A 144,179-nucleotide genomic window follows, 5' to 3' on the forward strand; every position below is an offset into this window, starting at 1 on the left:
CTATTCGTACTGACGTCCCTTCTTGTGGACGCTGCGTTTCATGCCGCGCAGGTCAGCAGACAGGTGGACGTGATCCTTAGAAGCTCTACCAGCCGCACTTGACAGCGCTCCAGTTGTTCCGGAGCCTCACTCCAGCGGTACTATTTTATGCATATACATTCGGGCTTGGTAGCACCCCGGCCCTTTCTATGTATAAGTGTACTATGTCTAGAGGCTCGTAGACAGATACGTACAGTCAGTCAGATACAGATATATGTATAGTGTTTTGGCATGTTAATATTGTTGTACAAGGTAATAACGGAGTTTATTAGTTTATGTTCAAGGAAAAAAAAATGGCTCGGTTTACACGGCTTGCTAAGAGGTACAGGTAAGACGATAGATAAGGGGTGCTCGGTACAAGTATCGGGTACTCGTCACGGCCCCTAGTCGGGTCGTGCCAGTATTATTCTCCCTAGATGCTTTTGTATTATTCAGACTAGACCCTGGGGGTATTTACTGTCTTCCACACTCTTATCTATCTATATATATAGTGAGACTTATGGATTTATTGATTTCCGCTACTTAACTTTCTTCAATTTATGTATTAGTTCATTGTTGGGACAAGGGTTTGCTTACCGAGGTGGGAAGGTAAGTGCCCGCACGGCCTAAGCAAAATGGGTCGTGACAATATAGCTACTACTCATCAATTCCATACTTAATCAAGGTTAATCCACCAACAAATTAAGGTTTTATAATTGACAACTTATTCAAGAAAGAAACCCAAAAACCCTCTATAATTCATCAACAAGTAATGGGTGATTCAAGTCTGTCAATCATTATCTCAACAACTTTCATGCTTAAGGAATCTAAACCCACAATGATTCTCACTTTGGAAGACTAAAACCCATTTGGAGAAGAAACCATTAAAAAAACCCCATTTTATTCTTCAAGTTCTAAAGAATTCTAGCATTTAATGGAGGCTAGCTAGGGTAGATTATAAGAATATAACGAAGTAAAAGGGTGGAATCACTTACCAATGAGAAGAATTTGCCAGGAAACCTTGAAAAGCTCCCAAAATATCCTTAGAACCAAGTATGAGGTTATGAGGCAATTAAGGATTTTCACTTAAGACTTTATACTCAACTCATCTCGTCACCAGCTTCAGCGCCCACTATACCGCTTCAGAAGTGCCGCTTCAGCTGTCTCTGATCTCTTCAGCGGTCCATCCCAATTCCATGTGGCTGCTATAGTGGCAGGGCTACCGCTTTTGCGGTACTGTTGCCGCGGTCTTGGTGCAATGGTCCTGGTGCCGCCATAGCTAGCACCAAGCAACAGAATTCTCATGTTTTACAATCTCAACCCAAAATCCTGACTATTACCTGAGGCCATTTGTGTCACGACCCAACCAGAGGGCCATGCCCGGCTCCCGAAGCTAACACACCGAACACCTCGAAACATACATCTCATAATCATTTCTGGGTGGACCATAAAGGCAGCTCATGGATATCATAATTTGTAAGGACATGTATCACAATATAACGACACATCTCTATATAATCTTCAACAATTATGCCCATCGTCACCAGCCGACAAGGCTACTAAAATGTTATACAACGATACGAACCAGTAGGGTTATGAAACGTCTAACTGTACACACACATGTCTACTAGGCTCTACATAAAATACAAGGGACCATGAAGACCAATACCAATAGACTGCATCTCCGAAGTAAGTAGAGTGCTCCTGAGAATCCGCTGATAAAGTACCTACGGATCTGATCCATCTCGCTGCCTACCGGCTGGCATGAGTGTAGCGTCCACAAGAAAGGACGTCAGTACGAATAATGTATTGAGTATGTATGGCATGAATAGTAATATGATTAAAGGATGAAGAATAATGTAAGATAAAGGAACCGTTTATATCTCATGATACCTTTTAAGGCATTCATCATGCGTACTTAACCGTTTTCTAGATGAAAAATTTCATATATCCACATACATACCTATACAATATTGGTACCCGGCCATAGTAGGACTCGTAATATCTATACCTGGCCCCTTCGGGACTCGGTCATATCTGTACCCGGCCCCTTCGGGACTCGGTCATATCTGTACCCGGCCCTTTTGGGACTCGATCATATCTGTACCCAGCGCTTTCGAGACTCGATTATATCTGTACCCGGCCTTTTGGGACTCGGTCATATCTGTACCCTGTCCTTTTGGGACTCGATCATATCTGTACCCGGCCCTTTCAGGACCCGGTCATATATGACTATATATATACATATATAAGAGTACATAAATAAAAGCACATCATCATCATCGTTATAATTCTCACCATATCTTTCCTTAGAGGATCAACTATCGTAAGATGAGATCAATAGTGTCATGAGAGTATCAAGAACGATGAACTTGGATAGCTTTGGAAATGGAATTATCATCATCGCTATATCGCACCTCGAAGGAACAAGTATTATGAGGTGAGATCAACAAAAATGGATAAAATCAAGGAGATCATGAAATAAGCTCAATAATCTCATAATAGCATCAAATCCATAAGTTTTGGAGTCTCAAAAAATGGAATCATCATCATGGAACATACTCATTTTTAGCATCATAAGAAACTCTAAGAATGATGAACTTCTAACTGTTTGGAATAAAAATGTTATGGAAAAGATATATATGTTCATAAGAAAGGAATCATGCCTTTAGAAAGAAAGGGACTAACCTTAACATACCTTTCTGGTCTTCTACTACTTAGCGCTTATCCTTCCAAGCTCGTAAATCTACATTCAAGAGAATTCATACTACTATTAGGTTTATCGTCATATGCTTATCTTAAGTCTTCAAATTAAACCCCTTTAGAATTCGCCGAAATTCGGGCAACATCTCCTCTGTTTATATCCCTAGCCCGAAATCACAATACCAACAACTAACAGAACAACAACAACACTAACACGAACAACATCATCATCAATACCAAAACATTTCATAAAACATCCCACACGATGTTTATCAACATACAATAACAATATACACTTCCTTTCTTCCCACTCAAGGAGCATAATCTCATCAACACACCAACAACATTAGATACCATCCATATACATGGAAATTAGCCCAACAACACGGCTACAACATGTTCAAAACAATCCATAAACACAACAACTACAACACAACACTTTATGACCTTTCCTCCATGACTATTTTAACTTTTAAGACTTGCTAAACCTTCAAATCAACTCAACCTAAGAGATAGGATGAAGAACATACCTTATACTTGAAGACCGTTAGCCACACCAACTTTCTTCAAGACCAAACTCACCACAACATCAAGTAGAAACAAGAACAATCACTTTTCATGAACTAGTTTGGTGTAATCTTGTTGAATTCTTGATTTAAGGGGTTATAAGTGTTTAAGAGAAGTGTATGGATGTGTCTAGAAATCAAAAGAAGTGTAAATGATGAAAAAAGAGGAATAATAGGGTATTTATACCCTTTGAAAGTCGGTTCCACCGACTTTCCAAGTGGGGCCCGCGGGGAAGCCATTTGGCAGCTTAGAGGCTTATCTTAAAATGCCCATAATTCGCTACTCCGATGTCGTATTGACGAATTGTTTGTTGCGTTGCAAACTAGACTTCCTGAAATTCAGTTTAGGCTTTTTTTTTCACCTCAAAATTGCTGATATACTAGGAAATATACCTGTCTAATGTTGACCTAAAATTTCTGTCAAAAATTCTGCCAATTTTTTTCCAAATTTTCGACCAACTTATTTTCTTCAATTTGCTTGATCCCGGAACCTTTAGACACTTACTTAACACTTGTTAAGAGTATTCCTTTACCCTATAAGGGTTCCATGACCCCTCCGAGACTTTGTTAGTTTACTCACAATGCAAACGACGCGAAAAATTTTTGGGGTGTCACAATTTGCTCACATACCATATATACAGACATATATTAAAACACGTTACAAACTCACTAGTGGCCTCCGAATTCCCATCGGAGGTCACGTTGATGGAGTCAACCCCCAATACCTCAAATCCAACTTCCCAACCAAAGTTTTGAAATTCACCTGAGTGCATTGGAAACCGAACCGAATATACGCACAAGTTCTAAAAGACCATCCGGACCTCTCTGTAACACCCCGTAAACTTGAACTAGATGTGAATGTGTAAAACTCTAGTATTAATATGATATTATATCTATATGAAACCATTCTTGATGAATTCGGGTGGAAGATGGTCGTTTTGATGTCAAACCAACTAGTGAAGTTCTTAAGGCCTCTTAAATTCGCCTAAGTTCTGGGAGGTCTATCTTCTGGGCAATTTTCATAAAAATGTGTTACAAATTTGAAAAAACTCCCTTGATGAAAGTTGTAGATCTGTGAAATAAATTTCCAACGGTAGGTTGCCCAACCCAAGAAAGGTTGCGTACAAAAAGTTATGCCCGTTTTACTGAAGCCTGTCTTCGCTGGAAATTTGGCCTGTGTTACGGGCCGTAACATGGAAACGTAACGTCTCAAAAATCACCAGAACTCTCTGGAAATTTCCACTAAAGGACGGTCCAAAGAACAGTCCGTAACAGGAAGGACGGTCCGTCCTTCGGGTGCGTCTTTAGGCTCGTTTTCACCAGAAAAATATAAATAAGACACTTGTTTTGTTTATTCCTCCACTTTCTAAACAACCCTAAGGACGAAAATCATTCCTCCAAGTCTTCAAATCAAAGGTAAGGACATCCTTAACATTTCTAATTCATTCTAACACCAAACCCATGATTTTTAACATGATTCTTGTGACGAAAACCTAGGGTTTGCAACATAATTCTTCCCATAGTGATTCAAGCTAGGGTTTGGGTGTTCTTCATTAGAAAAGTGAATTGTTAAACCTTGTTTAACAAATTAAAGTATGTCTTTCTTTTAAAAACTTATTTTGAATGAAAATCACTTTTTGAAACTATTGTGGGAAGTATAAATTTTGTTCAAGATTCTTTAATGAATGAAAGGAAAAACAATCTTTTCATGTTTTTTGAACTCTAATTCATGTCTAAATGGTAGTTAATGTGTGTGAGGGAACAAACCCACATTAAACCTAGATTGTAATATTCCCTATATATGTATAAGATATTATGAATGTTTTCCTCTATGAGAGATGCTTAGTAATGCTAGTTAAGAGTTGGTAATGACATTCTCATTGGTGAATTGGGACATGGAAATCTTTCTAAAGAAGTTGCACATTTTCAAAACATTGATTGGAATGACTTATTCTCTCGATATGTCATAATGAACTTTAATGTTATTGATGGTGTGACTACTTTGAGACAATTTGTGAATCGGCTTCTATGCTATGAACTTTATTGTTGTGTTTGTCCTAGCTACTCAGGAGGAAGGGTAGACACTATGGATCCTAGTGTGGTAATTGCCTAGACATTCGGGAGGAAGAGTGGCCACTACCGGGTTCGCTATCCAGAATGCGGTTAATGCCTAGCTATTCGGGCTGTCCGGGCCACCCTATTGATTTACTTATTTATTACATTAGTTGTCCGGGCTGTGTCCCGATGAGTCAGAGTATAACCTCTTTATCCTAGAAGCTCCATAGTATACATTCTTGTGGGTAGTTGTTGAGTTTTGTGTAACTCTTTGGCATTTGTCACGTTTTGATTAACTTTTATGATATTAAAGACTTCCGCTTATTTAGTTCATATATGCATGATTTGTTTACCTTTATTTTATAAACTGTTGGAGGCGAATGTTGAACCTGGCGGGTTCGAGTGTTATTATTGTATCGTTTAGGTTCTTCCGATGTTGTTCATGACGTCCGATGCCGGTCACGTCTAGGGTGGGTTTTGGGGCGTGACAAGCTTGGTATCAGAGCCTAGGTTTAAATACGTCCTAGGATTGTGGTCGAAGGGGAGCTGTGTCTAGTGGAGTTTTCCTTGTGCAGCCTGATCACCTACATGACCGAGAAACTCCTAAGACATTTATAGGTGTTTCCTATTCTTCTTGATTCTAGATTGTGCTATAGAGCTTAAAGTCCTTTTTAGGATCGTTCTAATTCGCTCGTTAATTCGTGCCTTGCAGAAATGACTCTGACGCGATCCAAAAATGGTAAACGAGGATGTCCCGTGAAGGTTAACTGAAATCTTGGGGGCGCGAATGCTGGTAATGGAAATGATGCTGGAAATCAAGCACCACCCCCGACACCGCCTGCTCCTGCTGTTCCTGTTGCGGGTGCACCTGAGATTGGTAATATGCCAACGGCTATTCAAATGTTGACGACATTGGTTGCTGCTCAGCAGCAGCGTGGAGGTGTGGGACCTCACGGTGGAGGCTGGCTTAAGCTATTCCTTGACTTGAAGTCACTAGAGTTCTTTGGGTCACGAGAGATGGATGACCCCCAACACTTTATAGATGAGACCTTCAAGGCATTAAAGGCAATGGATGCCCGTGATTCTGAAGCTGTAAGGCGTGCTTCTTATCAGTTGAAGGATATTGCTCACGTATGGTTTGCGATGTGGGAATCTGAGAGGGTGACACTGCTTTAGCTCCGACATGGGCTGAATTTGAAGAGGCATTCATGGAAAGGTTCTTGTCTGATGAGGAAAGAATTGCTATGGCTACGAAGTTTGAAAAGCTAGAGCTAGGTAACAAATCAGTTCGTGAGTATAGTTTGGAGTACACCCGTCTGTCAAGGTATGCTTTATGCATGATTCCGACTGAAAAGCATAAGTTGACTCGTTTTGTGAAAGGCTTGGTACCACGTATCAAGTCTGCATGTGTTGCTGTTGCTATGTCTCCTACTTGCAATTTCTCATCTCTTGTTGGGTTTGCTGAACAACAAGAGAGTTGGAAAAATGAAGAGAGGGTGGATCGAGGTCAGAACAAGAAGGCCAGATCGGCGGGTGGTTTCAGTGGTAATAATTATATGGGAGGGCAGAGTAAAGGGTATTCTGCACCTGCTCAGTCTGGCGCTTATTCCCCTGCTAGTATGCCTTCTGGTTGGCAAGGTCAGAATAATAATAATAATAATAATAATAATAATTATAATAATAATAATGGTAGTTTTCGCAGGGAAGTAGTCGTCCGCCAGCGTGGGAAGATCGTATCTGTCATCACTGTGGTATTAGGGGGTATCTTAAGAGGGAATGCAGAATGTGGCTACGCGAGATGGCTGCTATGTCTAATCAAAAGAATAATTCTCCTGCTTCTGCATTTGCTAAAAATCCACCTGCTGGTATGTCACGACCCGTCTAGGGGGCCGCGACGAGCGCCCGGTGCTAGCCCACCCAGGCACCCCTTGGCTTACACTTGCACTTGCATCTAGGTGAGCCACATAATTAAACACATAATTCTATTCATTCATCATACTAGTCCCATTGGACAACAATGCCTTTACATTATCATTGGCATCTATGCCACACCAATGTACATGAGCCAACAAGGCTATCAAAATGATATACAAAATATAGGCCGACAAGGCCATACATATCTAACCATATACACGTGTCTACGAGCCTCTAAGGAGAGCATAACATATCACATAAGCGGGACAGGACCCCGCTATGCCATAATTATGTACACAAAAGAATAAGTACCCAAAAGCTATGGCTCCGAATGAAAAGGAGCTCTGCTACGTAGTCTCTGGGAATGTGACTATGGATCAAGCCTATCTCCCTGTGCACCTGCGGGCATGACGCAGCGTCCACAAACAAAAGGACGTCAGTATGAAGAGTGTACTGAGTATGTAAAGCATGATCAATATCAACATAGAAACATAATGAACAACATGGGGAATAGCACAAGATGGGAGATGGTAATATCGTTGTCATAGGCACTTACTTGCCTTACATAGGATCTTTCCATTTCTAATGCGTATTTACGTGCATACATCCATATCCGTATCCATTCCATATCTGTACTCGTATTCGTATACATACCCTTATTCGCATTCATATCATATCATGTTCATATTCATACTCATATCCATATCATATACATAATTATATCATATACATAGCATTTACGTAGCATACCCGACCATGCAGGATCGGTGTTTCATACATACTTGGCCAGCCAAGGCTTAATGTGGCACATACCTGGCCCTACCAAGGCTTCAGGGTTAGATCTACCTGGCCCTACCAAGGCATCAGGGTTATCCGTACCATTTGCAGAGGTGTGCGTGCGTTACACAATCATATACATACTTATTTACATGTCTCACCCGGCCTCATAAGCTCGAGGTTCCATAATAGTCATACATAGATACATATACATAATATCTCATAAGCGCCTTTACTATTTACATCATTATCATAATCGTCATCAACATCATTATTACTATTATCGTCATTCATCACGTTTATCTTTATAGGCTTACTCGTCATACGAGGGATTTAGTACAGTCGTGGCGTATCAAGAACCGTGAGCTTACTAGCTCGGAAGATCAAATCATATGAAGGATATCATAGTCTCATAGAAGATTTAGATATTTGGCCAAAGAACCATGCCTTATGAAATAAGGGTTAGCTTTATATACCTTTTCCGTTCAACTAGTCTACACTTGCGCGTTCTCCTACAATGCTAGCGTTTCTACCTTCATTAAAGTCATACTATCATTAGAATCGATAGCTAGCATATATGACTAAAGCTAGAGAAAATCGGACAACATCTCTTTTATTTATACAACATTCCTCCATAGCGTATATCAACTCCGAAACGTCAGTAGTACATTCTCAATACCATCACAATGGTCATTATTCACCCACATTTCTGAATTTGCTTTCAATTACTCATATCCATGGCTATAATACACGACCATGTTCATTCACGTACATTGCTCATCTCATGTTCTCAACATCATTTATGACATATTTACATCACAATACATCAAGACTCATAACTCGATTCAAACTATTTCTCAAAATGGCACTATTCCACATTCATGACTCATTTTTCCATACCTTTCTACAACCCAAGTATTTCCACTCTTAAATACCTTAAACAACATAGAAATATCATAAATCGTACCTTAGATGTCGTAGGAAAAATCCTTGGTTGATGATACTCCACTTGAGCAAAAACCCTAGTTTATCTCCATTGGGATTTCTTGACTTGAATGACCTTTAACGGGTTTTCTTATACTTTATTCACTTAGTTTATGTTGTTGATCACTAATAATCCTTGAGTTCTTGTGGAATAAATGTAGAGAGATGTTTTAGAGAGAAGGGATGAAATGTGGAAATGAAATAATAAACTTGGTCCCCTTTTTAATAACCCAAAATCTGATTTAAAATGAACAGTCGTCGAAAGTGCACAGTAGTCGTAAACCCAGTTTACGGGCCGTATTCTGTGGGCGTATTTAAGCATAACAGAACCAGAAAGTCAGGCTGAGACATGGTGATTTACGAACACAGTTTACGGTATTTCAGTTTACGGTCTGTATTTCAAGTCGTCTTTAACCATTCAAGCATTTGACAGAAAGTTGAAGTTTTGGAGGTTGAAATACGACATGGCAGTTTACGGGCCGTATACCACTTTACGGTCCGTATTTCATTTTACGTTCAACTGGCCAAAGTACAAATCTGCAACTTTCCACATTTTTAGAACCTATAATTAGTCATTATGGAGCCTAACCTATCTCTTATTGCAAATTCCCTTTGAAATCTTACTTAGGGTCGTTAAACGTCGTTCCCTTCTTATTAAAACATCGCATACGCTATGCCCTTTGTTAGCCTATGCGCTGTACGTTCGCGAGGAAATTTTCAAGGTGTGACATGGTAATGCCAACAATTATTATCATAATTCTCGTAACAACTGCAAGGAAAAGGAAGTTGCTAATACTCTTGGTGGAGGGACAACTCGACGTTATGGGCTAACTCGTAGAGTGGCAGCTGAGGCTTCTGATGCTGTGGTTACAGGTATCCTTACCATCTGTTCTCATGATGCTTATTGATTGATTGATCCGGGTTCAAATTTATCCTATTTGACCCCTTATTTTGCTCTTGATTTGGGAATGAAACCCGAACCTTTGTGTGAACCTTTTTCTGTTGATACGCCTTCTGGTGTTCCTGTTATTGCTTCTAGAGTGTATAGAAATTGTGTTGTTGTGATCAAGGGACGTGAGACCATGGCTGATTTGTATGAACTTGAGATGGTGGATTTTGATGTAATTATAGGGATGGACTGGTTGTCCGCACGTTATGCTAATGTGGATTGTCGCCATAAGTTAGTTCTCTTCGCCTTTCCCGAGGAGCCTGTTATTGTGTTGGAGGGTGAAATTGCTAAGCCAAGGGGTAGATTTATTTCCTATCTTAAGGCTCATAAAATGATTACAAAGGGGTGCATTTACCATTTGGTTGCTGTTAATGATACAAAAGTTGTAGTACCTGAATTTGCATCTGTCCCCATAGTTAGTGATTATCCCAAAGTGTTTCCCGAAGATCTCCCTGGTATTCCTCCTGATAGGGTTATTGATTTTGCGATTGATGTTATTCCTGACACCCAACCTATTTCTATTCCACCTTACCGTATGGCTCCAGCGGAGCTAAGGGAGTTAAAGGATCAGTTGAAGGACTTGTTGGATAAAGGTTTCATCCGACCGATTTCCTGACCTTGGGGCACTCCAGTCTTGTTTGTTAGAAAGAAAGATGGTTCCCTTAGGATGTTAGTTGATTACCGTCAACTTAATAAAGTGACCATTAAGAATAAATATCCTTTTCGTAGGATAGATGATCTATTTGACCAACTTCAGGGTGCTAAGTTCTTTTCAAAGATTGACCTGAGGTTTGGGTATCACCAATTGAAGATAAAGGAAAATGATATCCCTAAATCCGCTTTTCGTACTCGTTATGGGCACTTTGAGTTTCTAGTCATGTCCTTTGGGTTGAGTAATGCGCCTGCTGCATTCATCGATTTGATGAATTGTGTGTTTAAGCCTTATCCAGACCGCTTCATTATTGTGTTCATTGATGATATTTTGGTGTATTCTAAAAGTCGTGAGGATCATGAAAATCACTTGAGGATAACTTTGACAACACTTGAGGAGAACGAGCTTTATGCAAAATTCTCTAAGTGTGAATTCTGGCTTGACTCTATGGCTTTCTTGGGTCATGTGGTGACTGGTGACGACATTAAAGTAGACCCTCAGAAAATTTCAGCGGTTAAGGATTGGCCTAGACCCACTAGTGCAACGGAAATTCATAGTTTCTTGGGTTTGACAAATTACTACAGAAAGTTCGTGGAAGGTTTTTCATCTATTGCCTCGCCATTGACTAAGTTGACGCAGAAGACTGCTAAGTTTCAGTGGTCCGAAGCTTGTGAAAAGAGTTTCCAAGAGCTTATGGCAAGATTGACTTCGACTCCTATTTTGACTTTACCTTCTGGGTCTGGTGGATACGTTGTGTATTGTGATGCTTCTAGAATTGGTTTGGGTTGCGTGTTAATGAAAAATGGCAAGGTGATTTCTTATGCTTCACGACAATTGAAAAAACATAAGAAGAATTACCTGACACATGACTTGGAGTTGGCTGCTGTAGTTTTGCTTTGAAAATTTGGCGTCATTATTTGTATGGTGAGCATTGCGATGTTTGTACTGATCACAAGAGTCTGCAATATATCTTCAAACAACGAGAGTTGAATCTCAGACAGAGGAGGTGGTTGGAGTTGTTGAAAGATTATGACTTGAACATTTTGTATCATCCTGGTAAGGCTAATGTGGTTGCTGATCCTCGCGGGTCAAATATACGCTGATATAGCTCACGAAAGGGTTAACAGGGTCAAACTAGCCATCACGGCCAAACGGGGCGTTACATTTTCACCCTCAGCATTCTCATCGGGGCCTCCATTCAACTTCTCACCTTCCTTGTCCCGCTCATCAAATTCCTCACATTCAGTTGAACCATCATCCTTGTCATCAGATTCCTCAAATTCCTTTTCACTATCATCCATGTCATCAGATTGCTCTCCTTCATTGTCACTCACAGATTTGTCATCGGAGCCTGCATCATTTTCTTCTTCTTTCTGTTCGATCTCGGCCTGTTTATCAGCACATACATTTGTTTTCTCTCTTTCTATTTCAACAGAGTTGTCTAAGGGCTTACCTTCAAAATTTAATCTGGATCTTGTCCTTGGGCGGTTTTCCACCACAGCATGTTCCTTGAATAGACGCTTCATTTTCCTTTTTTCCATCACCATTATTACCCCCTTTACTCAATTTTTGTCCAAAATTACGGTTCTTCGTCTCTTGATTAACTTTCGTTAAGTTTCCTCTTGCAGATCTCATAGTCCAAGGGGATTTAACTATTGCTGGTTCTGGAGTGTTTTCAACTGTTTTTTCTTCTAGATGGTTTTCAATGATTGTTGGTTCTGTATCGAGGATACTCTTTCTTGCACTCCTACTCCCTCTTCCTGGTAATTTATTTAGGGTCTTTGGTCTAGCCATAGTAGATTTAACTTAGGGGTTTTAGCGGGTAGAGAAATTAGATAAGGAGGACAGTTCCAAAATGTGAGAGGGAGAGAGTAGATTCGAAATCAAACACCTTAGTATTTTCATGTAGCCGACTTTATATTTTCTAACATAAATTTATTGTTTTTTTGACTGAGAAAAAAAAGGACTTGGTTGATCCTTCAATTTAGTCATATGATGGTCAACTAAATAGACCATAGGAATTTGAAAAAACTAGAGAATTTAGATTACAATAACAATTTTTTTTGTGTTAAGACCAGCATAACAAGATGTTAAATATGATAACATGTACAACTAAAATGTTTAGATTGAATCAACTAATTGACTACTTACCACACTTACATAGCTAGCTCCTTCACTCGACGAACTTGTTGTCGCGTAGTAGGTAGTGTATCGTGCGCTAGTGTAGTTATAATACTTTTAACAAAATCAATAATTCTTCATAAACAACTGCTTAGATCATCTAGTCTAGTGTCCTATGTCTGATGTGTTGTGGTTTGATTTAAACCATTTATGTTATAATAGTAATTTATGTAGTTGTCTCCTCAAACTATTGAGTAGATAAGTACCATTGGATTAACAAGTAAAAGCAAATGAAGCTATTCACGACCCTAATTACTGATCGTGCGGGCACCTACCTTAATAACCCAAGTAGGCGAACCCTTACGCGTTAACCCATTAATCATTAGCCAATTTCAACTTCTTTAATCATTTATTAATAGTCAATGAGCATGTGAATGAAGAAATAGTCTACCAACTTATAAATAATAATTAATATAAGTGCAGAAGTCTAGCTATTACATCCCCAAAATCTAAAAGTCATTGTATAAGGACTCTAATTAACAATGTCTAAAGATTGAAGTATATCTGAAATATAAAAACAAATAATTTCTGAAATAAAAATAGACATATGGAAAGAGAGATCTTCAGGTGGCATGGCATGGATAGAAGCTCACCCTCGGATCTGATCGAGCAAACTAGCTTCAAGCTAGAGATGTAGTCTGGATGAAATCTCTGAAACACAATCTGCACTAAAAAAGGGTGCAGCAAGGTAGTATCAGTACAAACACTATGTACCGGTAAGCATCATAGGCCGACTAAGATTAGTTCATGCATGTAAGTATAAAATCAACAAGATAAACAGATAGGCACTTAACACTCAAATCCAAGTCACAGAATATCCCATAACTGAGTCACAGCCTAAGATGAAGCTTCTAAACCACAAGTCTATCAAGTTTCAATAATCTCACCTAATGATCACAAGTCCAAGTTCCTTCCCTAGGTAGAGACACTAGTCAACAATTTAACTCAGTCAATGGTCATCATTATATCACAATAGGCATTCAACATCCATACCAAAATCAGAAACAAACGAGCATATAATAATGCAGAATAAATGTAATGATGTCCAATGCAAAATATGATGATGTGCAATGCAATGCCATGCACTGGCCAATCACTCGAACTATACACACATGCTAACTAATGTCATTGTTCAATAGTCATGACCTGCAGGGGACACATGCTGTCCATGTACCACTCGTTTCGGATTCACTCCTCGGACCCGAGCATAAACCTCCGCTCCGGAACGAACCTCGGATACGGGCCATATCAATGTAAATCTCGTTTTTGGAACGAACGTCGGACCACGAGCTATAATCTAGGTCACATATGTGCCTTTCCATATATCTGTACGTAACTGTATTTCTTGCCCTCTTATTATCCATGCTTAAATCATCAAGTACCATGTATCAAATAGTATCACAAGTTCAACAAGAAGATTATATTAACATCTTCGCTAATTTCACATCATAATGTATGCCTCAGCGTATTCCAGTTCATTTGTATGTATGGACTATGGACAATTAGCAATATCAATGTCAAACACAAGGCATTATGCCACAAGTCTTCCAAACTATTTCCATCATGCATGAGTGTATGAATGCATAAATGAGTGTAAACATGGTAAATCAATGATGTCACGACCCAGCCCCGTGGGCCATGACTAGTGCCCGAGCTGGACACCCGTGTACGTACCTGTTAGACATAGTTAGACTGACGCTATAGACAATATGGGAATTGACAAAGACCCAAAGGTTCACAAGTCACATATCATGATAATCTGTCTCTTGAGGAATCATAACCAATCACAACGTAATAAAATACGCAAGCCGACAAGGCTACCACTATATATCATTATAATACGCGAGCCGACAAGGCTGCCACTACATATCATTATAATACGCAAGCCGACAAGGCTGCCACAACAAACAGAAATATCCACAACAAACCATATAGACACCGCTGATCACAATCTATATACAACCCACACACATGTCTACAGACCTCTAAGAGTATCAACAGCGAAATATGACGGGATAGGGCCCCACCGTACCCCTGGACAAACATATATATACATCAGAAGATCTGTACTAAAAGTCTAGGCTCCGGGACAATGGATCTCTCCAAGACAGCTGACTGGAAATCCTAAGCTGGGGGATCACCGAATCGAGTGTCTGTACCTGCGGGCATGAAACGCAGCCCCTCGATGAAAGGGGTTCAGTACAAGATATGTACTGAGTATGTAAAGCATGAAATACGATAAAGAGGATCATGCCTTAAATAGAGATTACAGGAAACAAGTATGACTTTCAAAATATCAATACACTTGCCTTATGAAATGAAAATCATGCATATCATATCATATATCATATCCAGCCCATTATGGGACTCGGTGAATAAAGTCATCACATACCATCCTTGGCGCCATAATCACATCATCATATCACCACATCATCACATCATCACATCATATATATATACCGTATCCCGGGCCTCTAGTGAGGGACTCGGTGAACAATACAGTGAAACTGTGCACGAAAACGTATCCTGGCCCGGGACTCAGTGAAAGATATATTGAGGCATGCACGAGCAGAGTAGTGAGCAACCATATGCAAATTAAATCATATCTGAGACTCAATAGGGTAATCAAAATGAACCATCATTTGAAAATCAAGACAATAATCATATCAAGTATCCTTCGAATGTCACTATGGATGATATCAAAATAGGACGTCTAGAACCATAGACACGTATCAAGACATAATAAAATAAGTTCTGGGAATCAAGAACATTAGCCATCCTAGTGGCTCCAAGAATAGGAACACCTTTGGAATCATATACACGTCGTCTGTTTGTTTCATAAAGATCATGCCATAAAGAAGAAAGGATAACTTTACATACTTGTTATAGGTTAACCGTAACCAAGTTCGCTTCGTCGCCCCTTTAGCTTATTTAATATGAAAGTAACGCTATCGTTAGTGAACTATACTTTCTAGCTTATAAATCTACAACCAATCACTTATAGGAATCATTCTTTAGTTCATACTTTCCTGATTAGGGTTTTTGTTAGTTAAGAACTTAACGGAAATCGGGCAGCATTTCCCCTATATAACTTGCCTAACCCGAACTTCCAATTAATCTCCTGTTATCACAGCAATACCAACAACGACAGTAATAGAAATATTCATATCAAATCCATACAATCCAACCCATAAACAACTCAAACAACCTAATAACCTTTCTTAACCCTTTTCTAATCCAAATCATTAACATTTAGGATTATACACCAAACAGACCAACATACGTTTTGCATATGATACGTTATACACTTCTTTCTTCCAAATTTAGAAGCCGTATCAACGACAACACGACAACAACACGAACAACTGCTTATGAACATAAACCACACTTTTAATCTTTCAACTTAACAATTCCATTTAACAATTACAACTCCTAATACCAACGAATTCATGCAATTTCTTACTTCAAATTTCATCTAATACAATTTTAATCTTTCCATTACAACACCATTAATCCAACTATACCATAAAATGAAAAGATTTTACCTTAATTTAATCGGAGCAAATTCTACACTCACTTGCACCAATTGCACTATTTCTTCTTCCTCAATTCAATACCCAATGTTACTATCACCTCCTTGGACTTGCAAATTACCTTAGAATTTAATCTAAGCAAGAAAATATTTTTTTTTCAAAACCATGGCTGGCCGTGAGCAGTGGCAGCCATGGCTGAGCTCCTCTCCTTTCTCAATTTGAGTTACAATTTGCAAATGACATTGTATGGCAACATTAGTCATCAATTTGACTTATATATATGTTGTCCATCTATAGGACACGTGCCCCTTCACCATGAGTCATCAATTTCATTTTTTTAATTAAATCGGTGGGGCCCACTCCATTATTTAATTGGCTAACTTAATTAGCCTTAATTAATCACTAATCTCCACTTAATAATCTAGTCATAGTTAATTAGTCCCTAATCTCAAATAATATTTCTATACTAATTGAAATTTATAAATAACTCGTGCACTAATTAAAATTGAGAAGTAAAAGTCCTTATTTCATATCCCAAAATAATCTCTTCCTTAACTTATGCCAATTAGCTTACAAATAATTCGACGTACAAAAATACGGGGTATAACAAATGCAAACCAATAAAGAAACAGTGAAGGTACAAGTCACAAAGCCATAAGTCTTATCAAGACTTGGATCAACTCAACTATGCGTCACGACCCGTCTACAGGGCCGCGACGAACGCCCGATGCTAGCCCACCCGGGCGCCCCTTGGCCTACACTTATGCTTACATCTAGGTGAGCCATACAATTAAACATATGAATCTATTCGTTCATCATACTAGTCCCATTGGACGACAATGCCTTTATATAATGATTGGCATCTATGCCACATCAACGTACATGAGCCGACAAGGCTATCAAAATGATATACAAAATATGGGCCGACAAGGCCAGACATATCTAACCATATACAAGTGACTACGAGCCTCTAAGAAGAGTATAACATATCACATGAGCGGGATAGGACCCCGCTATGCTCGTAATTATATACATAAAAAAATAAGTACCTAAAAGCTATGGCTCCGAATGAAATGGAGCTCTGCTATGTAATCTGTGAGTAAGCAGCTATGGATCGAGCCTGTCTCCCTATGCACCTGCGGGCATGATGCAGCGTCCACAAATAAAAGGACGTCAGTAAGAAGAACGTACTGAGTATGTAAAGCATGATCAATATTAATATAGAAGCATAGATAGTAACATAAGAAATAACATCGAATGGGAGATGGAAATATCATCGTCATATGCACTTGCTTGCCTTTCTTAGGAACTTTCCATGTCTAATACGTGTTTGTGTACATACATCATTATCCGTATTCATAATAGTACCCGTACCATATTTGTACTTGTGTTCGTATACATGCCCTTATTCACATTCATATACATAGTCATATCATATTCGTATTCATATCCTATACATAATTATATCATATACATAGCATTTACATAACATACCCGACCCCGAAGGCTCGGTGTTTCACGTACCCGGCCATAGCTAGGCTCGGTGGTCATACATACCTGGCCAAACAAGGCTCAGTGTTACACATACTTGGCCCTACCGAGGCTCAGTGTTACACATACCTGGCCCTACCAAGGCTCAGTGTTATCCGTACCCAACTGCAGTGGTGTGCGCGCGTTACGTAAACATACATACATATACATCTATACATATACTACCCGGCCATATAAGCTCGGTGTTTCATAGTAGCCATACAAGGGCATACATACATATAGCTCATAAGCATCTTTACTATTATCATTACTATAATCATCGTCATCGTTATCATCATCGCTATTACCATTATAGTCGTCATCAATATCATTATCACTATTATCATCATTCATCACACTTATCTTTATAGGCTTACTCGTCATACAAGGAACTTAGTACAATCGTAGCATATGAAGAATCGTGAGCTTAATAGCTCGGAAGATCGAATCATTTATGAGACATCACAGACTTATGGAAGATTTAGATATTTGGCCAAAGAACCTTTCCTTATGAAAGAAAGGTTAGCCTTACATACCTTTTCCGTTCGACTATTTACCACTTGCACGTTCTCTTTCAACGGTTGCGTTTATACCTTCATTAAAGTCATACTATCGTTAGAATCGACAACTAGCACACATGGCTAAAGCTAGAGAAAATCGGACAGCATCTCCTTTATTTATACAAAATTCCTCCATATTGTAATTCAACTCCCAAACGTCAACAATGCATTCACAATACCATAACAATGGCCATTAATCATTTATGTTAACCACATTATCTAGATTTCTCAATTCGCTCCCAATTCACCCATATTCATGGTCATATCACCCGACTTCGTCCATTCATATAAAATGCCCATTTTCATGATCTTAACATCATTTATAACACATTCATATCACAACACAACAAGAATCATGGTTCAATTCAAACTATCTCTCAAAATGTCACTATTCATCATTCATGACCCATTTTTCTATACTCATCTAATGTCCAATCATTTTAACTCCCAAATACCTTAAACAACATATATATACCATAAATCTTACCTTAGATGTTGTAGGAACGAGCCTTGGTCGAAATACTCCACTTGAGCAAAAACCCTAATTTTCCTTCAATAAGATTTTCTTGACTTGAATGATCTTAATGGGTTTCCTTACACTTGATTCACTTGATTTGTGTTGTTGATGACTAATAATCCTTGAAATCTTATGGAATAAATGTAGAGAGATGTTTTAGAGAGAAGGGATGAAATGTGGAAATGAAATAATAAACTTGGTCCCTTATTTAATAACCCAAAATCTGATCTTAAATGAACAACACAGTGGTCGTAAACTTGGTTTACGGTCCGTATTCCAGTTTACGGACCGTCCTTTGTGGTCGTGTTTAATAATATCAGAACCAGAAACTCAAGCTGAGACGTGGTGATTTACGGACACAGTTTACAGGCCGTAAACCACTTTACGGTCCGTATTTTGGGTCGTATTTAACCATTTGCTCATTTGGCAGAAAGTTGAAGTTTTGGAAGCCAAAATACGACATGGCAGTTTACGGGCCGTATACCACTTTACGGTCCATATTTCATTTTACGTGCAACTGGCCAGAATGCAAACCTGCAACTTTTCACATTTCCAAAACCGATAATTAGTCTTTGTGGAGCATAACCTATCTCTTATTGCAATTGCCTTCGGAATCTTACTTAGGGTCGTCAAATGTTGTTTCTTACTTATGGAAATATCGTATACTCATACTCCTCACTAGATCACTCACTTGCGTACCAACGGAAGATTTTCCGAGGTGTAACACCATGAAATGAATCATATAGACCGTCTCAACCAACATAAGAGTCTATGTCCCTCTTTACTTCCTCATATAGCAATTACGCCTCACAACTAAGTCTTGTATCACCAAGAAGCTCCATTATTCTATATATTATCATCAACAGTAAATCATACATCAAATGTTCATCTATGTACTATCATAAATATATAAACCACAATTCGAGTCTAAACTCAGTATCCTTCCTTTCTTCGATGATATGTGGCACAATAAGAGAGAATTGAGTACAACAAGATAATTTAGGTAATAAGCCTAATCACAATGACAAGGCAACGAGCCACCATCAACAACAATCAACCTAATAGAAATCCATCCTGAATCGCCACAGTTTGAATACAACTACACCACATATTTCAGTACATAGAGTAATGGCGACGAGCCCACAAAATAACAAGTCATACCAACCTAGAAAATATCCAACCAAAACACTATGTCCGAAGACCTAATCATACTTTATCCCATCAATTCTACACAATACATACGCCTCGCTAATCGAAGTCTAACTAAAGTAAGTCGTAACCTACCAGGAATGCCGAGTAATAGTCTCGAATCGCCAAACCTTAGCCTTTACTTCCTCTTTGGAGAACCTCAAAATGATTAATGTCTATCAAATATGAATTCTACGTTAGAATACGAATCTAAGGGTACCCATATTGCCATAGTTTTACCCAAACCCAAAAATAGACCCAAAATAGCCAAACCCGAGCCACAAGGGAAAATTATAATTTTATTGAAAATTCATATACAATATAGTCAAAATAGTACTCTACGAGTCTAAACGAGTCCAACGATGCCCATATTGCTACACTTTTAGAAAAATACCCAAAATACCCCTACAATGTGAATCCGGGTTCATGAGGGTAAAACGGAAAATGTAGTGCGCAATTATGTTACCCACCATCTAGTTAACCTTCATTCTTAATTTCATGAAATTCTAGTCATCACAAGATATTCAAATTCATCTTTTCTATTTTTAGCCCTAGGGTTCTTAACCTATTAGTTCTTCACAATTAGTGCGTAGAATGACTATGAGATGATGATAATCGGCAAATAAATAATGAATACTAGGTTAGAATCTTATCCCAAAGTGTTTGTGAATGCTTTTCCATTGTTATCTCCCAACCCTCCAACTATTGAAGGTTTCATCAATTCTTGGGTACTAATCTTTCACCCACCATTAATGGAGCTTAAGCTTGTCATGGGATGTGAGGAAGCAAAAATAACGAATCACGTAAGGGTTTGCCCCTGATGGGCCCCCATCAGACTTGAAGAATCACTTGAAGAATGATAATTGGCCCCTGATGGGCCCCTAGCAGACACCTGCATAGCAGACTGAATCGGACGCCCTGAATACACCTGAGAACTCTGACCCCTAGAGAAGGAGTTGCTGAAACTTCCACCCTTTCGGGCCTTCTTCTCTGCTTGCTTGGCATAACCCTCCTATCTAATCCCCTCAATAACACGGACATGCTCCACTACCTCCTGAAATGAAGCCCTAATGGTTATAAGCTGAAGAGCTGATAGCTGAACTCCAGTGTTCAATCTTTTCACAAAACGCCCGATCCTCTCTTCCTCAGTGGGCAGGAACTGAAGAGCATATTGGGATAAGGAGGTAAAATGGGACTCAAACACAGCAACAAATGAGTTTCCTTGATCAATATTAGCAAACTCATCCTTCTTCCTATCCCTCAGAGTACGCGGGACATACTTCCCTAGAAACACTGAATAGAGCTGGACCTCAGTCAACGGAGGTGACCCAGCTGGCCTGGACTCCACATATTCCCTCCACCACAACTTGGCATCACCCAAGAACTAAAAAATTCACAAATTCAACACTATATTTGTCCACCGCCCCCATCTTATGAAGCCTCTCCTGACAATCTGTGATGAACTCGTACGTATCCTCTAACTCAGTGCCATAGAAAACCGGAGGCTTCATCTTAGTGAACCTTCAAAATAAATCATGCTCCTCACCGGTCATCAACGGCCCTGCAACAGGCCTCGAAAATGCTTTGAAACTCAGAACTTCTTACAAGAGAGAAGCCATTACGACGACATGCTGAACTCCCAGTGCTTGAACTCTATCCAGACCTAAGGCTGCTATACTTGCACCCCTACCTGCTAGAATGGCAGGTATCGCTTCGGTCTGTACCAACCTATTTAACCACTTCATTACTTGAGCCATCGCATTTGGTAAAACTGGAGTGGCTACAACCCCTAGCAGATCTGGCACTGCCGCTGGCTGAGCTGGTGCAGCTGCATCTCCCGTGGCTTCATTAGGAGCCACTGGAGGCATGGGATCAACTGCTGGGACTCCGCCCCCAGTCGATGCTGCCCCTCTACCTCCACTTCTACCTCTGGCTGCTGCCACACATGTTATCGCTATCTGCGAGAGAATGAAGGATAGTCAGATGTCAATTCTAATCACCCAGATACCGATTGGAATCAGGTAGCACGAAAGAAAGAAAGAAAGAAAAGGTAATTTTTCTAGTGTCCGGTAGCCTCTCGAAGATAAGTATAGACATCTCCATGCCGACCTGCAAGAGTTTACTAGACATGTCATCGTATGATGATAATGATGAACCTAAGGATCTGATACCAACTCTGTCACGACCCAACCCGCCATGACTGGCACCCACGCTAACTCCAAGTGGGCGAACCAACACACCTAACCATCTATTCATTCAAAGTCATTTTTATTTATCCAATTCATACCAAAATAAACGCAAGATTAATCAAAAGTAGTCATGCCAATAAAATAATAATGTATATGCGGAAGTCCTAATTATTACAATCTTAAAATCTGAAAGTCACCGTACAAGGACTCTAATCCAAAACATATCGAAGGAATTCATACTATCTGAAATAAATAAACATCAATGTATGGAATGAAAATAGACATTAGATAAGAAAGATCTTCGGGCGGCTTAGCATGGATAGAAGCTCACCCTCAATCTGTCAGCAAATGGCCTCAAGCTAAATATAAGGTCGAGTAGCAGTCTATGGATCAGAATTTGCACTCAAAAGAACACAGCAAGGTAGTATCAGTACAAACTCTATGTACCGGTAGATATCAAAGGCTTACTAAGATTAGTATCATGCATGAATCACAAAATAAATAAAATAGACAGACCAGTCAACAACACATAATCAAATATCCAACACAAAGCCAATCAATGATATTACAATCAAGTCAATGGGAGCAAGCAATGAAACAAAACCTCCCAACAATATTCTCACTCGCTCAGCCACTGATCACTCATGTACATACATGCTAATTGGTGTCTTTTTCCAATAGGCATGACCTGCAGGGGACCTATGGTGTCCATGTACCACTCGTTTCGGAATGAACCTCGAATAACGAGCTCATAACTAGGCCACATCCTCACCCCCTGTCAAATGTGCCTTTTCATATCTAGGCCACATCCTTACCCCCGTCAAATGTGCCTTTATATATATATATATATATATATATATATATATATATATATATATATACATATTTATTGTCACATCACTTTCAATGATCGATTATCAAGTAGTATCTCAGTTTTATCAAGAAGATCATATTAACTTCTTACCATAATTGTTATCAAAATATAGATCACAACACATTGAATTATGGCATTAAGCCCACACTGTCACTCAATTAATAGCATAATGGAATTTCAACCACACATGATGCCTGAAGACTAGACATGCTTTCTCCTATCAATCTCACAACACATACAATCAACTAATCAAAGTCTAACTCAAGTAGACCGTAATCTACCTCAACTGCAGAGTTGGAACAATGTGAATCACTCTACTATATCCTTTCTAATGGTTGAGTGATTACTAGGCGTAAATCATCCTAGCACTGGCCTTACCAACCACAAACTATCAATTTATAAGGTTATTCAATCAAGTCTCTTACAAGCAGTTTCTATGGTCAAGCTACCATTTTTATGAAACCCTAAGTGTCAAATCACTTGGTTCATGCCTCTAATGGTTCAATTATTGATTAGGAAGTGATAACCCAAGCCTTTAGATGATAATCACACAATAATACTCATAACCCACTAACTATTAAAGGTCTATCAAATTCTAGGATTACTATTCTCAATTCACCATTGTAGACCCATTAGAATAATGACAATCTTAGAGATGAAAGCACAATGTAGGAAGGAATGGTTGAGGCTTACCTCTCAAGAATATTCTTGCCCTAGCTTTAGAACTTCAGCCTAGGTACTCCTTGGGAACTGTTTTGGAGTTTTATGAGAAAAGAATTCGAAACTAAGCGCTTAAAACCCGAGATTCTGTCCCCGTCGACTGCTGCGACGATCATTACATCATTGCAACGGTCTTGCTATAGTGGGCAATTTCCCGCTGTAGCAGACCTAACAAAAAACTCTCCTCCATTGTGGCGGGCATCGTTCAGCTATAGCCCAGTGCTCGCCATAGCGGACACACCTAAATCCCGGCTGGTCGCATCAGCGACAGGTCTGCCGCTACAGCGGTCCCACCACAGTGGTATTTCGTCTGTCGCAGCAGTACCACTGAGCCAGTAAGCTCGCAAATTCCCACAGTATTTCACTCTACCACCCAACACTTCATCCAAGGCCTCACAAACAAAACAAAACATGCACATTAATGTAAAAACACCATACGGACTCACCTGTAGCCTTAAAATCCCCAACGGAGATCTAATTTCCGACGTCACCCCCCTCTGGGCTCACAACTAAACAATAATCACAAACAAGCCAAATTTTCATTTCTTAGACTTCTACATTTGAATTTCTATTAGCTTGTTCTACTCTTGGAAGGGTTCTATGTGGTAGGGTGATCCTAGATTTTCCATAACAACCAGGAAGATCGTTACATTATCTCTGAGAGTGGACACTAATATGAAGTGAAAAAATTCGTAAAGTTGGAGGAGAAACTTGCAAATACGAGGATGTTTGTTTTGATTTCATGGGAAATTTTTATTGGATTTCTTGCAGCATGTATGATGAAGTGAATTTCATATGTTTTGTTGGAAAGTACATTTTGGTATTGTAATGGAGGATTATTTTAGTTGTGGACTTGTACCTAGACTTGTTTGGTTTATCCTACTTCTCTTGTTGGTATTGTTTGAGTCAATTTTAGTAATTTCTTTTGGTATTGTTTGAGTAAATTAAGGCCAGAATACGATCACAACTAAAACACACTTGGTGGATCCGTCACATTTCGTCATATGATGGATCAATTATAGTTACTTATTAGCTTGTGTAATAATCCGTGTGTATAATGAGTGAGTTCTAATTCGACATCCAACTAAAGTGTGAACATAAATGAGGGGTTCAACGTTGTTGTTCTTGTTTTTTCTTGGAGAAAACAAAAAGTCTTTTTCGAGAAACTAAAGGATGAGATTTGGCTTCAAAAGGTGACAAGTAATCAACCCACTTGCACCCAGATCGTTAGATTTAAAAATGAAAATTTAATTTCATTGTCTTCCACTAATAATTCATATTTATTTTAATTTAACAAATGTAATGTTAAAAACGAGTAAATTCTTCAGCGGTGGTATTTTAAAAATGAATAAATATAAGTTACTAACATTATTTATCTATTGTTTTTATTTAATGCAAACTAAAATTCAGTTGGTGGATCCGTTACACTTAGTCATCCAATGGAGCAACTATTGTGTACAACTAGAGAGAAAAACAAGACTAAATCTTATGTGTTTGCTGCAAAGATGAAGAGTTAGGGATATTAGATGAGCCCAGATCTCAAATGTAATAACCCGTTTGGTTGTTGTTGCGTTCCGACTCTGAATTTAAGTGATTTATTAGTTCTCTTAGATTTATAATTTATAGGAATTGATCACCTAGAACTTTAATTTCATATTGAGACCTATAGATTCCTAATTTCATCTTTCTAGTTCATAAAATCCATTCCATAGGTTGGGGATTTGGGTCTTGAATAGAAGCAGAGTTTAAATGATGTTCTTCTTGATTCTAATCCCATGATTCAAATATGTTTACACTTCCATTATCTCGAGACTCAAAGAAAGGGAAAGACTAAAGTTTGATTGTTGGAGACTTTGTTGTTCGGCTCTCTAGGTAGGTTATGGTTGACTTTATGGTGAGACTTCGATTACCTAAGCGTATATTAAGATGATATTATCGGAGAATGCATGTAAATATTCGGGTATGAAGTTGAGTTGGATATTGTCTTCGGGTGGGCCTTATTGTATGAGTTGGGGGCTAGCCACCCCGTTGTGTTGATTTACTTACCTTGTTCTATTTACTTATTGGCCGTGGCCATGTTGAGACATTGGGAAATTGTGACTAGTGATATATCATGACCATGATATTCCTGTACTTTACATGATCGGTATTGAGATGAGATCGTGATTTCATTGTGGCTTATTGTGTAGCCTTATTATTGATACTGCTAGTATGCCCTGGGTGGGTACTGTTTGGAATTGAATTGGTTGTTGATATTACATTGCATGTATTCATACTCATTTCCATGATTAATTGATATTGCATGGTTATGGTACTGATGATGGTAAGTGAGAGAGTGTAGCCTCCGAGGTCTTTGCTGGAGAGCGTAAAATAGAGATGAATATATATTGCCTGAGGTTTTTTGCTGGGAACGATTGAGTGTCCGATGTTCGTGGTCTTTGCTGGGATCGTGAGAGTGGTACATGGACTTTGCGGGTCCCCCATGGGTCATGATCGTCGGGATGTGGAGTTATTCGTCCGGGTCATGTTGTACAAAGGTGAATATGCATTGCATTCATCATACATAAATTATTGCATTCCATTGTACTTTCTGGTTTATGGTGATTTGTTGTGACACTATCGTGATATACTGATTCGGATTGATTACTGAGACTTGGCATAATTGGGTTTAGATGCTATAACATAGGTGTTGTCTTGTACTTATTGGTTTATGCGTTTATCTTGCTTTGTTATCTTTATATACGTTAGCTAGTCTTAGTCGGCCGATGATACTTACCAGTACTTGTTGTTTGTGCTGACTTGCACTTGCTGCATTCTTTTATGAATGCAAAGTGCCAGGTTGGACTGACCTCTACTCCTCGTACTGATATCCGAGGATTGCTGATTCGAGTCCTCGAGAACGTTCGCCGCCCGAAGACTCTTCCTTCTATTATGTCTTTATTTCTATCGTGAGACTAATTATGTATTACTATTATTTAGACTTGCAGTATTTTGTTAGATGCTCTTGTATGACCAGACCAAATACTGGGATGTATTTCATTTACTTCCACATTTTCTTATATTATTATTGTAAGCCTTATGTTATCCTATTTTCTTCCGCTTTATTTACTCTTTTATGATTGTTGGGGTAAAAGTTCACTTATCGAGGCGGGAAAAGTAGGTGCCCCCATGACTTTGTAAAAATGGGTCGTGACATAAAATGAAAGCTAAAATGTACAAGATAGTTAGCTATATATATTGTCCGATTTTTTTTAGCCTTTTCCAGCGAACATAGCCGACTGAAGTGTAAAAACACAACAACTCCAAATCCATATGCTTTTGGATTGACCAAGTTAGCATGTTTGCTGTAAAAGCTAACAAAATCGAGAAAAATATAAAATAACCAGCTATGTCATTTTTTACCACAACTCGCCTTTTACAATGGTGTGATATTGGAGAGAAAAATAAAGAGGAATAGATATGAAGGAACATTTTGAGATGAAAAAGAAGGGATAGGGAACCCGATTTAGATAGAGTTGCAAACTAGTGTGAACATAGATCACGGGGTCAGCATTGATGTTCCCTTTTTTTTTTTTGAGAAAACAAAAGGTCTTTTTTCGATTAACGAATAGGTTAGATTTAACTTCAAGAAAAATAATCACCCTACTCGCAGCACATGTAGAAGGTGGTGAGAACTCAACACTTTGACAAAAAAAAAAAAAATTCATGATCAAATAGCATGATGTATAGTCTTAAGATCAACATCTGATTAAGATAAAATTTTCACCAAAATACATTAAAAACAACAATATCAAGACAAGCCCTAGTCCATCTTAATAGGATTCTCAGTTGTTCCTTCTCCTTTCACTTCAATTTCGAAGGAAACAACGCTTTATGTAGTACTCACTAAGGAAATCTTGAGGATACATCCTTCCCCGATATTATTATTTTGAACAAAAGATGTCCAGCCGTCCCTAAGTCGTCTTCGAGCACCAACAGTCAAAGTTGCAACCTAGGTTTCGCCACGGAAGTCGAGAAGTGCATTATGCGCTTTTGGTGGAAGATGTTCTGAAGTTATTTTGGGAATATACTGTAGAAAAGTATAAAGTGATAATAATAAAATAGTAAATAATGATACAAGTTCGTGAAATGAAAAATGAAAAATTCAAAGGAACTTGCTTTAAGGCCATAGCAACATACCAGATCATCTTGTTTGATGTATGATCAATGATGAACACTTAAAACGATGCAAGTATTTGATCTTCGCTATCGACGGTTTCAAAAGTGATGTCCAGCATATCTTCACTATCAACGGTTGAAGAAGAGATGTCCATTCGTATTTGCTACCTTTTTTTTTTGTCTTTGTATGATAGTTTTTGTTAAGGGTTCTTTATGTGTGTGTATATATATACACCCAATTGTTTTTATTTTTCCCTCTGCTAAGAATTAATTATGTTTATTTTCTCCCTTAAAACTGTTGGGAGCGCCATGTGGCAAAAAAATAAAAAAAAATAGCATAAGATGGGATATTTGAACAGTTGTATAATTTTTTTGACTGACAAAAAAAATGTCGGACTTGGTTGATCCTTCAATTTAGTCATATGATGGTCAACTAAATAGACCATAGAGATTTGAAAAGATTAGAGAATTTAGATTATAACAAAAACTTTTTGTGTTAAGACCAACATAAAAAGATGTTAAATATGATAACATGTCCAACTAAATTGTTTATATTGGATTAAAATGACTAATTGACTACTTATCCACATTTATGTTGCGACCTCCTTCACTCGACGAACTTGTTTTCGCATAGTAGGTAGTGTATCATGCGCTAGTGTATTTACAATTCTTTTAACCAAATCATTATCTCTTCAAATAAAATTGTGCATATCATCTACTGTTCTATGTCTGATGTGTTGTGCTTTGTTTTAAACCATCTGGATGAGATATTTGAACACTTGTATAATTTTGTTGAGTGACAAATTAAATGTTGGACTTGGATGATCCTTCAATGTGGTCATATGATGTTCAGCTAAACAGACCATAGGAATTCGAAAAAATAAGAGAATTTAGACTATAATAACAACTTTTTTGTGTTATGACCGCCATAACAAGATGTTAAATATGATAACATGTACAATTACATTGTTTAGATTGAATCAAAACAACTAATTGACTACTTAGCCACACTTACTTAGCTAGCTCCTTCACTCGAGGGACTTATTGTCGAGTAGTGGGTAGTGTATCGTGCGCTACTGTAGTTACAATACTTTTAACCAAATTAATATTTCTTCATAAAAAACTGTTTAGATCATCTAATATCTTATTTATGATGTGTTGTCATTTGATTTATACCATTTATATTATAATAATAGTGATTTATTTAGTGTGCTCCTCAAACCATTGAGTGGATAGGTACTATTAAATTAACAAGAAAGAGCAAATGAAGCTAGTCCAACCGAGTGGTAAAAGTTCGACTTCTCTACAAGAGGGTAATGGGTTCGAGCCCGGTATGATACACTTGTTATGGATTTTTTTTGTCATTTTGTAACTAATCACTGAATCACAAGAGCCTGTATGACACACTTGTTAGGATTTTTCGTCCTTTTGTAACTAATCACTGAATCACGCTAGATTAAATTTACTAATTTAACTTTTAAACATATTTAATGTTAAAATTGGGTAAACTCTTCTTCTAATAGAAGTGGGAATATACCTTTGTTATATTTTCTAACCTATATTTATTGTTTTTGTTGAAGAACACCAAAATTGAAATTGGTTGATCCGTCAATTACTCTCATCCGATGATCAGCTAAATTGACCATAAGAAATTTTGAAAAAATCCGAGAATTAAATGAAGTATAATCAACTTGTGTAATTTTTTCCTCAAGTGTAACGTTCTAAAATTATCCATCCTTTTCGAATAATAAAAGTTTTTTGAGAGATGAAAAAAGGTCAGATTTAATAGTCTCACCAAACAAAAAGTAAGATAATAGTTTCACCAAATATTTTACAATCACAACACAAGCAATAATTGATTTCAAATCTTATCACTTGTTCCTTTTCTTCTTCGTCTTTTTCTTATTTTGCATACTAAGATCCTCTCCCAAAGTCGAATAACTGTGCATCAGTTCCGGGATCGAAGGGGCTACTTCTATGGAGGATTTTATTTGCCTTTTTAATGCACGAAGTGGAACATTCAAAATGTCTACTGTACACTCAATTGGCATGGAACCAACACTTAAATGACCTTTATTCTTCATTTAAGCATGAAGCTCATTCTTAGATGCGATGATATCCAACATCATAGTTCTCAAATCAATCCTTACAAAATAATTGATGAAAAGTTAAAACACTTCATAATTTAAAGATCAGATGTTGGGAGAAAGCTACTGACCTAAAATGAAAATTATGGCTGCTCGAGTTGCCAGTAGTTCTGCTTGCTTTTTAGTTTTGGCAGTTTCTCCCTCATAAAGAATTCCATTCAAGGCAACTAAGATTTAAAAACTAAAATCTGCCCTTCAAGTTGAACTGTACCATAAGATGGTTTCACCAGATCCAACTTATCTGCAAACTCTTTTAATATTGACTTCCAGAACATCTGAAGGACTGACTCATTCAGTATGGAAGTCGAAAACACCATGTCCTAGATAAAGTGGATGAAGTGTAAAATCAATACAAGTATATGAAAAATTGACAATGAGTTTTAAAACAAGATAACCAAGAAGCATCCCTCATGTAAATGCCAGAAAATTGTCCAGAAATGTTACAACAAGCCTCACGAATAAGGGAGGATTTCATCCTTTCTTTCAAGGCAATCAAAGCAACCCTGGCTGCATCTTGTTTAGCGAACTTTATGTCACGACCCAATTTCATAAGCTGTGAAGGCACTAATTCCCACCAAGTTAGTAAGCCATCCACAACCCGCTAGAGCAATTTAAATAAGGAATTAGAGCAGAAAAGAAATCATTCAAGTATTAGTAATCCTTATTTTCATAAAACATGAAAGTAGAAGTACAACCATCCCCAAATCTGTTGTCACTAGTACAAGAACGACTAAATAAAGTAATAGTCTAGGCATGCATCCGAAAAATACATAAGTTGTCCGAAACAAAAGACAACAATAAAGATAATTGAAGAAAATGCAGTGCCATGAATCAACTGATGGCTCACCCCAAATCGTCCAGATGACCATCACAATAGTCAACAGCGTGTTGAATCCAATTGTATCGGGAATAGAATCTGCACACGAAAAGAGTGTAGCAAGTGTAGCCTGAGTACGGGGAACAACGTGTACTCAGTAGCTTCGTCGACTGACCCTAATGAAAACGGAGATGAGGGCTGGCCTATGATTACTACTTCCACACTTAACTGCCATTAGTTCACAGCAATAATAATATATCATGCCGTAATAATATCAATTTAAAATATCAATTTAATCCTATGTGAAGCTCCTAATTCATAAGCACATCAGGTAACCAAATAAGCAACTAAGTGTCACCACCCAAAATCCCAAGTCCTGATTGTTACACCTCGGACATTTCGTGTTGTTGTGCAGTGAATAGACTAACACAAGATTAAGGTGAACATGAAGTCCATATGACCCCAAGGAGGGTATTTGTTAGCTTAAAGGTGCATACTACAAGATTTTTGAAGTATCATGAATCGGAGAAATTTAGTTCGTCGAAGGAAGTGAAGTATAAGTCGTGTTTGGGAAGGTTTAGCAATTATTGAGTTGATAATTATTTAGTAATGTTTTGAGCAAGAGCTATAGGGCTCCTTAGATGGTTAATGAAGTGTTATATAAGTGCCTAGAAGGTTCCACTTGGATTGGAAGTCAAATGAATCGTTGAGAGATGTTTTCGGAACTGTGGGTTATACGACCACTTATACCGACCATATAAGTTATACGGCCCATATAAATGGTCTGTATAACCATGGCAGAGAAGGGTGTTTCCATAGTAAGATTATACGGTCCATTTATACGGACCGTATAATTGGGTCGGGCTAGCTTTTAAAATTTTATATATGGACAACCCTAGTTCATTTAATTCATTTCCAACATTTTGCCAAGTCTTAAAAGCCCTAGAAACCTCTCTCAAACTTATTCTCCACAAACCCAAGGGAGATTAGAGATTAAATAGTAGGAATCAAATGATCCAAGTGTTGGAAGGCTCAATAGGGTTTGTAGAACTCAAGATTTTCTTTCGTATTGAAGCTAGGGTTTTCATACAAGTTGGTAACTTGATCCAAAGCTCATTTCTATGATATAAAAGGTTAGTTTCCATGACTATTTCATGTTTTTAAGAATGTTTGGTTGTTGGATAACTTGGATGAGGGAAATAGTAGAAGAGGAAGTTCAAATGTAGAATTCACGTTCTTTTGAGTAGCAACTTACCTTGGGTTATCATTGTTAGAATGTTATGAGTATAATCTCGTTATGAATGGTAATAACGATGACAAGAAAGTGTTGTGTACGATTGTGTGAAGGGTTGACTTGAAGTTGTTGATATAAGTTGAAGGTGAGAATGAATTGTGAAACTTAATGAAATGTGACTACTTGATTATGATATTGTGGATGTTATTATAGTTGTTTTGGAGTTGTTTTGAAATATCATGGAAGTCAATAAAATAGAGGAAATGCTGCCCAATTTTCTCTAGCTAATGAATTATTCTAGTATGGACTTAAGAAGTGTCTTTAAGACTTAACCTTAGTATGATCCTTTTTAATGTAGATCTTGTGAACGTGGAACGAGAACGTTAAATGATTAAGGCGATATTAAGGCTATTCCTTCCTCATTTTGGCATGATCTCATGATATGAGCTAACAAGCGAGTAAACGAGCTTCCATATTACTCTACTTTTAGAAGCATTAGGAGTACTTCAGTTTTTGATATTCCCATACCCCACTTATGATTGTTCCTTCTGTTCATGGGTCCATCTTTTTATATATACAGTTATTCATGTATTACCTTCAATCATATATATATGCATATTGACCCGTGACCAGAAGGCGTTATATATGCGAATATTATATGTACAAGGGGTATGGGAAAAATGGATAGGCGTTATATACGCATTACCACCTGATCAGCCGGTGCACCTTGATGATGATATATGGATCCGGCTGTACGTTCCTCGACATTATTATATGATATATGGATTGGGTCGTACGTTCCTCGGGACTATTACATGGATCGGGCTGAACGTTCCTCAGCACTATGACCTATATTTATATACATGAGCATGATTATCATTGAAAGTATGTAGATTCTGCTCTCACAGAGGCATTGTCAGTTATACAGATACTTGTTCATACAAATATATGCAGACAATCAGTTTAGCTCTGAGTTCTAGATTTCGTTCATGATTCTCATGTTTATACTTATATTGCTCTTATGCCTTACATACTCAGTACATTATCCGTACTGACTCCCCTATTGCTCTGGGGGATGCGTTCATGCCCGCAGGTACAAGTAGACAGACAGGGGGTCCCGCTCGTTTCTATGATATAAAAGGTTAGTTTCCATGACTATTTCATGTTTTTAAGAATGTTTGGTTGTTGGATAACTTGGATGAGGGAAATAGTAGAAGAGGAAGATCAAATGTAGAATTCACGATATTTTGAGTAGCAACTTACCTTGGGTTATCATTGTTAGAATGTTATGATTATAATATCGTTATGAAGGGTAATAACGATGACAAGAAAGTGTTGTGTATGATTGTGTGAAGGGTTGACGTGAAGTTGTTGATATAAGTTGAAGGTCAGAATGAATTGTGAAACTTAATGAAATGTGACTACTTGGTTATGATATTGTGGATGTCATTATAGTTGTTTTGCAATATCATGGAAGTCAATAAAATAGAGGAAATGCTGCCCAATTTTCTCTAGCTCATGAATTATTCTAGTATGGACTTAAGAAGTGTCTTTAAAACTTAACCTTAGTATGATCCTTTTTAATGTAGATCTTGTGAATGTGGAAGGAGAACGTTAAATGATTAAGGCGATATTAAGGCTATTCCTTCCTCATTTTGGCATGTTCTCATGATATGAGCTAACAAGCGAGTAAACGAGCTTCCATATTACTCTACTCTTAGAAGCATTAGGAGTACTTCAGTTTTTGATATTCCTATACCCTATGCATATTGACCCGTGACCAGAAGGCGTTATATACGCTAATATTATATGTACAAGGGGTATGGGAAAAATGGATAGGCGTTATATACGCATTACCACCTGATCAGCTGGTGCACCTTGATGATGATATATGGATAGGGACGTACGTTCCTCGACATTATTATATGATATATGGATCGGACTGTACATTCCTCGGCACTATTATATGGATCGGGCTGAATGTTCCTCAACACTATGACCTATATTTATATACATGATCATGATTATCATTGAGAGTATGGAGGTTCTGCGCCCACAGAGGCATTGTCAGTTATACAGATACTTGTTCATACAAATCTATGCAGACAGTCAGTTTAGCTTTGAGATCAAGATTTCGTTCATGATTCTCATGTTTATACTTATATTGCTCTTATGCCTTACATACTCAGTACATTATCCGTACTGACTCCCCTATTGCTCGGTGGGCTGCGTTCATGCCCGCAGGTACAGGTAGATTGACAGGTGGTCTCGCTCAGTAGGACCTTTACTCAATAGTAGTTGGTGCGCTCCATTTGATTCGGAGCTGCAGTCTATTTTGGTATGCCATTCTTTTGGGAGATGTATATGCATATGGGTATGACGAGGCCCTGTCCCGTCCTTTGTACAGTTTTCTATTCCACTAGAGGTCTGTAGACAGATATGTGTGTATGTCAGATGATGTAGCCTTGTCGGATCCTATTATTTTGTGTACAGTATATGTAGCGGCCTAGTCGGCTTGCGCTGCTCCTTCAGCTTGTATGTATGTAAATTTACAGGGTTCATTATGTCGCCCCTTTATAAGGCAGTTTGAGATCAGTCTAAGTCACTTATGGGTCCTTGATGTTGAGTATGGTTCAGATATGAGTACAGGGGTGCTTGGTCACTAGAGGTCAGACACTCGTGTCACGACTCATCGGTTTGGGTCGTGACACTGATAGCACTAGTCCCCCCGTACTAGTAAGCCAACACAACCATAATTAAAATGAAATCTAAGGGCGGAAATAAAGTATACGAGGCATTTCATAAGTCTTAATAAATCTCGAATAAAATTCTAAGTAGTTACTACAATAAAATCCCCAAAATCAGATGTCACGATAATACCAGCACCAACTAAGAGTAATAAGAGTCTAATACATCATAAGTTGTCTAAAAATGAGAAAGACAACGAAATAAAGATAACGAGAAATCCGGAGCCATCCAGAAGCCATGGAGCTCACCCCGAATCTCAATGAACAGCTCTAATGAGGAACCTGGTAGTCGTGGCCTCCACTAGTGATAGGGATTGAGTCTTCACATTGAGGAAGGTGCAGCAAGTGTTGCGTGAGTACAATAAACAATGGGTAATCAACATGTATCGTTGATTGACCTTTCTGGAATGGAGATGAGGGTTGGTCTAACACGCTATTGCCACATTTATCGGCCATTAGTCCGAGTATAAGAAAATCATAATAACATATAAACCCACATAATAGATAGATTTCAAGATAAGGCCAAACAAATACCAATAATCACAAAAACAATGTAGAATTGGATGAATGATATGCAAATGCAATGCCAGGCCTTTGTTTCCACTTCTCGATATACACATGTCCGAAGATTAACGAATCGTAACCCATGGAGGCTCATGAGACCCAAGTATCGCCACTCCGGTAGTTTTCTCGGATCACGACCTCAATCATATCATACCTCAATAACCCATCTCATAGCCAACTGGGCTTAAGTGCCAATATAATATGCCAATATCATCACTCGTCCGGAATAAGATCCCATCGGACTCACAATCATATCCTAATATCGTATGCATGAATACATGTAAAGCATGAATATGGCATGCATCAAGTCAAGAACAAGTATAAAAGCATGGAATCCATTCTCATGTTCATAATACCATAAAGGCTTCATCTTTTTACTTCTTATCATTCCAATGAGGATATATGTATGAGTGATATGCACACGAATAGGCAAGGCAGGAGACTAATAATGATAAGAGACATAAAGTACGGGCATCGGACCCCAATCACGGATCTCAAAGGATCGTACTATTCTATCAGCTAGTGCCCCGACAAGGCATTCAGACTAACTATACAATTGAAATAGCACAAATACCCAAACATGATAAACGGTATTCGATACTAGTTCTCGTCACCTCACAAGTATCAAAAACCCCTTAATTCGCCCAATTATTCCTTTATTAGATTCTTTTCAATCAGTACATACTCAAGATAGAGTTCAAGGTCTCAAAATGCTTGGTAAGCCGAATCTCAAGTCACGATGCCCCTTGCCACTCCGATAAGTCTCCAAATGAACAAAGTCTAATCAAATGCGGAATATATGTTAGAACACGAGTCCAACAATATCCATATTGCTACATAATCCAAAATCCCCAAAATAAGCCCTAAAATTAGGATTCCGAACCTAAAAGGGCAAAATAGTAAATTGAGCCTAAAATTACGATCCGCGGGCTTCATATAACTTATATTCAAAAAATCATCCATAAACAACTACGAATTCATGTTCAATTGATCAAATCCTAATTCTCAATTTGGGTCCCCAAAACCCTTCCATAAATCTCTTAATTTGAACATTCTAAGCTTGGATTAAGGATCTAACTCATTGAAATAATCATAAAACCAGGTTAGGACTCTTACCCAATGATTTCTCCTTGATCTGCCTTCAATTCTCCTCCAATATTGCTCTCAAACTTAGGGGTTTTCGAATGGAATTGTAAAGGAAGAACACACTAAAGACCACATTCTGTTGGGCGATTTGTGCACCTGCTCACTTAAGTTCGCACCGGCAGATACCGCATCGCTGCGGTGAGACCCACTAAAATATCTCATTCCCGCCACTGCGGACAACCTTCGCAGCTGTGGGCTCGCTACGGCGGGATCACCTTCGCCTCTATGGACCCAGGCCAGATCCAGGATCTCGCTCTTACGAACCTCCACTCGCTAGAACGCATCCACTGGGGCAGGACCACTCGCGGACCTGCGAATACACTAGAACCAGCAAAAATCTGGTTTTTGATTCTCAACATCCGAAATCCCGTGACTCTCCCGGAGCCTCTCTGAGACAAACATATATGCAATCACATGTAAAAATGGGCTAAGAATTAATCCGCGCACTCGGAATTACAAAAAGAGGTCTCGTTGACCCAGTCAACACCCAACGGGCAAAGACCAACTTTCCTATCAAATGACAAAAATGCCCCCAAGACCCTTGGGAACTGAACCAAACACTCAAAAAACCTATATTCGATGTTCCGAAGCTAATGGAACCAACAAGAATCCCAAAAGACAAAATTACCCTCGAAGATGCCTATATTCAACCTAGCACTTAAAGGTTATCCAAGGGAAAAATAGGCAGAAATATGAAAGCAGCCAAAATGACCTAACGGGTCATTACATTATCCACCACTAAAACACATATTTTTCCTCGAACATCCAAGACAAGAAAAGAGAAAAGACGTACCTAGGGCTTCAAAAAGCTAAGGGTACCTCACCCTCATATCCAACTCGGTCTTCCAAGTAGCCTCCTCCACTAGACATAATCTCCACTGAACATTCACAGAAGCAATATATTTGGATCTCAACTTGCGGATCTCATAGCAATTGGTTCCTCCTCATTGGATAAATTCTAATCAAACATCACTGAATCCCATCTAATCATATGAGAAAATTCGAAACATACTTCTTGAGCATAGAAACATAGAACACGGGATGAACACTCGACAAACCAGGAGGTAGCGCTAACTCATACGCAATATCTCCAACTTTTTGAATAATCTCAAAAGGATCAATGTAACGAGGACTAAGCTTTCCTTTCTTTCCATACCTCATCAGACCCTTCATGGGTGAAGCCTTAAGAAAGACCTGATCACCCATCATAAATTCTATATCACGAACTCTTCGGTCCGCATAACTCTTTTGTCGCCTCTGAGTAGTAAAAAGCCTCGCCTGAATAATCTTCACTTTATCCAACAAAACCCTAAGCAAGTCTGTACTCCAAGGCCTCACCTCGAAAAAATAAAACCATCTAATGGGAGATCGACATCTCTTACTATCCAAGGCCTCAAATGGAGCCATCCCAATACTCGAATGATAACTGTTATTCTAAGAAAACACAGCCAAAGGAAAGACTTGGTCCTAATGACCACTAAAATCAAGGACGCTTGGTCTCAACATATCTTCCTAAACCTGGACAGTATGCTCGGACTGATCATCAGTCTGGGGATGAAATTTTATGCTCAACTCAACCCGAGTACCCAACTTCATTTGCAAATACTTCTAGAAGTAATAGGTGAACTAAGTCCCTCTATCAGAAATAATGGAAACGGGTAGTCCATGCAAACAAAGAATCTCATGAATGTAGATCTTAGCCAGCTTCTCAGAAGTATAAGTGGTTTGAACATAAATGAAATGAGCTGACTTAGTCAAACAATCCACAATCACCCAAACGGAGTCAAACTTACCCAAAGTCTGTGGTAACCCTACCACAAAGTCCATGGCAATCCTTTCCCATTTCCACTCAGGACTGGGTATCCTCTGAGAAATCCCTTCAGGCTTTTGGTGTTCATACTTAACTTGTTGACAATTCAAACATTTAGACACAAAATTAACAATATCTCTTTTCATGCTACACCACTAATATGTTGCTTAAGATCTCGATACATTTTCATAGCACCACGGTGAATAGAATACCTCGAGTTGTGGGCCTCCTCCATAATCAAAGTAGTCAAATCACTAGGCACACACACTCGTCCTTTAATCCTCAAATTCCCTTCTTCATCAAGCTTTGCCTCACGAGCCTTCCCCTTCAACATTTTATCATGAATTTTGCACAACGTTTGATCAACAAACTGCTGAGCTCGAATCGGCTCCAACAAAGGGGAGCGTGCCTCCAACTAGGCAAGAACCCTTCCAGGTTTAGAAATATCAAGCCTAACCAAGGAATTTGCCAAAATCTTAATCTCTCTAGCCAAAGGTCTCTCCCCATCCTAGAGACAAGCAAGACTACCCATATTCACTGATTTTTGACTCAAGGCATCCGCGACCACATTGGCCTTGCCCAGATGATAAAGGATAGACATATCATAATCCTTGAGTAACTCTAACCATCTTTGTTGCCTCATGTTCAAATACTTTTGGTTGAATATATGCTAAAGACTCTTATGATTGGTGAAAACCTCACAATACATGCCATAGAGATAGTGTCTCCAAATCTTCAAAGGAAACACCACCGTCGCTAACTCCAAGTCATGAACGGGTAGTTCTTCTTATGCACCATCAATTAACTGGAAGCATAGGCTACGACCTTCCCTTTCTGCATAAGAATACAAGGAAGAACCAACCTCGAAACATCACAATACACGGTGAAACCCTCTCTCTCCATGGGAAGAGTCAAGTAGGAGCTAAAGTAAACAGGGCTTTGAGCTTTCAGAAGTTCGCCTCACACTCATCCGACCAATGAAAAGGAACAACCTTTTTGGTTAATCTGGTAAGGGGAGATGCTATAGCCGAAAATTCAATAATGAATCGTCGATAGTAATTAGCCAAACCTACAAAGCTCCGAACCTTTAAAACTATAGCAGGCCTTTCCCAATCACGAACAACCTCAATCTTCTGTGTGTGAACCGTGATCCATCTTTGGACACCACGTGCTCCAAAAACGCCACATAACTCAGCCATAAATCACACTTGGAGAATTTGGCATAAAGCCTCTTCTCCCTCAAAGTCTCAAGAACAATCTTAAAATGCCTCTCATGCTCTTCCTTACTCCTAGAGTAGATCAAAACATCATCGATGAATACAATCACAAAGGAGTCCAAATACAGTCGAAATACATCATTCATCAACTCCATAAATGCTGCAGCGGCATTAGTAAACCCAAAGGACATAACCAAAAACTCATAATGACCATAACGAGTACAAAACACTATCTTGGGAATATCCTCTATTCGGATCTTAAGCTGATGATATCAGGATCTGAAGTCAATCTTGGAAAAGGCTGACGCTCCTTGAAGCTGGTCATACAGGTCATCAATTCTAGGAATGGGATACTTGCTCTTAATGATAACCTTGTTCAACTGCCTATAATCGATGCACATCCTCATGGATCTTGTCACGACCCGACTAGGGGCCATGACGGGTACCCGGGGCTAACCACCGAGCACCACTCATTCCATTACTTATCATACTCGTTTAGCGTACCTTCATTAGTATGATACTCAAATCATAGGAAAACCATTTGGAAACATAATTACTTTTATACACATAAGCCCTTCGGCTATCAAAATAATAATACTTGTACAAAAGTAACATCGTGAGACCATACTACCCACACATGCGTATCTATGAGCCTCTACTAGAGTACTAGACATATGGATGGGATAAGACCCCGTCGTGCCCAAAATACATATACACAAAAGAATAAACCAAACAGCACCTCCGGAGTAATGAAGTGCTCCTGTAAATCTGTTGATAACTTCTACGAGTCTGGATCACCTCCCTGTCTACCTGTGCGCATGAACACAGCGTCCAAGAAAACAGACGTCAGTACGAATATTGTACTGAGTATGTGAGGCAGGAATGAAAAGTACATGATAGAGACATCATAAGTCATAAGGTGAAGATACAACCTGCGTAACTCTTAAGGGTGGATAAATTTCATACATACATCATATATATAATCACAGTACATGTATCATCATAGCGCATACATCATCGTGTCGTATAAGTCATCATCGTTAACCCGCGTACGGGTAGCCATCATAAGCCGCCCACTAGTGGTGATCATGCCCGGCCCTCTCGGCGCGGTGTAAATATAGCAGCCCGCCTTTGCGGTGACATGCCCGACCATTTAGGCATGGTGGAATCGTATGCAGCCCGCCTTCGCAGTGACATGCCCGGCCAACTAGGCACGGTGGAATCGTATCATCATATAATCGATCATAAACATAACATTTTTACACATCTCGTAGACATATCATGACTTAGCATCATTATACATTTATCATCAAAACATACATTAGAACTTGAAGGCAACTATGGCTATGTCGAGTTGAAATAAGGTCGTGAACCCCCGACTACGTTATGGAGTAGTCATAATTGTCATGTCTCACCTTGGAGGAACTAGCATTTTAAGGTGAGTGTACACAAGGAAAATCATCAATGAAATAATACTTAGGATCATTAGCTTCATGGACATCTTATATTACTCTAGGATTCTTCATACTTATATTCATCATCATCATTATCATGCTCGGATCGTATTTCCTTTCTTAATCATGTGCGTATGTAGCTTTGTATATTCATGGACTCATAGTTTCCATCATATAGGAAGATCATGGATAATTAGGAAGATTCATGCCTTAGAAGGAAAGGATTAGCCTTACATACCTCTTTCGTTTAGCTATTCTATCGTTTGATCATTCTTCTTCGTTGCCCGCGTTTCTACCTTCAAGAAGGTTTATACTCATATTAGATAATCGATAACATAAGCGTGTTTGAACTAAAACTATAGAAAATTGAGCAGCATCTCCTTTGTTTCTACTACTTTCCCCCTATCATATATCAACTCCCAAACGTCAATAATAACATTCACAATATCATCATCAATGACTTTAGCCAAATTTATCAATCATTATACGATCCCCCACAATTTCCTCTCAAGGTCATCCATAGTCATAATCATAATACAACGTTACATTCTTTCTCATCTAATGTTTCTCTCATGCTCCTAACATCATTCATAACATAATTACAATCACAACGTATCAAGAATCATGATTCTTATTAATCTACTATTCACAATTTTCATTAATCTCATATTTTGTAACCTATTTTCCATCTTCTTCCATAATCCAAGTGTTTCAACTTTTCAATACCTTAAACAACATGAAATAATCATAAAACTCACCTTTGAATGCGTAGGAATGGGTTTTGGTTGACAATGCTTCACTTGAATAAAACCCTAGCTTCAACTTTCAAGAAATTTCTTGACTCTAGCAACCCCAAGGAGCTTCCTTGCACTTAATTCAATTGAATTTATGGTATGAACCTTTGATTTCCATTGTATTCTTGAAAATGAAGTGTATGGAATATTCTAGAAGCTTGGAGAGAAGTGAAGAAGTGAGAAGAATGAATATAATGAGGTGTGATCACATTTAAATACTTGGAAAGACTCAGCCAGTCGGGACTTATACAGACCACTTATACGGTCCGTATAACATTATACGGTCCGTATAAGTGTCCGTGGTTCACGACCATGGAAAAAATAGTTGTTGTTGGGTTATACGGACCATTATACGGTCCGTATAAAATTCCACGGGCCGTATAATGTGGTCGTGTAACTCACAGTTTTTCCGAAGTTGTCCTCGTCGTTTCGTTTGATCTCCAATCCTTATACAACCTTCTTAACACTTGTTTAATACTTCATCAATGATCTAGACATCCCTATACTCGTCCTCAAGGCCTTACCAAAAAATCCTTAACGCAATAATTTACGAAACCTTTCCTAAACCCCACTTATACCCCACTTGTCATTATCATTCCTTATTTCATCAATTCATATGTCATCAAAGTCTTAACGTATGGATTCTAAAACCACTAAATATCCATCTTATAGTCTTAAGAACTTCCTGTTACCCTTAAGCTCGCATTGGTTCATTCACTACACGACGACATGGGATTTCTAAGGTGTAACAGATCTGTCCTTCTTCTTCACAAACAATACCGGTGCACCTCCTGGGGACACACTAGGATGAATAAACGCTTTCCTCAACAAATCTTGCAACTTTTTTGTCAATTCCTTCAACACTGCAGGAACCATCCGATAAGGGAAAATAGAAATGGGCCTGGTACCCAGCTCAATCTCAATATGGAAATCAATATCCCGGCTTAGAGGAATACCAGGAAGATCTATAGGGAACATCTCAGGAAACTCTCTCACAACCGATACTGACTCAAGTGGAGAGGTCTCAACACTGGTGTCACTAATATAAGCAAGATGAGCTAGACAACCTTTCTCAACCAACCATCCGACGCGCCTTGAGAAAAGATACTATCCGCTTAGGCATCTGACTAATAGTTCCCTTCCACTCTAACCTAGGAATCCCAATCATAGCTAAAGTAACCGTCTTGGCATGACAATTCTAGATAGCATGGTAAGGGATAAACTACTCATGCCCAGAATCACATCAAAGTCATGTCTAGAATCATCAAATCAGCCAAAGTCTCATAATCTATCATAGTGACTACACAGGATCGGTACACCCGATCCACCGCTACGGACTCTTCCACTGGAGTAGAAACATAAACACGAACATCAAGAGTCTCACACATCATATCTAAACCCGATGCAAAATAAGTAGACACATATGAATAAGAAGAACCTGCATCAAATAAGGCAATACATGTCCAGTGACGAGCGAAATAAGTACCTGTAATCACAACGTCTGAGGCCTCTGCCTCTGGTATACCCGAAAATGCTTAACACTAGGCTCCACCAACACCAGACTGTGAACCCCCACGAACACCTCCACGGCCGGTCTGGGCGCCACCCCTACCTGAATGAGAACTCTTTCTACCACTCTTGGAACCACCTCTTGATGGTTGACTAGTTGGCCTCGAAGTAAAACACAGAACTGGGGTGCGAACCACCCTATCAAGTTCTGGGGAAATCTCTAACATTGTGCCTAACCTGACCACACTGAAAACATCTACCACGGGTTTTTGGCTGAGGAGAAGAACCAGAATAATCACCACGACCACCTGGCCAAGAATATGAGGACTGAGAGCTTTTCCCAGGACTGTATCCACCACTATGACCCGAAGTACCACCCTAAAAAGGCTGGATAGCTTCCTGGACTGGCCAGCTAAAATGAGCATGATGGCCTCTACTATGGTGATCATGATCTCCAGAAAAGAAACCTCTAAACTCAAAGAATGACGCCTCTTCCCAAACCTATCCCCAATACCTGGCCCCTAAGGGTCTCCATACCCCGCGCTGTATCAACAGCACCCTGAAAGTCCTTGCCTAAAGAGGCAGGAAACATAGCAACAACCTTGAGATAATACGATAAACCTCGAATGAACTTGTGAATCTTCTTCGCCTCACCAGGTAGAATAGTCAAGGCATGACGAGACCAGGCATGAAACTACATCTCATACTTAGTAACACTCATAGAACCCTTCTCAAGATGATCAAATCTCTCACGCCTCTCTTCACACAAGCTGAAAGGGACACACTTCTCTAAGAAGACTCTCGAAAATTCTTCCCAAGTAAGCAGAGGCGATCCAACCAGCCTAGTCTCCAAGAACACTGATTGGCAGGGCCAACCATCTGCCTCGAAACAACCCCACACCATTGGAATCCACTAGTCCAAAGGTGTACAATCTCTCGTGGTAGCTAACCAAGAACTAGTAAGCATCAACATCTGGATGTCCATCATAAGTCTGCGGCTTCATCTTGTCAAACTTATCCCATCTCTTCTACTCATCAACAATAATAGTATGCTGAACCGCTGCCATGCAACAATACCCGGAAGAGTTATACTCGAAGTACAGCACCTGAACCTAGGGGCCTGGATAGCCCGAGGAGCCACAGTGGCGGCTAGCCGTGCTCTTGGCATCTTAAACCTACGACTAGCTGCTCGGGAGTCTATGCTACTACCCGAGTCAGGGATCTCTTAGAAACAGTCGTGTCACACCCCAACGAGGAGTATGACGGGCTCTGACTCACAGGCCGGGAACCACCTGACTTAATGGTTACCTTGAATACCGTATACTATAATTTAGCATACATCTGCACGCAGAAAAGGCCAACATAGAAATATCCGATAATCCAACGTATATGTACATATGCGAACCGACAAAGTCGCTACAACATCACGAGTATTATAAAGCCGGCAAGGCTAATAGGGAAATATCACAGACCAAAACAAAGCCGACATTACCCTACATAGTATCTACATATCCCATTCTATCTATAAGACTCTAAGAATGTACATGTGAACATATATTACATTAGAATAAAAGTACCCAAAGATAGCAAGCTCGAAGTAGTGGCACTTGCTGACACAGCTGAAGCTGGAAAATTCTACTGCGGTTGCTCCTCAATAACCATGTCAGAGCCTGCATCACGAAATGCAGTGTCCCGTGCAATAGGATGTCAGTACGGATAAAAGTACTAAATATGTAAGATAGGAATCAATAACATGCATAAGACATAATTATAAGGAGGATAGAAGTAACCTGAGCCATCTGAGAAGGTATAATATACAATGCATGAGTTTAGAAATCATATGCAAGTATATACATACATATATATATAAATAGTATCATCATTATAACCTACCCGGCCTTATCAGGACTTGGTGTATAATGTATCCGGCCCTTTCGGGACTAGGTGTATAACGTATCCGACCCTTTCGAGACTCGGTGTGTAGCGTACCCATCCCTTTCGGGACTCGGTGTGTTACACCAACTAATCAGTGGTTGCACAATAGGTGCCGGACCCGACCGACTATAGCGCGGCTCGGTTTAGTAAAATAATGCGTATATATATATATATATATATATATATATATATATATATATATATATATTCAATGCATGAGGAGTCAGTGAAGTAACAACAACCCTTCAGAGTGACATAAAGTCGGTAACCTCCGAATAATTTTTGGAATGTATGTCACATCAAAGAAATAACTTAATGACGATAGACATGATAGTATTTCCAGAATCAATCAAATAATTAGGACATTAAGATTGGAAATACAAAGCATGGGAGTGGAGTGAATTTGTTATGGAACGCTCATGTTCATATTCCAGTTGGATTCGTGCCAAAGAAAGAGAGAAACGACACCTTACATACCTTATTCGTCAAACCATCACTTAAAAGATCCTTTACTCCGAAGCTCGCCCTTCACCCGAAAATATATATAGCGAGAAATACATCTTTAATCATACTTTTATCATATTTCCCATCAACTTATATGTACTAGTTATCAAAGTCTAATTTGGGTTACAAAAATTTGGGTAGCTTCTCCCCTATATTATCTACTTCCTCCAAATACCAAAACAACTCCCAAAAAATACCAACCACATCAACAACAATATCATCAGGATTCTACAAGATAAATATGTACAATTTCATTCAAAACTTTCTTCAAACCTCAATCCATAAGCCAACAGCATCAACATAATAGCTATAACTCTTATTCTCATAAATATTCCAAAATCAGCGTTAATAAAGAGAGATTCATACCTTATACATACTAGAATAGCAAGACCTTCAATATTTGTATTGAATCCGAACCAACTCCGTCGCAAGATAAACTATAATCTTGACTACACATTAGTCGGACCTCGATTAATACTCCGTCACTTGAAATCTCTCAAAATCCTCACTTTGTAGTGTATATATACCCTCATATGTTTGCCGTGTGTTTTGGGAAATTATTATGGAGAAAAATGAGTGTTTTAACACTTATATAGTGTGTTGAAGTCGATGGAAACCGACTTAAATTTACCCTTCACGTTGGCGGCCTTGGGTCGCGTTCGCGAAGGGTTTCTCAAGGTTACTCTTCGCGTTCTCAGCCATAGGGTCGAGTTCGCGTAGGGTTAATCCCTACTCCGCCCGCCTAACTTATAACGTCTATAATTCTCTATTCCGATATTGTATTGACGAGCGGTTTGTTGCGTTGGAAACTAGAATTCCTGAACTTCAATTTGGCCTTTGTTTCACTTCAAAACTCCTAGTATACCGTGAGATATTCCTTCCTCTAATAGGGATAAAATTACCCCCTATCTTTTCTTCAAAGTTTCAACAAACCTAATTTCCTTAATTCACTTGTCCTCCAATCTTTCCCTAGCTTATCATATGAACTTAAACTCTCGTAATAATGGGATAGGTGCATACAATATCATATATCCTAGGAAGTACTCCAGGGTCCACAATTAAAACAACTAATACCTAATAGATTTCACATACAAAACTAAAAGGTGTAACATTCTCCCCCCTTCCAAAAACATTCGTCCTCGAATGTTGGAATATCTAAGGGGTAATCATAAATTTCAAACTTTCACGGGACTTTAGTAAAGTATCTTTTGTGATTGGAGAACTACTAATCTCCTGCATATCACAAGTTCCAATCTACAATCCCTACAGGATACCGTAATCAACGAACATAATCATACAATAATTAGAATAATATTTCTCATCATATTGACTCTCAAGGGTTTAGATATCACTTTTACCTTGTAGGTGATTTGCGGATAAAGCAGAATCTTGCAAGGCTTTTTCTGGAACGGTATCATCTGTGGCTGGGAATAAATAAGGGTACTTGGACTTCATTTCTACTTTAGCTTCCCATGTCATCTCTTCCCTGTCTTTACTCCTCCATAGAATTGTCACTGAGGCCACATTTTTGTTTCTGAGTCTGCGGACCTATCTGTCAAGAATGGAAATTGGTTCTTCATCGTATGTCAGATTCTCTATAACTTGTATATCATCAACAGGTACAATTCTGGAGGGATCTCCAATACATTTTCTCAGCATGGATATATGAAAAACTGGATGAACTGCTTGCTGTTCTGATGGTAGCTCCAATTCATAAGATACCTGGCCTACCCTTCGAATGATCCTATAAGGTCCGACATATCGGGGATTAAGCTTCCCTTTCTTACCAAACCGCATCACGCCCTTCATAGGTGATATGTTCAGAAACACCCAATCACCTACTTGAAACTCCAATTCTCGTCGTCGTACATCTACATAAGATTTTTGACGACTCTGAGCTGTGCGTAATAATTCCTGAATAAGCTTTACCTTTTCAATAGCCTGATGAACAAGGTCTGGCTCGAATAAGTTTACTTCTCCTACATCAAACCAACCAGCAGGAGACCTACACTTTCTGCCATATAAAGCCTCATACGGAGCCATTTTGATACTGGCCTGGTAGCTATTGTTATAAGGAAACTCTATCAAAGGCAAATGATCATCCCAACTTCCTTGGAAATATAGTACACAGGCTCGTAACATATCTTCTAAAGTCTGGATAGTCCACTCAGCTTGCTCGTCTGACTACGAGTGAAAATCCGTTCTAAGATTTACTCGAGTACCCAAACTTTCCTGAAAATATTTCCAGAACTTTGCCGTAAACTGAGCACCTCTGTCAGAAATAACGGACACAGGAATGTTGTGAAGACGCACAATCTCCTTAAGATAAAATTTAGAATAGTCATTGGCAACATAAATGGTCCTTACCGACAAGAAATGGCTTGATTTGGTTGATATATCAACGATTACCCAAATAGAATCGAATTTGCGATGAGAACGGGGCAATCCCTTGATGAAATCCATATTAATCACTTCCCATTTCCACGTTGGGATCTCCACTTCTTGTAATAGGCCACTGGATTTCTGATCTTCTATCTTTATCTGTTGGAAAGTGGGGCATTGAGGTACAAAGTTAGCAATATTCTTCTTCATACCTTTCCACCAATAAAAACCATTGAGATCATGGTACATCGTTGTGGATCTGGGATGGATTGAATACCGGGAATAATGAAATTCTGACATGATCCTGTCCCGAATCCCAGTTACATTTGGAACGCACAGGCGGCCTCGATATTTGAGAACCCATTTGAGTCAAGTTCAAATGCTGAGATCCGATTTTGTTGAACTCCTTCCTTGATAGAGATTTGGATTGGATCCTCATGCTGTTGAACCTTTACATCCGAGGCAAGAGTCGATTGAGATATATTATGTAAGGTAATCCCAGTGTCTTCTGAATCTAGTAGGCGAACTCCCATATTTGCTGAGCGATAAATTTCTCTAGTCATATCTAATTTTTCCGCTGGCACATACAATAGACTGCCCATTGATTTGCGACTTAGAGCATCAGCTACAACATTAGCTTTGCCAGGATGATATAAAATTTTGGCATTGTAATCCTTTAGAAATTTGAGCCAACTTCGTTGCCTCAAGAAGAAATTAGTGCCCTCGAGCTTTAACCCGATCCAGAATAAGTGGGTCAATCATAATGCTACTTCTGAAATGGGGAAGGTGCACTAACTACTGAAGGAGTTGATCTTCTATAAGGATAGGGCCGGTAACCTTCTTGATAAGCACCTGAATAACCTGCGGATCTGGCCCGCTTATAACGACCCCTATTCGGGTCTTGTTCGGTCCGCTGTTGATGTTCAAGATCCTCCAAGTTCTGAGCAATGCCTGAATATAAGCAATATCCATGCCACGCTGCAGTGAAGCCATCATACAATCCTTAATCAGGTAAGGTCCAAGTCCAGTCACGAAACGATGTACCCTATCTTCCATTTCAGCTACCACCGCCGCATCATATCTAGCCAAGGAGTTAAACTTTAAAATATATTCATGAATGCTCATATTATTCTGGCGAAGCAGTAGAAACTCATCAGCCCTAGCCCTACGGAGCTCGGCCGACAAATAATGATCTAAAAAGGCTTTGGTGAACTCGGGCCATACTGCTGGAGGTGCATTCTACCCCCTCGACTGTTTCCAGGACTCATATCATACTGCCGCCACATCCCACAACCTATAAGAAGTTAGTTCCACTGATTCTATATCAGAAGCATGCATTACCCTCAAAGTGTGCCCCATTCGATCTACAAAGTTCTGATGGTCATCCTTCGGGTTTGTCCCCGTGAACGCCGGAGGGTCCAAAGTAATAAAGTCACGCACGGGGGAACTAACAGCCCTGTCTGGAAGGCCAGCCTGCCGCTGAGTTTGAGTAGCCACAAATCTAGTCATAACTGGAGCCGGAGGGACTGGAGCTCTATCATACTCTTCCGCAACTGATGGAGTAGAGGTAGCATGCGAGGGGGCAACGCTCTGAGCCTCGCCATGCCCTAACTCGGCTCGGGCCTTCCCCTGCAGCGTCCCGTATTTTGCTGGACTAATTCTTTCTCTGAGGCATCGCTGAAATTTAAACAGGAAAATATTAGATTATGTCATCCTTACTTAGCTCTATTGCATGTTCTAGATCATGAAGAAAAGCGTCTTTGTAAATGCCCTGCAGCCTCCTGGCTATAGATATGGTGCACGAGATACCAATAACCAGGACTCTACTGGACACAGATTTTGACATCCCTAGGACTGAACTGATCTGATACCAATTTGTTACCCCTTAACGAAGAGTATGAGTGGCTCCGACTCCCAGGCCAGGAACCACCTGACTTAACGGTTACCTTGAATACCATACACTATAACTTAGCGTACACCTGCACGCAGAAAAGGCCCAACATAGAAATATCTGATAATCCAACATATATGTACGTATGTAAACCGACAAGGTCGCTACAACATCACTAGTATCATAAAGCCGGCAAGGCTAACAGGGAAATATCACAGACCAAAACAAAGCTGACATGACCCCACATAGTATCTATGTTACACCTCGTAGTTTCGTCCGTTGAGATTCGTTAGGTGTTAGTTGTCCTAATCGTGGAAACTGGAGTTACCTTCTAGGATATATGAGATTATATATTCCCATATTATGATTATGAGGGTTTAAGCCCATGAAATGAGCTATGGAAGGATTTAAGAACAAGCAAATAAAGGAATGCAGTTTGTGGGAACTTTGGTAAAACTTGGCAAATTGTCGGACAAAATTTTGGTCGAAATTGGGGGAGGCATATCTCCTAGAATATGAGGAGTTTTGGTGTGTTTCTTTTATCCAAATTGAATTTCATCGATTTTAGTTTCCAACGAAACAAACCGTTCGTCAATGTGACATCGGAGTAAAAGGTTATGGGTGTTTTACGATAGACTGTCTGAGCAGAAAATTTCTGCGGACCATTTGACGGCCCGCAGGAATTTTGACGCCCTGCAGAAAATTCTGCGGCTTGTCAAATTGCTCCATCCCAACATAAAATGGTTACAGTGAACCATATTTGGCTGGGCAGTTCTACGAACCATTTTGACGGTCTGTAGGAATTTTGACGGCCCGTCAAAATGGGCACAGAATTGCCCGACGGGATTTTAAGCTCCGCTTTATATATTTCACTCCACTTCATTTGGAAATTTTATTTTACCAAATCAGATCCAAAAGCTCTCCAAAAACCCTCTCTTCAACTCCATAAACTAATCCAAGCCAAAATCCAAGGGAGATTAAATATCAAGAGGCAAGAATCAAGATAGCCAGGTGTTAGAAGTCTTGCTAGGGTTAGTAAACTTCAAGAATTCTTTGGATATTGAAGCTAGGATTTTCATATAAGTTGATAGCTTGCTCCAAGGCTCATTCTTATGAGATAAAAAAGTTAGTTTTCATACTTATTACATGTTATCAAGAATGTTTAGTTGTTGAATAACTTGGGTAGACGGAGAAAGTAGAAGATGAGTTCTAAATGTAGTTTTTATGATGTTTTTGAGTAGTAAGCTAGCTTGAGTTATGATTCTTAGTATGATATGGATATAATCTTGCTATGGAAGGTAATAATGGTGATGAAGAAGCATTATACGAAAATGTGCTAAAATGGGTATGAAGTTGCTAGCATAAGTTGAACATAAGGATGAATTTTGAAGGCTTAATGAAGTGTGATCACTTGATTATGATATTATGAGTATATTATGGATGTTGTTATGGTTTTTGGGAGTTGTTTTGGGATATGGTGGAAGTTGATGAAATAGGGGAAATGCTACCCAATTTTCATTAGGTCATGAATTATTCTAGTTTGAATTTAGGAGTATCATTAAGGCTTAACTATGGTATAAAATCCTTCTAAATGTAGATTATTCAAGCTTCGATGGTGAATGCTAAATAGTTGAGGAGACGAAGAGATATGTAAGGCTAACCGTTCTTTCATTAAGGTATGGTTCCCTTGCTATATATATCCTTCCATGAGTTCCATAATGTCTTCCAAATGACTCTATCTCTAAGATTACCAAAGCTTACGATTCTCGATACGTTCATGATTCTGTTGCCTCTTATATATGATAGTTGATCCTCTAAGGATAGATATAACGAAAATGATGATGTCAATGATGACGATGATACTCATGAACTCCTATGTATACGGATTTAAGTATGTATGACTATTATGTAACACCGAGCTTATATGGTCGAGTATGATACCTATTGCGTGCACACCACTGCAGTTGGGTACGGATAACACTGAGCCTTGGTAGGGCCAGGTACGTATGACACCGAGCCTTGTCATGGCCGGGTATGTGAAACCACCGAACCACTATGGTCGGGTATGCTATAGATATTAACATGGATACAAATACGAATTTGAATATGGATACGAATATGGATATATGTATATGTATACAAGTATATGCATGAGCATGCATTAGAAGTGGAAGGTCCCTATGAAAGATGAGTAAGTAAATATGCTCCTATTATGATGTTGCTTATGCTATCTTTTATGCTGTCTCTTATGCTCCTATTACGATGTTGACCATGCTTTACATACTCAGTACATTATTCGTAGTGACGTCCTTTTGTTTGTGGACGCTGCGTCATGCCCGTAGGTGGACAGGGAGACAGGCTTGATCCGTAGACTTCTTATTCAGGGACTACATAGCGTAGCTCCATTTCATCTGGAGCTACAGCATTTGGTATTTATTCTTTTGTGTACATACCTATGGGCAAGGCGGGGTCCTGTCCCACCTATATGATGTGACATACTCTTCTTAGAGGCTAGTAGACAGTTGTGTATGGTTAGATGTCTTGTAGCCTTGTCGGCTTATATTTTGCACATTATATTGATAGCCTCGTCGGCTAGTGTACATGGATGTGTCCATTGTGCCGATGATGATATAAATGTATTGTTTCCCAATGAGATTAGCATCAATGATGGATTAAAATTATGATTAAGCTATGTGGCTCACTTAGATGTAAATATGAATGTACGATAAGAGGTGCCCGGGTGGGTTAGCACCGGGTGCCCGTCATGGCCCTTTGGTTGGGTCATGACAATCTACATACCCCGTTGTGCCTATGAGCCTCTAAGAATGTACATGTGATCATATATTACATTAGCATAAAAGTAACCATAGATAGCAAGTCCAAAATAGTGGCACTTACTGACACCACTGAAGCTGGAAAATCCTACTGCGATTGCTCATAAATAACCCTATCAAAGCCTCCAGCACGAAATGTGTCACGACCCAACCCCGTGGGCCGCGACTGGTACCCTAACTGGGTACCCATACGTACCTACCCGACCGAATTTCGAATCATACGGATTTTTTTTTTTGTTAAAACAGAAATTACAAAAGTAGGCCGATACAATTACGGCACGCGCGTAACTTACATATATATATATACATATACCTGAACATACAGACATTTACAGACAAGCCGATAAGGCTAACATACAGACGAAACCCGTAACCCACATATCCATCTACAGGCCTCTACAGACATACAGAATCATATGACGGGACAGGGCCCCGCCGTACCCAGAATATACATACATACGGAGTACACAGAAGACAGAAAATATATACCAAAAGATATGCTCCGAGTCAAAGGAGCTCTTCGAATGGCAGAGTCAGAACCTACGCTGGCGGCGTGTCACCTGGCGCGTCTGTACCTGCGGGCATGTAGCGCAGCCCCCGAAGAACGGGGGTCAGTACGAAAAATGTACCGAGTATGTAAAGCAGAAACATAACAGATATAAACATAGTCCGAACCGGAGTCACAGAAATATAACGGACAGAACCATAAATCAGACTGACGGACAGAGTTATTATCCAGACAGACATACAGAATCGTGTTCCATACAAATAAACAGAATTATAGTTCGGACAGACAGACGGAATCATAATACGGACGGACGGGCAGAATCAGAACCCATACGGACATACAGAGTCAGAATCCATAAGGACATACAGAAATAGTCGAAGCACAGACGGACAGACAGTAGTATGTCGGACAGAATTATGCATGCAGAGTAGCACAGAGTCATACAAAATCATACAGAGGCGTGTGCTTTATAAGTACAGATAGCACACGCATATATTCATACAGATCCCGGCCCTGTCTGGGGGCGCGGTAACAGAACCCGGCCCTCTTAGTACGGGACGCGGTGGACAGACAGAATCAAATCAGATCATATGCCATCCTGGCCGCCATCCCCATACACAGATCATACAGACATACAGATCCCGGCCCGTACGCCGAGGGACGCGGTGAACAATGCAGAGAAATATGCACGATAACAGAACCTGGCCCGGGTCGCAGTGAAAGAATGCATTGAGACAGACACGAATCGATAAATGAGAAACCACCTACCTACAGACTCAACATACAGACTCGATCAAACTGAGGGGGTGCCAAACGGCGAGCCAAAATCAGAATATCCAGATAATATGCATAGTACGCGCCTATATCCTAGTTGGGAAGGCACGACAGATTATCATCAGAATGGGATTCTCGGATGTCCAGAAATCATATTGTATAAACTACACAAAAATAGCCATAATATACATAAAATAATAGTTCAGACATTTTTGGAGAAAGTCGGACCAAAACAGATGTATTTTACAATCGTACCGGAAGTATCGGGCCTTGTGGGCCCACCTCGGACCAATCCGAGGCTACATGCGTAAATTATGGATAATTGACCTTATGAGGTCACCCATACTCATTCGGAAGTGTTCCGACTCCGTTTGGGGAAGTTTTGTACAAAATCTCACTTTAAGGGCAATTTGCAATAAAATAATTTCAATTGAATTGAAGGAATTGGAGCGGTTTTCCGTCTCGAATTCCGGGGAACGGAGTCGGACCTAGGGCTCGCGGCCGAGCCTACCACATCCAGAACATGCCTAGGAGTGTATAGAAGTGCTTCACATACCTCGATGGCGCCTTAAGCTCGCTTGGCGTCACTCCAAATTTCGTCCAAAATCTGGAAATTGTCAAGTTTACCATTTGGTTAGTTTCATTCTTTCAATACTCTATCTTTACACATAATTGCCTACCGAAATTTCGGCAGCATTTCCTCTGTATATACGACATCCCCGAGACTTAGCTCGGCTCAATTTAGCAACACAACAACCCAGGGGAGACATCCAAACAACAACAACATCAATAAACACTAAATCATACACTATGGCATTATTAGCCACCTTTCGACACGACGAATCATCTTTCGTTTCAAACTTGCATTTCCAACCAAAACTTATTATTTTCATATCCATTACCTACCAAAATCATTACGACACTCATCGGAGGCATCCATACCATATTCACATAACATTCACAAGTTACTCAAACATTCAACTTTCTATCAAATCACTATCTTTCCAATCTTTCCTAACTTTCAACATACGAGTTCATAAACGCATTTTCATACTCCAAGTTCATTATCATCAATCAAAATTTTAAGACATTAGGCTAAAGCGACACACTTTCCGACAACGACTTAACAAACAATTCTTCGTTTTTGGCTTAACCATTATCCTTCAATCTACTTCACAAAGCCATACACAATTAACATACAACCAAAATCAAATTCACATCCCATATTACACATAGTACCATACGGCCAACATACTATATTTTCCAACTCTCACTAATTCATCCCACTTTCCTTTCTAATACAATTTCCACCATACTACAACTAACTTACACAAGAATTCAAACCATTACAATCATGCAATACATATATATGCATTCGGCCACCACCCAAAAATTCCAACACACCAAATTTCCATATTTTTCATTCATTCACACATACTACAACATACATACATCATTTTTTTTTAACACACAAAAGCATGAAATCCTTACCTTTCTTCAAGTTCTTCACTTGGGGTTGAAGTTGTTTTCTTGCCAAAATCTTTATATCAACTTGTAGATAATCTTGTGCTTAGCAATAATCTCTCAAGAGAGGAACTTTTTAAACCCAAGAATTAGCTCCAAATTTTTTTTTTTCTTTCTTTTCCTTTTCTTTCTCCTCTCACCCGAACCCTCTTTTTTTTTTTTCTTGTTTTGATCTTGTTTCTTGAATGATCTTGTGATAAGGATGCATATATTTATCACATGGTAATTATATAACAACCATGGGCTTGGGCTATGCCTTGTGGCCGGTTGGGCCATTCCCAATTGGGCCTCTTTTCTTATTATTTTTTTTTTTGAGCCCACTTGGCTAATTTTGTAATTTTATGGGACAAGTTTCCAAAATTCCAATTTTTGCCCTTGGCCACCTTTTGTAATTCCACACCATTGCATTCATAACCTACACATTCATACCAAGTAAGGTCCAATTGTGGCCTTATCCATCACAAGTCATTTTATCTTGAATTTTTCGAATGAACAAAAATGTCGGATGTAACAAAATGCAACGTCCCATGCAATGGGATATCAGTACGGATAAAAGTACTGTGTATGTAAGGTAGGAATCAATAACATACCTTATTCGTCGAGCCACCTCTTAAGGGATCCTTTACTCCGATGCTCGCCCTTTACCCGAACCTATATAGCAAGAAATACATCTTTAATCATACTTTCATCATATTTCCCATCAACTTATATGTACTAGTTATCGAAAACTAATTTGGGTTACGAAAATTTGGCCAGCATCTCCGCTATATTATCTACTTCCTCCAAATACTAAAACAATACCAACCACATCAACAACAATATCATCAAGATTCTACCACATAAATATGTACAATTTCATCCAAAACTTTCTTCAAACCTCAAGCCAACAACATCAACACTATAACTATAACTATTATTCTCGTAAATATTCCTAAATCAACGTTAATAAAGAGAGATTCATACCTTATACGTACTAGAATAGCAAGACTTTCAATAGTTGTGTTGAATCCGAGCCAATTATGCCGCAAGACAAAACTATAATCACGACTACACGTTACACGGACCTCGTTTAATACTCCGTTACTTGAAATCTCTCAAAATCCTCACTTTGTAATGTATATATGCCCTCATATGTTTTCTGAGTGTTTTGGGAAATTATTATTGAGAAAACTGAGGGTTTTAACCCTTATATAATGTGTTGAAGTCGGTGGAAACCGTTTTAAATTTGACCTTCGCGTTCGCGGCCTTGGGTTGCATTCGTGAAGGTTTTCTCAGGGGTACTCTTTGCTTTCACGGCCCTAGGGTCGCGTTAGTGCAGGTTTAATCCCTGCTCTGCCTTCCTAACTTGTAACGTCCATAATTCTCTACTTTGATGTCGTATCGACGTGCAGTTTGTTGTGTTGGAAACTAGACTTCCTGAACTTCAATTTAGGTTTTTATTTCACTTCAAAACTCCTAGTATACTGTGAGATATTGCTTCCTCAATTAGGGCAAAAATTACCCCCATCTTTTCTTCAAAGTTTCAACAAACCTAATTTCCTTAATTCACTTGTCCTCCAATCCTTCCCTAGCTTATCATATGAACTTAAACTCTCGTAACCATGAGAGGTGCCTACAGTCTCATATATCCTAGGAAGTACTCTAGGGTCCACAATTAAAACGACTAATACCGAATAGATTTCACGTACAAAACTACGAGGTGTAACAAGTCGGGATCATGCCTATCTTAGATATCCAATCAAAGTAACTCCAAAGGCGAGCCATAGTATCTTGAGGAAACTTTGCAAAGGCGGGAACTGGGGGAGCCTGACCCCGGTACCTCCATGGGTACCTCACCCTCAACCCGGTCACTGCCTTCTGGCTCGGGATATGCCTCACGGGCAGGATCATGAGCGGCTTTGAGCGCTCTAGCAACACGGGCTCCAGCCCGGCCTCGACCTCTACCTCGTCCCCTACTTGCCTAGCACTAGAGGAGCAGGTACAGGTACTGGTGCAGGACCCTGACCAGTTACAGCAACTAACCGTGTCCTCACCATCTATGCGTGAACCAAACAAAGAGATCTTAGAACACATTAGAAGAAAATACGCACGATAAGGAATCAAAGATGTGAATTTTCCTAAATGTCCTATCACCTCTCGAGGATAAGTATGGAGCTGTTCGCACCCATCCGCGAGACTCTAATAGTCACTGTCCTTGTATTGGTAAGATCGATTAACCTAGGGCTTAGATACCAATTTGTCACGACCCAAAATCCCAAGTCATGATGGCACTAGTCCCCCCGTACTAGTCAGCCAACACAGTCATATACACAATCATAATCAAAACAAAATCTAAGTGCAGAAATAAAGTATACAGGTCATTTCATAAGTCTTAATAAATCAAAAATAAAATACTAAGTAGTTATTCCAATAAAATCTCGAAAATCAGATGTCACCATAATACCAGGACCAACTAAGAGTTATAAGAGTCTAATACATCATAAGCTGTCTGAAAATAAGAAAGACAGTGAAATAAAGATAATGAGAAATTCGGATCCGTCCAGAAGCCATGAAGCTCACCCCAAATCTCAACGAACAACTCTAACGGGGAACCTGATAGTCGTGGCCTCTACTAGTTCAAGGCATCGAGTTTGCACACAGAGAAAAATGCAGCAAGTGTAGCATGAGTACAATAAAGAAGGGGTACTCAACACGCATTGTTGACCATCCCTTTTCGGAACGTTGATGAGGGTTGGTCTAAGATGTTATTACCACATTTATCCACCATTAGTCCATGTATAAGATAATCATAAAAACAGATCAACCCACATAACAAATTGTTACACCTCGGAACTTTGGATTGCCCAGCGGTGAAGGGACTAACGTAAGTTAAGGTGTACCTAATGTCCATACAAGTAAGAAGGGATACTTAATAATTCTAATTAAGATTCCAAAGAAGTTAAAGGCAAGGGAGAAAAGTCCGTTAAATGAAACTTCACCGCAGTTATGCGAAAAGGGAGTTCGACGGTGGTTCTTTGTACCGTCGGACGAGTCGACGCTTTGTCGATTGTGCTGTAGAATTGAGCTAGAGTGAAGGCCATTCGACGAACAGGTCGATGCTCCGTCGATCAGTTCGACGAACCGTCCTTCTCACCGTAGAATGAAAGGAAACGACAGATTGCTCACTGGATTTTTAACGACTTCGACTACCAGATCGACGCTCCGTCGATCGTACCGTATATCTTGATCGGGACTGATTTTGAGAATTAATATAAAGACCCCTCCTTCATTTTATTTCATTTTCATCTCACTCCTCCACCCACAAAGAACCCTCTAGAACCTTCTACATCATTCATCCAGAAGAAACTAAGGGAAAACCAAGATTAACTACACCAAATCCATGCAAACATGTGTATGAAACCCATTAAAAGTTCATCTAAGTCAAGAAAACTCAAGAAACGAAAGCTGGGGTTTTGGTGCAAAAAGAGAAGTTCCACTCAAAGGTTGTTCATCCACCATCCAAGGTGAGTTTTACGGTATTTACATGTTATTTAAGGTGTTGAAAGTTGAAACACTTAGACTATAGAAGGAGGTAGAAAAATGGGTCATGAATGAGTGAATAGTGTAATTATTGAACAATAGTTGGGAGGAATTATGAATGTTAGTATGTTGTGATTGTGAATATGTTATTAATGACACTTAGACCACGGAATAAGTATTATGTGCGAGAAAACGCGATAATGGGCTATAACTATAATTGTGGAGAAATTGAAGGGAAATGGTGAATTGTGGTAAATGTAGATGATTGATGATTGTTGTTGCGATATTGTGAATATTGTTAGGTACATTTGGGAGTTGATATAGAATGTGGGAAAAGTAGTAGAAACAAAGGAAGTGCTGCCCAATTTACCCTAGAAATAGCAAAATGTTCTCATAGCTGACTAACTAATGTTAATGCGAATCTTCTTGAAGATAGAAACGCGAGCATCGAAGGAGAACGACCAAGCGATAGAGTAGTTAAACGACAAAGGTATGTGAGGCTAGTCCTTTCTTTCTATGGCATGAATCCTATAGTATGACTTTCCTTCCTCTTCATGAATCTCTTAAATTCTGGAAAAACTATGAGCCTATGTTCCTGAAAGCTACACAAGGTAAGAGTTAGGTTATGAGCCCAATAATGATAATGATGAGCTAAAGTATAGAGATTCTAGACGTTCATGATATGACGTTCCTAAAACGTTAATGATGTCATTTATTGCCTGCACTCACCTCATATACTTTTCCCTTCAAGGTGAGGCAGAATGTTAATGAGTGCTCCATAAGGAAATCAGGAGATCATGACCTTACGTCACCCTAATAAAGTATAGTTGTCCTGGAGTCTTTATGCATGTACCATGATGAGCATATTATGATGATGATATAACACCGCGCCTATTTGGCCGAGCAGTCACCGCTAAGGCGGGCAGCGTACACACCATGGCCAGATGGCATGGGCAGACACCACTAGTGGGCAGCATGAGATGATACCCAGGACGCGGGAGGCTTGGACGCAGGCTAATGATTATCACATCGATCCGATATGGACGGGCAGTTTATACATTTATGCATATATGATATGATGATGATTTTGAGTAAGCCAGCATGCATCATTTCCTTTATATTTGACAGTCAGATATAGATGTGTTATTGATGCTTCCTTTATTTCATTGACGTAATATCATTGTTTATGCCTCTCATACTCAGTACAATGTTCGTACTGACGTCTGTTTTCTTTGGACGCTGTGTTCAAGCCCACAAGTATACAGAGAGGTGAGCTTGAATCAGAGCATGCAGATCATTTACGTATTGTACTTGGAATTCTTCGAGCTCGAGAATTGCAAAATTTTTAAAGTGCGAGTTTTGGCTGAATTCCGTAACATTTCTGGGCTGTGTCATAGCAGATGATGGTATTCGAGTTGATACTCAAAAAATTAAAGCTGTGAAGAGTTGGCCAAGGCCTACGACTCCTACCGAAGTTCATAGTTTTCTGGGATTGGCAGGATACTACAGAAGGTTTGTAGAAGGATTTTCCTCTATTTCAGCTCCATTGACGAAGCTAACCCAGAAGTCAGCTAAATTTCAATGGGATGATGCTTGTGAACGCAGCTTCCAAGAGCTGAAGGACAGATTAACCTCAGCTCCAGTCTTAACACTTCCAGAAGGGTCAGATGGTTATGTGGTATACTGTGATGCTTCCGGTGTTGGGTTAGGATGTGTGCTAATGCAGCATGGTAGAGTTATTGCTTAAGCTTCGAGACAGCTCCGGAAGCATGAAAAGAACTATCCAACTCATAACCTCGAATTAGCTGCAGTTATTCATGCATTAATGATATAGAGACATTACTTGTATAGTGTACATGTTGATATCTATACAGACCACAAGAGCCTCCAATACATTTTCAAGTAGAAGAAGTTAAACCTGCGGCAGAGGCGGTGGTTAGAATTGTTGAAAGATTATGATGTGAATATTTGTACCATCCTGGAAAAGCAAATGTAGAGGCCGATGCGCTTAGCCACCGATCAATGGGCAGTTTATGTGAAGTTCCTCCGGAAAAGAAAGAGATGGTTCACGAGCTCCATCAATTAGCTAATCTTGGAGTGCGTGTGTTTGATTCAGGTAGTGCAGGGATTGGTATTAATGATCCTATGGTATCGTCCCTGAATGTGGAGGTGAAAGAGCGTCAGTATGAAGATCCTCAGTTGAGCCACTATATAGACACATTTCATGAAAAATAGAGATCTCTATTTAAAACTTCGATGGATGAGATCCTTAGATACAAAGGCAGGCTATGTGTTCCGAATGTTACAGAATTGCGCCGACGAATTCTTGAAGAATCCCATTATTCTCGGTATTCTATTCACCCAGGTGCAACAAAAATGTACCACGATCTCAAATTGATATATTGGTGGGATGGCATGAAGAGAGACATTGCAGAATTTGTAACCTAATGTCCAAATTGCCAACAAGTAAAGATCGAACATCAGAAGCCAGGAGGATTATTGCAAGCAATGGAAATCCCAACTTGGAAATAGGAAGTGATCAATATGGATTTTATTGTGGGCTTACCCTGTTCCCGAGGCAAGCATGATTCTATATGGGTAATCGTGGACAGACTCACGAAAGCATCCTATTTTCTTCCAGTCAGAACCACATACTACGCAGAAGATTATGCGAGGTTGTATCTCAAGCAAATTGTGCCACTTTATGGTGTTCCATTATCCATTATCACGGATAGAGAAGTACAATTTACAGCCAAGTTCTGGAAATCTTTCCAGGAAGGTTTGGGCACTCAAGTAAGGCTCAGCACGGCATTTCATCCGCAAACTGATGGGCAAGCCGAACGTACCATTCAGACCTTGGAAGATATGATTCGAGCATGTGTGCTGGATTTCGGTGGTAGTTGGGATGATCACCTACCCCTTATTGAGTTTGCATATAACAATAGCTACCATTCAAGTATTCAAATGGCCCCGTATGAAGCTTTATATGAAAGAAAGTATAGGTCCCCAATTCGATGGTTCGAAATAGGGGAAGTACAGTTAATAGGCCCTGAATTGGTTCAGCAAGTGGTAGAAAAATTCAAAGTGATCCGAGATCGATTGCTGACAGCCCAAAGTCGCCAAAAGTCTTATGCGGACAACCGCCGGCGAGACTTGGAATTTCAGGTTGATGATTGAGTATTTTTGAAGGTATCGCCAATGAAAGGAGTGATGAGATTTGGCAAGAAAGGGAAATTGAGTCCCCGCTACATTGGACCCTATAAAATTATCCGTAAGGTGGGCCAAGTATCTTATGAATTAGACTTTCCTTCGGTGCTTGAATCAGTTCACCCAGTTTTTAATATCTCAATGCTTCGCAAGTGTGTTGGAGATCCCAAGAGAATTGTTCCAATAGATGATGTGCAAGTGACAGAAAAGTTAGTATATGAAGAAGTACCCATTGCCATCTTAGACAGGCAAGTACGAAGACTTCGAAACAAGGAAGTGGCTTCAGTTAAGGTCTTATGGCGGAATAACAATCGAGAAGAGATGACTTGGGAAACGGATGAAAAAATGAAATGCAAGTATCCACACTTATTCCAACCCCCAGGAGAGGTTCAAGATGAAGCGCCAACAATATAAGGTATGTATGCAGTAAATGAAGTGTAATAATTAGAGTATCTGAACACCCCCATTTCCATCATTACTCAGATATTATATCCCCCATCTTCGGGAGTTTTTGTAAGTCCTTCTTAGAGTTTTATTGTGTTGTAGCCCTGTGAGGTAGAATTATTATGGGTTGTTGTGACAGGACGGTAGCGCCATATTACAGGGGAAACTGTGGCGAAATTTTTGTAGAATTCCTGAGTACTTAACATTTGAGGACGAATGTTCCAAAAAGGGGGGAAGAATGTTATACCTCGGAACTTTGGGTTTCCGAGCGGTGAAGGGACTAACGTAAGTTAAGGTGTACCTAATGTCCCCACAAGTAAGAAGGGATACTTAATAATTCTAATTAAGATTCCAAAGAAGTTAAAGGAAAGGGAGAAAAGTCCGTTAAATGAAACTTCACCGCAGTTCTGCGAAAAAGGAGTTCGACGATCGTTCTTTGTACCGTCGGACGAGTCGACGCTTCGTCGATTGTGCCGTAGAATTGAGCTAGGGCGAAGGCCATTCGACGAACAGGTCGACGCTCCTCGATCAGTTTGACGAACCGTCCTTCTCACCGTAGAATGAAAGGAAACGACAGATTGCTCACTGGAAATTTAACGACTTCGACGACCAGATCGACGCTCCGTCGATCGTACCGTATATCTCGGTCGGGACTGATTTTGAGAATTAATATACAGACCCCTCCTTCATTTTATTTCATTTTCATCTCACTCCTCCACCCACCAAGAACCCTCTAGAACCTTCTCCATCATTCATCCAGAAGAAACTAAGGGAAAACCAAGATTAACTACACCAAATCCATGCAAACAAGTGTATGAAACCCATTAAAAGTTCATCTAAGCCAAGAAAACTCAAGAGAAGAAAGCCAGGGTTTTGGTGCAAAAAGAGAAGTTCCACTCAAAGGTTGTTCATCCACCATCCAAGGTGAGTTTTATGGTATTTACATGTTATTCAAGGTGTTGAAAGTTGAAACACTTAGACTATAGAAGGAGGTAGAAAATGGGTCATGAATGAGTGAATAGTGTCATTATTGAATAATAGTTGGGAGGAATTATGAATATTAGTATGTTGTGATTGGGAATATGTTATTAATGACACTTAGACCACGGAATAAGTTTTATGTGTGAGAAACCGCGATAATGGGCTATAACTATAATTGTGGAGAAATTGAAAGGAAATGGTGAGCTGTGGTAAATGTAGATGATTGATGATTGTTGTTGCGATATTGTGAATTTTGTTAGGTACGTTTGGGAGTTGATATAGAATGTGGGAAAAGTAGTAGAAACAAAGGAAGTGCTGCCCAATATTCCCTAGAAATAGCAAAATGTTCTCATAGCCGACTAACTAATGTTAATGCGAATCTTCTTGAAGGTAGAAACGCGAACATCGAAGGAGAACGACCAAGCGATAGAGTAGTTAAACGACAAAGGTATGTGAGGCTAGTCCTTTCTTTCTATGGCATGAATCATATAGTATGACTTTCCTTCCTCTTCATGAATCTCTTACATTCCGGAAAAACTATGAGCCTATGTTCCTGAATAGCTACACAAGGTAAGAGTTAGGTTATGTGCCCAATAATGATAATGATGAGCTAAAGTATAGAGATTCTAGACGTTCATGATATGACGTTCCTAAAACGTTAATGATGTCATTTATTGCCTACACTCACCTCATATACATTTACCTTTAAGGTGAGGCAGAACGTTAATGAGTGCTCCATAAGGAAATCGGGGGATCACGACCTTACGTCACCCCGATAAAGTATAGTTGTCCTGGAGTCTTTATGCATGCACCATGATGAGCATATTATGATGATGAGATAACACCGCGCCTATTTGGCCGGGCAGTCACCGTTAAGGCGGGCAGCGTACACACCATGGCCAAATGGCATGGGCAGACACCACTAGTTGGCGGCATGAGATGATACCCCGGACGCGGGAGGCCTGGACGCAGGCTAATGATTATCACACCGATCCGATATGGACGGGCAGTTTATACATTTATGCAAATATGATATGATGATGATTTTGAGTAAGCCAGCATGCATCATTTCCTTTATATTTGATAGTCAGATACAGATGTTCCTTATTGATGCTTCCTTTATTTCATTGATGTAATATCATTGTTTATGCCTCTCATACTCAGTACAATGTTCATACTGACGTCCGTTTTCTTTGGACGCTGTGTTCATGCCCATAGGTAGACAGGGAGGTGAGCTTGATCTAGACTCGTAGTAGCTGTCAGCTGATTTGAAGAGCACTCCATTTTCCGGAGGTGCCATTGATTATTCTTTTGGTATATATGTACATGTGTGTTGTGGGCTCGACGGGGTCCTGTCCCGTCCATATGTCTAGTGCTCTAGTAGAGGCTTGTAGATACGCAATGTGGGTTATATGGTCTCACGAGATTGCCATTATATATATATATGTATATGTTATTTTAATGACCAAAAGGCTTGTGCATATAAAACTATTTATGTTTCCGAATGAAAGATGATTTTCGTATAATTTGAGTACGATTTTGATAAAAGAACGTTTAATGAGCATGATAAGTAGTAGAACGAGGGGTGCTCGATGGTTAGCCCCGGGTACCCGTTACGGCCCCTAGTCGGGTCGTGACACAAATAAATTTCAAGATAAGGACAAACACATACCAATAATCACAACAACAATGTAGAAATGGATGAATGATATGCAAATGCAATGCAAGGTCTTTGTTTCCACTTTCCGATATACACACGTTCGAATATTAACGAATTGTGACCCATGGGGGCTCATGAAGCCCATATATCGCCGCTCCGATAGTTTTCTCGGATCATGGCCTCAATCATATCATATCTAAATAACCAGTCTCATAGCCAATCGGGCTCAAGTGCCAATATAATGTGCCAGCATCATCACTCATTCGGAACAAGATCCCATCGGACTCACAATCATATCCTCAAATTGTATGCATGAATACATGTAAAGTATGAATAGGGCATGTATTAAGTCAAGAACAAGTATAAAACCATGGAATCTATACTTATGTTCATAATACCATAAAGGCTTCACCTTTTTACTTCTTTTTATTTCAAGAAGGATATATGTATAAGTGACATGCACACGAACAGGAAAGACAAACAAATAATAATGAGAAGAGACATAAAGTACGGGCATCAAACCCAATCACGGATCTCAAAGGATCGTACTATTCTATCGGCTAGTGCCCAGACATGGCATTCAGACCAACTATACAATTGAAATAGCACAAATACCCAAACATGATGATTGGTGTCCGATACTAGTGCTAGTCACCTCATAAGTATCGGAACCCCCTTAATTCACGAAATTATCCTTTTATTAGATTCTTTTCAACCAACACACACATTCAAGAAAGAGTTCAAGGTCTCAACATGCCTGGTAAGCCGAATCTTGAGTCACGATGCCTCTTGCCACTCTAAGAAGTCTCCAAAAGAACAAAGTCTAATCAAATGCAGAATATACATTAGAACACGAGTCCAACAATATCTATATTGCTACATAATCCAAAATCCCTAAAATAAGCCCTAAAATTAGGAATCCGAACCCAAAAGGGCAAAATCGTAAATTGAGCCTAAAATCACGATCCTTATGCTTTGTATAACTTATATTCCAAAAATCATCCTTAAACAACTACAAATTCAGGCTCAATTGATCAAATCCTAATTCTCACTTTGGGTCCCCAAAACCTTTCCATAAATCTCTTAATTTCAATGTTCTAAGCATGGATTAAGGATCTAACTCATTGAAATAATCATATAACCTGGTTAGGATATTTACCCAATGATTTCTGCTTGATTTCTTTTCAATTCTCTCCAATAATGCTCTCAAACTTAGGGGTTTTCGAATGGAATTCTACAAGAAGAACACACTAAATACCACATTCTGTTGGGCGATTTGCGCACCTACTCACATAAGTTCGCATAGGTGGACACTCCATCGTTGAGGCGAGATACACTAAAATATTTCGGTCCTGCCTTTGGGGAAAACCTTCGCAGCTGCGGGCTCGCTACGGTTGGATCACCTTCACCGCTGCGGACCCAGGGCAGATCGCAAAGATCTCCCTCTTACGAGCCTTTACTCGCTGGAGCGTATCCGCTGGGGCAGGACCACTTGCGTGCTTGCGAATACACCAGAACTAACAAAACTCTGGTCTTTTACTCTCAACAACTGAAATCCTGAGACTCTACCGGCACCTCCCCAAGACAAACCAAATATGCTGACACTTGTAAAAACGCGCTACGAACTCATCCGCACACTCGAAATTACCAAAAGAGGTCTCGTTGACCAAGTCAAGCGCGAACGGGAAAAGACTAACTTTCCAACCAATTGACCAAAATGACCCCAAGACCCACGATAACTGAACCAAACACTCAAACAACTTATATTCGACGTTCTGAAGCTAAAGGAACCGACGAAAATCCCAAAAGATGAAATTACCCAGAAGATTCCTTAAGAAAACCTAACACTTAAAGGTTACCCAACTTAGCAAATACCGAAAACAAACAAAAAGTTGATTTCACAAGGGCAAAAATAGGCAGAAATAAGAAAGCAACAAAAATGACCTAAAGGGTCGTTATACTAAGTCCTTGGTGTATCAAGTAATCAAATCACAATCAAGGCATAATAGACAGTCAACTTACTCAAATCACAATAACAACAAATGAGATAGAATGAATGATATAATATAAACTGCAAATGCATGTAATCTCGTGCAATGCAAGGCTTTTCCATCACCCGGTATACACACGTTTGAATATGAATGAATCGTGACCCATAAGGGACTCGGAAGTTCCATATACCACCGCTACAAAAAATCATCGGATCACGGACCACTCCGGTTGCACCCTCGGATCATAGTTTTCCACATATCATATCTCAGCCCCTTGGGCTCATATAAATCATGTCTCAGCCCCTTAGGCTTATATACCTGTAACCTTGCCCATTGGCTCATTATCATCATCAATTTGTCCGGAATCATTTTGCCTTCGGACCCTTCTTTAGTGCCATAAATGCATATGAGAAGCCATGAAAAATACGAATATGATATGCTCAACACAAGAAACCAATGCATATAGTAAAGATCTTACTTTTAGTCGTGATAAATATGCATGAGACATATAGTAAGCATGGATATATCATGTATCAAAATAAGAAGTCAGAATACACATAAGATTATGTCTCCAGATATCATCATCACTCCGTTCGGGAACATTCCCATCTAGGACCCACATATGCATCCTCAAATAATATAATACATGAGATACCAAATGAGGCATGATTATGTCATGCACAATAACGAGAAGCCAGAAGATCTCATCTTTATTCATTATAAGCTGTAAAGGCCTACCTTTAGCCGATTACATAATAAAGTCATTATCTTAGCTTCTTTTAAACTGTTCAACGAGCATTTAGGAGTGATGAGTACCACTCATAACAAACGAGACAAACACACAATAACCGAGATAGAAAATACGGGCTTCATACCCCACTCACAGATCCATAGGATCATACTATCTACCAGCTAGTGCCCAAAACATGGCATTCAGACGTACTAAATTCAAAAACGCTCTCAAAGCTTAAGGGTTTAGAGTGGGAAGTCTAAAGAAGAATGACTCTAAAAACACATTCAGTTCAGCGATTTCTTGCATCTGTGCACTCGCTTCGGAAAAGACACCTCGCTTATGTGGTTGCTCAACAAATATCTCGGGTCCCGCAGCGACAGAACCTCGCTAGTAGCTGCGGCCTCGCTCCTGCAGGAAAACCTTCGCAGAAGCGAAACTAGGATAAGTCACCGAAGACTCACGCCTACAGGCCCCCCTCTCATAGGGGCTGAACACCCTTCACCGGTGCGAACAAAGCAGAACCAGAAAAATCTAATTTTTGACTTTCACACCCCGTAATCCTGAGATTCTCCTGGAATCTCCCCAATACAAACCAAATATGCAGACACTTGTAAAAATGCCCTATGAAATCACTCGCGCACTCAAAATTCCCAAAAGAGTCTTATTCGCCAAGTCAACCCCGGAAGGCCAAAAACCAACTTTCCAACCAAATGACCAAAATGCCCCTAAGACCCTTGGGAATTGAACCAAGTACACAACTAGCCTATATTGGACGTTCCGGAGCTAATGGAACCTACGAAATTCCAAAGTGACACAATTTCCCCCGATGTTGACTTTAGTCAACCCAACACTTATGAAATACAAAAACTCTCATTTTCTCACTCAAATCACATAGGATTGCCTCGAGAATTGTGTCACCCTTCCCTATAAGTCAAATACACTCTAACAAAGCTATGGGGAAGGTCAAAAAAGGGTAAAATGGTCAAAATTGCTAAAATGACCTAACGGCTCATTACATCATCCACCACTGAAGCACATGTTCGTCCTCTAACATGAAAGAAAAGGGACATACTAGAATTATCGAAAAAGCTAGGGATATATAATCCACAAATCCGAAAACTCAACATATTAACCAGACCTTCCTCAAAAGTAAGATTCTGATCAAGAAACACTGAAACCTATTGAATCATACGAGAACAATTAATGGTACTTCAAGGTTAAGGAAATATGAAACACAGGGTGAACACCCGACAACCTATAGGCAAAGACAAACTCGTAGCCTACCTTACCCATACCCTGACTAATCTCAAAAAGACCAATGCACTTTGAGCTCAACTATCCCTTCTACCCAAACCTTATCATCCTCTTCATAAGTGAACCCTTCCACAAAACCAACTTAATATCCATAAATTCCAAGTCACGAAGCTTCAGATCAGCATAACTCTTTCGACTACTCTGAGCTATGAGAAATCCCCGTTGAAATGGCATAACTCTATCCAAAGAAAATTTCACAACAAGTCTGTACCACAAGGTCTACCCTCAAATACATCTCCTATCCTACAGACCCTCGGATGATTATAGTCGTTGTAAGCAAACCCCACAAAAGGAGAAAAATGATCCCAATCACAACCAAAATCAATCAGCAGGTCCGTAACATATCCTCAAGGGCTCGAATAGCTTGCTCGGATGGGTCATCAAACTGAGGGTGGAATGTTGTACTCAGCTCCACCCGAGAACTCAACTCTTTTCGCATAGGGTGCCAAAAATGAGGAGTAAGTCTGAAGTAATAGAAATGTGCACCCCAAGCAATCGAACCAACTTATGGATGTAAATTCTCGCCAATTTCTTTAAATTGCAAGTAGTCTGAATCGGATTGAGATGAGCCAACTTAGTCAAACGGTCACCATGACCTAGGGGACATCAAAATTTCCCAACAACCAAGAAAACATTACCACAAAGTCCGTAGCAATTCTCTTGATCACTTAATCTGTCAAATTTTCCTGACTTAGCTAAAAAATCTAATCCTTTTACATTTAACCAGTTCCATTCGAGATACACGATTTTGATTAATACCAAAACTCTGAACGCAATATGTTAATCCCATAATTATCATCTTAGTAGTCGCAATCCTCTATCTGAAGTCGTAACCCATTGTCAAACTGCACCCGTAAAGTATTTCAATCTCACTTATCTTCCTCTCTCACCTTCCAAAGCCATTTCTAGTCCCCGGATCCCGTAGAAAATCACGTAGTCACATACCTCGAGTCCAAGTCATGACTCTATCTTATCAGAAACCCATTTGTGCTTGTACTGAGCCAACTGTAAGAATCTCTGTCAAGAACTCATCTTACACAAAGCCAATTGCGCAATTCTCAATTCCTATAGTCTCGTACCGACGAGCTGACATCACTAAGTCAGCACTCACCATACAAATCATCTTAATCCTTCAAGTATCATAATATGCGCACTACCCCATTGTTTATCTAGCTGTACATATTCTGTAAAATCAACTGATCATTCCAAAGTAAGGCATATGGTCCCAACTTCACCCTTCATAACCGCAAATCTCTGAGTACTGCGTACATTGGGTTTTCTCGAAATTATGACTCCAATTACCAACTGTAAAAATTCCTTCTTATCAGTTAATTCTTGCTCGTTCATTCAAAGATGCCATGAAATCACCTATCTTGGTACTGCGCCAATTGCCTTCTCATCAACCCTCATTCACAAAGTTCCTCTGGCATTTGCCACATACTAAAAGTCAAATCATCCATAAAATTTCTAATTCAACCTGTCACTTTAAACTTTTTTCTAAAAGATCTAATATAAGGACACCACATCTCGATCATGATTCAAGTTGTCACGCTACTTCAATTTCATGTCTTATGAATCTTGGTCCTCCAAAGCAGATAATAAGAGTCCTTTTTCTTAACTCCTTTGTTTCCATATTCCATTAAGATCACTTGTGTCAATAACAACCAAGAATCACCCAAACCCACTCGTGGGGTAGATCAAAATATTATAACCCTTTCAAAATAGCTAAGCCAATCATGGATGTCGTAGAAAACCACAACTTAAGCGTCTGAGAGTTTTACTTGCCTCACTCGAACCTTAAAATGGAAAGCCCCTCTAATTCTAACGCAACACATATATCATTCCTCAAGAAGCCTTTTAACAAGAACTCGCTGTTTGTTCAGTCTAATTCTAACACCACTACCCTTTGTTCAGACTGATTTCACTGATCCTCATATAACTAGCTGAAATATACCCCGTGACTTGAATTAGTTAACATCCATACTGAAATATACCCCGCTGAGATCTACCCCAAGACTAAAAGCCCGCCATATGCACCCCAAAACAAAGTCCTTATCACGGTGACACACCTCATACCATACTACGTGATGTCACATTCCGCCGCCCATGCCCGAACCCGAAAACGTGTCCTCACCAGTAGTGAGAGTTTGGAACAATGAAACTTAGACCTTATCAAAATCAGATACGCACGATAAGGAATCTAGAACTGGAATTTTCCTAAATGTCCCATAGCCTGTCGAAGATAAGTATAGACTCCTCCGTACCGATCCTGAAGACTCTACTAGACATTGTTCTTCTACTTGTGAGACCGATTAGCCTAAAGCCCCGATACCAATTTATCACAACCCAATTTCACAAGCCGTGAAGGTACTAACTCCCACCAAATTAGTAAGCCACCCAGAACCCGCTAGAACAATTTAAATAAGGAATTAAAGTGGAAAAGAAATCATTCAAGTATTACTAATCCTTATTTTCATAAAACAGGAAAGTAGAAGTACAACCATCCCTGAATCTGGTGTCACTGGTACAAGAACGATTAAATGAAGTAATAGTCTAGGCATACATCCTGAAAATACATAAGGTATCCGAAATAAAAGACAACAATAAAGATAACTAAATAAAATCCGATGCCATGAATCAACTAATGGCTCACCCCGAATCGTCCAGATGACCATCACAATGGTCAACATCATCGCAAATCCACTCGTACCGGGAATAGAATATGCACACGAAAAGAGTGAAGCATGTCTAGGTGAGTACGGGGAACAACGTGTACTTAGCAGCATCGTCGACCGACCCAAATGAAAACGGTGTCGAGGGCTGGCCTACGATTACTACTTCCACACTTAACCACCAATATTTCACAATAATAATAATATATCAAACTGTAATAATCTCAGTTTAAGCCTATTTGAAGCTCCTAATCCATAAGAACATCAGGTATATAAGCAAATAAGTCCTTGGTCTATCAAGAAATCAAATAAGCACCCATGTCCTTAATCCATCAATCAACCAAAGTCGAAAAAGGCAATCCAAACCACAATGAAGGCTTAATAGGAAATCAACTCACTCGAATCACACTAATAACAAATGAGATAGAATGAATGATATAATATAAAGTGCAAATGCATGTAATGTCATGCAGTGCAATGCAAGGCCTTTCTAGCATCCGGTATACACACGTTTGAATATGAACAAATTGTGACCGATAGGGGACTCACGATGTCCATATACCACCGGTTCGACAAAATCGTCGGATCACGGACCGTTCCGGTAGTACCCTCAAATCACGATTTTCTACATATCATATCTCAGCCCCTTGGACTCGTAGAAATCATATCGATGCCCCTTAGGCTCATGTACCTATCAACTAGCGCATTGGCTTATAATCATCATCACTTTGTCTGGAATCATTTCTCTTCGGACCCTTCATTACTGCCATCAATTCATATGAGATGCCATGATAAATATGAATATGATATGCTCAACAACAAGAAACCAATGCATACAGTACTGGACTTTACTTTTAGTGGTGATAAGTATGTAGGAGACATATAATAAGCATGGATATATCATGTATCACAATAAGAAGTCAGAATACACATAAGATTCCCTTTGTCAAGTCCTTTTAATCACAAAGGTCCCACCTTTAGCCTCTTATGCACAATAAGGTTCTGTCTCAAGATATCATCATCACTCCGTCCGGTAACATTTTCCCCTCGGACCCACATATGCATCCTTAAATAATATAATGTATGAGATACTAAATGAGGCATGATTATGACATGCACAATAACAAGAAGCCAGTAAATACAGTAAAATATTTCATCTTTATTGATTATAAGCTGTAAAGGCCTATCTTTAGCCGATTACGCAATGAAGTCATAATTTGTCACGACCCAAACAGCCGAGAATGGTACCCACACAAATCCCCAAGTGGGCGAACCATCTACTTAACCAACCATCCAAACGATTACCACATTACTTAGCCAATTTTAAACATTCAAGGATATAAAATATATAAAAATCTCCAAATGCCTAGTCAAGCCATAAATAAATAAAATTTGCGGAAGTCTAACTATTACAACCCCAAAATACGAAAGTCATCGTACAAGGACTCTAAAACATAACTGTCTAAAGAATGAATAACTGCCTAAAAATAACATAAATATCTGAAATGAAATTTCATCTAAAATAGGAAAGATCTTTAGGAGGCTTGGCATGGATAAGAGCTCACCCTCAAATCTATCGGGAACTGGCCTCACACTAATTATGAGGTCTCGTAGATGTCTCTGGATCAGAATCTGCACTAAAATAGAATGCAGCAAGGTAGTATCAATACAGTAGTATCAGTACAAACACAATTACGGTAGATATCATAGGCCGACTAAGATTAGTATCATGCATACAATCACAAAATCAATAAAAGATAGATAGGCACAACATCACATAATCTCAAGAACTATCAACTGGAATCATCCAACACCGAAATATCAGCCAACACAGGGATAAGATAAATCCACACAAGTAGAAATCAATAAGAGTAACTCAACCCATGTAATCACCAAACACAATCATAAACCACAAATTATCTCAACTCTGTCACATATCTGTATACACATACTAAATGGTAGTGTTTGACCCATTATCCCTGACCTGCAGGGTACCCATGGTGCCCATGTACCGCTCGCTCCGGAACTGACCTCGGATCACAATCCCATAACTAGGCCACATCCTCACCCCTATCAAATGTGCCTTTTCATATTTATAATATCTTTCTCATCATAATGTATTTCCATTCCACAAATAACAAAGAATGGGAACAATCAATAAATCAATATTAGGGAACACAAGTCACTATGCCGCAAGTCATATCAAGACTCAATAATCAATAACATGAATAAGGGAATTCTCCAAGTCAACAATAAGAGTATTTATGAAGTCCTTCTATATCATTTCATATTCGTTCATCACCTAATTAATTAATCAATATCAAACTGTAGGAATTACCAACCACACTTTATGTCCGAAGCCCTAATCATGCTTCTCCTATCAATTTTGTAACACATACAATCAACTAATCAAAGTCTAACTCAAGTAGAACTTAACTTACCTCAAAGAAGAACTGGAACAATGTAATCACTCCACGATAGCTTTCCCTATTCGCAAACCTTCCGAACATTCAAAGTCTAGAAATATAGAGCTACATGAGTATTCAAATCATCTACTCAAACCATACATCACTTTGGGAAAAAGTACCCAACTACTTCTACCCTTTTCAAATTGGTGAACTATCTTAAGCCTGAATTCATCATAAAATTAACCCCAAACCATCATACTATTCCTGTTCATGGGTTTTCTAATCAATTCGACCCTTTTACAAGAAGTTTCTATGCAAAAGTTATCATCTTTATGAAACCCTAGGTCTTATTCAACAAGTTCCACCATTAATAGACAAGTTCTCATCCTAGGAAGTGATAATCTATACTCCTAGACGATTAAACAGCAATAACATCCATAATCCATACATAAATCAAGGGTTCCTTAACTTCTAGGGTTTTAGTCCTTTCATTCACCATTAACGGACCTTTAACTAATCATGGGATCTAACATGATGATGGAATTAACAAAGTCCAAGGTTGAGATATACCTTTCAAGAGTACATTAGTCCTAGCCTTAGAATTTCGCCATAGCGGTTCTTGGAAATTATTTTGGTGTTATGTGGGGAATGGGTTCCGAATAAAAAATATAAAATACGGATTCTGCCTCCCGTCGACTGCTACAGTGGTCAAAGCCTCGCTGCAGCGGTCTTGCTATAACGGAAAAGCTCCGGCTATGGTGGACCTCATTTAATTTCCACCACTTCATGGTGGAGACCCTCCACTCGCCACTGCGGACCAACTATAGCGGTACCTCACTCGTTGCAGCGATACAATTTACCAGTAACTCGGGTTTTTGCACCATTTTTCACCCAAAAATCCCAACACCAATCCCATGCCCTACAGACGCAAACAAAACATGAACAGATATATAAAAACATGCTACAGACTCACCCGCAGCCTCAGAATTCCCAACAGAGGTCTAGTTTTCTAAGTCACCCCTCATAATGACCTAGCGAGTCGTTACATCAGATACCAATTAAACAACCGTTCGTCCCCAAATGGACAAAGAGAGGGAACAAGTGGAAGGTACCTGACTCAGTAAAGAGCTGGGGATAATTCTTTCGCATATCAGATTCTGTCTCCTAAGTTGCTTCCTCAACGGGACGGTTTTTGTGTTGAACCTTCACTGAAGCTATTCCCTTCGACCACAACTTGCGAACCTCTATCTAGAATAGCAAGAGGCTCTTCCTCATAGGACAGATTCTGATCCAACAAGACAGAATCCTAACGAATGATAAAGGAATCATCACCATGATATCACTTCAACATAGAGATACAAAATACTGGATGAACGCCCGACAAACCTGGGGGCTAAGCCAACGCATAGGCCACATCCCCTATATGATTGAAAATCTCAAACCGACCAATTAATCTAAGACTAAGCTTACCCTACTTCTCAAATCTCATCACACCCTTCATGGGTGAGACCTTCAATAAGACCTGTTCCCCAACCATGAACTCAAGATCTCAGACCTTTCGATCCCCATACTCTTTCTGCCTAATCTGAGCTGGCAAGAACTTTTCCTGAATCATCTTGACTTTATCTATTGACTCTCTCAAAAGATATGTGCCCCATGGCATTACCTCAAAAGCATGAAACCATCCAATAGGATACATTAATGCTCGAGTGATAACTATTATTATATGCAAACTCGCCATTGGTAAGAACTGATCCCAATAGCAACCAAGGTCAATCACACAAGCTCGGAGCATATGCTCTAGGACCTAGATAGTCTGCTCAGACTGACCATCTGTCTGAGGGTGGTAAGCTGCACTAAGATCCAATCTAGTACCTAATTCCAATTGCAAATTCTTCCAAAATCGAGTTATAAATGTCATGCCTCTATCGGATGTGATGGAAATAGGAACTCCATGCAGACGAACTATCTCCCGGATATAAATCTAGGCCAGCTTCTGGGTGGTATAGGTAACCTGAACCGGTTTGAAATGGGCAAACTTGGTCAATCAATCAACAATGACGCAAATCGAATCAAACTTGCCCAAGGTCTTCGAAAGGCAAACCATAAAGTCTATCGCTATCCTTTCCCACTTCCACTCTGGAATAGGCATCCTCTGAAGTGTACTCCCGGGTCTCTGGTACTCGTATTTCACCTGCTGGCAGTTCAAACACTGTGCAACGAACTCAATAATATCCTGCTTCATCCTAGCCCCCAATAGTGCTGCCTCAAGTCACTATACATCTTGGTAGATGAATGGAATATCTAGAACTGTGACCCTCTGCTAAAATGGTCTTAATCAAATCATCAACACGAGAAACACAAACATGCCTCTAGAATATCAACACACCCTCATCATCATTCACGGTCTTCTTGGCCTTACCACGCAAGACTTTATCATGAATCTTACTCAAACTCGTATCCTCGAGGCTTTGATCTGCTCTAAAAATGATAATCTTGCCTCAATACAAGCTAATACTCTACCCGAGGCAGACACATCAAGCCTAATGAATCTATTAGCCAAATCTGAACCTCCCTGGCCAACGGACGCTCTAATGCAATTAAACGAGCCAAACTTCCCATACTAACTGATTTCCTGCTCAAAACATCTACTACCATATTTGCCTTTCCAGGATGGTACAAAATAGTAATATCATAATCTTTAAGCAGCTCCATCCACCTTCGCTGCCTAGAATTAAGATCCCTCTGAGTAAAAACATACTGAAGACTGCGATGATCAGTAAATGCCTCGCAACGGGCACCATAGAGGTAGTGCCTCCAAATCTTCAACGCAAACACCGCCGCTGCCAATTCCAAATCATGAGTACGATAGTTCTTCTTATGAATCTTCAGCTGTCTGGAAGCATACGCAATCACCTTCTTTTTCTGCATGAAAACAACACCCAAAGTAGAATGAGAAGCGTCACAATAAACCATAAATCTTGCCCATAATAGGAGTTGTAGTCAACATGGTCTTGAGCTTTTGGAAGCTCTCCTCACACTGGTTGGACCACTGAAATGGCACCTCTTTTCGAGTAAAATGGGTCAAATGCGAAGCAATAAAGGCAATCCCCTACACGCACCGACGGTAGTAACTACCCAACCCCATAAAACTGCGAATCTCTGTTACTGGGCGTGGCCTAATCCTCACTGTCCAATTTTCTTCGTATCCACCATAATCCCCTCATTCGAAATCACATGCCCCAAGAAGGACACATATGCAAGCCAAAACTAACACTTCGAAAACTTGGCATACAACTCCTTATCTCACTCGTCGAATAAACCAGGATATCATCAATAAACTATCACAAAAGAGTCCAAGTATGGCTTAAAAATGCCATTCATAAAACTACAAACTCATAATGCCCATACCGGGTCCGAAAACAGTCTTAGGAATATCCTTTACCAGAATTTTTAACTGATGGTACCCCGACCTCAAGTTAATTTTCAAAAACACGGAAGCCCCCTATAATTGATCAAACAAATCATCAATACAAGGTATGGGGTATTTATTTTGGATGGTGACTTTATTTAACTGGCGGTAATTAATGCACATTCGCATAGTCCCATCTTTGTTTTTCACAAACAGAACAGAAGCGCCCCACAGGGAGACACTCGGACGAATGAAACCCTTGCTAAGAAGATCCTGAAATTATTCTTTTAATTCCCTCAACTCTGCTAGTGCCATCCGATATGGCGGAATAGAAATAGAGAGGGTCCCAAGCTCTAAGTTAATGCAAAAATCAATGTCACGGTCTAGTGGCATGCCTGGAAAGTCCGCGACAAACACCTCTGCAAACTCACGTACCATAGAAACTAACTCAAGAGAAGGACCGTCAACACTGGTATCACGAATATTTTTCAAATAAGCCAAACACTCCTTGTCCACTAGCTTCTTTGCACAAATAAAGGAAATTATTTTCTTTGGTCAGGGACTAAGGTTACCCTTCCATTAAAATCTAGGCACACCGGGCATAACTAAGGTGATTATCTTAGTATGAAAGTCCAGAATTGCATGATAAGGAGCTAGCCAACTCATACCCAAGATGACATCAAAATCTGCCATATCTAAGATTACTAAGTCAACCCAGGTGCCATATTCCATAAGTGTGACTGTACAAGATCGAAAAACTCTATCTACAACCATAGAATATCTAATTGGAGTAGATAAATGTATAGGGGCATCAAGTAAATCACAGACCATATCAAGATCCAGAGAAATATATGGACACATAAGAAAATGTAGAACCCGAGTAACCCGAGTCAAACAATACAGAAGCAATCCGATGATAGACTGAGATTTTACAGACAGAGGCTATGAGACACTAGAAAAATTCAATTTCTTTCTTTCTTTCTCTCGAGCTACTTGATTCCAATTGGTATCTGACTTTTAGTTCCATTCTCTCACAAATGGTGAGGACTCGTGCGGCAGTAGCAGCTAACAAGGTACCAGCATCAGCTACTGGCATCCCAGCTCACAGTGGAGGTCAGCTCGCTGGGGCTGCAGTTCGTGGAGGAGGCCAGGTCAGAGGTCGTGGTCGTGGTATAGGCAGGGGCACAGTAGCACTTGCTCATGGGACATAACGCGTTACTGACCTGCCGCAGGAGCCATGCCCCTAGCAAGTGCTACTGTGCCCCTGCCTCCAGTGGGAGTGTTATACCCCGTATTTTTATACGTCGAATTATTCGCAAGCAAATCGACTCAAGTTGGAGGTGGAATTATTTTCGGACACGAAATACGAACCTTTAATTTTCAATTTTAATTAGAACATAAATTGTTTATAAATTTTACTTAGTATAGAAATATTATTGGAAATTAGGGATTAATTAATTGTGATTAGATTACTAAGTAAGAATTAGTGATTAATTAATTAAATTTTTAATTGTGGGCCCCACCCGTTTTAAATAATAATAAAAAAACAAATCAGCAAAATATTTGATGAGTCATGGAGGGGGTCAGTACGTGTCATTTTGGGAAGATGCCATATATATGGAGTTGGATGAACAAGTTAGGGGTTGATCTTTCATTTTACAAGTTGAAATTTAGAAGAAAAAAAAACTTGCAACAATTTCCATGGCTGCTCGGCCAGCCAGGGATGGAGGAAAAATATTTTTGGTTATATGTTGTGATCATGTTTCAAGTGAATCACAAGTTCAAGGAGGTGATAGCAACGTTGGATATTGAATCGGGGAAGAAGAAATTGCGAAATTGAAGCAATTAAGAGTAGAAATTCCTCCGAGAAAATTAAGGTAAGATTTTCTTATTTTGTGGTGTAATTGTGTTAATAGTATTGTAATGGAATTATTAAAATTGGATTGGACGAAATTGGAAGTAAGAAAATGCATAAAATTGATGTTATAGGAAATTGTGGGTTGAAATGGATTTAGAGAAGTTGTTGGGTTGTTGGAATTGTTATGGGCTGAATTGTGAGAATTTTATATGCATATCTCTGATGTTGGTATTTCTGTGTTAACAAGAAAATAATGGGAAATTCGGGTTAGGCGAATATATAGGGGAAATGCTGCCCGATTTTCGTTAAGTCCTTAATAATGAAAAGCCCTAAACGAGAATGTATAAGTTAAAGAATAAGTTCTATAAGCGATGGGCTACGGATTGATGAACTAGAGAGTGTAGTTACTAACGATAACTTTACTTTTATATTAAATAGGCTAAAGGGGCAACGAAACGAACGGTTTAGCGATTAGTCGTCAACAGGTATGTAAAGTTGACCCTTCTTTCTTTTTGGCATGATCTTTATGAAACGAATAGACGATGTGTATATGGTTCCAAAGAAATTCCTATTCTTAGAGCCACTAGGATGGCTAATGTTCTTGATTCCCAGAACTTACTTTATTATGTTTTGATACGTACATATGGTTCCAAAGTTCTATTTTGATATAATTCACAGTGACATTCGAAAGGTATTTGATATGAATATTGTCTCGATTTGCAAATGATGGTTCATTTTGATTATTCCATTGAGTCTCAGATATGATTTAAATTGCATATAGTTGCTCACTACTCTGCTCGTGCGTGCCTCAATTTGTCTTTCACTGAGTCCCGGGCCAGGACACGTTTTCGTGCACAGTTTCACTGCATTGTTCACCGAGTCCCTCACTAGAGGGCCGGGACACGTTATATATATATATATATATATATATATATATATATATGATGATATGATGACATGTTATGGCGGCCAGGAGGGCATATGATGACTTTATTCACCGAGTCCCTCACTAGAGGGCAGGGTACGGTATATATATGTATATGAAGATGATATGATTAAGTCACCGAGTCCCATAATGGGCCGGGTATGATATATGTTATTGACATGCATAATTTATGTTTCAAAGGCAAGTGTTTTGGTATTCTGGACATTGTACTTGTTTTCTGTACTCTTTATTTCAGTTATGATCCTTTTTACTGTATTTCATGCTTTATATACTCAGTACATATTCCGTACTGACCCCCTTTCTTCGGGGGGCTGCATTTCATGCCCGCAGGTACAGATAGTCGGTTTGGTGACCCTTCAGCATAGGACTTCTACTCAGCAATCTTGGAGAGCTCCGTTGTTCCGGGGTTTAGACATTTAGTACAAATTGTGTGATATATATATATATATGTATATGTTATCCAGGGGTACGACGGGGACCTGTCCCGTCATATTTCGTTATTCGTACTCTTAGAGGTCTGTAGACATACGTGTGGGTTGTGTATAAGTTCTGTTCAGCTGCGTCTATACGATGTGCTATGATATGATGTTCGTCTGTAGTGGCAGCCTTGCCGGCTTGCATATGACATGATATTGATGTGTAGTGGCAGCCTTATTGGCCTGCGTATCATTTTATGAATTGATCTGTTGTGACTCCTCAGGAGACAATTTATCTGAATATACATATATGATGACGCTATGAACTTTCGGAGTTCTTTTGTAAAGTTCCATATTGTTCGTAGTTTCAGTTTGACTATATCTGATAGGTATGTATACGGGTGTCCAGGTCGGGCACTAGTCATGGCCTACGGGGTTGGGTCGTGACAAAAGTTGTATCAGAGCAGTTCATCCTCAGAGTGTCTACAAACCGTGTCTAGTAGAGTCTTGTTTATCGGTGTGTTGTGCACCACATCTATAAACAGGAAGCTACAGGACATTTAGGATGTTACCTTTCTTTCATAGCTAAGATCGTACGATAGAGCCCAGCCGTAGGAAATAAAATTCCTTATACTAACCTTTGATTTCAGCTAAAGAACAACATCGTCAGAAGGAAGCAACTGATGATATTGGCAGTTACAAAGTACACAGGTAAGTAACGGTGCGAAAGAGGTATATGGGATAAGGTAGGAATATTGAAATATGATTGGAATGTAAAGTTGGAGGACGAGAGAGTAGCTGGATAGGAAAGTATAACAGAACAGATCGTTGAAGGATCAGGTACGTCTCGAGGTGCGATATGTGAGGTAAGTCCCGACACCTTTATACTTTTTTCTGGAAATCGGGAGCCCTGTATGGTTATGATGCGATATGATATATGCGTATATATGTTGGCCCTGTGAGGCATTGTTGGTATTTCCTGCGTGCAGGTTCTGGGATAGTAAGAAATACAGAGGAAACTCTGCCCAAATTTTCCCAGAAATAGGAAAAAAAAGGAGAGAGTGAGATATAAGTTCATAATATGTCTTGAAAATTGATACTGATAGGGTAAATTTATTATGTTGGATTAAAGCTTTAAGAGATACCCTCCATGTAATTCGTAAGAGGCACCATTCTTACTTGGGAAAGTTTATTTTGAAAAAGCATATATGAGCAGCAAGTTTGGAATTCATTTGGACGGACCAGAATACTTTCCAACCACATTTTGCCTTAGAAAAGCTCATGTTGAAGGGTAAAAATGTCTAGTAATTAAGTTTCACTTTTATTGAAAAGTACAAAGCATACAACCAGTAGTTTATGAACTAAATGATTAGTTCACGACTCAAGAATAAACCTGGAGGTAAATCATGTGAATCAAGCACTAAGAAGTCCTGTGGTGCTTTTCGGATTCTAGTTCTCTTCTAGTGGTGGTTGGAGAATTCTTCATAGTAAAATTTCATTAGTTCTTAACCAACTAATTGGAGATGGAATTTGTAGAAGGAAAGCTTAAACTTGTGGGTTGTCTTAGATCATGTGTTTCATGTGTTGTTGATGAAATGCTTGGATGATTCGGAAGGACTTGTGATACTAAGGGATGATTTAGAAAAGGCTGGCAAATCTTAATAGAGTATTATATTGAGGTACCACTGAATTGACAAGCAGGGATAAAATACGACGAGTTTACAGTTAAAAGGAGTGGTAGAATGATTGAGAAACAAGTATGGGGGAGGAAGAGTTATGACAAATTATGAAGGTATTGATAAGACAGCATGTGAGATATTATGGGTAAGATTGATCAGAAAGGGTGAAGGGTTAAGTACGCCTAGTCCACGGAGTGTAATTAAAAACATAGTGAGAATCGTGAATAAGATTAAGAAGTGTTACGTTATAGGATGGATTACGAACAGGATGTAATGTGAATACCATAAGGATTGCTATAGAAATGAGTAAAGCCTAGCAAGGAAGTAACTAAAGAATACGATGAGATTAGTGTGAAACGGAAAAGCAAATGTAGAATGAATAAGAAAGACTTACAAAGTTCTATAGGGAAAGTTCAGAATAAAAGTCAAGTGGTAACGGAAGTGGAAGAGAGCACAAGAAGAGAAGGAGTTAATAGAAGGAAGGAGATAAGAAGAAAGCGAGTGGGATTACAGTGTAGCGATGCGTTAGGACGTGTATAGCTAGGAAAACGAGTAAAATAAGCGACAGAATTGTGAAAGACCAACCTAAAGAAAGGTGAGCAACGAGAAAGAATGAGTGCCAGAAACGTCTGGGATGATAAGAACAAATAGAGATGAACAAAATATGTTTCGAAAATGAGAAAGGGTTTATGTAGAAGTAGTGTTTTCCGAAGGATATAGGAGTAGCATGAGATTCCTCGTGCACAGAATAAAAGATGGACATAGACTGGAGAAATGAAAAGGAATACTAAAGGAAGTACTCAAGACGGACGTAAATAATTGAGTACGAGTATGAAATAAAACAGGAAAACATATAGCTATGGACTTAAAGGTGTAGTATGACGAGAAGGTGATAAGACAAGACCACTCTTAAGACGAGTTTGATATGATTTTGAGTAAGTTAGAAGCTAACGTTGGTTATACAACAAGGGTGAAAGAGCGTAAGGCATAAAGGAGTACTGCATGTGTATGACTTCACCTCAGAAAATGGTGAAATCCTTAAAGGACAAGGACTGTAGATTTGCGAAACTACTGATGCATTGTGAGTTTACTAGAGGAAACAGGTGATATCCATTGGGATAAAGATAGTGTCATAAGAAAGCTTGGGACACTTATCACCAGAATATAAGTGCTATCGAATGGGGAATTTGAAACGATTATAAGCACTAGCTAATTACTGATTGGAATGTGGCTTTGGATAAATTGCTACATTAATTATATTACTCGAGTACCAACCATCAGATGAGATTTTGTACAATATATCGAGAGTTCTCATTGCCCCGTGATTGTGTTGGAGTTTCATAATCTAAGTCATAGATGATATAAAGGAAGACGTGGATATGGTGCAGTATACCAAATGTACTGGAAAATAATCATATGAATTTGAAAATTGGAAATGGGGACATAGAGTGGAATATAAATAGATAATGATGTGAATACACCAAAAAGGGGGAAAGCGGATGAGCGAAATGCAAGTGTAAGATGAAATCAACTGACATCGCAACACGTTTAATGTGAATACTTAAACTTCAAGTGAGATCCCATGCTAAAACAAGTTAGTGAGATTTGAAGGCAGCAATAAACAAATAGAAGCCAAGACGGTATTTGAGACAGTGCTGAGAATTATTGGTATGACATCAGAAGGTGAAGGCTTATAAAAAGGAAGAATACGACAAGAAAATGGTAACGAGTAACTTAAAAGATATTATACAGGATAGCAAGGCTATACTGGATTAGAGGTTAAGATGTTGACAATGAAGTTAATGGCTAATGATATTATGACACATAAGTAGCAAAGGAAAAAAGGGTAGGAAATCTCTCTTATAGTAGGATATGAGAAAACCAAATGGTGAATAGAGGACAGGAAAGGAGTATGGCGAAATAGACAGCAAATGAGTGCTAGTACAATAAGATAAGTAGAGCAGAATAAGCCAGGAGAAGGAAAGACTATGACTAAGATTGGATGCACTTCGTACAAATTGTACAAGAATAGTTATTCAACCTACGAATAGTTGTATGCTAAGAATGAGACCAAGTAGGTACTTGATAAGGAGAGTAAGAATTCAGTAACAACAATGTGGTTGCAATATTTTGGGTACACCAAAGAAAGTGTAAGATGGTTTGAAGCAAAACTACAAAGATGAAATTAGTACTGGGGGCAAAAGCCATAGTTGAGCCTTGATATCAATTGAAAGATATAAGAGAAGAATATAGGGTCTGCATAAAGACTAGCGAGGCAATGCTAAGGTATTTTCCGGGCTGACTTGAGCACCTCCACATACCCGTATAAAGATTGCAATAAGATGTGTGATAGGAGGACTAAGAGAAAATTTGAGTAAAGGGGGAATAGCATAGTTTGAGTCAAAAATAGAGAAACGACACGGGATAATATGCCTAGAGTATTGCCAGTTAGGGTAAAGGGAATTATGAAATGATTTAACCGAGATAATCAGAATGAGCGGGTTACTGGTTACTGGATGACAGTAAAGTTATAAGATGAGGGGACCCTAGCGCTAATTGATAGCCAACCCTATAGATCCAGATCAAGGGGTAAAAGCAAGTGATAGTTAAAGACCTTCAAAAGAAAGTCAGAAAGTGACACATGATGCTGAGGATTCCAGAATACGGACTGCCACAGCGGAGTAAAACAAGGATATTGGATTACAAAAATGTTACCCTCTGGGAAATTTCGTTTTACTCGTAGAACCTGCGAAGGGTCCACCGGTTACCAGAGGCATGCGATGCTCCAGGGATATTAAAGTCTAATAAACCGACGAGGGACGTCTGCGCGTTATAAAAATCATATTTCAAGATTGAGAGGTATGATAAAGGGAACGATACCTTAAGGGAATAACTAAGGAGAAGACGAAGTCAAGTTAAGACTAAGCGTACAAGGAAGAAAGTAAGATTTCAGCAGAAGAGCTCGCAATACAACTGACAACCAACTGTGAAATAAAGAGAAGAGTAAAGACAATGACGTGCAATTATTACCTCGGGAAGCAACTGTCACGACCCAACCCCGTGGGCCGCGACCAGTGCCCTAACTGGGCACCTATACATACCCGATACCCAAATTAGCATATTAACAAAATAATATAATAATAATATTAGTGGACGCTACAGAATTTAACAGAAAATCAGACTTGGCACACATAGGCCGATAAGGCCATCATAGAACAAAGTATCCCAAACATATGTACAGAACCCACACAGATGTATCCACAGACCTCTACAGAACATATCATAATCATAAGACGGGACAGGGCCCCGTCATACCCAGAACAATGTACATATCCAGATAGCAGTGACAGACTGTACCAAAAAGATGGGCTCTGTAGAAGAGAGCGCCCCAAAATAGCAGAAATGGGATCCTAAACGTGCGGATCAGCAAACCTGTCGTCTGTACCTGCGCGGCATGAAAACGCAGCCCCCGAAGAAAGGGGGTCAGTACGAAGTATGTACTGAATATATAAAGCGGAATCACAGAAGTCAAATCATAATGATTACAGAAAATGAGTACAAAATCCAGAGTGTCAAATGCATATTTCCAAATCAGACAGAATGTGTACAGAAACATATGTCATATCATATCCGGTCCCTGCCACGGGACTCGGCAGACAGAACGTGGTCACCCTCCCGACACTGGTGCCACAATACAGAGGAATCAGAAAAGGGGGTGTGGCCCCGTATCATAAAATGTCATATCAGAATGGCCATAACAGATCAGATCAGAATAGGCGGACATGGCACATCATACTCCACAGACCCATGTACGCGTATACCTGCCCCCTCACATCGGGGCGCGGCGAACAATGCAGAGAATCACGCTTGACAACATATCCTGGCCCGGGCTCAGTGTGGGGAACATTGGGACATCCACGAATGGAGTAGTGAGAAACTAATGCAATTTAAAAATATCATAAATGTTTTCAAAGACTCGATGAAGCGTAGCAAAGACAAACAAATCAAATGGAGTCGGACGGAATCAGAATTAATACAATTCGGATATCATAATAATTTACAGAAATATAACCTCCCTGAAGTCATTCCGAGTGTCAAAATAATTTATAAGATTTAATATAATATTTAAAATAATATTCTTTATGCGATTAGTAGGGTAATCAAAACATTTTTTTCAAAAATCGCTTAAAAAGTAAGCTTTAGCAAATTAGGGGCAAAACCGGAAATAGTGGGCCCGCCTCGGGACAAATAAGGCGGCGGGCTCAAATTATGCCCTCTAAGCTTATGGTATCACCTAAAAAGGTTCTACAAACATCCTATGACTTTCCAAGTAGTTTAGAACAAAATTGCATAATTCCAAGAAATAGCGTATTAAAATGGTTCAATTCTACTGAAGGAAAAACTAAAATTTTGTCTTGCGGATTCCGAGGGCCAAGAGGTCCTTCGAGGCCCGGATCCGACCCTAACACACTAAGGGCATGCCAAGGGAAGAAATAGGGTTGCTTTACATACCTTTCACGCTCCTTAAGCCTTTCCAAATTCACTTCCCGTTTCGTCGAAAAACTGCAATTGGTCAAGTTTACCAATTGTAAGCTATGAATACCAAAGTTCCAACTTAATGCATATTTGGCTACCGAAATTTCGGCAGCACTTCCCCTATACATATAGCACCCCGAGAATTCAACTCGGCTATAAATCATCAACAACAACCCAAACGACAACAACAATATCAACAATGAACATTAAAAACATAAATATCCTTCAACTAGTCATTTTTCTCACAAGTTGACATAATCTTCAATTCAACCCAACTTTCAACTAAGATCAATAATTTCACATTCAACAACAATCATGATCATCACCATATAGTTCTAGAAACATTTCATATCGTTTTCCTCAAGATATACACTCGATATACATAATATACAACTTTCCGCCAAAGTCATAACTTATGCAACACATCAAATCTTTGGCATACAACTTCATAACAAGTTTCCAACTTCCAAATTCATCAATGATCATCACTATTAGCAACCAAACAACTTCATTTCCTTAATGTCGGAAAATCATACTAAAACGACATAAGTTTCTACATTCCAATTCAATACAAACTTATATCATTCTAACTTCATTTACATATCAAGCATTACAACAACACTCCAATACACTAAACAACTTAATTCATTTCTATTCCAAATGCAATATACCACACGGCCATATGCTTATTTTCCCATATCAACTAAATTCATCCAACTTTCAATTCCCATATGCATTTCATCACAATCACAACTAGAATATAACATGAATTCTATACATTTTGGCTATACAACATATATATACACACGGCTACACCTCCAATTCCAAACCCACATTACAAACTTCCATTTTTCCATACAATCAATACATTTCTACATACTACAACACAATCAAAACTTCATAACACAATAAAAAGGTAGAAATTCTTACCTTTTCTTCAAGTCTTCTTCACTTGAACTTGTGTTCACTTTGAGGATTCTAATGCTCCCCACTCCAAACCAACTATACCAAGTTACAAAGGAACCTTGACTTAGTAGGAAAATCACAAGAAATGAATTTTTGGAGCAATATTTTTGGTGGCTATTTTTCTAAGCCAAACCCGAAACCCTCTTGGTTTTTTGCTCTTGTTCTTGACTTCTTTCTTGCTTATTTTTCTTGAATGTTCTAATGCATATAATGAAGACTTTAGGATTCTTATATTAATTGTCACATGATCATGCACATGACTAATTAATTGGGCTTGGATCAAGACCTTATGTTAATTAATCACATGGAAATTTAATACAAAATTTTGGGCTTGGGCCACTATGGCCGGCCACTACAATGCATTGGGCCTTAAATTCCATTCCATTATTTTTGGCCCAATGACTTATAGTCCACGTTTTGTAATTCTCGAAACTAATTTCCAAAATTCCAAAATTGCCCTTAGCCTTGTCTCACACTTTCATGACTCTATTCTTTCATGCATAACTCCTATGTCCAACAAAATATCAAATTTGACCTTATATCTCAAGAATCCAATATAATTCAAGTTTTTTTTTAAAACGTGTGAAAACACGGGATATAACAGCAACAGAAAGAGGAAATATTACAGGAATGACTATGTATAGATCTGGAATGCGTTATAGTGAATTATAGCGAATCGACAAATAGAAGAAGTATGTGTAGGCTATAATTAAATAAGAGAACACTTGAGTAAATATTGGGAGTTCAGGACCAGTTTAACATTCGAGGACGAATGTTCTAAAGGGGGGAAGGATGTTATACCCCGTATTTTTATACGTCGAATTATTCGCAAGCAAATCGACTCAAGTTGGAGGTGGAATTATTTTCGGACATGAAATACGAACCTTTAATTTTAAATTTAAATTAGAACATAAATTGTTTATAACTTTTACTTAGTATAAAAATATTATTGGAAATTAGGGATTAATTAATTGTGATTATATTACTAAATAAGAATTAGTAATTAATTAATTAATTTTTTTAATTGTGGGCCCCACCCGTTTTAAATATAAAAAATAAAAAAACAAATCAGCAAAATATTTGATGAGTCATGGAGGGGGTCAGCACGTGTCATTTTGGGAAGATGCCATATATATATGGAGTTGGATGAACAAGTTAGGGGTTGATCTTTCATTTTACAAGTTGAAATTTAGAAGAAAAAAAAACTTGCAACAATTTCCATGGCTGCTCGGCCAGCCAGGGATGGAGGAAAAATATTTTTGGTTATATGTTGTGATCATGTTTCAAGTGAATCACAAGTTCAAGGAGGTGATAACAACGTTGGATATTGAATCGGGGAAGAAGAAATTGCGAAATTGAAGCAATTAAGAGTAGAAGTTCCTCCGAGAAAATTAAGGTAAGATTTTCTTATTTTGTGGTGTAATTGTGTTAATAGTATTGTAATGGAATTATTAAAATTGGATTGGACGAAATTGGAAGTAAGAAAATGCATAAAATTGATGTTATAGGAAATTGTGGGTTGAAATGGATTTAGAGAAGTTGTTGGGTTGTTGGAATTGTTATGGGCTGAATTGTGAGAATTTTAGATGCATATCTCTGATGTTGGTATTTCTGTGTTAATAGGAAAATAATGGGAAATTCGGGTTAGGCGAATATATAGGGGAAATGCTGCCCGATTTTCGTTAAGTCCTTAATAATGAAAAGCCCTAAACGAGAATGTATAAGTTAAAGAATAAGTTCTATAAGCGATGGGCTACGGATTCACGAACTAGAGAGTGTAGTTACTAATGATAACGTTCCTTTTATATTAAATAGGCTAAAGGGGCAACTAAGCGAACAGTTTTCCGATTAGTCGTCAACAGGTATGTAAAGTTAACCCTTCTTTCTTTTTGGCATGATCTTTATGAAACGAACAGACGATGTGTATATGGTTCCAAAGAAATTCCTATTCTTAGAGCCACTAGGATGGCTAATGTTCTTGATTCCCAGAACTTACTTTATTATGTTTTGATACGTACATATGGTTCAAGAGTTCTATTTTGATATAATTCATAGTGACATTCGAAAGGTATTTGATATGACTATTGTCTCGATTTGCAAATGATGGTTCGTTTTGATTATTCCATTGAGTCTCAGATATGATTTAAATTGCATATAGTTGGTCACTACTTTGCTCGTGCGTGCCTCAATATGTCTTTCACTGAGTCCCGGGCCAGGACACGTTTTCGTGCACAGTTTCACTGCATTGTTCACCGAGTCCCTCACTAGAAGGCCGGGACACGTTATATATATATATATATATATATATATATATATATATATATATATATATATATATGATGATATGATGATATGATGATATGATGACATGTTATGGCGGCCAGGAGGGCATATGATGACTTTATTCACCGAGTCCCTCACTAGAGGGCCGGGTACGGTATATATATGTATATGATGATGATATGATTATGTCACCGAGTCCCATAATGGGCCGGGTATGATATATAATATTGACATGCATGATTTATGTTTCAAAGCCAAGTGTTTTGGTATTCTGGACATTGTACTTGTTTTCTGTACTCCTTATTTCAGTTATGCTCCTTTTTACTGTATTTCATGCTTTATATACTCAGTACATATTCCGTACTGACCCCCTTTCTTCGGGGGGCTGCGTTTCATGCCCGCAGGTACAAATAGTCGGTTTGGTGACCCTTCAGCATAGGACTTCTACTCAGCTATCTTGGAGAGCTCCGTTGTTCCGAGGTTTAGACTTTTAGTACAAATCGTATGATATATATATATATGTATATGTTATCCAGGGGTACGACGGGGCCCTGTCCCGTCATATTTTTCTATTCGTACTCTTAGAGGTCTGTAGACATACGTGTGGGTTGTGTATAAGTTCTGTTCAGCTGCGTCTATACGATGTGCTATGATATGATGTCCGTCTGTAGTGGCAGCCTTGCCGGCTTGCTTATGACATGATATTGATGTGTAGTGGCAGCCTTGTCGGCTTGCGTATCATTTTATGAATTGATCTGTTGTGACTCCTCAGGAGACAATTTATCTGAATATACATATATGATGACGCTATGAACTTTCGGAGTTCTTTTGTAAAGTTCCATATTGTTCGTAGTTTCAGTTGACTATATCTGATAGGTATGTATACGGGTGTCCAGGTCGGGCACTAGTCATGGCCTACAGGGTTGGGTCGTGACAGGGAGGTCCTGTGTTGACCGGGGATGAGCATGATTTATTTTGGAGGTTCACTAAGATGAAGCCTCCAGAGTTCTTCGGCACTGAGGTTGAGGATGCTTACGAGTTCATTATGGACTTTCATGAGAGGCTCCATAAGATGGGGAAAATAGAGAAATATGGTGTGGACTTTGTGACGTTCTAGCTCTTGGGCGATGCCAAGTTATGGTTGAGGGATTTTGTAGAGTGTAGGCCAGCGGGATCACCTTAGTTGACTCGGACTCAGTTCTATCAGGTATTTCTAGACATGTATGTTCCTCGTACTTTGAGGGACCACAGGCTTGATTAGTTCAACCATATTGAGCAAGGTAATTTTTCTGTGGCTGCTTATGAGGCATGATTCCATTTGTTTTCTCCCTATGCCCTCCAGCTTGTACCTACCGAGGAGGAGGGGGTTAGGAGATTTGTGAAGGGGATAAACACAACTCTTCAGTTGTTAGGTCTTAAGATTGCACCAACAGGTGCTTCCTTTCAGGAAGGGGTGGATCATGTAAGGATTGTCGAGGGAGAATGTTACACCTCGGAAAATCTTCTGTTGGTACGCAGGTGAATGATCTAGTGAGGAGTACGAGTATACGATATTTTCATAAGTAAGAAACAACGTTTGACGACCCTAAGTAAGATTCTGAAGGCAATTGCAATAAGAGATAGGTTATGCTCCACAAAGACTAATTATAGGTTTTGAAAATGTGAAAAGTTGCAGGTTTGCATTCTAGCCAGTTGCACGTAAAACGAAATATGGACCGTAAAGTGGTATACGGCCCGTAAACTTCCATGTCATATTTTGGCTTCCAGAACTTCAACTTTCTGCCAAATGAGCAAATGGTTAAATACGACCCAAAATACCAACCGTAAAGTGGTTTACGGCCCGTAAACTGTGTCCGTAAATCACCACGTCTCAGCCTGAGTTTCCAGTTCTGATATGATTAAACACGACCACGAAGGACGGTCCGTAAACTAGAATACGGACCGTAAACCAAGTTTACGACCACTGTGCTGTTCATTTAAGATCAGATTTTGGGTTATTAAATAAGGGACCAAGTTTATTATTTCATTTCCACATTTCATCCCTTCTCTGTAAAACATCTCTCTACATTTATTCCACAAGATGTCAAGGATTATTAGTCATCAACAACACAAATCAAGTGAATTAAGTGTAAGGAAACCCATTAAGATCATTCAAGTCAAGAAAATCTTATTGAAGGAAAATTAGAGTTTTTGCTCAAGTGGAGTATTTCGACCAAGGCTCATTCCTACAACATCTAAGGTAAGATTTATGGTATTTATATGTTGTTTAAGGTATTTGAGAGTTAAAATTCTTGGACATTAGATGAGTATAGAAAAATGGGTCATGAATGATGAATAGTGACATTTTGAGAAATAGTTTGAATTGAGTTATGAGTCTTGATGTATTGTGATGTAAATGTGTTATAAATGATGTTGAGAACATGAGATGAGCAATGTACGTGAATGGACATAGTTGTGTGTTATAGCCATGGATATGAGTAATTGAAGGTAAGTCTAGAAATGTGGATAATGTGGATGAATAATGATTATTGTTATGGTATTGTGAATGCATTATTGACGTTTGGGAGTTGATATACGCTATGGAGGAATGTCGTATAAATAATAGAGATGTTGTCCGATTTTCTCTAGCTTTAGCCATGTGTGCTAGTTGTCGATTCTAACGATAGTATGACTTTAATGAAAGTATAAACGCAACCGTTGAAACAGAACGTGCAAGTGGTAAATAGTCGAACAAAAAGGTATGTAAGGCTAAACCTTCTTTCATAAGGCATGATTCTTTGGCCAAATATCTAAATCTTCTATGAGACTATGATATCCTTCAAATGATTTGATCTTCCGAGCTAGTAAGCTCACGATTTGTGATACGCCACGATTGTACTAAATCCCTCGTATGACGAGTAACCCTATAGAGATAAATGTGATGAATGACGATGATAGTAATAATGATGTTGATGACAATTATGATAATGATGAAAATAGTAAAGATGCTTATGAGCTATTATGTATATGTGTCTACGTATGACTAATATGGAACCCCGAGCCTATGAGGCCGGGTAAGATATGTAAATAAGTATGTATATGATTACGTAACGCGCGCACACCTCTGCAGATGGTACGGATAACCCTGACGCCTTGGTAGGGCCAGGTAGATGTGACCCTGAAGCCTTGGTAGGGCCAGGTATGAGTAACCTTGAGCCTTGGTTGGCCAAGTACGTATGAAACACCGATCCTCCATAGTCGGGTATGCTATGTAAATACTATGTATATGATATGATGATCTATATGTTATAGAAATGAGTATGAATATGAATATGATACGGCATGAATATGAATATGATACGATATGAATGTGAATAAGGTTATGTATATGAATACGGGTACTAATATGGAACGGATACGATTAGGGATACGGATAATGACGTATGAGCACAAATACTCATTTGAATGGAAAGTTCCTATGAAAGGCAAGTAAGTGCCCATGACGATGATATTACCATCTCCCATCCTGTGCTACTTTTGATGATGTTCATTATGCTTCTATATTGATATTGATCATGCTTTACATACTCAGTACATTCTTCGTACTGACGTCCTTTTGTTTGTGGACGCTGCGTCATGCCCACAGGTGCACAGGGATACAGGCTTGATCCATAGCTACATTCTCAGAGACTACATAGCAGGGCTCCACTTCATTCGGAGTTATAGCTTTTGGGTACTTATTCTTTTGTGTACATAGTTATGGGCATAGCGGGGTCCTGTCCCGCTTATGTGATATGTTATGCTCTTCTTAGAGGCTCGTAGTCACTTGTATATGGTTAGATATGTCTGGCCTTATCGGCCCATATTTTGTATATCATTTTGATAGCTTTGTCGGCTCATGTACGTTGATGTGGCATAGATGCCAATCATTATATAAAGGCATTGTCGTCCAATGGGACTAGTATGATGGATGAATAGATGTATATGTTTAATTGTATGGCTCACCTAGATGTAAGCATAAGTGTAAGTTAAGGGGGTGCCCGGGCGGGCTAGCACCGGGTGCTCGTCGCGGCCCTCTAGACGGGTCGTGACAGAGTTCGGCAGGAGGGTTATCATAAGCACGCAAAGAAGAAGGCCTGGAAGGGTGGCAGTTTTAGTGGCACTTACTGTATGGGCCAGAGTTGCCAGGTCTATTCAGGACGCCTTGTTTAGTCAACTATGCAGGGTTTAGTTAGAGGCTTATCAGGGGCCAGTCAGTACTATTCCGGTTTGCTAGAGGGTTCGCAGGCTAGAGCTCTAGGATATGGTGGCTATTCGGCTTCATCAGCTTCTGTTCAGTGTCCGATGCTAGACCGCGGATGCTTTGGGTGTGGTGAGATGAGGCATTTCAAGAGAAATTGTCGAAGACTTAGCCAAGGGGGCTAGGATACTCAGTTTCAAGCTCCCATAGCTCCAGCATTAGGTAGAAGGGGAGGATCTTATGGGGTTAACCACGCTCAGTCTGGGTGTGGCGATAACACAGCTAGTAGAGGTGGCACCCAACCTAACAGAGACGGGTTTCATTTGGTAGAGGTGAACCTCAGTCCAACATGGGTGGAACTCAGACAGGGCAGGTTGATCGCAATGGTTCGCAGGCTACTGGAGAACGGGTTCACTGTTATGCCTTTCCTGGAAGGACAGAGGCTGAGGGTACATATTCATGCACACATGCTAAATGGTAGTGTTTGACCCATTAGCCATGACCTGCAGGGGACCCATGGTGTCCAGGTACCACCCGCTCCGGAACTCTCCTTGGATCACGAGCTCATAATAAAGCCATATTGTTATATCCCGTATTTTTGAACCTCGGAGTATCTGCTGGGGTGGGGCCCACACACCGAGATTTTTTTTTTGGAACATCTGAAAAGTCATATGAATCACATATGCAAAGTTAAACACAACTCATGAAGTACCCTTGGTCCAAATCAAAGTGGAAGCCCTCCAAACGAATATTTTTAAGAAAACATTTTCGGGTGACCTGACTTTGAGGGGCAAAAACGGTATTATAAGTTTGGAATTTGGAACTATACCAAGAGACAGAAGTTATAGATAATTGAATTAGCTTTCCAACCATAGGTCGTGGGTTCCTAGGTGACATCGGTACAAGGAGATATGGACGTTTTAAGGTCGAAAGGTCAGTGGGCTATGCCCAATTCGGGACCAACCGGGTTGGCCCAAGAAAAATGAAAAAACAAATCAAGCCCAAAAGAGAAGGGGTGGCCGGCCATCATAGGCCCAAGAACACCAAATTAATGAATATTTTCCATGTGCCAATTAATTATAAGTAGCCTTTATCCTTTAGAACGTTCATGAAATTAACAAGGAGAAAAACAAGACAAACAAGAACAAAAACTAAGGGCCATTTCGGCCAAGACCCATGGAAATTAGGTACCTTAAATTTTGTTCCAAAAATTATTTTCTTGTAGTATTCCTAACAATTCAAGTACCCTCTACAACGTGGTATAATTATTTCGGAAGATGGTTCATCCGTTTCATCGTTTCCGCACTTTGGTTAAGTGAAGAAGATTGGAGAAAAAGGTAAGAATTCATTCCATGTTATTATGTTATGAAGGTTTGTTTGTGTTGTAGTATGTAGAAATGAGTAGAAAGTATGGAAATATGAAAGTTTACAAAGTAGGTATGTAAGTTGGCATGTAGCCATGTGTGTATAAATGTTGTATACCTATGGTGAGTTGAATTTATGTTGTATTCTAGTTGTGAGTATGATGGAATTCATATTGAGAATGAAAGTTGAATGAATTTGGTTGAAGTTGAAAATGTATGTGTTGGCCGAGTGGTGTATTGAAATTGAAATGGAAATGAATTAATGTTGTTTAATATGTTAGTTGTGTTGTTGTGATCTTTGCAATGTAAATGAAGGTGAAATGATGTAAGTTTGCATTGAAATGGAATGTAGAAGCTTATGCCATTTTAGTATGATTTTATGAAATTATGGAAATGAAGTTGTTAAGGTGTAAATTATGATGATTGTTGATGAACTTGGAAGATGGAAACATGTTATGAAAATGTTTGTTAAAGATTAGAAGTTTTGGAGGAATTATGACTTTGGTGGAAAGTTTGTATATTTGGTATATCTTGTGAATATTTTGTAGAAATGATATGAAATGCTTCCGAATTTTATTGTAATGATCTTGATTAGTAATGAATACGAGAATGTTGATATTGATTTGAGAATATGAAGTGGGAATGAAGTTTATGACATTATGTCGGAAAGAAGGCTAGTTGTGCCATATTGTGTGTTTTGTAGTTGTTGTTGTTGTTGTTAGTGTTGTTGTTAGGTTGTTGATGATTATTTTGGCCGAGTTGAATTCTCGGGGGTGCTATATGTATAGGGGAAATGCTGCCCAAATGTCTGTAGAAAAGTGTTGATTTGAGATTTAAGCCTAAAGCCTTATGGTTAACATTTGGTAAATGTGACCATTTGCAGATTTTGGACGAAACGAAAAGTGAACCTGGGAAGGCGTAAAGTGCGTAAAAGGTATGTAAAGCTATCCCGATTCTTCTTTTGGCATGTCCTAGGTGTACTAGGATTGGATTTGCACCTCGGAAGACATTCTGTCCATCTGAATCCGCATTTGAAAATACTCTTTTTTCGTTCAATAGAATTGAACCCCTTAAGTATGCTTTATTGAAAAATTATGCAAACTTCTCCAAACTGCCTAGAAAGTTATGGAATATCCCTAAGACCGCTGTAGGTGACCTCATAAGCTTAATATACGTAATTTGAGCCCGCCGCTTTGTTTTTCCCGAGGTGGGCCCACTATTTCTGATTTTACCCTTATGGTAATTTGTAACTTGATTTCAAGCGATTTTTAAGGAAACGTCTTAACTACTTTTCCAACTACTAATGATACTTATTCTGAATACTATATTGAGTCTCTGTAAAGGTACGATATTTCGTATTACATTTAGTTTCCCACTATTCCCGCTTTGCTCTATTATTATACTATTGCTTTATTTTCAAACAATATAAAATGAAATGTTTTAACTATCCTTCTAACTTCTGAAGGAAAATTATTTTAATGATTCCCTCGAGTCTGGTAAACCATTTTGGGAATATGAAAACGATCCCAGAGGGATTATTTTCCGTAACTCATTATGACATACGACATACACTTACTATGATTCTGTCCGATCTCATTGATTTGATTTGTCCTTCGATATGCCTCATTGAGTCTCTGGAAACCTATGATATTTTTATTGCATTTAGTTTCTCACTACTCCATTCGTGGATGCCTCAATGTTTCCCACACTGAGCCCGGGCCAGGATATGTTGTCAACCGTAATCCTCTGCATTGTTCGTCGTGCCTCGATGTGAGGGGGCAGGTATACATGTACATGGGTTTGTGGAGTATGTTGTGCCATGTACACACTCTGATATGATATGATATGATCTGATATGGCCATCTGATATGCTATGTTATGTTATGGGGTTATCCCCTACTCTGTTCCTTATGTATGGTGGCACCAGCGTCGGGGGGGTGGCCACGTTCTGTTTGCCGAGTCCCTTGGCAGGGGCCGGATATGATATGGTATATGTTTCTGCACATACTCCTCATGTTTTGAAAATACGCATTTGATACTTCGGACGTCACACTCACTTCTCTGTAAGTTCTGTTTCGGTTATGATCTTGTTCCGTAATGGGACCAGGTACGACATATGTTTTCAACAAATACTATTTATGCTTTATGATCAGCATTTTGCTAGTCTGGATATTCTGTCCATTTTCTGTACCTTCTGCTTTGATTATGACTTTGTTACTACGTTTTGTGCTTTACATACTCAGTACATATTTCGTACTGACCCCCTTTCTTCGGGGGCTGCGTTTTCATGCCGCGCAGGTACAGAAGACAGATTTGCTGACCGCCTGCCTAGGACATCTATTCTGCTATATTGGGAGCGCTCTTTTGTTCAGAGCCTGTATATTGGTACAGTCTGCCGCTATTATGTATATGTATGCTATTCAGGGGTATGACGGGGCCCTGTCCCGTCTTATGATTCTGTTATGATCTGTAGAGGTCTGTAGACATACTTGTGTGGGTTCTGTATATGTTCGGGTATGATACGATCTGTGACAGCCTCATCGGCCTCCATGTACTGTGTCGGTTCTTTTATGCTAATTACTAACGTCAAGTGACTTTTATATTTGAAATATTCTGTCATTTTGCTAATTTGGGTTATCGGGTACGTCTGGGTGTCCAGCACGGACACTAGTCGCGGCCTACGGAGTTGGGTCGTGACACATATCTTCACCCCTTTTCAAATGTGCCTTTTCATATTTATAATATCTTGGAAATTGTTTTATAATTATGAGGGGAATGAGTTCAGAATAAAGAATATAAAACAAGGATTCTGCCTCCTGTCGATCGCTGCAGCGGTCAAAGCTCGTTGCAGCGGTCTCGCTATAGCAAGAAAGCTCCCTCTATGCCAGACCTCATTCGGTGACCCTCTCCCCGTAGTAGTAACTCTCCCCGCTGTAGCAGTCCATTTTGACCAGTAGCTCGGGTTTTTGCACCAGTTTTCACCTAAAAATCCTACCACCAATTTAAGGCCCTACAAACGCAAACAAAACATGCACAGATACATAAAAACATGCTATGGACTCACCCGCGGCCTCAAAATTCCCAATGGAGGTCTAGTTTTCTCAATTACCTCCGATCACAACCTCGCAGGTCGTTATATTATTTTAGCTTCTTTTCGACTTTTCGACGATCATTTATGAGTGCCAAAAACATGGCATTCAGACCAACTACACAATTTAAATTGCACAAGTTCCAATAACATGTCACCAGTATCCGGTACAAGTGCTCGTCACCTCATGAGTATTGCGACCCCTTTATTATCCCCGTTACACCCTCTTATTTTTTCCAATTTATCAACCACATCGCTTAAGTTAGAGTTTATAGTCGCAACATGTCTGGTAAGAAGTCCAGCCAAATCACAGCAGAGCTCTGCCTTTCCGTTGAGCTTCAAAACGATCCAATATACTTAAATACACATTAAGCATAAAAACATGAGACAAAGGACACCCATATTACCTTACAGAAGATTTGGGTCCAAAAAGTTAACCCATAGACCTCGTCCCAAACCCCAATGGTCAATTTTATAATTTTATTGGAAAACGGTTTCAACATGGTCTAATTAGCATTCTAGGAAGTAATACAAATCCATTGATACCTATAATAGCTTTCTTTAATCCAAACCCAAATTAAGCACTAAAATTAGGATTCCGAACCCAAAAGGGCAAAACGGGAAATTAAACCTAGAATCATGTTCCTCTTACTTAATATAACTCAAAACCTAGAACCCATCCATTAATAACCACTAATTCATGCTCAATTACAAATAACCCCAATTCTTAGGTTTGAGTCCAAAACCCTTCAATTTTCTATGTAATTCAAGCATTCTAAGCATGGATCGTCTATCTAAATCATCGAAATAATCAAATACCAAGTTAAGAAGACTTACCAAAATGGTTTCCCCTTGAAATATCCTCAATTCTCGTTCAAAAATGTTCTCAAAGCTTAAGGGTTTAATCCCATTTGAATCCAGTTCAAAGGCTGAGATCCGATTTTGTTGCACTCCTTCCTTAATGCTAGCTAAATCTGGATCTTCATTCTGTTGAGTCTTTACATCCAAAGCAAGAGTCGATTGGGATATATTCTGTAAGGTAATCCTAGTGTCTTCTGAATCCAGCAGGCGAACTCCCGGCTTTTCCAAGTGATAAAGCTCTTTGGTCATTTCGAATTTTTCAATTGGCACATACAATAGACTACCCATCCATTTGTGACTTAGAGCATCAGCTACAACATTAGCTTTGCCAGGGTGGTACAGAATCTCAAGATCGTAGTCCTTGAGCAACTCGAGCCGCCTTCGTTGCCTCAAGTTCAGTTCCTTTTGCTTGATTATATATTGAAGGCTTTTATCGTCTGTCCAGATAGCAACTCGAGCCATCTTAACTTTTTTATAGTTGTTGTTTCATTTTATCGAGTCTGTCGGGGGGTGACATAGAGAATTAGAACTCTGTTGGGAATTTCGAGGCCACGGGTGGATTCGTATGACGTCTTTATGTATATGTGGATGTTTGGTTTGTTGTTTTGAGGCCTCAGATGAAATGTTGTGTGATAGGAGGAAAAACAGGACAAAAAATTAAGCTCACTGCCCAAATGGGACTGCTGTGGCGGTGAGAGTACCGCTGCGACGGTAACGCTATAGCGGTGGGTGTTCCGCTACTAGCGGCCATCCATTTTCTCTGTGACCGTTGTGGCGGGCGGTTGGCCACTACGGCGATACCGGCATAGCGGTGGATGGACTGCCATAGCGGTGATACGGATTCCCTTGGTCCGCTCACTTGACCGCCATAGCGGGACCACTGCAGCGGTGAAACAACCGCTATAACGGTTGACGAAAAACAGTAGCCCGGTTTTATAACACTTAGTCTCCCATTCTTAATTCATAAAACACTAACACAGTTCCCAAAGAGCACATACGGCGAAATTCCATGCTAGGTCAAGAATCTCTTGAGAGGTATGTCTTATTTATCCCTTTATATCATTTTGTTTCTCCATCATAATTGTCATCCCCTTTGTGGGTCTTTAATGGTGGAATTGTAATAGAAACCCTAGAAATTTATAAACCTTCTAAACTTGATGGGTTATGGTAGTTATCACTTATTTATGCTCTAATGGCTTGGATTAACTCCTCCATATCATGAACTGAGTCCTTAGAACCATATACTAAGTGAATTGAGACTTAGGGTTCTAACAAAAATGAAAGCTTTGTCCTAAAATCTATTTCAAAGGGGTAAAATTGATTAGAAAACCCATGAATTGAAGGTTTGTGATTGTAGAGATAGAAGTTATGATAAATTCACCATTAATAGATCGTCTCACCAATTGGAAAAGGTAGAAGTAAGTGGGTCTTCTTCCCCAAATTATTGTTCTTCTTTAAATACATGGTTTGTTGCTTACTCAGCATCATATTGTTAGACTTTGACCGTTATAAGGCACTTCAGAAACAGAAGGCTCGTGCAGAGTAGTTTGTGGCTCCTGTTCTCCATTTGAGGTAGGTTATGGCTTACATTAGTTAGACTTTGATTAGCGAAATGTATGTATTGTGTAGAATTGATGGGAGAAAGCATGATTAGGTCTTCGGACATGGTGTTTTAGTTGTATAAGGTTGGTATGACTTCTGATTGTGTGGGCTCGTCGCCATTACTTTATGTACTGAAATATGAGGTGTAGTTGTATTCATACTGTGGTGATTCGGGATGGATTTCTATTAGGTTGATTGTTGCTGATGGTATTGTGATTAGACTTATTACCTAAATTGTGGTGTTGTACTCAGTCCTCTCTTATTGTGATGCATATTATCGGAGAAAGGAAGGATAATGAGTTTAGGCTTGAATTGTGATATAAACTTATGACAATACATAGATGAAAACTTGATGTATGATTTACTGTTGATGATAATATATAGAAAAGTGGAGCTTCTTGGTGATACAAGACTTAGTTGTGAGGCGTACTTGCCATATGAGAAAGTAAAGAGGGACACAGACTCTTATGTTTGTTGAGACTGTTTGTATGATTCATTTCATGGTTGAGTTGATCCAAGTCTTGATATGACTTGTGGCTTTGTGACTTGTACCTTCACTGTTGCTTTATTGGTTTGCATTGATTTACCATGTTTACACACATTTATGCATTCATACACTTATACATGATGGAAATGGTTCGGAAACGATTCATGAAGACTTGTGGAATGATGCCTTGTGTTTGACATTGAGATTTCTAATTGTTCATAGTCCATACATACTAATGAACTGGAATACGTTGAGACATACATTGTGATGTGAAATTAGTGAAGAAGTTAATATAATCTTCTTGTTGAACTTGTGATACTATTTGATAAATGGTACTTCATGAATTGATCATTGAGAGTGATGTGACAGTATTACTATACATATGAAAAGGCACATTTGACTGAGGGTGAGGATGTGGCCTAGTTATGGGCTCGTGGTCCGAGGTTAGTTCCGAAAAATGAGAGGTACATTTATATGGGTTGCGTCTGAGGTTCGTTCCGAAGTGGAGGTTTATGCTCGGGTCTGAGGAGTGAATCCGGAATGAGTGGTACATGGACACCATGGGTCCCCTGCAGGTCATGACTACTGAGCAATGACATCAGTTAGCATATGTGTACAGTGTGTATTTGACCAGTGCATTGCATTACATTGCATTGCACATCATCATATTTTGCATTTCACATCATTACATTTTATTTTGCATCATTATATGGCTCGTTTAGTTCAGATTTTGGTGTGTTTACTGAAACAGCTGTTGTGGTATTGATATTATCATTGACTTAGTTAAATTGTGGATTAGTGACTCTACCTAGGGAAGGAACTTGGGCTTGTGATTATCAGGTGAGATTATTGAAACTTGATAGACTTGTCGGTTAGAAGCTTCATCTTAGGTTGTGACTCTGTTATGGGATATTATGTGACTTGGATTTGAGTATTAAGTGCCTATCTGTTTATCTTGTTGATTTTTTACTTATATGCGTGAACTAATCTTAGTCGGCCTATGATGCTTACCGGTACATAGTATTTGTACAGATACTACCTTGCTGCTCGCTTTTTGAGTGCAGATTGTGTTCTAGAGATTTCATCTAGATTTTCTCTCTAGCTTGAAGCTAGTTTGCTCGATCAGATCCGAGGGTGAGCTTCTATCCATACCATGTCACCTGAAGATCTCTCTTTCCAGATGTCTATTTTCATTCCAGACATTATATGTTTTTTATTTGAGATATACTTCATTCTTTAGACATTGTTGGTTAGAGTCCCTGTACGATGACTTTCAGATTTTGGGGGAATAATAGTTAAGACTTCCGCACTTATATTATTTATTATTTATGACTTGGTAGACTATTTATTCTTTCACATGCTCATTGATTGTTTAAGTATAAATGATTAAAGAAGTTAAAAGTTGCTAGTGATTAATGGGTTAACGGGTAAGGGTTCGCCTACTAGTGATAATAAGAAAGGTGCCCACACGATCGGTAATTAAGGTCTAGAATAAACAACTAAATAAGCGGGAGTGAATAAATCACGTATGTCTGACAATAATAATAATGAACAAGTACGGAAATAAGAAAATACACCCCAAAGTATGGTCCAATCCATACAAGAGCATCTAACTAGAATCTATAAGTCTGGAATATCAATAATACATCAACACTGAATATGTCTCGAAATAGAAAATAAGCCATAAATAAAATAGAATCTTCAAGGCGGCGGACGTCTCGTGCTCACTCTATAGACTCTAAGCAAATCTCGAAGCGACTATCAGCTATGAGAAACAGAAGTAGATCCAATCTGGAATTCTGCATTCATAAAAGAATACAACAAGTGCAGGTTAGTACAAAACCATAGTACTGGTAGGTATCATCGGCCGACTAAGTTTAGCTAACATAATCCCGACAATAAAGCAAGATAAGCAGATAAATCAACAAGTATAAGTCAAATACAAGTAAGAACCAAGTACAGGTCATCACCTAGGTTCAAGCATCTAAACTCAATTATGCCAAGTCTCAATATATCCAGTTCGAAACCAAACAAACAAAGAAAATCACCAGATCATTACAATATAAGCCATAATGTAATGCAATGCAATGATTTATGAATGCAAATACAACGCAATGTTGTGCACACATGTACTCCGAACGGAAACCTCCACGTCCCAATAGCACAACCCAGGGTGACTCGCGAAGTCTAAGTGCTACTATCTCGGATCTTTTCCTAATAGACAGATGAGACTCCGGATCTTTGCCCACGGTGGATTTTCATCAGCACCACCCAAAGAGAGCAGAGTCCATGTACCTCACAGCTCCGGCACAAACCTCGGCAACCTCTACCACTCAATCCACGATTCCGGGACAACCATCAGATATCAGACTCTTACGTCACTCTCATCCAAACTGAGCCCAGCTCATCACAGTGTTTTCTCAAGTATCATCAATGTATCAGCAGAGTATCATGAAGGATGAGAATACGTGCAACGTATGAGGCAACATCATTAATAAGATCAATATCACAAGTACGATGCATGGGTACACCAATAATATCATGAAAGACTACACAAGTCATATAGAATACTATTCTCATAGCAAACATCAACAAGTGAGGTACCACAATATCATGAACAAGATAGATCAATAGACTCCAATATCTACTATCACTACACGGTATCGAGCCCACAACAATAGAACAAATCAAGTCACAACACAACGGGGTGGCTAGCCCCAATCACACAACAAAGCCCAACCTAAGATAAAATCCAACCCAACTTCATACCCGAAGGTCTACATGCTTTCTGTGATAATATAATCTAAATAAATGCTTCACTAAACGAAGTCTCACTATAGGGTAAGCCATAACCTACCTGGAAAGCCGAGCAACAATAACACCAACAATCACTCCTTAGCCTTTCCTTTCCTTCGAGCCTCGAGATCAACAAAGTCTAGTCATATTTAGAATCTAGATTAGAAATCATGAAGATCGATACCTATATTGCTATCATTCAAATTGGGTCAAAACCAACCCTAGAATTTGTGGAAATGGGGCCCACAAGGCAAAATGGGAAATTCGGGGGTATTATCCAATTAAACACTAGTTTATCAAAACCCATCAACTAATTGCTAAATTAATTTAAAGATTCATCCAATTTCGAAATCCAAGCAAAACCCCCAATTTTGAGTATAAACCCTAACACTTAAATTTAAGAATTCATCACTAATAATGAAAGGTATATGATTAACAACCTTAGATACCTCATAATCTAGCATAAACCCAATCAATTTCATCATTTAAAGAAACTTAGGAAGTCTAACCAATTTTATGAACTTCTCAAAGAAAGACCCATTAAACCTTCTTTTATGAAAAATTCCAATTTCCTACTTTAGAAATTAATTATTAAAGCTTAAACCAAGGGAATGAATCAAAGGAAAATACTTAGATTATGGTTTAGATCTTACCCCTTGGAAGAAACTTGAAGAACATTCTTGAATTCTCCCAAACCCAAGATTTCAAGATGAGAGAAACCCGAGGAACATTAAATAGCAAAAATGTCAAGTAGTTCTGCCTCATTTCTACTACCAAACGATCCCAAAACTCGATTTTGGTGCCTCCAATGGATTCCTTGTGAAATTCCAGTCATGTTAGGATTTTGAATCACTCCATTTGACCTTATAATGAAAGAGATATGTTGGTTTCAATATTTGGAAAAGTGTAGATTTTTAAATACGAATTGATTTTTAAATACGAATTTAGTGGTAATTTCGTAATTAATTTGAAAAATCTAGCAACCCAATTCTTAGTAAAATGACCATAATTCCGTCATACGATGTCGAAACTTGATGATTCCAACTGCTATGGTTCCGAATTTACGATACAGATATAATGGTTTAGTCGAAACACGAATCAAAGGTTTTTTGCTCAATGTGGTACCCTTTATGCTCAAATCGACGTTGAAACCAAAAACAATCATTATAGAACCCAAACATAGCTAAACACATCAGAGTCTAAACAAACTTTGTGGACATGTCCAAAATCATCATACAAACTTATTGAAACTTTTAAAACATCGATACGGGTTCATCTTGGCCCGATGTTGATCATGGTCAACTCCAATTCTAACCTAACCAGTTTCTCAATCAATGACCCAAATCACACTCGAACCCTTCGGGAACCAAACCACACCACTAAGTCATAAATCACCCTTCAGACGTAATAGAACTACCAGAATTCGATTATGGGTATGTTTACCGAAAATTCAACTTCGAGTCAAACAATTTTTGTTTTAAGACCACATTTTCTAAAATCATTCCAAAACCCAAATGATGCCTAGGGAACTGTGCCACTAGTCCCCGTGGATCAAAAGAGTACTAACAAGGCTCGGGGACAAGTCAACGGGGGAAAATAGTAAAAAAGCAATAACGACCAAACGGGTCGTTACAGTAACATTTGCAAAAATGACCTTAATTAATCAAACCAATGAGTTTGCCCTCGTCATGTATGATCACAATTAAACTACACAAATAATTAAAACGTTGTTTTTTGCAATAATGACCTCAATTGGGTCAAACCACAAATAGCAGGAAGCTTGCAATAGACTCGATGAGATCTTCGAAGGCTAATTGAATCTCGAACATCAACTTGTAACAACTCTACATCCTAAAATAGTGAAGCAAGATTAGTATCAGTACATTTAACGTGCTGGTAAGTATCATAGGCCAACTAAGATTAGTTCACGAATATAAGGCCCAGAATTAACAAGTTAAATAGATAGGCACATAATAATCACTCAGAGTTACAAAATATCACACAACCGAATCATAGCCAAAAGTGAAGCTTCTAAACCACGAGTCTGTCAAGTCTCAATAACTATCAAGACAATCACAACACAACCACAAGCAACTCTCAGTAGATCAATGTAGAATGGATGATAATACGTGCAATGCAATGAGATGGATGCCATGCAATGAAATGGCCAATACTCAAACTTGTATGCACATGCTACTGGCAGAATATAGACGTCTCAATAGCCATGTCCCACGGGGAACTCGGGAGGTCCATATACCTTGTTGAGGCGAGCAACCCGATCTAAAAATATGTAAATATGTTGCGCGTGCAACCTAATCCAATAGGTGTATATATATGTTGCAGCACGCAACTCGATCCAATACGTGTGTGTGTGTGTGTGTGTGTGTCTATATATGTATATGTTGCGACGCGCAATTTGACCAATTATATAAGCTTAATGAATGCATAAGGTGTATAAATCCAAGAGATCCATGAAATCAATGAATATGCTATGGAATCACAAAACACCATAAGTCATATCTAGTCTTGCATAAACCAACAACACTCATAGAAACAGATCAATATTGAGTTCCAATCACTATAATGAATCGATCACATCCCACAACTCCAATTACGTAATCAAATACACAACAAAGCGTAAGTAACGGTGACAAGACCACATAATCAAAAATCATACCAACCTAATATTATATCCACCCCAACATCATGTTTGAAGACTTATCATGTTTTCCCCGTCAATACTACGCAATAATATACGAGTCTCTAATAAAAGTCTAACTAGAGTAAGCCATAATCTACTTCGATACCGAGCACGAACCTCGAACTGACAAACTTGGGCTTTCCCCTTCCGAACTGCTTCCTAACGGTCAAAGACTAACAAGCACAACTTTTATTTAAATACGAATATATGGCTACTCAATAAGAAATACAAGAATTAAGGTTCGAGAAAGGGTAAAAAGGTCATTAGCAAAGCTCCAAAAAAGGGTAAAAAGGTCATTAGCAAAGCTCCAAGAAAGGGTAAAAAGGTTATTTATTGCGAAATTACATACAACAAGATCAAATTGGTGGTCTACACGGTCATACGAACATATCGATACCCATATGGTTATTGAACTTAGTAGAGGGTCTACCAAAAGAGACCACAAAGTCGGGACATTACTGTTATGCCCCGTATATTTATACGTCAAAATATTTGCAAGCAAGTCGACTCAAATTAAAGACAGGATCATTTTCGGACACGAAATAGAAATCCTTAATTTTCAATTTTAATTAGAACATAAATTGTTTATAAATTTTACTTAGTGTAATAATATTATTGGAGATTAGGGACTAATTAATTGGGATTATATTATTAAGCAAGAATTAGTTATTAGTTAAATTAATTAAGATTAATTAATAAAGTGGGCCCCACCCGATTTTTAAAAAAAAAAAAAAAAAGAGAGAAAAGATGACACATGAGGGGGGGCACGTGTAGGGCTTGGGAGACTCACATATATGTATCATCAAATGACTCATTTAATCACCATTCATACCTTAGTTGAATCAAGAACAAAGAGAAAGAAAGAATTGGAAAAAAAAAAGCTCTCGGCCATGGATGCTTTGGCCGAGCATTGTGAGAGTGAAGGAGAAAAATTAAGGTTTCAAGGTGTTATACACATTCAAGTATTGCAACGTGAATTGATCCTTGGAGTCAAGTTGATTAAAGGTAAGATTTGATCTTTTTTTATACACGTTTTGGAAGTGATTTAAACTTGTATAAATTGGTAAATGTGTGATGAATGTAAGAAGTAGTATATGTTGATGTTGAAATGTAAATTGAGTCGTGTAGGGGGCTCCTTTAATTAGGCATGGTGAATTGATTCTTAAGGTTGTTGTTATCATATATTATATAGTAAAAGAATGAAAGAATTAGATAGTTAAGATTAAAGTCGGGTTGTTATGAACATGTTGTTATCCTTGTCAAGTTGAAAGGATTGAAGATATGATTATGTTTATATGTTGTTGTTGGTATTTCTGTGTTAACAGGAGGGTAATTGGAAATTCGGGTTAGGCGAATATATAGGGGAAATGCTGCCCAATTTTCGTTAAATCTTTAACTAATGGAAAACCTTAAATGAGAATGTATAAGCTAAAGGATAAGTTCTATAAAGAAATGGGCTACGGATTTACGAACTGGAAATTATAGTTATTGACGATAACGTTACCTTTATATTAAATAGGCTAAAAGAGCAACAAGGAGAACGAGTTTGCAAATAGTCGCTAACAGGTATGTAAAGCTAACCCTTCTTTCTTTTGGCATGGTCTTTATGAAACAAACAGATGACGTATATATGACTCCGAAGAAGCTCCTATTCTTAGAGCCACTAGGATGGCTAATGTCCTTGATTCTCAGAACTTACTTTATTATGTCTTGATACGTATCTATGATATTCTTAAGCCGAAAGCGGCTGCCCGAAGGGGCCACCCTAGCTAAGTCGGAAGCGGCTGCCCGAAAGGGTCATCATGACTACGCCGGAACCGGCCGTCCGAAGGGACTATTGTGTTATTATCCGAAAGCGGCTACGAGTAGGATTCTATATTTATATTGTGTATGCTAGGATTTTTGTAAGGGACCACATTACATGGTTCAAAATGCTATTCCAGGTTACTCCCGAGTTGCTTTCTAAACTTGCTTATTGTTGCACTTTTCCTTGTTTTATGATTCAGTACTGCCTTACATATTCAGTGCTTATTCCGTACTGACCCCCTTTCTTCGGGGGGCTGCGTTTCATGCCCGCAGGTTCAGGGATGCGGTTCGACAGTCCAGCCACCTAGGAGCAGTCAGCATTGAGAGTCAGACAGCTCCACTTGCTTCGGAGACTGTTCCTGTTTTGGTATAATTTTGTGTGTATATATTATGGGCAGGGTTGGGGATGCTATTTCACGAAGAAGATTTTGTGGTGTTGTTGCAAGAATGCACTAAGGCGCCCACAATCCGCGATGCTGATGCGAGCGAGCAACTATCTAACTGGACCTCTACCCCTCTATTGGCTCTTCAGTAAAGAAATAATGAATTTATGTTTTAAAATTGACGAGAATCGGTCGAGGCCCGATTACTTACCATTTGCATTTCTTATCACCTCGTGAAGTTTTCGAAAATTGGAATGACTCGATGTTGATCCGAGTCAGGACCACAGTCTTTATTTTCTTTACAATAAATTAATGAAGGCTTCAAGTTATGGAAAATAACTTATCTTTTACTTTAACTTGGGAATATATATTTCACACTAATCTTACTTTGCTTTGACTTTTCAGTAATAAAAATAATAAAACAACCCTAAATGTCATGACATGTTACAAAACGAGTGAGTCAAGTGACATAGGAGAGGACGGCTACAAGGAGTATGATGAGGAAATAATGCTGCTTGAGGATCTCGTGGAAGAGTTAGAGAAACTTGGAAATGAGCAACAGCTGAACTTCGATGAGAGGCAATTAACCTAGGTGATGAAGATAACATCAAAGAGACTAGGATAAACGCACATCTAAAAGCGCCTTAGAATGTAGAATTGATAAATCTACTAAGGATAGAATTGATAAATCTACTAAGGGAATACGTGGATATTTTTGCATGGTCATATACTGACATGCTAGGATTAAGCACCAGTGTAGTGGCCCATAGGCTACCCATCAATGGGGTTTCACGCCAGTCAAACAAAAGACCAAGCAATTTAAACCAGATCTTAGCATCCACATCAAAGATAAAGTAGAAAAAAAGATTAAGTCTGGAGTAGTGGAAGTAACCTCATACCCCACGTGGCTAGCCAATATAGTACCGGTACCGAAGAAGTATGGAAATATCTGAATATGTGTGGGCTACCGAGATGTCAATCGAGCTAGTCCCAAGGAAAACTTCCCACTCCCATACATCAATATACTTATCGATAACTGCGCAAAACATGAGTTACAATCGTTTATGGATTGTTTCGCAGGATATCATCAGATTCTGATGAATGAGGAAGATGCGGCGAAGACAACCTTCATCATTCCATAGGGATTGTATCACTACAAAGTAATGTCGTTCGGTCTTAAGAAAGCCGACGCCACTTACATGAGGGCTATGACCACCATCTTTCAAGACATGATCCATAAGGAAATTGAAGTATATGTGGATGATTTCATCATGAAATTAAGAGAAAGCTCGGAGCACGCTACGCATCTGCGAAAGTTCTTCGACAGACTGCGCAAATTCAACTTAAAATTGAACCCTCCAAATGTGCATTTGGAGTAACTACAAGAAAAATGTTGGGATTTATAGTCAGTTGAAGGGGCACAGAATTAGACCCATCCAAGATCAAAGCCATTTTGGAATTGTAGCCCCAAAGACTAAGAAAGAGGTCATGAGTTTCTTGAGAAGGTTGAATTACATTGGACGATTCTTAGCTCAATCCACCATCATTTTGGAACCAATATTGAAACTACTAAAAAAGGACGCACCCATAAAATGGACTAAGGAGTATCAAGAAGCTTTCGATACCATCACGAAATACTTGTCGAATCCACCAATCTTGGAACCTACCAGAACTGGGAGTCCACTCTTATTATACTTATCAGTATCGGAAAATGCCTTTAGGTGTGTGTTAAAACAACACGACAAGACAGGAAAAAACGAGCGTGTAATTTACTATCCAAGCAAGAAGTTCACCGCTTGCGAAGCAAGGTATACGTTAGTGGAAAAGACATGTTATGCACTGACATTAGGTAGCCTAGAAGTTGAGACATCTCTGTCATCATACACAACTCACTTAATATCCAAAATGGATCCCTTAAAGTACATATTTCGCCAACCCATGCCTATAGAGAAATTGGCAAAATGGCATATGCTATTGAGTGAACTTGACATCATATACATAGCACAGAAGGCCGTCAAAGGAAAACCATTGGCCGACTTACTGGCGGAAAGTCCAGTGGATGGAGATTTAGAGCCACTTCGAACCTACTTCCTAGATGAAGAAGTATTAATAATTGAAGAAGACTCAGCTGAGCCATATTCAGGGAGGAGATTATTCTTTGATAGCGTGGTCAATTACAAAGGTTTAGGAATCAGAGCAGTCTTGATATTAGAAATCGGACAGCATTACCCGACGGGCACAAAGCTCAATTTCGATGCACCAACACATAGCAGAGAACAAAGCCTGCATCTTAGGCCTCAGAATGGCATTGGATAGGGATATCCATGAATTGTTGGTCATAGGCTACTCGGATCTATTAATCCATCAAGTACAAGGCGAATGGGCTGTAAAGAATGCTAAGATCTTACCTTATGTAAACCCCGCGCAAAGGTTGTGCAAGAAATTCAAGAAGATCGAATTTAAGCACACGCCGAGATCTTAGAATGTGTTTGTCGATGCTTTAGCCACCACGGAGTTAATGATTCAGCATCCCGAAAGCAGTTACATTGACCCGCTGGAAATAAGTCTGAGGGAAGAGCAGGCTTATTGTTCCCATGTGGAAGTAGAGCCCGATGGAAAGCCATGGTACACTGACATCAAGTTGTATCTTGAGAATGGGGAGTATCCCCGAAATACCACAAGCAACCAAAGGAAGATCATTCGAAGAATAGCTAAGGGGTTCTTCCTAAATAAGGATATTATCTATATAAGCATGCCGGATCTACATTTGCTCCGATGTGTGGATGCTACTGAAGCCACAAAACTGTTGGAAGAAGTACATGCTAGAACTTGTGGGCCTCATATAAACAGTTTTGTTCTGGCCAAGAAAATCCTTCGAGCAGGTTATTACTGGATGACAATAGAGGGTGATTGCTGAAAATTTGTGCAAAGGTTCCATCAGTGTCAAATCCACGGAGATCTAATTAGAGTCCCACCATTAGTGCCATAGATTACTTCACCAAATGGGTGGAAGCCACACCGCACAAATCAGTAACAAAGCAAGTGGTAGTCAACTTTGTGTGAAACAACATCATATGTCATTTCGGCATACTTGAGTCCATCATAATGGACAATGGAGCAAATCTGAACAGTCACCTAATGAAGGATATCTGTGAAAAATTTCAAATCACTCTTCAGAATTTGATACGCTCAAATTACACCTTTTGTTAGAGTAAAGTGGACGATGTCAAATATAGTAATCCAATAATGTTGGGTTGAATCCCATAGGGAATATGGTGTGAAAAGGTTACTAAAAATCGTAGAATGCTTTATTTAGGTCTAATGTCTTACTCCAGTGATTTTGTAGGAAGTTGGTTCTTTATGATTAATTGCTAACTAATTTCTTTGGATTGTAATATACGGTAAAAGAAACCAAGGTTGTGTCCCAGTCAGATAGAGTGTATGATCATGGGTATTAATCTTGATATACTTCTAATGGATTTTTATATGAATGCACTCAACCTCTATGTGAATCTCTACTATTTCCCAATAAATAAAGATTATTTCTTTCTATGATTTTTATGAAGGGGAGCCTTGGCGTAACTAGTAAAGTTGCTGCCATGTGACCAGGAGGTCACGGGTTCGAGCCGTGGAAACAGCCTCTTGCAGAAATACAAGGTAAGGCTGAGTACAATAGACCCTTGTGGTCCGGCCCTTCCTCGGACCCCGCGCATAGCGGGAGCTTAGTGCATCGGGCTGCCGTTTTTTGCCCTTTTTCTTTCTATGATTTTCTCAAATATAGGAAAGTTGATATGAAGAACAGTTAAATATGTCAAGTAAATTCTTCTTATTCCTAAGTGAATTTATCAAACAAGGGTCAACACCTTGAGTTCTTGAAGTAAGGGTGTTTAGCTACTCATGACAAAGAACAAGACATAAAATAGAAATAAAAGATTGAAGACTTCATAATAGCTTACTTTTGATGAAAAGAGAAATTAATAATACTTGAATTGATATTTGAATGCTCTAACAACAAAGGAATATTCAATGCTCTAAGTCAAGAGTCAAAGTCTAATAGCTGATACTAAATAAAACACTCTATTGGACTATTTATAGGGTTCAAAATATAAAAATTATAGAATTGTAATTTAGTCCCTGACAGCACAAATTACGGTCCGTAATTCAAATCACGGACCGTAACAAATTTTACAGTATGCTTTCCCGCTGAGACTTGGACAAAATCACCGTCAATTTTTACGGTCTGTAATTCATTTTACTGTCAGTAATCCACTGACCGTAATTCTTCATCTCCAGAACTTGTCTCTCTGCCTCATGACATATCAAATTTTACGTCTTGAATTTACGGACCGTAACAGTTGTCCGTAAAAGATGATGTTATTTTTTGCACTCCAATATTACGGAACGTAATGCAAATTACGGCCAGTAATTCTTCACTAATGCAAATTCTGAAACTTTTCAGTTTTTGTCCTTTAAATGCTCATCTACCTGCAAAAAACTAAAAACATATTAAAACGACACTGAATTTCTTAAAAAAAGTAAAACTTAAGGTAAAAAAAGAATCAAATGTGCCATAATTTCACGGCACATCAACAACCCTAACTTAAAGTCTTTGCTTGTCCTAAGGCAAGTAATACGCCACAAATGACTCGACTAACTTATATACAATAGAGTAAAGATGTCTACAGTGGTTTTACTCCGAACTATTGGCATGCATATTATCACCAGTAACCACCTCAATTTTCAAATTCAGAACACGACTCATACCAAGGACACTACAACACACAATGATGTTTCAATCCATGACATAACATTATTAGACGCATCAATGTCCTCACAAACGTCGCTTTTTTAGGGAATGCTCATAATTTAACCTAATGCCCTCTCACAGACCAAAGAATGTCCCTCACATATATGTAAAACAAGATAGGGACTAAGGCAAAGGAGAAGAGAAACACTTTCACTCACAAAGAATTTCAAGTGCCACAAATGCACATACCATAGGCTTGCCCTTATTGTCGATGCTATACACTTTGTACTGGTTGGTTAAGATCACTCTAGGAATTTTATCGGGTTGTAATGTAGGCTTCGGGATGGGAGTGGTACTGTCTCCAATTTCTTTGTACGTATGGCCAATCGGTGACCCTCGCCTCCTTCTCCTTGATTTGGAGACGCCACGTAATCCTGAGCCTGGCTGGAATCAGGCTCAGATTAGCTACTTGCTTGTTCTGTTCCGTCTGTTTCCTCATATCCCGATATGGTCGAAATTGACTTTCCCCTCTTCAGACTGGGATGAACCAGACTTGGACTGTGTAGGTATCATTGCCTCGGGTTCAGCATGTGGGCCCCGCCTATTTTTCTTTTTTGGGATGACTTCCTCCTCCTCTTCAGACTGGGAGGGGGAATTATGCAATTTATGCTCAAATACAAGTTGTTTGCCTCGGCCTCTACCTTGGCCCGAAGCTCGGGGCCCCGCACCTCTTCATGTACCATGCTTTATTGTCATTCCTTTAAAAAGGCACTTATTAGCTACATGTAAACAAACTAAGTAATAAAATGTTTTTGGATTGTTTTGTCTGTGACCGTAATTTAAATTACGGTTTGTAACTGAGTCCGTAATTTGAAATCACATGTCATAGTGTACCTGAATTTTTCTTCTGCCTGTGACTGTAATTTGAATTACTGTTCGTAACTGAGTTCGTAATTTTCAATCACATGTCACAGTGTACCTGAGTTCAACTTTGCTTTAGTTTTGCTCAAGACATCATACACACCAATTTTTCACATGGTTTCAATTTATATGGGGTCAGGTTACTCAAACTTCACCCTTATTTTGATTTTAAACTCATAGGAATTTTAACGAACAATTGGCGGGCATAACAATCTCGAAATCCAAATTGGAATTCGTCAATTGAAATGTCCTCCAACCTATTGGGGTTTTGATTCATCAACCCCATCAAGTTACAATAACTATAAAACTAATCCCCATTGATAAACATCATTAACCATGAAAGTTCTCACTAAAACCCTTGTTTACTCAACACCCACAATAAAATTGCAACCATATGAGCAAAGGAAGGATTAAAGTCTCAACATACTTGTGCTTTGATGAAATTAGAATAGATCCTTGTAGAAAATTTAGTGAAAACCACAATTAACACAAATTTTTGAGCAGAGGGATGGCTTTCAAGTGAACAACGATGGGTGTGATAAAAGTGGAGATGGATGTTAGGGTATTATGGAAATTTATGGTGGGATTTTAGTGGGAATGGGACATGGGATCGTGGGTTGAGGGTTGTAAGAGGTGGAGTTGGTGTTTGAAATGGTGGGAATGAGGAAAGGCGCGTAGATTTTTCTATTTTAACCCTCTGCTCGATCTGACATTTAGTGACCGTAATTTTTTCCAGCATTTAATTACGGACCGTAATTGCAATTACGATCCGTATTTTATGTGAAGCTTTTAAGTAGGTCACTGTGTTGTGTCATCAAAAAGTACATTCTTGGTTACGGATCGTAATTCTAATTACGGTCCATAATTCCTGGGAGTAATTCTTCATGTTACAATATAGTACTCACTGTTTTGAGGCATGGAAAATTACCTGTTGTGTTACGACCCGTAATCCGTAATCACTTGGCGCAATTTTCCATGTATTAAAACAGGGAGTCTGATGATTTTCAGCATTTTCATCCTGCAACAAAGCAACCGTTCCCTTATATACACACTATCTAAGTTATAAAAATTCAAAAATAACAAAAAAGTAAACTTGGGTTGCCTCCCAAGAAGCACTTGATTTAACGTCGCGGCACGATGGTGTCACCAATTTACTCCTAGTCAGGATTCTCCGGGTCAAAATTCATTCCCAGATGCCTTAACCAGTATCGATCAACAATTCTATCCCGATCAATGCAACCATGGTAGTGCTTCACCCTCTGCCCGTTCACCTTAAATATCAGAGTTCCATCTTCGGACTTCAATTCAATCTCCCAATGGGTTGAAACACTTACCACCTCAAAAGGATCAGACCACCTTGATTTTAACTTGCCTGGTTGCAGCTTCAATCTATAATTAAACAGCAGGACAGGATCACCCTTGTAGAATTCTCGCTTCAGGATTTTCTTGTCATGATACTGCTTCATCCTCTCTTTATACAATGCTGCACTCTCATAGGCCTGGTACCGGAATTCATCCATCTCATTGAGTTGAAGCAACTTGAGTTTGGTCCCTTCTTCCCAATCCATGTTCAATTTCTTTAAATCCCACATGGACTTATGTTCAAGTTCAACTGGCAGGTGAAGAGTTTTTCCAAACACTAGTTGTCACGACCCAACCGGAGGGCCATGACGGCCACCCGGAGCTAACACACCGAGCACCTCTAAACATACATCTCATAGTCATTTCTAGGTGGACCATAAAGATAGCTCATGGATATTATAATCTTTAAGGACATATATCACAATATAACGACACATCTCTATATAATCTTCAACAATTATTCCCATAGTCACCAGTCGACAAGGATACTAAAATATTGTACAACAATATGAACCGGTAGGGTTGTGAAACGTCCAACTGTACACACATGTCTACCAGCCTCTACATAGAATACTTGTGACCATCAGGACCAATATCAAATAGACGACAGCTCCGAAGTAAGTGGAGTGTTCCTGAGAATCCACTGATAAAGCACCTACAAATCAGGTCCACCTACCTGTCTACCCGTGGGAATGAACGTAGCGTCCATAAGAAGGGACGTTAGTACGAATAATGTACTAAGTATGTGAGGCATGAATGATAACATGATTAAAGCACCAAGAATAGCGTATGATAAAAGAACCATTTATATCTCATAATACCTTTTAAAACATTCGTCATACTTATTTACCCTTTTTCTAGAAGAAACACTTTTTACATCCACATGCTTACATATGCAATAACTTACAGTACAATACAACATTGTACCCGGCCATTTAGGCTCAGTATTATCCGTACCCGGCCCTTTCGGGACTCGGTAGTATCCGTACCCGGCCCTTTCGGGACTCGGTAGTATCCGTACCCGGCTCTTTTAGGACTATGTTATACCTGTACCCGGCCCTTTCGAGACTCGATAGTATGTGTACCCGGCCCTTGCGGGACTCGGTGTCACACATGACTACATATATACATATACAAGAGTACCTAAATAACGCACATCATCATCATCATTATCATTACCACCATATCTTTTCGTAGGGGATCAACTATCGTAAGATGAGATCAGTAGTGTCGCGAGAGTATCAAGAACGATGAAATTTTATAGCATTAGAAATGGAATTATCGTCATCGCTATATTTCACCTCGAAGGAACAAGTATTATGAGGTGAGATCAATAACAATGAATAAAATCGGGAAAATCATGAAATAAGCTCAATAATCTCATAATAGCATTAAAATCATAAGCTTTGGAATTTATAGAATTAAAACCATCATCATCATGTTCATCATAGAAAATATCTCATCTTTAGCATCATAAGAAGCTTTTAAGAATAATGAACTTCTAACTTTTGGAAGTAAGAAGGTTATGAAAAATATGTATGCATTTATAACATAGGAATCATGCCTTTTGAAAGAAAGAGACTAGCCTTAACATACCTTTTTGGTCGCTTTAACCTTAACTATTTAACGCTTATCCTCCCAAACTCATAAATCTACATCCAACAGAATTCATATTATTGCTAGGCTTGTCATCATATGCTTGTCTTAAGCTCTCAAATTAATTCCTTTTAAAATCTGCCCGAATTCGGGCAACATCTCCCCTATTTATATCCCTAGCCCGAAATCACAATACCAACAAAACAACAACAATAGCAATACTAATATCAACAACATCATCATCAATACCAAAATATTCCATAAAACATCCCACACGATGGTTTTCAACATACAACAACAATATACACTTCCTTTCTTCCCAATCAAGGAGTGTAATCTCACCAACACACCAACTACATTAGATACTATCCATATACATGTAAATCAGCCAAACCATATGGCCACAACATGCTCAAAACAGTCCATAACACAACATCTACAACACAACACTTTATGACCTTTCCTCCATAACTATTTTCACTTTTAAGACTTGCTAAACCTTCAAATAAACTCAACATAAGAGATAGGATGAATAACATACCTTATACTTAAAGATCTTTAGTCACACCAGCTTTCCTCAAGACCAAACATACCACAACATCAAGTAGAAGCAAGAACAATCACCTTTCATGGATTAGTTTAGTGTAATCTTGTTAAATTCTTGATTTAATGGCTATAAATGCTTGGGGGATGTGTTAGGAGTTTTCTAGAACTCATGAGAGTGTAAAATTCTGAAAAAATAGGGTTCATGGGGGGGGGGGGGGGGTTATACCCCTTGAACTGACTTTCCCAAGTGGGACTTGCGGAAGGCATTTGGTAGTTTGGAGGGTCATATTTAAATGACCATAACTCCTTACTCCGATGTCGTTTTACGAGCGGCTTATTGCGTTGGAAACTAGACTCGACGAAATTCATTTTAGGATTTTGAAACACCTTAAAACTCCTAATATACCTGGAGATATACCCTTCCAAAGTTGATCCAATATTCTGTCCAAAATTCTGCTAACTTTTTTCAAATTTTGGACAAACTTATGTCATTAATCATACTTTATAATGGTCATGTCCTTTGGTTTGAAGGTTGTCCTTCCCGGTTATGACTTACGAGATCGTAATTCATCTTGTGCTTTATTGTTACATACTTCCCATGGCTTGTACCTCCCAAAACTTCATGGGACGTCTCCGATACTCCATTAATATGGTGAAGTACGTGGCATGCTCATGCTCTGAAAGTTTGAGGTGTAACATCCTTCCCCCTTTAGACACATTCGTCCTTGAATGTTGTAGCTTGTGAGCTTCCGATGCCATCATTAATTTCTTAAAATGGTTGTCCTCCTTTAGTTGTTGATCTCCATACTGTTATACTATGGGCTCACTAGTCTTCTTTCATATTCCCTTAACTCTCTGTCAAACTCACCCATTAATTTCATATCCTCACGTTCCCATGTATGTAACCGGTGGTCAACTGATATCCAATTATCATCCTATTCTCATTAAGGTGGTCTCGGCTCATGATCGCTATGGCTCTCTGCTGATCTTGGGAATATTCTTAATTTTTGTACTCTTTTTCCTTGCTTCTTGTTTCTCTACTAGTGGAAAAACTCTCTTATTCAGATATGGCACCCTTCCTCGCTTGCTTCTTTGGTGCTATTTTAGATTATCCCTTTTTGTACTAGTTGACCTTATATACATGCCATATCATCTCCTTTTAATTCCTTGGTTGGACTCCTTAATTACTTACAAAATCATCATAGTTCAACCTATGGTAGCGCTTAGATGATTTGGAATGGCATTTCCTTGCTAGTGACTTATTATTCTCAGTGATTATTTTATTTCAGATTGTCCATCTAGACTTCTTTTCAACACTAACCTCAACACAATCCCTAATATACGTGTATATAATCCTTCCTCATAACTAGATTGTACTCATAATATAGTAATAATCACAGTTCAAGCTAATTTACGACTCGAAATATCATCAAAATTCATATTTGAACTTTTCCTTCAATTTCTTCTCCTTCCATCTTAACATAATGTCATGAACCAAATCGATGAGCCATGACGAGTGCCCGACCACTACTGGCCAAACACTCCTATGCTTGCATTTACTTCTCACTAATTAACCTGGGCCCATACACAATTTATAAATGAGCTATACCGTCTCCTGAAAAATCAACACACGAAACACGGTCTCGAGAAATCACGGCCAACGCATACATATAAACATAAATACTGAGAGTAGCAGCGCAAGCCGATTAGGCCGCTACATATACAGTACAACAAACAACCGCCGACGAGGCGGTATAACATCATAGAATATATTACTGTCTACAAACCTCAATGGAATACAGACTGTAGAAAAGACAGGACAAGGCCCCTGCCATACCCATATATCTACATATCAAACAACATACCAAAAGGGTTGTAGCTCCGGATCAACGGAGCACACTTACTGCCGCTGAGGGGAGGTCCTGTTGATCTGGATCGTCTGGCTGGCTACGTGATCCTGCGGGCATGAACGCAGCGTTCACAAGACGGGACGTCGGGACGTCAGTACGAACAATGTACTGAGTATATAAGGCATGAATAATATCATAGTAAGAGACATGAAATATAACATAAAGAAGAGAGATAACCTGTACATCCAATTGCCTCATAAGACGGATACCATGCATGCTTAGCTTTCTTTGAAAAACATTTCTCATACATGTATACATAAAATAGAATTGTTGCGGATCGTGCAGCCCGATCCACAAATAAATAATAGTGTTGCGGAACGTGCAGCCTGATCCATAAATATTTTATATTGCTGCGGAACATGCAACCTGATCCATATATCATATCATAATCTTGCACATATATTGCCGCGGAATGAACGACCCGATCCATTTATCCCATATCCCACGTCCGGGACGATATCCAGCTGATCAGGTGGCTATGCGTATATAATGCCTCACCTTTCCCCTTACTCCATATGTACATATAAATATATATATCATATACATATATAACATAAGTGGCATGCATGAGAGCCCAAAGAATGCTATGACTCCATCGGAGTGATGTAAGGTCGGTAACCTCCGATTATATTATGTAATAATCATCGTCGCTCTATCTCACCGGAAGGAACAATTTTTATAAGGTGAGATCAACAATAATGAATAAAATTGAGAAAATCATGAAATAATTCAACATTCTCATAATAACGTTGAAATCATAAACTTGGAACCTTTAACCATAAAATCCTCATTATCATTGTAATCATCATAGAAACATTCTCATCTTTAACATCATGAGAAGCTTTAAGAATCATGAACTTCTAGCTTTTGAATACAAGGATGTTATGGAAACATTTATTGAATCATAACATAGGAATCATGCCTTTGAACGAAAGGGACGAGTCTTAACATACCTGTTTGGCCTCCAACTGCCTACCCTTATCCGTCCGAGCCCAAAAGTCTACATATAAGACCATTCATACTATAATTAGGCCCATTGTTATATACTTATCCTAAGCCTTCAAATAAATCTTTACAGAATCTGCCAAAATTTCGGCAGCATCTCCTCTGTTTATATGCCTAGCCCAGAATCGTAATTCAGCATCCAACAACAACAACATCAATAACATTATTAGTAGCATTAAAGTATTTTATAAAACACCTCACACGGTGTTTATCCCATTTATCCCTTCACAACTTCGCTACACCATTATTTAACGGCATTATCTCCGTAAATAAGCGTTATATAATACCAAAAGTGAAAGATTCATGCCTTATTTCTTATTAAGACAGCAATATCCTCAATATCCACGCTAAAATCTACCGCAAAAAAATACTAGAATCACAACCATGCGTTACCCGGACCTAAACCACTACTCCGCTACTTAAAAATTGCTCACTTTTTTATTCCCTCACTTTCTCTCTTCTAATTTCTGAAATTTTCTAGGAAAATCTAATGAAAAAAAGGGGTTATTACCCTTTATATAGGGGTCAAATTCGGGTCGGGTCACTGTAGCAATTTACTGTCGCAATTGATACTGTAGCACGCGTTTCTACTTTGTCAGACGAACTTGCAACGTCCATAATTTTCTACTCCGATGTCCTATTAACAAGAGGTTTGTTGTGTTGGAAACTAGACTCGACGAACTTCATTTTAGATTTTTTTATTTAACTTCAAAACACTTCATATGATAAGAGATATTAGTCCCTTAAGTTGGACAAAAATTTTCACACAAAACATGACCCATCCTTTCTCTAAAGTCGTACTACTCTATTTCTTCCACTCATCTCCTTATAAAACCTTCCAGTATACCTTATACACATCCTTTACTCATTAAATATACTTAATACTGTTTGCTCCTTATATTCCAAAGTGTTTTTACTTGACCATAACTCAACGTACTTATGTTTCAAATTTGATAAGTGCTTCTTCGAAGATACGGGGTGTAACATCCTTGCCCCCTTAAAAACATTCATCCTCGAATGTTGGAGTTTAGAACCCACAACACCTTTGTTGGTTCATTGCCTTCCTCTTAGAATCCGATCGCCATACCTTTATGCTATACATTGATCAGTTTCTTCCCGTTCGCTCTTAACTCTTTCATTGGACTCATCTATGCACTCCATTACCTCTTTGTTCTTATGTACATAATCAGGTATCAACTCGTATCCCGCACTCGTTCTATTTCCTTTATCGTAGTCTTGATGTATCATGCCATAATCGCTCGTTGTCTCTCAAGTACTCTTTTTTTTTTTGCTCCTTGTCTCCCTACTAATGGGTAGCTCCCGGCTGCAACACCATTTGTGTTTGTCACCCTTTCCATCATTCTCTGTGAAATTATTTTGAAGAGCTTTCTCCCTCTCTTTATTACTCTTTAGAATATGCCGGGCCTGGAAATCATATCTCATGTCCGCATGAAGTATTTCTTGATCCATCATAATTCCTTTTTCATACCTACTCGTGGTTTGCTTATCTTTAATTCATTTCTGCTCCCTCTTAATACATTCTTGATATGCCATTACGTCCCGAGTCTTGGCCTCTTTAAGCTAACATCTTTCTTTCTTTGGACTTTAGACAATGCTACACCTCCCTCAGAATTAGATTTGCTCTCCCCCCCCCCCCCTCTCCTTTTTAAGGGTGTTCTTACACATTAATAACTCCCGAGTACCGGTAGCAATTGGCCAACCCTAACGATCTTCCAACTCGTTTGGTCTCTCATAATACCGGAGTTCTCTCATCGTATAGCTTGACTTATTTTTCTTTCTGCTAGTCGAGGGTTTTGCATTTAAACAAAGCGCTTATGCATTACTGATCCATTCTGGCTGCCTTCTTTAAGGCCTTTCTACTTCTACCTTTTATGACTGAACATTTCCCGAATCAATGGGTTAATGGGAACATTGGAATCCATCAAAACATTTTACGGAACTTTTGGTCACACTTTGCTCTTTTTATCCCTCGTCTTCCTCCACAACTATTATCACTGAAATTCTTCTTAATCTGATTTTCCGATTTCACTTTATGTCTACAATATATTATTGAGTGTTAATATGCTACACTCTTCCACTTCCACTATCAATCCTTTTATTCACTTAGCTCACTTATCCGAAATTTTCCTTGACTACTTATTTGCGTCCCACCTATGCATTGTAGTTCTTCCAGTGTTCTGCCACTTCTTGTTCGTATCGTGAAATCCCTGCATTATACTCTCTTCGTTCGACCTTAAAGTCCGTTAAATATTCCTTTAAACGCGCAAATCCGTTCTATTCTTAAACCATCTTTTAGGAAAGCTCCTTCGTGTCTGAGGCAGCCGTGTCAATATGACTACACATTTATCCCTTTGTATACCTCTCGAGAGCTGGAAGCCTCTTAGCATCGTTGCAAGGCCTGATCATTCTTTCTCTTTTTTCCATCCCTATTGGTGATTACTATCCTTTAGTCCCACTTATCGAAGCCCGTTCTCTAACCCTACGCATTCATCTTTTGTTTCCCTACTACCACACTTTATCCCTTTCGCATGCCTACCTTCGAATCTCATTCAAATAGTCCCTTTCCTTGCTTGTCATCCCTCTTGGAAACTTTACTCTCCCTCTCTCTTTACACTTAAGACATTATAATCCTTTTACTTTCTATATACTCACTTTCTTCCTTTTTCCTGGCGTTATGGCATTAGGACTTTCCAATTCTAACCTGTAGTGAAAATAGCATCAACTTTTTTCACTTGAACTTCACTACCCTGTTCGATTAATGCATTCAGTATATAGCAACGTCAGTTGCTGGGACACAAATATCGGTTGGCGCAGCCACATATGGGATGTCATACACATACATATATATATTTACTAACGCCTCGGTTACAAAGTATTTCCAAATACTATTCGAACTTATCCTAATTCTAGAGCTGTGATGCACCTTCTTTCTCGTTGTCGGTCTAGTCCGCCTTATTCTTCATGATCTTTTAGGGTTTCCAACCACTCTGCATACTCAAATTTCCTTTAGGTTACTTTAATTTCTCATCTGCCTCTTATGTCTGAATTTGTAGAGCTCTTAATATACTTCCTATGGGGTCACCCATCCTAGTATTTCTCTCACCCCAGCACGCTTAACCTTGAAGCTCTGATGAAATACGATGCATTAGTGCTGGTATGATCGCATCGACCTTATCGCGTGACCTTCCTCACATGACCTAGAACAAGTTAAAGTTCTAACAGATTCCAATACATTATCGTAATGCATCTCCCTCCGAATTAGAAAGGATCTCTTACTATTCCGACTACGCAAATACTACTTTGGCCTTTTCAATCCTCGATATTCACCTTTCATCTGCACGTATAACTACCTTCCATCCTAGATTTCAAAATTCCCAATGGTGGCGAAACATCTTGATCGTCGTTACTTATAAATACTTGGTTATCGGTCCCTTTAGGATTTCCGCTCGTCGCTATTAAACAGTAACCCACAGTAAGTGCACACACACATGGGAAATTCCAATAAAGTCTCATATACCTGTAGTCGATCAGTCCTTAATCGGATCCGGTGGGATATAAAGTGAAGTGTGCTCCTCGTCATTGTCTGACCACCATCTGCTCGTCTGGCCTTCATCATCTCTCTCATCTAAGTCCGAGGGATATGGATAATCGGGCAGCTCCTAGTTTACCGACGGCCAGGATAAAGGGCTAGAATAATTCGTAACACTCACCGAGGTAGCTGGTACGGCCTCAGGAATCTCCTCCTCTAGTGTCCCAGACGAATCCTCAAATAGATCCGTGTCATAACTGTCCTCTGGGTGATCCTCCTCCCTGGAAGTCAAAAACTTTGGAGGAATCATCGCTGGGTCCTCCGAGGTATCTCTCAATGGAATAACTAAGGCGCCTCCTGCTCGGTCCTGGAGCCTGCGGTCCTGAATCTACTCTGGGTCCCTTATTAGCAGCCCCACTACCCAAGGCTGAAATCTTCATCTTTCATCAATATGTACTTACCTACAGGAAAAAGGGGTCAGAAGCAATCTCTCCTAAACTCTTGCTTTATCACACGATCTAAGATAGAAGGAAAGGTCAATGATTCCTAAATGCCCTGCAGCCTCCTGTTTATAAGTGTGACCGGCTTCACACCCATAAACAGGACTCTACCGGACACGGTTTGTAGACAGTCCCTAGGATGAACTGCTCTGATACCACTTTTGTCATGATCCAAAGCGATGAGCCGTGATGAGTGCCCGACCATTACTGGCCAAGTACTACTATGCTTGCATTTACTTCTCACTGATTAACCTTGGCCAGTACACAATCTATAACTGAGCTATACTGTCTCCTGAACAATCAACACAGGAAACACCGTCTCGAGAACTCACGGCCAACGCATACATATAAACATAAATACTGAGAGTAGCAGTGCAAGCCGATTAGGCCGCTACATATACAGTACAACAAACAAGCGCCGAAGAGGCGACATAACATCACAACTACATATTACTGTCTATAGACCTCTATGGAATACAGACTGTAGAAAAGACAAGACAAGGTCCCTGCCATACCCATATATCTACATATCAAACAACATACCAAAAGGGCTGCAGCTCTGGATCAATGGAGCGCACTGACCGCCGCTGAGGGGAGGTCCTACTGATCTGGATCGTCTGGCTGGCTACCTAATCCCGCGGGCATGAACGCAGTGTCCACAAGAAGGGAAGTCAGTACGAACAGTGTACTGAGTATGTAAGGCATGAGTAATATCATAGTAAGAGACATAAAATATAACATAAAGAATAGAGATAACCTGTACATTCAATTGCCTCATAAGGCGGATACCATGCATGCTTAGCTTTCTTTGAAAAACATTTCTCATACATGTATACATAAAATAGAATTGATGTGGAACGTGCAGCCCTATTTGTGCTGCGGAACGTGCAGTCCGATCCATATATCATATCATCATCTTGCATATATATTGCCGCAGAACGACAGCCCGATCAATTTATCCCTTATATCCCGCGTCTGGGACGATATCCAGCTGATCAGGTGGCTATGCGGATATAACACCTCACCTTTCCCCTTACCCCACATATATATATATATATATATATATATATATATATATATATATATATATATTATACATAAGTAGCATGCATGAGAGCCCAAAGAACGCTATGACTCTATCGGAGTGACGTAAGGTCGGTAACCTCCGATTATATTATGGAATAATCATCATCGCTCTATCTCACCTTGAAGGAACAATTATTATAAGGTGAGATCAACAATAATGAATAAAATCAAGAAAATCATGAAATAATTCAACATTCTCATAATAACATTGAAATCATAAACTTCGAACCTTTAAACATAAAATCCTCATTATCATTGTAATAATCATAGAAACATTCTCATCTTTAACATCATGAGAAGCTTTAATTAGTCCCATTGTTATATACTTATCCTAAGCCTTCAAATAAATCTTTCTAGAATCTGCCGAAATTTTGGCAGCATCTTATCTTTTTAAATGTCTAGCCCAAAATCGTAATTCAGCAACCAACAACCACAACATCAATACCAACATCAATAACATCAGTGGTAACATCAAAGTACTCCATAAAACACCTCACTCGGTGTTTATCCCATTTCTCCCTTCATAAATTCGCTACACCATTATTTAACGGCTTTATCTCCGTAAATAAGCGTTAAATAATACCAAAAGAGAAAGATTCATACCTTATTTCTTGTTAATACAGAAATATCCTCAATATCCACGCTAAAATCCACCGCAAAACAATACTAGAATCACAACCATGCATTACCCAGACCTAAACCACTACTCCGCAACTTAAACATTGCTCACTTTTTGATTCCCTCACTTTCTCTTCTAATTTCTGGAATTTTCTAGGCAAATCTGATGCAAAAGAAGGGTTATTACCCTTTATATAGGGGTCAAATTCAGGTGGGGTCATTGTAGCAGTGCTGTAGCAAGTCGGTTACTGTAGCACGCGTTTCTGATTTGTCAGACGAACTTGTAATGTCCATAATTCTCTACTCCGATGTCCTATCGACAAGAGGATTGTTGCGTTCGAAACTATACTTGACGAACTTCATTTTAGGCTTTTGTTTCACTTCCAAACACTTCATATGCAAAGAGATATTCGTCCCTCAAGTTGGACCAAAATTTTCACACAAAAGATTATCCATCCTTTCTCCAAAGTCGTACTACTCCATTTGTTCCACTCATCTCCTTATAAAACCTTCTGGTATACCTTTTATACATCCTTCACTCATTACATACACTTAATACTGCTTGCTCCTTATATTCCAAAGTGGCTTTACTTGACCATAACTCAACGTACTTATGTTTCAAATTTGGTAAGTGCTTCTTCGAAGATACGGGGTGTAACACATAACTACAATATAACTCATAAACATGAGACTAAAATAAAATCTTACTTAATCAAAATTTCCTCCCAATACGAGTATGCTTCCCTCCTTAAGTCCTTGGCTCTCTTATACCGGTGACTAATTGAGACTTAAACTAACCCCTATTCTTCTTCGACAACTTATTGTGGTCCTTGCACCATTATGTTAGCCATTTCATCATGATGATTGTTTATATGGTTCTATGTCATACACTCTCACAATTGATATAACCAGCGGCTTGAAATTTCACGACTTACGAGGTACTCCCTAATCTCAAGCAGCACTGTTGTCTTGCTATCCATAAGCACACTATCTTCCTTTCCTTTGCAGATTGTTGAACTTCCTATAAATATTCCTCTTTTAAAGCGTTCATCTCTTCTAGTACTACAAGTTTTTTTTAGTAGTCCCGATTGTCCCTTATACTTATCCCTAGTCATATGCGGCCTTCCTCACTCCTTCTGCTATCCCTTGGAGTACTTTACTGCATATCTAAATGTACCTGAAATTTCTTCGGCACGAGTGATTCGAGTCATAGTCTAGAATGCAACGTACCGCATTCGCGAAACTCATTCTCCTTCCATATTTGTCTCATAATATTCCTGCATTCAATCCATTCTCACTTTTCTTTAGCACACTCTTAACATATCGGTTCATCTCAAAATTTGACTCATTCAATCTAATATATTTTGCTCGTTTAACCTTGGAAATATTGTAGCTCATCTTAGAATTGAATTTGTTCTCCCCCCCCCCCCCCCCTTTAAAAGGATGTTCTCACATACCCATAACCTTTGAGTGTCAACCGTCTTTGATAGTCATCTGGCGGACCTTAGCGATCCATTAACTCCTCCTCTATTCCTTATAATGCAAGAGTTCTTTTCATCTCATAGTTTAACTTACTTTCCTTTTTACTAGTTGAGTTCTTGTATCAAATCAAAATGCTTGTACATGTTGGATACAATTCAAATGCCTTCTTTATTGTATTTTTACTTCTACCTCTCATGACTAGTAGTCCCCTGGGTTAATGAATTAATGACGACACAGGAATTCGTTAGACTCTTTATGGAGTGCCCGACCTCCAACCCTAATCTTCCTTCATAACTATCTTTTTACTAATATCCTTAAGATTCTTCTTTCTCTTAGTTCCCAATTCCTATTTATATCTATACTATACCATTAGGAGTTGATGCTCTCTACCATTCATTCCCACGACTCATTCTTTCATTAGCTTTGCTCATATTGTCCCGTAGTTCTCTTAACTACTTGTTTGCATCATAGTCATTCATCATAATCCTTGTAATATTTTGTCGATTCCTGTTCTTATCATGAAATATTCAAGAAGTATTTTCCTTGTGTGGAGTCCTCATCTTCCCTTATAATACTACAACTTGTTCATATTTATACATACCCCCCGTACGTTCATCTTATTTCCTTTATGATCGAATTTTTTTACTCCTTATCAAGACTCTTATCCCATGTTACCGATGCTTTTCCTCTTTGCCAGACTTGTTGGATTATTATCCTTTCTCTTGTCCTTGATGGCTACACAACTTCCTTTGCCAATTCATTAGTCCACTTTTCTTACTTTTGCCCTTAGGGTCTTTTTTGACTTCCCTTGCTCATAAAGCGTTCTTCCCCACTTGCCATTCTACAACATTAGCCCTAGAATTCGTAGAATATTCTATTAGAAATACAAATCCTTGCTATTCCTAAGATCGCCTTTGAGGGGGGGGGGGGGGGGGGGGCTTTTCTGATTTCTAAATGAATGTATCAACATGGCTTCATATTTACCCTTGGCTATTCTGGTTCCTTATAGTCTTTTTTTTTTTGTACGTGTAAATCTGTAGGTCTTCCTAGCATACCTTCCTACGTCCTAATTGTATCTCTTAGCGATATAACTTTAATTAAAAATCATTATTCATACTTGTACCCTGTCTCTCTATCTAAAATAATCAATCTCACATCATTTACTTTCCTGTAGCAACCGAATCGATCCTTGCGATATTTTATCTTCACTTGTACACCTACTCTCTTCTCTCCTTACCCATAAACCGACATCGCACCTAATTTCTCTATCGTTAATAACCTTCACAACACCCGTCTGAAGAAAAATAGGAGGTGAAGCCTTCTTATAAGGATTAGCTAGAAATACATCATATATTCCTAAGGTTGATACAATCTCTACATCCTTATTCAGCCAAGCAACATCACATTTAGAAGTTATATAAGCAATCTAGAAGACAATCATAATTACAGTCCAACTTACCTATCAATTTCTCATTCTTGAGTTCAAGGTCGTCATTAATACCCAAAGTAACTTAGCCATAATGATTCTCAGAATAGTACCAACTATAAAATACTCAGAACCCCCTTGAAGTTGAATGACTGGTGACTTCCAAATCCCAATGTAAACCCACATCATATAGGGAAGTCTGATTAACAAGTTTGTATGCCTGTCATCAACCCGTAGTCTGATAAACAAGTCTGTATGCCTGTCATCAACCCGTCCTGATCTTATATATATATATATATATATATATATATATATATAACTTCCTCTGCACAGGTTAGCTGCAGCCAAAAAGAGAAGCAGGCTGATCAAACTAAATTCAGAGGCATGCGGAGCAAATGTGAAACTTTTTCTTATGCAGCCGATCGAGATAGGGTGCCCACGAGATTCCAACTCTCTGTCCAGGAATTGGAAGATCGCTCCATCTCATGCTTAGCCACACAAATCCATTTACTTGGTTTGCTTGTTTTTCTTTAAATTCCCTTAAACCGGTCAAGCACACACCAGTATACATAAAAGGCATTCCCACATTAGGGATACCCTTTTCCTCCTATCAAGTCGAACTACAAGTGACTTGATTAACAAAAACAGGAACATCTAAGTGGACTCACTACCATAGAGTCAGCCACACTCCAACGATTCACTCCAGGACTCCTCGGTTTTGACACCAGAAAATTTGAATTTTGTTTAAATTAGAATTTAGAAGTATAATTGAGTCAAACTACGAATGGCCTGAATTCTCACGTAACCTAAGATATCTAGGAAACCCAGAGACCAAGGGTCCGGCCATATATTTGAAAATCGCATTAAAAAAAGATGTATTTTGAAATTGGTCAGCCAAAAATTAGGTTTGTCAAATTTCGATGATTAGGGATGGGCCCGCCATCCCCAAACACTGAAGGGGCAGTTGTTGACACCTAATGTTTTATCTCTATAAATTTTATATAATTACCCAGAGTTCCTGGATCTCAAACGGAGTGAAATATGTATTTTATAAGACGAAATGAATTTTACAAAATTATTTCGATACTATTTTGTCATTTTATTTGGAAAAATGAGTGAAAATATATATTTTAAGTCATTTAAAGTATTTTACATATTTTTTACTATTAATATTAAAGTACTTGTCAAAATTAATTAGAAAATAATTTAAAACAATTATTCAATTGATTGTTAAAATTATTGAAGGTCTAATTACCAAGTATTTTACTCCGTTTAATTCAAGAAATTTGATTAATTAAGTAATTAATCATTTTTAACTCTCTATTTTTAACCTTGCATAATTAGTTTGCATTCTTTGCAAATTTAGAATTAATCATTATTAATTTAAATGCTTGGTTATGGTTATATTTGAAAATTTTCTATTAAATGATCAATTGCGTATACAATTGAAATAATCAATTGATTAGTCAATTATGACCATAATTGAAATAATATTTTTTTTTTTGGGAACCAGCCAGTTCCAAAATCAGGACTTGGGTGGTATTTTATTGATAAGAAAAAGGAAACATGAAGGGGAGGACGAAACCTTGCCCCTGTGCAAAATGAAAGTTGGGCAAGCCCAGTTTTCATGCATGAATATACACAAACCTATCATGAGCTAAATGATGCATATCTTATGGGGTGGAAGTAATCTTCCTGAACAGAGGATGGGATACTAATCATTTTAGTTGACTTCATTTTTAATTGAAATAATCAATTTCATTGTTTAGAGCAATTAAGGCTATGTTTGCAATTTAGGTCCTTAAGCAATTGGATGTGTTTGAATTAACTAATTGGCCTTTATTTATAATGTGGCCATAATTAGGAATGTTCACTTAATGAATATTTTAATTTTTTGGCTATTTGTTAAATTAGCGTATCTGCCCATCCACATATAGACATATACATGGATATACACAAGTATACTTGTATACCTGTGTATATCACATAAGGCCGCCTCCTCATCATTTATTTTGGCCATGCCCAGTCCACATGTGGACCGACCCAGCCCAACTTAATCTCTAAATGTAATGAACCCCCATTTCCTCTTTGATTTTGGATGAAGAGCCAAACTAACCCTTAAGGCTCCTCTCAAATGAGAGATGGAAACCCTAGCGCCACCAGATCTTCACCCTCTCTCCTCTCTCCTCTCACAATCATCACCATTTTTGGCAACATGGCAAGCGTACGATGCTTTCTCCATGTCTGTATATCCTAATGGAGAAAATCATTAAATGCTTCAACTATTTTTCACAAAACGCAACCCAAACACAGTAATTTGTTTCTTTCTTTACTTTTTCGATGAGTTAACGGTCAACGAGTGTGAATTCCATCTCAATGTGACTTCAAACCCTCAAATCTCATTGGTCCGTCCAGAACCTTGAGGATCCATTGTAGTTTGTTCAAATCTGACCCTTTACATGTTATTTGTTTTGAATCCTAGTTGTAGAATGGAGAATCGAATGGAACTAGTCCCAAATCTGGATTAGTGCCATATCAATTTCAACTAAGGTTTTGAGATATTTTTAGTTCTGTATAAAAAACCCCCCAATTCATACTTTGCACACACCGAATATCACACATATTCACCTGAAAACTAGAAACTAGTGTTTTAAAGGAAGTGACCAACAAGAATTTGACACTTCAACTTAAATCTGTGTCATTTGAGTAAAAATCTAAAGTTTTTGTTTTGTTTGTGGTTGAGCGTTGGTGTTAAGAAGCAAGGGATCTTCAAGTCTAATCTTGACATTCTCCTGCACGCAAAAAGTTAATTTTCTTTCATTTTAGTTATTGTATTTAGTTAGTCCTTTTAGTCTTGGTTAGTTAGTTATCTATGCATTCTTTCTTAGTTATTTCTTATGTATGCTAGTACATGTTAGTGTAGTTTGGTATAGGATAGTTCATTGTTGATTACCTCGACTAGTTTAGCTTAGTTTAATCTGATCTGTATTAGTTAGCTTAGTTTAGTATTAATGAATATGACATTTATAGTTTATATGTCTTAGTCTAGTTGACTGCCTATATGTTGGATAAGTTTAATCATCATGCCTATGGTTTCTTTACTAATTGATCTTATGTGCTTGATTGACACTTGTTAGCTTTAATTAGGTTTGGTTTGTGGTTAATAGTATGTATACTCCAGTGTTTACAAGTATGTTAAACTGAGCTCAAAATCCCTACTTTAACTATGTGCTTAGTTCAAGTTAGTCCTAAGTTATCATCACGCCTGATATCTATTTAGCCTGGGTTTATTCAAACATATATATATTTTTCTAAGAATTATGTAGGTAAAATTTGAACTAAAATGTGTGTTTGGGTATATGTCATGATGTTATGAGTCTGATTGAGTCATTTTTGCTTATGCAACATTTACCTTAGATAATTAGAGTTTGGCATAGGCTCAATATTGTCACACCCCGACCTCGCTGGGGTGTGATGGGCACCCGACCCTTACTTAGGGCCGAGCGAACCCTCAGACTCTCGCTGCACATAAAATCACGTCAACTTTTTTTTTTCTTTAAAACAAATAATAAAGTACATAGCAAAACTTTTCTTTCAGAAATATTCTTTCTCGTGGCTTTCAAGCCGAACAAATTTGTGATCATACAAAATTCATTACGTACACAGACCGACAACCAATACCCACGACACTGTCTGCAAAGTCTCTAATAAGATCCCAAAAGCATAACATACAGAATCTGACTCGGCAGCACTCCGGGAACAAATGGAGCTTGCCATCTGCACTGGAACATCTTCCATCTGTCCTCAACTCAACTGGGAGTACCTGCGCAGCATGAAACGCAGCCCCCGAAGAACAGGGGGTCAGTACGGAAATGTACCGAGTATGTAAAGCGGAAATATAACAATATAAGCAAAACCGAGCCAGAAGTATAGAAATAGAACAGGTAGTATCGGATCCAAGTCCGAAACGGAAATATAGAGTGTGTGGCCAGGACCACGATATATATCATAAGCACGGGGTGTAGCCGTCTGAATCGTGATATGAAACAGAGGTACAAAGCCTAACTGGCAGGATCATCGTGCGGATCGGGGCACAGAGTGCGACTGACATACCCGCAACCGAAGCTAGGGGTGTAGAACTATAGCCGACTGAAGCATAGTCCGGCTCAATCATGCAGAAGCAACACCAACAGAATCATTCTCCGAATCCGCTGTCCAGAAATGTAACAGGCAGAACCATGCATGCAGAATCATAAACTTACACAAGCACAGGTAGTATACCTTTACCTCAGGTTTCGGCCCTTTAGTGAGGGGCGCAATGGACAGTGCACTGGGGTGTGCACGAATAACCAGGTCGTCACAAGGTCGCCTCTAGTGCACAATTCATACCCAAGAGGTTCCAGTAGGCAAATACGGCAGTTAGAATGTCAAAATGCTTTACTTTCTTTTGAAAAACATTTTTGTTTCACACATATAAAAGAATCAACGCACAATTTCCGCGGCCATAAGTCCAGCGGTCGCTACCACGCATACCGCAGCCAAGTACCCAGCGGTCACTATCACACGTACCGCGGCCAAGGGTTCAGCGGTTATAATCACACATACCGCGACCAAAAGTCCAGCGGTTACAATCACACATACCGCGGTCCTGGGTCCAGCGGTCACAATCACACATTTGACATACCGCGGTCAAGGGTCCAGCGGTCTATGTCAGGCACAATCACAAGTGCGGCAGACGCGGTCAAGGGTCCAGCAGTCAATGCCACACGTCCGGCATGACGCGGTCAAGGGTCCAGCTGTCAATGTCGGACACGCCGCGGTCGAGGGTCCAGCGGCCAATATTACATATGCGCATATTCACATAACCGGCCCGGGACTCGGTAAAACAAAAAACAACCATACAGAATGCCAAATTATCACTTTCCCAACATAATCACACACGCCAGGATCATACATCACACAAGATTCAGGTATACCAAAATCGTATATCAGTAAGTACGGGAGGTAAGTAGTTTATCCAAAATATCAGGGTAATATTTTCAAAACGTTTTAGATGTCAAAAAAAAATATTTTATAAAGCTCATAAAGGTGGTCATAGCACCTATCGTATAGTAAACAACATAATAACCAGGAGCTACCTGCGAGCTCCGGACACAAGTACATTGGCTAAAGCCATACAGAATTTATATCAGGGTTTCTGTCCCCGTAATTGTTTCCATGAACATTAAATCAATTCAGGTTCGTTAAAATAACTCCCGTTTAGTAGTCGGAACAATAGCCATAAGTTTCCTCGACTTATCGTATGGGAATAAGACAGACAGAACAATAAGAGAGGCATCGGGGAATAGCGGACCCACCTCGGGCCAAGTCGAGGCGGCGGACAAGAATCACGCCCGTTAGACTCTACGGAGTCATCCAGGAAGGTTTCATAGTGATCGAGTTACATTTGTACAAGTTATGGAGGTTTAACCACTTTTCTAGCAAAATGCGCCTTTTGAAATTCAATTGAATTGAATGAATAGTACCAAAAATTAATCTCGAGTTTCTATGAGCAGAATCGCCCCCGAGGCTCCGATCTTGACCTAGTACATCTAGGACATGCCAAAGAACAAAGGGGAAGACTTTACATACCTCGATTGCGCCTTACGCTCGCTTGGCTTCAATTCCAATTTCGTCCAGAATCTACAAATGGTTATGTTTACCAATTGTCAATTTCAAGCTTTTCGGGAATCTAAGCTTAATCACATAATTGCCTACCAAAATTTCGGCAGCATTTCCCCTATATATATGACATCCCCGAGACTTAGCTCGGCTTAATATATCAACACAGCAACCCAACAACAACATCACTAACAACAACAAGCATTACAAAACACATAGTATGGCATAACTAGCCTTGTTTTCCACATGGTCCAACAACTTCCACTTCAACTTCACAAACCCAAACTAGTATCAACATTTCCATATTCATCATTAATCAAGACCATTACAATGTGATTTGGAAGTATTTCATATCATTTCTATACAATATTCACATGATATACAAAATATACAAATTTTTCACCAAACCATAATCCATCCAAAACTTCAAATCTTCAACATACATATTCATAATATATTTCCACCTTCCAATTTCATCAACCATAATCATAATTCACATCTTAACAACTTCATTTTCATAATATCATAAAATCATATTAAAATGACATAATCTTCTACAATCAATTTCAATGCCAACGGACGAATTTATATCGCTATTTTCCCGTTCTATTCCGTTGAAACTTTAAATAAACTTGTTGGCAATGAAAAAGAGCCTTAATCATACCTTAAGTGGATAACTACCACGTCCACCCTCTTATTTTTAGTTGATTTTTAGCTCAAATCGAAGGCAACGCGACGTAGAACACTTTTCTCTTCATGGGCTTCGGGATTCGGGGCTCAGATTTTGATCAAACTTTATTTATCTCTCTAAGTCTTTCCTCCCTCTCTCTCTATAGAATTTTCTGGATCTTTTCTGATCTGAAAATGTGGAGGAGGAGGCTGAAACCTCCCTTAAATAACAAGGAAATGGGCCTGACCCGGATTGGAATCGGGTTGGGCCCATTTCACTGCCCAGCTTGACCTTTCCGCCTTAAAATGTTCATATCTCCTTATCCCGATGTCACCTATAGGCCCACGACCTAGCGTTGGAAATATATTTCAATTATCGACAACTTTTATTTCTGGGCGTTTTCCCAATTCCAGACTTATAATGCCGTGTTTTCCCCTCCAAGTCAGGTCATCCGAAAACGTTTTCTTAAAACATTCGTTTGGAGGGCTTCCACTTTGATTTGGCCCCAAGGCCCTTCACAAGTTGTGTTTTACTTTACATATGCGATTCATATAACTTGTCACGTGTCCCAAAAAAAATATTGACGTGTGGGCCCCACCTCAGTTAATAATCTGACGTTAAAAAATACGGGATATAACATCCTCCCCCCCTTTAGAACATTCGTCCTCGAATGTTAAACTGACCTTATGGGGTCTCCTGATACATCCGGGGAGGTACCCGTCTTTCCTTCGAAGATTTCCAAAAGTTGCAATCGCTATCTCTTCTTCCTCCGCTTACCTACTTTTCTCCTTTTCATTAATATTGTCGCATCAGAAACTTCCACTCTTATTGTAACGAGTTCAATACTCGTTTACTTCATGACATCTCTACATCCCACCTTTTACTTGTCTCCCGAATTTTGTTTACCTAACATTCTTCAGATATCGTAACACTGGCCGCTGGGGCCCACTACAGATTGGTACAGTCATGAACGAGACATCATATGCATATCTATGCATTTACTTCCATTTTACTCAGAAAATATTTCCAAATGCTTTCTCAAACTTACTCTGATCCAAGGGCTGTATTGCGTTTCCTTTCTCTTTCACCAGCCGAGTCTGCCTTGGCCTACCCGACCTATTTAGGGTTTTCAATCACTCAGTGCCTTCTACTTTCCTTTGGGGTTACCCCAAATTTCCTATCTGTCTTTCACTTCTACATTCATGAAAATTTTGGTATACTTCCCAGGGGGTCACCCATCCCAAAATTGCTCTGGCCCTAGCACGCTTAACTTCGTAACCTTCACACATTTTGACACGTTAATGCTGATATAATTGCGTCGACGGTCCCGCACGACCTTTGTCACATAATTTAAGGCAACTCGGGGTCTTAGCAACTTTCAAAACGTTCTCGTAGCGGGTCTCACCCCGATCTAGAGAAGATTCTTTTACTTTTCTGGTTACCGGGCCGCCCCCGTAAATCCTCAATGTTTACCTCTATGCATACATATATAATTCTGAGGCGTGAGCGAACTGCTCAATTCTCGACGACCCGTCATACACTTTGCATTCTTCCAATTAGAGGAAACTTGATCGTTAGGCATTTTTTTGCCCTATCGATATCGACCTTCAAGACTTGTTAAGAATTTATATCTCATTTTACTCCTCGTATTTTTAGAAAAATTTGGGCAGAGGTTCCTCTGTATTTCTCACTATCGCAAAACCTGTTCACAGGAAATACCAACCACGCCTCACAGGGCCAACACATATACGTATATATACATCACATCATATCGCATCATAGCCACACAGGGCTAACAATTTCAAATGAAAGTATAAAGAGGTCGAGACTTACCTTGCGTGCCCAACTCAAACGGCACCGGTGACACATTCCTGTTTACTCTCCTCTTCAATTTTTACCCTTACGTATCAATCATACTTCAAACACCTTGTCCGACATACGTCTTTCACACCATTTCTTACCGGTATACTGTGTAGCCTCTAATATCATCAGTTGTTGCCTTACGTCGATACTGTTCTCCAACTGAAATTAAGGGTTAGTAAAAAGGAAATTCCTATCCTACAGCTGGCTCTATCGCACGGTCCAGGATTCAAAGAAGATCAACAATCCCTAGATGCCCCGTAGTCTCTTGTTTATAGATGTGGCGCGCAACACACAATAAACAGGACTCTACCGGACACGACTTTGCAGAGAACCCCTAGGACAGACCTGCTCTGATACCACTCTGTCACACCCCGACCTCGCTGGGGTGTGATGGACACCCGACCCTTACTTAGGGCCGAGCGAACCCTCAGACTCTCGCTGCACATAAAATCACGTCAACCTTTTTTTTTCTTTAAAACAAATAATAAAGTACATAGCAAAACTTTTCTTTCAGAAATATTCTTTCTCGTGGATTTCAAGCCGAACAAATTTGTGATCATACAAAATTCATTACGTACACAGACCGACAACCAATACCCACGACACTGTCTGCAAAGTCTCTAATAAGATCCTAAAAGCATAACATACAGAATCTGACTCGGCAGCACTCCGGGAACAAATGGAGCTTGCCATCTGCACTGGAACATCTTCCATCTGTCCTCAACTCAACTGGGAGTACCTGCGCAGCATGAAACGCATCCCCCGAAGAACAGGGGGTCAGTACGGAAATGTACCGAGTATGTAAAGCGGAAATATAACAATATAAGCAAAACCGAGCCAGAAGTATAGAAATAGAACAGGTAGTATCAGATCCAAGTCCGAAACGGAAATATAGAGTGTGTGGCCAGGACCACGATATATATCATAAGCACGGGGTGTAGCCGTCTGAATCGTGATATGAAACAGAGGTACAAAGCCTAACTGGCAGGATTATCGTGCGGATCGGGGCACAGAGTGCGACTGACATACCCGCAACCGAAGCTAGGGGGGTAGAACTATAGCCGACTGAAGCATAGTCCGGCTCAATCATGCAGAAGCAACACCAACAGAATCATTCTCCGAATCCGCTGTCCAGAAATGTAACAGGCAGAACCATGCATGCAGAATCATAAACTTACACAAGCACAGGTAGTATACATTTACCTCAGGTTTCGGCCCTTTAGTGAGGGGCGCAATGGACAGTGCACTGGGGTGTGCACGAATAACCAGGTCGCCACAGGGTCGCCTCTAGTGCACAATTCATACCCAAGAGGTTCCAGTAGGCAAATACGGCAGTTAGAATGTCAAAATGCTTTACTTTCTTTTGAAAAACATTTTTGTTTCACACATATAAAAGAATCAACGCACAATTTCCGCGGCCATAAGTCCAGCGGTCGCTACCACGCATACCGCAGCCAAGTACCCAGCGGTCACTATCACACGTACCGCGGCCAAGGGTTCAGCGGTTATAATCACACATACCGCGACCAAAAGTCCAGCGGTTACAATCACACATACCGCGGTCCTGGGTCCAGCGGTCACAATCACACATTTGACATACCGCGGTCAAGGGTCCAGCGGTCTATGTCAGGCACAATCACAAGTGCGGCAGACGCGGTCAAGGGTCCAGCAGTCAATGCCACACGTCCGGCATGACGCGGTCAAGGGTCCAGCTGTCAATGTCGAACACGCCGCGGTCGAGGGTCCAGCGGCCAATATTACATATGCGCATATTCACATAACCGGCCCGGGACTCGGTAAAACAAAAAACAACCATACAGAATGCCAAATTATCACTTTCCCAACATAATCACACACGCCAGGATCATACATCACACAAGATTCAGGTATACCAAAATCGTATATCAGTAAGTACGGGAGGTAAGTAGTTTATCCAAAATATCAGGGTAATATTTTCAAAACGTTTTAGATGTCAAAAAAAAATATTTTATAAAGCTCATAAAGGTGGTCATAGCACCTATCGTATAGTAAACAACATAATAACCAGGAGCTACCTGCGAGCTCCGGACACAAGTACATTGGCTAAAGCCATACAGAATTTATATCAGGGTTTCTGTCCCCGTAATTGTTTCCATGAACATTAAATCAATTCAGGTTTGTTAAAATAACTCCCGTTTAGTAGTCGGAACAATAGCCATAAGTTTCCTCGACTTATCGTATGGGAATAAGACAGACAGAACAATAAGAGAGGCATCGAGGAATAGCGGGCCCACCTCGGGCCAAGTCGAGGCGGCGGACAAGAATCACGCCCGTTAGACTCTACGGAGTCATCCAGGAAGGTTTCATAGTGATCGGGTTACATTTGTACAAGTTATGGAGGTTTAACCACTTTTCTAGCAAAATGCGCCTTTTGAAATTCAATTGAATTGAATGAATAGTACCAAAAATCAATCTCGAGTTTCTATGAGCAGAATCGCCCCCGAGGCTCCGATCTTGACCTAGTACATCTAGGACATGCCAAAGAACAAAGGGGAAGACTTTACATACCTTGATTGCGCCTTACGCTCGCTTGGCTTCAATTCCAATTTCGTCCAGAATCTACAAATGGTCATGTTTACCAATTGTCAATTTCAAGCTTTTCGAGAATCTAAGCTTAATCACATAATTGCCTACCGAAATTTCGGCAGCATTTCCCCTATATATATGACATCCCCGAGACTTAGCTCGGCTTAATATATCAACACAGCAACCCAACAACAACATCACTAACAACAACAAGCATTACAAAACACATAGTATGGCATAACTAGCCTTGTTTTCCACATGGTCCAACAACTTCCACTTCAACTTCACAAACCCAAACTAGTATCAACATTTCCATATTCATCATTAATCAAGACCATTACAATGTGATTTGGAAGTAGTTCATATCATTTCTATACAATATTCACATGATATACAAAATATACAAAATTTTCACCAAACCATAATCCATCCAAAACTTCAAATCTTCAACATACATATTCATAACATATTTCCACCTTCCAATTTCATCAACCATAATCATAATTCACATCTTAACAACTTCATTTTCATAATATCATAAAATCATATTAAAATGACATAATCTTCTACAATCAATTTCAATGCCAACGGACGAATTTATATCGCTATTTTCCCGTTCTATTCCGTTGAAACTTTAAATAAACTTGTTGGCAATGAAAAAGAGCCTTAATCATACCTTAAGTTCACAGCTACCACGTCCACTCTCTTATTTTTAGTTGATTTTTAGCTCAAATCGAAGGCAACGCGACGTAGAACACTTTTCTCTTCATGGGCTTCGGGATTCGGGGCTCAGATTTTGATCAAACTTTATTTATCTCTCTAAGTCTTTCCTCCCTCTCTCTCTATAGAATTTTCTGGATCTTTTCTGATCTGAAAATGTGGAGGAGGAGCCTGAAACCTCCCTTAAATAACAAGGAAATGTGCCTGACCCGGATTGGAATCGGGTTGGGCCCATTTCACTGCCCAGCTTGACCTTTCCGCCTTAAAATATTCATATCTCCTTATCCCGATATCACCTATAGGCCCACGACCTACCGTTGGAAAGATATTTCAATTATCTACAACTTTTATTTCTGGGCGTTTTCCTAATTCCAGACTTATAATGCCGTTTTTGCCCCTCCAAGTCAGGTCATCCGAAAACGTTTTCTTAAAAAATTCGTTTGGAGGGCTTCCACTTTGATTTGGCCCCAAGGCCCTTCACAAGTTGTGTTTTACTTTACATATGCGATTCATATAACTTGTCACGTGTCCCAAAAAAAATATTGACGTGTGGGCCCCACCTCAGTTAATAATCTGACGTTAAAAAATACGGGATATAACAAATATAGTCTTAATGCATGTTTAGATTCTAAACTCAGTCTTGGATAGCCTTTATGATCTTTGGCATCTTCTTATATTCCATATCTGTCCATATGTGTTGGTTGGGACTATTAGTGATAATATGTATGACTGAATAAGTGCACATGCTTGGCCGAGATTTTCTTGTTGACTATTTAAGCTTAGATACTTAGTGCACATATCTGATGCTTCCTTTGGTATGCATTTATTCATTTTTTGCTTTCTCAATAGCTTGTGTGTTTGCTTGAATGCCCTGTAGGTTCCCGTGATATTACTACCCTGAGTTTCTGTTTATTTAAGCGTGAAATTTTTTATCTTTCTTTGAAATGATAACTGCTGGCCTTAAGAAACAAAAAAAATATGCTATACCTTTGTTATCTCATTATAGAACAACTTTACTTGCTTTGTCCTTCATTACTCATTTTGAAACTTATATCAAGGCTAAATCATCTAGTTTAAATACTCGCTTGACCATAACAAAACTTAGAGAATGTCACATTGTAGGATTATAAATGAAGCACGTCAAATGTATACTTGTTCATATGGAAGTAGCCAATTATGCCCCTATTTCCCATCTCTATTAGTTTTACCTTGTTATTTTAATTGATTTAAATCTGAATGTGGCGTAGAGACATGTTTTAATCCTGTGAGAATGTTATGTTGTTGTTTGTGTACTCATCTGATGTCTGAATGGAAACTTTAGGGGTTGTTAGTTGTTGGTCTGACTTATTCAAATGAGTCAGTGTTGGTTATCTGAATTGCCTTGCATTGTTTCACATGCTAATTAGCCATGTAATCCTAGAAAGCAATCTAACTCTATCTAAAATGCCTAAATGAGCCTCTGTGTGAAGCATGATTGTGACTACAATACGAAGTGACCCCTGTTAGTGTGAGAGACTCTATATGCCTGGTTTAACTTAGTTAAACATGGTTAAGACATTCTTCATGCATATCTTCCTCCTCTTCCCCTAGATTTGAGTATTATCAAGCCAACACTTGAACCTGTGTTAGTCCTCTTTCCTGGCACTCATGTGAGCAAACTGTATGCATGCTTCAGTTTGATAAACAAAACTTGGAAGAATATGGACAGGAGCATATGTTTGTAGTTCTGGCATGAGCTTTTTTCTCCCTTTTAGTGATTA

The sequence above is a fragment of the Lycium barbarum genome, chromosome 1, assembly GCF_019175385.1.
Source record: "Lycium barbarum isolate Lr01 chromosome 1, ASM1917538v2, whole genome shotgun sequence".
NCBI lineage: Eukaryota > Viridiplantae > Streptophyta > Magnoliopsida > Solanales > Solanaceae > Lycium > Lycium barbarum.